The sequence below is a fragment of the Eublepharis macularius genome, chromosome 19, assembly GCF_028583425.1.
Source record: "Eublepharis macularius isolate TG4126 chromosome 19, MPM_Emac_v1.0, whole genome shotgun sequence".
In the NCBI taxonomy this organism is placed as follows: Eukaryota; Metazoa; Chordata; class Lepidosauria; order Squamata; family Eublepharidae; genus Eublepharis; species Eublepharis macularius.
Genome location: NC_072808.1, coordinates 21,036,576 through 21,163,874, shown reverse-complemented (window position 1 = coordinate 21,163,874; position 127,299 = coordinate 21,036,576). Strand labels below are relative to the sequence as shown.

At 46.7% G+C, this 127,299-nt stretch overlaps 5 protein-coding genes across 7 annotated transcripts; 4 read left to right on the top strand and 1 right to left on the bottom strand.

The window, feature by feature from the left end:
* The first annotated feature begins 9,843 nt into the window (after positions 1-9,843).
* LOC129346122 (surfeit locus protein 4-like) lies at positions 9,844-22,796 on the top strand. Its single transcript, XM_055003413.1, has 6 exons — positions 9,844-9,948; positions 17,611-17,797; positions 18,584-18,660; positions 19,714-19,757; positions 20,409-20,595; positions 22,169-22,796. Exons 1-6 carry the CDS (start codon positions 9,898-9,900, stop codon positions 22,433-22,435), a joined length of 813 nt encoding a protein of 270 aa, XP_054859388.1. The 5' UTR covers positions 9,844-9,897; the 3' UTR covers positions 22,436-22,796.
* Positions 22,797-42,161: 19,365 nt separating this feature from the next.
* Positions 42,162-45,945, bottom strand: LOC129346123 (kinetochore protein Spc24-like). 2 transcript variants are annotated; one of them, XM_055003414.1, is made up of 6 exons: positions 45,734-45,945; positions 44,419-44,630; positions 43,671-43,815; positions 43,094-43,180; positions 42,494-42,570; positions 42,162-42,409 (listed from the first exon to the last, which is right to left on the bottom strand). In XM_055003414.1, the coding sequence occupies exons 2-6, from the start codon at positions 44,615-44,617 to the stop codon at positions 42,303-42,305; spliced, it is 615 nt and encodes a 204-aa protein (XP_054859389.1). In that variant the 5' UTR covers positions 44,618-44,630; positions 45,734-45,945; the 3' UTR covers positions 42,162-42,302. The 2 variants fall into 2 exon arrangements, with proteins under 2 accessions (XP_054859389.1, XP_054859390.1); XM_055003415.1 differs by lacking the exon at positions 45,734-45,945 and adding an exon at positions 45,602-45,711.
* A 71-nt stretch (positions 45,946-46,016) lies between these two features.
* On the top strand, positions 46,017-58,477 carry YJU2B (YJU2 splicing factor homolog B). Of its 2 annotated transcripts, none has more exons than XM_055003135.1 (10): positions 46,017-46,044; positions 47,489-47,530; positions 47,657-47,710; positions 50,086-50,168; positions 50,422-50,477; positions 51,053-51,113; positions 52,179-52,321; positions 52,422-52,594; positions 53,442-53,580; positions 55,627-58,477. In XM_055003135.1, the coding sequence occupies exons 2-10, from the start codon at positions 47,528-47,530 to the stop codon at positions 56,028-56,030; spliced, it is 1,116 nt and encodes a 371-aa protein (XP_054859110.1). In that variant the 5' UTR covers positions 46,017-46,044; positions 47,489-47,527; the 3' UTR covers positions 56,031-58,477. The 2 variants fall into 2 exon arrangements, with proteins under 2 accessions (XP_054859110.1, XP_054859111.1); XM_055003136.1 differs by lacking the exon at positions 46,017-46,044 and adding an exon at positions 46,226-46,357.
* An 8,125-nt stretch (positions 58,478-66,602) lies between these two features.
* C19H19orf53 (chromosome 19 C19orf53 homolog) lies at positions 66,603-71,509 on the top strand. Its single transcript, XM_055003978.1, has 3 exons — positions 66,603-66,863; positions 69,488-69,543; positions 70,317-71,509. Exons 1-3 carry the CDS (start codon positions 66,776-66,778, stop codon positions 70,455-70,457), a joined length of 285 nt encoding a protein of 94 aa, XP_054859953.1. The 5' UTR covers positions 66,603-66,775; the 3' UTR covers positions 70,458-71,509.
* Positions 71,510-75,902: 4,393 nt separating this feature from the next.
* On the top strand, positions 75,903-127,036 carry ZSWIM4 (zinc finger SWIM-type containing 4). Its single transcript, XM_055003939.1, has 14 exons — positions 75,903-76,111; positions 82,749-82,950; positions 104,603-104,959; positions 105,770-105,918; positions 106,959-107,109; positions 108,964-109,143; positions 112,061-112,375; positions 115,238-115,375; positions 116,260-116,514; positions 118,114-118,249; positions 119,207-119,364; positions 119,551-119,714; positions 122,638-122,719; positions 124,001-127,036. The coding sequence occupies exons 1-14, from the start codon at positions 75,983-75,985 to the stop codon at positions 124,879-124,881; spliced, it is 3,297 nt and encodes a 1,098-aa protein (XP_054859914.1). The 5' UTR covers positions 75,903-75,982; the 3' UTR covers positions 124,882-127,036.
* Positions 127,037-127,299: the final 263 nt, after the last annotated feature.

Here is a 127,299-nt window from a genome sequence, read left to right as displayed (position 1 = left end):
AATAACCATTATTTTTAAGGGGGGGGGAGATAAAATCTCCCCAAAAGGCAAAACAGGCAAAGGTAAGAGCTATGATTTTCCAGGAAATATGGATTGCCTTTGGTAAACAAGGACCACTGGAGCACATGGGTAGGGGAATGGGCAGCACAAGCCCTTCTGGAGACCCAAAGCGACTTGCATTGTTCTTCTCCATTATATCTTCACAACTACTTTGTGAGGTAGCTGGCTAAGAGTATGTGACTGGCCCAAGGTCACCCAGCAAGCTTCCATGGCAGAGTGGGCATTCGAACCTGGGTATCCAAGGTCCCAGTTTAGAGTTGTCAGTTTCTCGTTGGGGGTGGGGGATCCCTCGCTCCCACCCTCCACCCCCTGCCCCACTTACCTGGCTGGTGGGAGAAAAGACGGAGGAACATGCCTCCTGGGGTGCACTCCTGCATTCCATAGTGGGCTGATTTGGGCCCCAAAAGGGCCAAATTTGGCCCTTTTGGGGCCTAAGTTGGCCCACTGTGAAGTGCAAGAGCTTGCCAGGACCCTCCTGGCAGCGCTACCATGCTCCACAGCAGGACAAATTGAGCCTGTCAGCTGAAATCAGGCCACTGCAGAGCGAGGGAGTGCTCCTGGGGGAGATATGAGGGCTGCACAATGATGTCACTTCCTGGAAGTGACATCATCGTGCAGCCCAGGAACGCGCGCACACAACTAAAAAGATTAATGTCAAGTCTCCTGCTTCCTGCCTGGAGGGTAAGGAGACCTGGCAACCGTATCCGAGTTTACATTATAACCACTACACCACACTGGCTTTCCTCTCTGCCTCCCTCGTCAGGCAGCATCTCCTTCGGAAAAGTCTGGTCAATCTCCGAAGATCATGTGGTCGCATGTCACTCAAATGAGTTTTGTGGTGGCTGCAGCTGGGCCCAGTCAAGTCACGTAACTTTGCAGAGGCTGCTGCTAGGCCCAGGTAAGTTGTGGAGCATCAAGTCATCTGTTAGCCATCACCATACCAGAGTGAGTTGTGCAAATTACATGGTAGCAAGTTGCTTATGTTTGCTGCTAGGCATTGCCTCAATAAGTACTCCTTCCAAGGCAGGAGGGAGGGGAGCAGGAGTAGATTGGAAGGCCAAAATAGCACTGGGAAGTCCCCTCTTGCCTGCCTTTTACAGTCAGAAACAAAAGGTTTGAAGGCTGGCAATAGTGTTATTGTGACCTAGCAACCTGTATAAAGGTCACTGAGATCTCAGAGGGCATTCATTTTTTAAAGGTACGGGCACTGCTTTTATTATTTAGGTGGTTTAAACCCACCAATGTATTTTTTTAAGATTTCAGATTTTTCTGCAAACCTTCAGCTTTTCTCAGGTTTGTAGTATCAAAGAAGACCCTTACTCAATTTCTCCGACCACTCAGTTGTTTATTAAGTGCAGCACTGAGAGAAGCATACAGACAATTCTGTAGAGGCTACTCTGCCATCCATTAACAGTCTGGGCTATTTAAGCTGTAAAATTGCGAACAATTATTTACCCAAAGAATGTCCTTATCTCTGTTTCTTAGAGCATGTAGACAGAAGATTGAGCATCTATTTCTTCATGTTCGTTCACTGTATCCTCCCAGTAATATCTGCTTAGTGCAGTTCTTCATTGTAATACATATCCTGGACCACCATTACTTTGTCATATTACATTTTATAGACATATGGACACAAACCTCCATTTATTTCCTATCTCCATTTGTTAGTTACTGAATTTATTCATATCCAAAACTAGGGGCTTTTTTTTACAGATATATAAAAAAGAGGGGGTTGTCTTATATTCATATACAAGATAGTTTCAGGTGGGTAGCCGTGTTGGTCTGCAGTAGAAGAGTAAGATTCAGGTCTAGTAGCGCCTTAGAGACCAACTAAATTTCCAAGGTGTGAGCTTTCAAGAGTCTTGAAAGCTCATATCCTGGAAATCTAGTTAGTCTTTAAGGTGCTGCTGGATCCAAGTCTTGCTGTTCACATACAAGTTACAGTTATGTCCAGTAATATAAACCTTACTGTATATAACATTTGTGCATGGGGGTATGTGTGTGTGTGTTTCTTCCTTTTAAGTACAGGAGTTACTTCTAAGTGCTGTGGAACCTCACGTCCTCCAGGGGGCATGCACACACATCTTTGGGCCACAGGACTGTCAATAGTCTTTGCTGCATGTGAGCAATTTGGCATCCATCTCTAGTCTGTCTCCGCTCTGTCTCCAGTTGCATCATCTGCTTGGACTGTGTGAGTGGACCCTGTTGCCTTAGGCAGCTGCAGGAGGGAAGGCTAAAAGCAATACCGGGCCCAACCCCACCTGCCCCAACCCCACTTTAGAAACAGGTCTTAACAAAATCCAGGGAGGGGTCATATTTGATCCCACCTGGAGAGCAAACCCAAGAGCTACATTTCACTTTCTGCCTTGGAAGTATGCTTGCCAGCCTCCAGGTGGTGGCTGGAGATCCCCCCACAATTACAACTGATCCGTTTCCCTGAAGGAGATAGCAGCTTTGGAGGATGCAGTCTATGGCATTATACCCTGCTGAGGCTCCTCCCTTCCCCAAGTCCCTCTGTCTCCAGAATCCTCTCCCAAAGTCTCCAGGAATTTCCCATCCTAGAGCGGGCAACTCTATTTGGATGCGAATGGCAGAGATCCCAGTAGACTGAACCAAAACTTCCTCTTAGTTCTGAGACAAGACACTCAGGCTGGTGCTGGCCCAGACTTTCTTGAAGGGAGATTGTCAAAATACAGTGCCCTCTGCAGATCTCTGAAATCCGTGGGGCATGCCTTGCCCATCAGTGAAATTGGCCTTTCCACAGCTGCAAAAAAATATGAAAAAGACAGAGATGGTTTCTTGCAGGTGCCCCCCAGCACATGGACAAAATCAACAGCAGCCCGTACACGGGCTTTCTCTTGGTGGCCCCTAACCTGTGGAACAGCCTGCCTGAGGAGGTCAGGAGAGCCCCCACTCTCCTGGCTTTCCGCAAACAATGCAAAACTGAATTATTCAAAAAGGGTTTTTACTCAGATAGGAGGGCTGTATTGAAGGGAGGGGATCTCAGATGCTCCACTAATGAGTTAGAATCTATAGACTTCACCACTATGTTGTATTGGATTCCTGCTAAGGCTATGTCTTCATGAACTTGTATCTATTTACCCTAAGGCATTGTTTATGGAAATGTCCTTGATACCAACTACTAATCTCACACTGTGTAATCCGCCTTGAGTCTCAGTGAGAAAGGTGGACTATAAATGACAAATAAAATAAAAATAAATGAAAATAAATAAATGTGAAAATGTTCTTTCTGCTTATGACAAAATATATATTAGCAAAATGCTTCAAAAGTGTATTACAAGATCACATGGGAGCAGCTGGTTGATCTGGTTATCTTTTATTCCTTGAAGTAAACAAATGCCTCTATCTGTCTTCTTTTGTCAGATGTTGGAGAGGGGGGGCTATGTAAAATCAGGGGCTGGAAATTGCCAACATGTATTACTTACAAATGTCTTTTGTTAGTTGGCAGAATGGTGAACTAAAACATTTCCTCAAGTTGGCTTACTCCCCATTCGTAAAAGCTATTCATTGTTCATGTTCCAAGCGCTCTGTTTATCACAGAATATGATTTGCTGGTCAAGATTGTCCTTTTTTATGTGTGATGGTTGAACTGTGTGTTTTAATACACTTCAACCAATCGTGTGTGAAAAGAAAGGAGTTTGGGAGGTAGCAAAGAACAACAGCAAGTACAATAAGTGTTAATTATTTAATAAAAATGTTACCACAGAGAGTCAGAGGTTGTGTCATTCTTTCCCAAGGGCAGCGCAAGAGGAGATACCGGTAGGAAGAGGCTGTCTCTGAAGTCAGAATTCTGGCCAGTGGGCTAAGGAGCAAAGACAAATGTATTCACACAGCACCCATTGATCGTAATAGCATGTTTCTGTGCACACCGTAAACGTGTGTCAGGTTCCTCTGGAGATAAGGCTTGTAATCACAGACCCTGCATTGGACTAAAATCTGGGAGACCCAGGTTCGAATCCCCCACTCTGCCATGCAACCTCGCGGGTGACATTGGACCAGTCACTCGCTCTCAACCTCACTTACCTCACAGGGTTGCTGTGAGGATAAAATGGAGGAGAAAGGAATGATGCATGGTGCATTAGTTCCCCATTGGGGAGAAAGGCAGGGAATAAATAAAGTACATAAATAAATAAAAATAGAATTGAAAAAACAGCTGTGGAGTAGCATTTGTCATTTTATTTTCCTGGTGATGTATAAATCGCATTTTGTTTTTTCCAAAACTGGTTGTTGCCATCTCTAGAGAGAGAATCTGCGGCCATCATCACGTGGCGCCTTATTTCGTCAGTTTTGCGCTAGAAATCGTTTCCTTTGTTATTGTTATTAGAACGGATTCTCCCATCTTTTGACGACTGCTTGCGCTTCCAGTCGGTCACATTAAAAGGAAAAAGCGCAATTTGATGGTCAGTCAAAATGCCTCCGGAAATGGGGCCCTAAAAATCCCACCCCCCCTTTAAAAAAAAATTTTCCGCATGTTTGCGCTATATCACACTTCCGTTATACCAATGTTGTGCTGGGCCAAGCCAAAGGTAGCAGAGGTTTCCCGTCCATGAACTGCCTAAAACATTGGTTGAGCCAAACATTTTCCCCAAATTTGAACATCCATAAATAGCCTTGTGGCTTCTAAAATCGCCTTGTCTGATGAGATCCTCCTCTCGGAAGACACAACAATGGCCCCACAGAGATTGTTGCTTCTTTTGGTGGCGCAGCTGGTCGGTTATCTTGTGCAGAGTACGATGGCACTATGTCAGGCGCACCTGTGCTCCATCCGTCAGAGGAGAAGAGTGGCTGCCAGACTGTTCCTGTCCTCAGGAATACCTGCCCCTTCAGACCGCCGTCTTGGGAAGGCAAGATGAAGGAGGCTTCGTGAACATTGGCATGCCCTGGCTGACATGACTGTCCCCAGAAGATGCTGGGTCTGTGAGCACAGTCGCAACTGGTGGGACAGGATAGTCCTGATCACTTGGGACGACACCCAATGGGTCGAGTGTTTCCGCATGGATAGGGAAACTTTCATGGACCTCGTCAGCATGCTCCGCCCTAGACTGGAGCAACAGAGGACCAACATGCGAGAACCAGTCTCGGCGGAGCAGCGCGTGGCGGTGACACTATGGTTTTTGGCGACTGGTATGTGTTACCGCGTTGCCAGGGATCACTTCAGGCTGGGGTCATCCACAGTTGCAACTGCTGTTTTGGAGGTCTGCCATGCAATGGAAGCTGAACTTCTAGCCAAGACTGTTTACCTGGGATCTGAGGTTGGCAAGGTGGTTTTAAATTTTTTTTTTTTTAATATTATGATATAATGTTATATCTATATAATTGAAAAAATTATGTACCATCAGAGACCTCCTGTCAGATTTTTTTAAGTTGGTGAAAATAATCTTTTATGTGCAGTTATGATCAGGGCTTAGACTTATGTTCGAAGGTCTGGCATTGCACTTAGTGATTTATTTATTTATTTTCAGATTATGGATGGATTCACGGCACTTAGATTCCTTCACTGCATAGGGGCCATTGACAGCATCCACATTCCAATCAGTGCACCTGGGGGCAGCCCTGAGCAATACGGGAATCGGAAAATGTTTTCGGCCATGTTATTGCAGGGCACCGTGGACCACACCGGGTGTTTCATGGACATCGAAATAGGCTGGATTGGCAAGAATCATGATGCCTTCCTTTTAAAAACTCTTGCATCTGTGCTGCCATGGATGCTGGCACATTTGTGCCAGGAAACCCTACGCCGAACTTCAACGGGGTATCTGTTCCACCCATCATAATCTCTGATGGTGCATAACCTATGCACCCCTGGCTAATGAAGCCCTATGGGAAGCTTGCTTCATCACAGAGAGAACATCACTTTGATCGGTGCCTCTCAAGATCAATGAACCAGGTGGGATGCAGTTTTGAACGCTTGAAGGGGCGCTGGCAATGTTGGCTGCACAGACTTAAGGCCAGGGAGGAGAACCTGGTGACAATCATCACAGCATGTGTGATCCTCCACAATATATGCGAGGCTAGGGAACAGCAGGTCCTCGGAGACCTCAGAGATCCCTCTCCTGTAATGTTGCCTGCAGAAGGGGGTGAATTCTTGGATAACAACCCCTCACTACTGGAGGGGGGGAAGGTGGTTCGCGATGCACTGCCCACCTTCATGGAGTCACAAATGAGGCACCAGTAGCACGCACAACGCAGAGCATGGCAAAATTAACTGAACAATGAAAATTGCTCTTTGTTCATACATGTATACAGTTGTGTTTTTTCTTCATCAACAAGTAATCACTCTATACGCTCATGTTTCCCAGGAAGCATTTTTGTATAGTAAAATAATCTATTTTCAAAAATCTATTTTCACGTTTCTGGACATTGCCTTTATATGAGAAGCTGGGGGATGTGCTTGTGTGTCTTCTGTCTTTCCAAAGCTGTTCTAAGGGTGGTCCGCTGTCCCTGGTGTGAGTGGGGAAGAAGGTTCCCAGTTCTTAGCTGAGTTGGAATTTGCTGTGCAATGGTGCTGGGGCACTGCTGTCTGCATAGGGTGGGCAAAGTGACAACTCTTAAGAGAAATGAAATACTCTCTGGATGCCCTTGCCCACCTCACGCGGGCAGGCAAGTGATGTTAGCCACTCACACCGCTGTCTTTGCCCTCTGGCACAGTGACATTTGGTCCCATCCCAAGGTAAAAATGTTAGCATTAGGACACCGTTGGCCCACCTTTGGACTTCCCCCAGAGGCACTTTCTCAAGACTTGATGCTGAGATGCAACTTCCAGGCCGGGGAACGGGAGCACTTTTGGAATGCTCACATGTTTAGACAAGCACATTCTTGATGTGCATGACTCTTAATTACACTTTGGTAGGGCATGCCCTTGAAATTCAAACAAAAAAATACATGAGCTGAGGGTATCATCGGACTGCTCTGTGCAGTTCAACATAATGGGACGGGAGAGAATAATCAGTCCCTGCTTTCTTGTCCGGGTGGATGGTACACGCGCTTGAAGGGAGGGGGTTAAGAGCTGGTTAGCCCTGCATCTATGCAATGGAAGGTATTGGGGCGGGCAGAGTTAAAGGCAGGCATGTTAATCAGGAGACAGTTCCATGAGTCAAGTTACCTCTCTCAAATTTTTGGGGGAGTCCTCCATTTAAGGGGAAAGCAACAATAATAACTTTGAAACAAAACATTAACCTGACACTGAACACCGCTATTCTGTGCAATAGCAAAAGTGTGGAACGCCACACCCACCCCTTTTTTTAAGGTAATAATATTAGCGGTGCTTTGTTAGGTGATGATCCCACAATCTAGATTTCCCCAAAGAAAAGGCTTCCTTCCTTGTACTGCCTATCTTGCTGTGCCATCCAGTAACGCGGAATCAATGACTGAACCACCCGCGACCCTTGACCTTGTTTGCCCGCTCAAAAACCGTTAATTATTTGAGCATGCTCTGTAGCGTCATATTATTATTGCGATATTTCATCATTCCAGAGCCATGCCACCAAGACGCAGGGGTGCCTTCTGGAGTGACCAGGAGGTCGTGGCCCTCCTTGAGGTTGTTCTTCAGAGTGGGAAGGTGGAGCGCTTGATGAGCAGCACCCGCCTTCCCACAAAGGCTCTATTTTTCGGGGTGGCTTGTAAACTGACTGGCAGGGGATTCCCCAGGACTGCAGACCAGTGCCGGTCAAAATTCAAAAGGACCAAGGGGACATTTTATGATGCTCTCGAGTCCTGGCAGGAAATCCCCTGGCAGAGTGGGAAGCCACCCCACTTCAACGCCATGATGCGCTTATGGGAGGAGGCCGGCAGGCCAAGCTGGCAGGAAAGGTGTCACGCATGTGAGTGAATCTTCAAAGTTGATGGAAAATGCCCCGGGGTTTTTTTGGAGGCCCGAAATCAGAGCAACACCTTTATGACAGCTTCAGGTATGGAGAAAGGCCCTTTTCACCTAAGCTTGTCTGATGAAGGTCTCTAGTGCTCTAGGTCTCTAGCAGCTCTCTAGTGCTGTTGAGTGGGATTGCCGCTGTCTATGGCAAGTGACACAACAGGACCATTTAAGTGGCAGATAAAAAAAATTGTCATCTGATGAGACCCCTTTAACCCCAGCACATCTGGGAATTTGTGTTTTAAGGCATGAAACATTAACAATTGATGATCTGAGTAAGTGGATTCTCCTGATGAAAAGGAACTCCTATGAGTTGGTGCACCACCCAAGAAAGCTTTCCACTTTTTTGCTCCTTCCTGGATCCAGTCTCCATGTTGTTGAAGTAGCCTCACACAGTAACACATTGGGGGGAGGGGGCGATTTTTACTTCTGTGGAAACTGTGGCTTTAGGATACAAAATGTGCAAGACATGTTCAGGATGGGAGATTGACCTGCCTCAAAGGGATGCGCCCACTGCCAAGAAAACAATCACAGCTGTCACCATCCACTGCCAACCAGTGACACCGCCCACCTACTGTAAAGTGGTGCACGCTGTCTGTGCTGACATGGCACTTGTGTCACTCACAAGAACCCCACCATTGAAAGGTGCTTTGAGCTTTGCAGAGAAACTATTGGGACATCACATCTAATAATTACTCTGCAACCCCTTTCACAGCTGTTCGGAGGGGGAGAGAGCTCCAGCTAGGAGAAGGAGCATTGCCGGGAACAGCCCAACGGAGACCAGACCCTGGACGTGAGGAGGAGCACTGAAATCCAAATTTTCCTACTGATATTCATATTCAATACATACAGCTATAATTATGCTTACTTTTTCTGCCCTTGGCACATTCTAGCTTCAGGCCCAGCTATGCAACAGAGAAGGCCTTTGTGCTCTGGTGGGTGTTCTCCATTGGCAGATTGAGAAAGAGAACACATTCCTTCTGGTTATGCTGGATAAAGCAGTGACTTTTGATACAGTGGGCCAAATGTTTTTGCTGAGATGTTTGGAAGGTCAAACTGGGATTAAGAGAATTGGGTTTAGTTGGTTCAGGAAGGTCTTTCGTATCAGACTGATGGAAAGGGTTGTTATTGAGGATTTGTACAACTAGGGTTGCCACCTCCCAGTGGGGTCTGAAAATCAACCAGAAGTACATGGTACCATAAGTCAGCTATGACTTGACGGCACTCTCCACCACCACCAGGATTTATTTATGCACCGAGTACTCTGTTTCCACCCAGGTGAGCCTGATCTTGCCAGATCTCAGAGTTCAGTCTTGGTTAGTAATTGGATGGGAGATCTCCAAGGAAGACCACGGTTGGAGAGCCAGGCAATGGCCAACCACCTCCGTTAGTCTCTTGCCATTAAAACCTCGCCAGGGGTCACCATAAGTCAGCTATGACTTGAAGGCCCTCTCCACGACCACCAATTAAGGAGAGGGAGAGGACTAATATGAAATTTAGCTGTGGTATGTATCTTGCTTTTATATATATATATCTGTGGTATATATCTAATAAGTTTCTATGCACTTTCTACTGTTATTTATGTTTTCTCTCAAATACAATTCTAAAAATTTAAATATATATATATATATATATATTAATAATGTTTCGGAGAAAGTGTTTTACTTTGTGACCTTTGATGGGGGGGGCTTTTTTAAAAATCCCCAAACTATCTCGGAAGTCCAGTTTGCGGTCCAAATGCGCTGACGCCCTACAACCGCGGCTAGAGCCACCTGGCCAGCGCCGGCAGGCAAGCTAGCTCACGTGATCTCTCCTGGGGCGGAGGCAAACCATACTGGCCTGCCATTGGCTGTTCCTCCGGCTCCGCCCCTTCCTCGGAGCGCCGCCTGAGGGGAGGGGCGGAGCTCCGAGAGAGCGCGCGGCAGGGCCTGGCCTCGCCTCAGCCGACTATGGCGCCCAGCCGTGATTTGATGGGGGCTGCCGAAGACTTGGCCGACCAGGTAAGCGCGCCCTTGTCTTCCCCCGGCCCGCCCAAGCTGAATAAAACCGCCTGTTGGGACGTACCACGTTGCTTAAAGGGAGGAGACGAAGTGCTGAGGGAAGATGCCATTCACCGCCCCCCTCTTTTCCTCCACTCCCCCCTTCTGTGTAATAGAGGTTCGGGGTGTACCATTTACGCGGGGCGGGGGGAGCGAACACATTTAATGGCGGTTTCAAGAGGAGAGGGAAATGTAGGGGAATTCTGGTCGTGTTTTCGTGAAGAGAAAGAGGAGGCGGGCCGGCCTTTCTCTCTACATCTCCCTCTTCAGCCCCGCTATTATAATTAGGAATTAGCCATTCATGAATGGAGGGAGAGGAGGACTTCCTGGTTTATGACCTCCTCTGATGGTATTTAATCAGCATTCACGTGTGTCCCAAGGGCTTTCCAGGAACCCTCTTCCTCATCCTTACAACAGCCCTGTAAGGTAGGCAGGTGGCATCACTAATGAGGGCTGGGCTGAGAGCAGAGCTTGGGTGAGATTCTGACTAGGGACTGAGAGATTATTTGACCTGTGGCCGATGGGGAAAGCATCAGTTTTGGGAGAGGTCAGAGTTTGGTTGAACGTTAAGTTAGGGACTATAGACTTCCATCACTATGTTGCCTTACATACTAAAGCTTTAAATATGTGCTCCTGTGAGCTACCTGTGCTTCATATTGTCTAATGTCAGTCCTAGAATTGCTTATGTTCTGTTTCAGCATTTCTTCAACCCAGTATTGGATCCTTGCAAATGCTCTGTCTTTGTAAACTTGTATTTATTTACCCTGTGGCATTGCCTATGGAAATGGCCTTGCCATTGACTGTACTGATCTCACACTGTGTAACCCACCTTGAGTCTCAGTGAGAGAGCCAGTCTATAAATGGCATAAATAATAGTAATTATTATTATAGAGATCGGTTCCTCCGGTCTCTGGGGAGGGTGGTCTCTGGGGAGTCTCAGTGAGAAAGGTGGACTATGAATGACATAATCACACAAACAATCAAATAAATGCAGGAACAAGCCATCCTCCTTCAACGCATAGGGAGCTTCAGAGTGGCAGAGCTAAATGCTGGTTCAGGTATGGTACACAAAATCATAGCCTTGGGCTCTGTGTTGAAGAAATTTAATTACCACTCCCTGGTGCTATAGCCTCCAAGGACCTGCACTCCAGGCTGAGCATGCAAAAAAAAAAAAAGGCTAATTCTTTAACTACCCTCATATGGCTGTCTGGCTCATTATTGTCTTTTTTTAACTGGCAGCACAAACAACGCTGAGCCATTCAGACCAAGGTTCTGAGTCCGTACAAGGCAACCAAATGATACTCCCAATGGTGTCTGGAGCTCTGGCCCTTGAAAGCTCATACCCTGAAAATCTGTTCAAGATAGTCGTGTTAGTCTGTAGCAGTAGAAAAGAGCAAGAGTCAGTAGCACCATAAGACTACCAAAATTTGTGGTAGGTTGTGAGCTTTCATGAGTCACAGCTCACTTCTTCAGTTAGTCTGTAGTAGAAAAGAGCAAGAATCCGGTAGCACCTATAAGACTCGTGAGTATCTGAAGAAGTGAGCTGTAACTCACAAAAGCTCCTACCTCAAATTTTGTGAGTCTTATAGGTGCTACTGGACCCTGAAAATCTGGTTGGTCTTTAAGGGGCCACTGGACTCCAGTTCTTCTGTTCTACAGCAGACCGACACAGCTACTCTAAGATATTACTGTCTTAATATGAGGGTGGTTGACCTGGATGGCCCAGGATGCTCCAAGAGCAGAAGCTAAGCAGAGTCAACCCTGCTTAGTTGTTGGATGGGAGACCACGAAGGAAGGCCGGGCAATGACAAAGCACCTCTGAATGTCTCTCACCTTGAAAACCTGACGATGTACAACTTCATGGGGTCACCATAAGTCAGGGTGCGACTTAACTGCACTTTACGCACACAACTGGCAGTAACCCTCTGAGGTTTCAAGCAGAAAATGGTCTTTTCCATGCATCTGCTACCTGCGATCTGTTAATGGGAGGTGTCAGGCGTTGAGCATGGGAGTTTCTGTGTGCAAAGCATGTGCTCTGTCAAGGAGCCAAAGCTCCTCATACACTACACTACCATTGTGGTATGGAGCCCGTTCCACACATGCAAGTGTCCTTGCACCAGTACTGTGCAGCTTGATTCTTGGACAAAGAGGTCACTGGTGCAAGACCTGCCTGTGCCAGCAAGGTGGGGCTTTGTCAGTTAGTCCAGAGCGACAAAGCTTAAAGTGTTAGGGCTCTTAACTTGCATCAAATGATTTTGTGTACTTGGAGATAAGTTATCTCTTTGTGCTTTTAATAATCTCTTCTGTGCTGCGATGATTGTGGGCTTTAGCAGTGTACAGTTGTGTATTTCCCCCAGTCTTTCAAAAAAGTCTAGTTGTGGCATGGGGTTCCAGTTGTTAGCATTTTGTATGTGTATACAGACTGTCAAGAAAGTTCCTCCTTTTTAATCTGGAATGAAATAGTGTGGCTGTTGTGTGTGTATTCTTAGTTTAAATGAAGTTTCTCAATTCCTTGCTATCAGCCCCCTTTCCTTTCACTAAAGAGCTTCTTTGTACTTGCATGGGATGTAACAGGTTCTTCTACTCTGAGAAAAGTCTCCTCTTAATCTTTTTGATAATGTTAAACAATCCTATGGCAGGGCAGAGGATTGAAAAGAACATCCGTCTTCCTGCTGGAGCTTTCCATAATCCTCTGATGGCGAAAAGTACATAAGAATGTATGTGTTTCTTGGTATGCTACGTTCAAGCATAAAATACGAGCCCCTTTTGTAAACAAGATATTGGCGCATCGCAAGTGTATAAGTGTGTAACCTGCACCACAGTCCTGCGCCGCCAGTATTTGGAAAGGTCTTTTCAGCAATCCTGTTTGTCACTCAAAAGGAGCTTTGCAAATGGGAAATTGAGAGCTCTGACCAACCAGGGTGGATAAAAATCAATTTTTTTAAAATCAGATTTTTAATTTTTTTTTAAATTTAAATCAAATTTTTTAAATATTGATGTTTGAAGAAAAATCTATCTAAAGATAATTTTCTATTTAAGATACATTATAGACTAACGTCTATTCATCATGAAATAAGGAGTTGTTTTTAATTATGTAGCATGAGGCTGTATATTCATGCAATGTTGAAATTTTTGGTAAATGAATTCGATTAATCCATTCACAATGTCATGCTCTTCCAGAGGTTTCTGCTCTGCTGAATGTGGACTATTGATTGATGGGTAACAGCGATTGATTGTTTTGGCGCTGCCTTATATAGATTTTTTAAATACTTAAATATTGTATTATTGTTTTAAGTGATTTTAAATGTATCTAATGTAAATTATTATTGTGTGTTTTAGATGTTTGTGATCTGCCCTGAGCCTACAGGCTGTGGGAAGGGTGGAATACAAATTGAATTAAATAAATAAGTAAGATTATTGGGGCAGTTTTTCTATCTAGAAAATGATATCACAGATGCTTGGTTTTACAGTTCTCAAAACTGAATTTATGTTTGCAGAGATCACATGCCTCTTTTTCACAGCAAAAATATTATAAAATAAACATACAGAGTTGAGAAAAAGACCTTTGTTCCTTTGCAAATCAACCCCTTACCTCTTAAGTGCTAAGTTTAAAAAATGAATGAATGAATGAATGAATGAATGAATGAATGAATGAATAGAAGATTGTTGGGAGTGGAATGGATCTGCACAAGAAGCTGTGAGGAGGGAGGGGCAAGCAGTAAAAATGAAAGTGAAACCTTTTGAGCAGAATGGTTCACAAATCGTTGGATCTTTGTGTGTATTGCCTGAGGTTTATCATATTATTCTTTCCCTGTATAAACAAATCAGTAATTTTTTGATATAACTGTAAAACTAATCTGAAAAGTTATTGTTCTAAAAATGAACCCGTCATCTGGTTGTACATATTAAGATTATATCAGCAAGAATAAGTCTTTATGTAGAAAAACATGATTTAAATCTAGTCTTATTGTCTAGTGATTTAAATCGATTTGATTTAAATCAAATCCACCCTGCCACCAACTTTCTTTTAAATGGGCCAAAGTTCCTTATTGTGTTCGCAACTCCAAAAGTCAGTGGAAATAAGCTCTAGAGAAGAAAAAGGCAAGATTTTATTTATTTTTTCCAAGTCTTCCTTCAAGGAATTCTTGGTAGCATACATTGTCCTTTCTCTTCTCTCTACTTTGTGAGGTAGCATCTAGTGATGCTCCCGTGGGCTTCAGAGCTGAGTGACAGATGAACTACCCACGCCTTCCTGTCCCAAGTCCAGTGTTGTCCTCTACAGCCACTGTTTCTCAAACTCCAAAACACATATTGAAAGCCATATGAACATGGGAGTGAAGGTGAGCTACCGGAGAGGAGCTATTCCCAACGGATCCAGTAGTGGCTCATCAGTAGGGTCTTTGCCTTCAACCCTCCAGGTTGTTTCCTTGACAGGCAGTTGAAAGTCCATGGCTGCTTGAGCATGGGAAAGGAAAGGAAAGAAGGAAAGTCCTCTGGTGCTGTTGAACAGATGATACTCATTGAGAAGGAAATGAGTCCTACCCTGTGCTAGTAGGAAGAATGGGCCTCTTACAGGGCAGCTGGTAGCTGGCTTGGCAGCAGCCACCAGAGCATCTCCACAGCCAGCCCCAGGAGTCTAGGAGGAAAAGAAGCCCCTGCTAATCCACCCATGTAGGCAGGGGAGGCATGTGCCATGTGAGGAAGCTCCACAAGAGAAGTGAGTGCAGATCAATTGACCAGCAATTCGTGGTGCCACCTGAGCCCACTCTTCCGAGTCTAGCTTAAAGCAATATAATAGAGGTTAGAAATCAGGTTGTAGATGTGTGCGTGACAGTATCCACTCACCTGTAGGATGCTAATGGCCACTTTATGGACCAGTCTTGTGCTGAAGCTCTACCTCTACTTATAATTGCATCCAAGCATAGTCCTGAACTTTCCCTTTGTGGCGATTTCCAGTCTTTTGGGAGGAGGTGAATTGGAGTCCCTTGTTTTCTGCGCAACCTCAAGTTCCCCTATCTTTGCAAAAATATTGGGGACCTCTTTTTGGTGTCTTAATGGCTGGTCCTTTATTGTTAGAGAGAATGGAATGGAAAATCGAGGATAATCAACCATCAAAATAGAATAGAAGACCACATTTATTTTTTTTTTCCTTTTGGGCTCTCAGCTTTCAATGCATATTGTCACTGGTTCTGAATCTTACTTCCACTACAGTGAGGGCTAGAAACTTGCAGCCCTGTCTACATTCTTGCTGTGGATATTTAAGGGCTCACCAAGAGCCAAGCCGCAGCAGTGGTGGTGTACTGCGTGTGATGTCGAGTACGTGAGGCCCCACCCCCAATTCTGACTGGAGCCCATTGATTACACAACCATTTCTCGGAGATCTGTCTGGAAACCAGCCAGATTCAGTCCACAGTCTTGACTGTATAGTGCTGTTTAAGCCAGTTTCTGGAAAAAGGGAATTTTGTATGAAGCAATATCTCTTGTAGTTTGGAAACTTTGCAGATGTTATTGATGAGCCCCAGGGCAGATAGTAATTTGAGTGCTGTGGTGTGTGCAAAATGGACCTGAAAGAGGCCCTCACTGAAGGAGGGAGGGAGGGAGAGCTGGCTGAAAGGAAGGAAGTGCCATGGCCGACTGCTTATTTGTCCAGCTAAACCCCACTTCACTATGACTGGGGCAGGTGGTGCCCACCTTGCCCCTGGATTGTTCCAGTGCGGGCAGGAGGGGCACTGAGGAGAGGTGGCCGTCAGCCCACTGGGGAAAGTCTGAGCCAATCTGCCCTGACCCTGCAGCCGACATCATTTTAGCTATTATTTTTTAAGGTGTTTATTTTGGCATTGTGCTGACTTGAATCAGGAAAAGAACTAGTTTGAAATGAAGATAATTTATGCTTTGGAAGCACACAATGGCTTGTATTCAGCAATGCCAGTTCTCTAGAATTAAGAGCACCTCCCTCTTTGGGGGAGGGGGCAGGTATTTCCGCCAGTGCTTCCCTCCCAGTGTAATCTGCCTTTCTTCTCATTGAGACTGAGGACATGTTACAGAATTAGAAAACTGTGGTAAAACCACAGCAACTTGGCTGGGACAGGGAGGATGCACGGTCAGCCCCTGTACATAGTATTTCTTTGTTTAAAACCCGGCCCGGTGCCCGGGGTGCCACACCCCGCCCGGCAGGGCTGTGCCCAACTCCCGCACCGGACCCCCCCCCCCCCGCCCCCGTCGGCGCAGCTCGCTGAGCTTTGGCCACATACTGCCTTGGGCTTTTCCAGACTCAAGCAACTCTGACCCCTCCCCGACTGGTGGGGGGGGGATGCAAATGGAAAGCTGCCTTCCATTCAGGAGCAGCGTTCGGATTAGCCACCTGCCTCGCGTGGGGAGGAGGCGGCGATAGGGCGACTGCAGGCCTCTCCCCCTTTGTTCCTGGCCTGGTGCCTGTGAGACAGCCCCCCCCTTTCGCCTAGGAGCTGGGCTGCCCCATCCGTGTCTCAGTGATATCCAGGTATTATAAGGAGGACAGGGCAGAAGGTGCCCCCCCCCCAAAAAAAAACTTGGCCCTGTGATCTTCCACCTTGGGGCAGGCAACTGCAACCAGTCCTGACTTGAACCCCATGGAACTGGCAAATGGTGGCAAAGCGCTCCCTAACAATTGCAGTTCTGGGTCAGACCAGAAGTCCACTTTCTCTACCCCTCTCCACCACATGGCATAGTGGTAACCTCATGTCATCTGGATTTGCCTTCTTCAGACTTCCTAGCCAGAGTATCTACCATGATACTCTGAAGAATTACCATGAAGAAGTAACTAATCCTGTCCCTGAATCCTGTCCCCTAAAGAAAGAAAAGTTTAAAACCCAAATAGAGCTCCCAAGCCGGCAAACATCAGATATTAAAACATTAAAATAACATTTAAAATGTATAAGAAAACACACACACACACACACAAAATCAGGGAGAAGGGCCACCTGGTGGAAGACAATGACAGAGGGAGACAGATGAATCTCCCTGGGGAAGGAGTTACAAAGTTTTGGTGCCACAATCAAGAAGGCCCTTTCCCAAGTTGCCACCTGTCTAGCCTTAGATGTCAAGGGCGCCCAAAGCAAGGCAACACAAAGAGACAAGTTAAAAGGGAATGGAATTAGGGGTAGGGCTATGGTCCAGTGGAAGACCCTCTGTTTTGCATGCGAGACGTCCCGGGTTCAATTCCTGGCATCCCCAGTTGAAAAAAGGAGTGGATAGGAGATGATATGAAAGAACTCTGCCTGGGACCCTGGAGAGCTGCTTCCAGTCTGAGTAAACAATGCTGACCGTGACGGACCAATGGCCTGATGCAGTATAAGGTAGTTTCATGTTTGTGGTCATGCGTGGCTTGCTCATGAGCTAGACTGCTGCCTTATTCTGGTGATGTCTTTACATCCAGTCTGCAAGGGACACTGGAGTTCTTCAAATAAAGGGAGCAGCTGATGGGCTAAGTGTCGGTATTATAAGCCTTTCACTAAGGGACAGCATAGCACAGGTGATACGTGTAATATGAGAAACACGGACAGATGCTCTGACCGAAGGCACTCCTGTTGTGGTTCTTGTGGGGCCCTGCTCTCTAATGCTTTCTTTCCTTTCCCTCTCTGTTAGTTTTTGCGTGTGACAAAGCATTACCTACCTCACCTGGCTCACCTCTGCCTCATCAGCACTTTCTTGGAGGATGGCATCCGGATGTGGTTTCAGTGGAATGAGCAGAGAGACTACATCAACCTATCTTGGGGGAGCGGCGCCCTCCTAGCCACACTCTTTGTGTTTATCAACATGTGTGGGCAGCTGGGTAAGTACTCCTGTTTGGGGGGGCGGGAGTAGGAAAGTGCAAGCCTCTGAGACCTGTGCAGGATTTGCCTGTGCACAGTGACAGCATTCAAAATGCAAAACTGTTTTCCTCTTCTAGAGAGTAAGCAAGCTTCAATACCTGCCTGCATGGTGTTTGCATGGAATAATTTTTTACAGCATTTGTTAGGTTAATAGTCAGTTTAGTATACTTTGCTGTTGGTATAGCCAGCAGCTATTTCAGTAGAATAACAATTTAGAATAGGAGCTAATATCAGCTCATATCATAAGGAATGGAATAGTGGAGGGTTTGTTACAACAGACAGCACTGGCTGTCATAAATAAAATCTCTGAAACTTTTCAATTTTGAAACCAGGTATGCAAAGACGGCATAGTACACTTTTAGTTTGTACTCAGTATCCACGTCCTTGGCTATAATGCTCACGTAGTGGCCTTCAGCCTGTAGCTCTTTTTCTGGATTCCTAACCCATCCTACCCTCCCATGAGTTTAGCTGTGCATTTGACTGGGAAGACATGAGCTCAGATATCTGCTTGCCTAGAAAGCCATGCTTGGGATATGCCAGGCCGGTCCTTCTCTCTTAGGCTACCTATTTCACAGGATTCTTGTTTGGGTAGAACATGAGGATGAGAACTTCATTGGCATCCCCGAGTAATGTGAAGGAAGGGAAGAATTTGAAAAATCTGATTAATAACTCAGCTTTTTGGAGGATGTTTTGTGTAGCTGCTAAAGTGCTCTCTCTTTCTTCTCTCTTCCTTTCTCCCTCTCTAGCGGGATGCGTGCTTGTCCTTGCCAGGAAATTCGTTCCTTATGCATGCTTTGGCCTCTTTGGAATAATCTTCATGCAGGTGAGTTAGCCTGTGTAAGGAACTTGCTTCGGGACACACAATGAGAAAATATCCTTGGAATGAATCCCAGTACAATGTTTTGCCATCCAAGGAAGTAAATTGCTAAGCTGCAAGGTCTACACAGTATATTACAACATATCATTTATCTTTTTAAAAAACCTGTGAATTATATCAGTACTCAGACTTAAAAGTACTCGTTAACAAGTTTAAATAAAAACAGTCCTCAATGATTTTATGTCTGCTCTTAAATGACCGGGTATGTTTTGGACAAGAATCCTTGGTGGATTCTTGGCATTAAAAAGACATCTTTTAAAGGGAAAAATGCAGCATTCTGGGGGCATGTTCAGGCAGTTGATTAGTCTTGATTATAAGCCCAATCTTTTAAAAGTATTATTCTGCCTTCCTTGATATCTCTTGGAACCCCAAATATTAGTGAAAGAAGAATCTTGAGGCACTTCTAAAGCAAATGGATTTATTATGACAGGAAAGCCCTTCGTCATCAGCTGCATAAAGTGTTGTCATCCCAAGGGAGATGCAAGTGGAGATTGGAAACTAAATGTGTAAAAAGTGGGGCCAAAGAGTCATGAAATCCAAGAGGTGGTGATAGTGTGAGTCCAGTGACCTAGCTAGACCGGCACTAGTTCCATCGCTGTGCAGAGCTCCTCTGGCGTGTTTGGCAGTGGTGCTCGTGTTGATGGCCATTTGGCCCCAAGGTTTGCATCTCTCCCACCCCACCCTGTATGTCCGTTGCTGAAGACAAGACACTTGCTTCTGCCCAAGAGGACCCTCGCCTGCAGAAACTTGTGTGGCAATCAGCCTCCTAGTCTTCAGGGTGCCACAGGAGAATAGCATTTGGAGGCTCCCACTCTGGAATGCTTCATATCCGATGGGCTGTTCAGTTGCCATCGACTCTGATCTTCCAGAAAGCCTGCCATGCCTAGGCTTAATGAATCGTGATGAATGTTTCTCAGAAAGAATGGCAGGCAGTCATGTGATGAAATGTAATGACAATGTCAGTCTCTTGTCACTTGCTGCTGATCTCTTGTTTTTCAGACAATTGCCTACAGTATTTTATGGGACCTCAAGTTCTTGATGAGGTGAGTGAAAGCTACGAAGCACCTTGTGTTGCTCTTGGCTACAGGAAACGTGATGGGGGGGGGGTTGCACTGATGTCCGTCGTGGTCAGTGATGGTTCGGCCTCAGCAGAAAGTGCCTGAGAAAAATCCAGCTGTTGGCTTAATTGTGGGAATGGCTTGCCCTTGCTAGGAAGTGGAGTAGCATCCCACAGCACGGCAGTTGAGTGACTCCACCATCGATAATGCAGCAGCGCCTGATGGCATCGTGAGCCACTGTGTGCCTGCTCCGTGTCACACCCCACGAAAGGAGATGTCGCTCTCTTGCATCCAGCTGTGCTCTGCTTCAGCCTCCTGTCACTTAAAATGCTGGTGCAGATGTTGACGTCGGTCCCTGCAGGTTGAAAAAGGACCAGCTCTGTCCTGCCTCTTGAGTAAGCGGAACTCTGGGGAGAAGGGAACGATTTGGTTCCTTTTTCCATGTCCAAGGCAGCCTCTCAACCTGCATGGCAGTTACTCCTCACAGGTCTCGCAACCCCGTCCTGGGGTTGAAAAGGGAGGAGAGAGCTGGGAATATCTCTGATCCTTGTGGGGTTCTTGCGCTGGATTCAACCCTGTGCTTTTTGGTGCTTCTGTTCCAACCCCCTGTCCTGTGTTGTGTTTTTCCTTCCTCAGGAATTTGGCTCTTGGGGGTGGACTGCTCCTGCTGCTTGCAGAATCTCGTTCCGAGGGAAAGTCCATGTTTGCCGGAGTCCCTACCATGGATGACATCTCGCCACGGCAATACATGCAGCTGGGGGGCCGCTTGCTTCTCGTCCTCATGTTCATGACACTGCTACACTTTGAACTTCATGTCTTCACTGTGAGTGGCTTCTGTCTCCCTGGAGGGGAAGCGTCTTTGTCTGTATGTTTTTCTCCTCTTGGAGCAAGTAGCCATGGAAGCATGTTTCATCCGACCTCTATTACCTGACTGCTGAATAGAGGGTGTTTAATCAGCCAGGCTGCTGGGTTTCAGGAGGGTCTCCTGGCCTGTGAGATAAACTGCTAAGTGTGGCTGCTTGGATTTGGCAGAGACGGAGGCTGTAAAGATTGCTAAGCTTAGCTCTTGGCTACAGTTGCTAAGGCTCGAGTTCTCCTGGAATACCAAACATCTCCAAACTACAGAGACCAACTCCCCTGTAGAACATGGCAACTTCAGAGGTTAGATTCGGTGGGAATCACTGAGCTCCCTGCCCAGGCACTGTCATGAAATCTCCAGGAATTTCTCAACTTGGAATTGGCAACCCTACGCCTAGCAAACTTTTTCCCTATCCTGAAGTCCTTTGCCAATACAAGGGATTTCTCCCCTTGCGCTGTGTATTCTGTGATTGCTGCTGTAGCACAGTGGTTAAGTGGTTCGGCTGCGAATCAGCACTCTACTGGTTCAGATCCCACCACTACCAGGAGCTCAGTAGGTGGCCTTGGGTGAGCCGCTTCTCTCAGCCCCAGCTCCCCATTTGTACCGTGGGCATAATAATAACACTAACTTGTTTACCGCTCTAGGTGGGGCACTAATCTGTCTAGAAGAGCGGTACATAAGCGCAGTTATATATTGTTGGTAAGGGATGCAGACTTTCCCATACTTTATTCCTTTTAAAATTCTTTTAAAATTCAAGTTGCTAGTCTGAAAGCACTGTGGAATTAAGCTTTAAAGTAGGGTCTGGGTAAGACTGAGCTACTTCTGAGTAGGAACTTCTGTTGTTCTTAAGGGGAGGTTTTATCATCCTGCATAAGGCCTTGCCCTTCCAGTGGACAGGAACATACAAGTCAGTTGTGCCAAATTAGTGCACAAATTTGCAAAATTGCAGAGAACCTCAGAAGCTGGTTTAATTTGGGAGTATTGGTATTTATTTTGCCCTAACTTGGATAGCCCAAGCAAGCCTAATCTCATCAGAACTTGGAAGCTAGCAGAGTTGGCCTTGGTTGACCTGAAAAGAAGACAAGGGGTTGCTGTGCAGAGCCAGGCAATGGCACCATAAGTCAGCGATGACTTGACGGCACTCTCCGCCACCACCAGGATTTATTTAAGCACTGAGCATCCTGTTTCCACCCTGACCTGGATTGCTCAGGTGAGCCTGATCTCATCACAGATCTCAGAAGCTAAGCAGGGTTGGTTTTGGTTAGTAAGTGGATGGGAGACCTCCAAAGATCAGGGTTGCAGAGACAATGCAATGGCAAACCACCTCTGTTAGTAGTCTCTTGGCACAAAAACCTCACCAGAGGCTGCCATAAGTCAGCTATGACTTGAGGGCACTCTCCACCACACCCTCTGTTTCCACCCCACACACGTATACCCCCTCCTGTAATCTCTTGAAGGAGCCTTGGGGAAGTTGGTCATGGAAGCCTTGGGGAGAAACATGAGGCTGATGTGTGGCCTTTCTCTTTTCCCTCCTCAGATTTTCCAGGACATCTTTGGCATGGCGCTCATCATTTTGGTAGCCATTGGCTTCAAGACCAAGCTAGCTGCTCTGACCCTCGTTGCCTGGCTCTTCATTATCAACATGATCCAAAATGCCTTTTGGGACATTCCCACCTACAGGCCCCTCCACGACTTCCTCAAATACGACTTTTTCCAGACCATGTCAGTCATAGGTGGCCTGCTGCTTGTGGTGGCCTTGGGACCTGGGGGGGTTTCCATGGATGAGCACAAGAAGAAGTGGTGAAGATGGACTGTGAACCAGGGGGGTTGGGAGGGTGTTGACGAGGGCTTTTACAAACCTGTGTAGAATTTTCTTCTTCCTTGCTTTATTCTCTTGAAGTTTATCATAGTTCACAGTTGCCTTATCGGGATGTGGAGGGCTTTTGCCTTCTGTCTTGTCTGAGACATGTAAATTAAAGCCTAATTATATATGTTTATTTGCTGACTTTGCATGTTTAGCACATGAGGCCCCACTGCCTTCTGTGGGGCTGGGATTTTTGTGATGTAAGAGTACTGGTTTGAAAGGCTGGCTCTCCCACCATCCAAACAGATGTCTAGAGTGTCTGGTTTTTTACCTTGGAGATTAAATAGAGTTTGGAGTTTCAGTCCTCTACTTCTTTATAGGACGTGCTCAGAAAGAAGGCTATTGATTTTTTGCCCTACTTGAAGGAAGAGGAGAAGTGTAAATGGAGAGAGGGGGACATTGAATGCCACTTGCAATAGGAGGCATCCAGGAATGTGCCGTGTTCTTCGTCATACCAAAAAGCAGCTGGCAGAAGTTGGAGCTGTTTGAGAGAGGTCTGTAGGTACTGGAGAAGAGGTCCCTTTGTCTTATCTGCTGCACCAAGAATGATCGAACCCATCTCTTGAACGCAGGGAGTTGCCTTCTGTTGAGTCAGACTGTTGCTCCATCAGCCATTGTCTACTCAGCCTGGCAGCAGCTCTCCGGTGTCTCAGGCGGAGATCTTTCACCTCATGCGTGCCAAGCAGATACTCTGCCGCTGAGCTGCAGCCCCTCCCTGGCCTTACCTGGGAGTACTGAACATCCTGGAGGGAAGGATTGTTCCAGCCTCGCAGCCAAGAGACTGCTGGACCCCCAAGCAATAAAGTGACCTTTACAACAGGAAAAACGTCGTACTTCTTGGAGCAGTTTAGCAACAGACTAAATTGATGAGAGAGATGTTGGGATCTTCTTCATGGAGAAACTTTCAGAGAAACAGAAGCACGTCCATCAGGGATGCTTTTTAAGACCGCTTTGTCTGAGTGCGAAGGCCGGGGGTAGAACAGCTCACCTGTTCCTTCCGTTTCACCACCAGAGTATTATGAGCTGATAAGTCGAGCCTGTTGCATAGCACTGCTTTCTGCAAAGATACAGGGCAAAGGCCATCTTCCATGGAAGTTCCTTCTGGTGGAGTCCAACAAGATGAGATTCTCCTTCCTGAGTGCACCCTTCTTTTTATAATAGTTCAAATGACTGCTGTAAGAGTTCCTGCCATAAGAGGAAGAATTGTTTAAGGGAGCAGGAGATCAAGAAGCGGCGATGGGAAGGAGATGCCAAGACATGTGGTCAGAGGGATAGGTGGGGGCCAGCCATGCCATTATGGGCAAGGAATTTGTGGTGCTGGGTAGGCAATTATAAGAACACACACACACGCCTTGGTGGGCCAGAGGTAGGCACACTTTTATATTGTTGGGGTAGACGTCAGTTAAAGGGTGTGTGTTGAATGCTACACAATCTCATGATGGAGTGTGTTTCTTAGCTGGGCATGTCGGTGAGTGAGTCTCTGGCCTCCTGGAGTCGGAGCCTGTCCGTGTTGTTGATTTGCTTTGGTGTCTTTGCTCCTGCCCCAAATGCAGGTTCGGGAGAACAATGGAAGGGCATTGGGGGCCGACTGGGTGCCACTGCTACCAAGAAAGACGCTCTGTAAATGCAGGATGTGTTTGGCGGCTGAGGCCTGGTCCTGCACGTGAGCTGGCCTCTTGGCACAATTATCACACCTCTTGCAACCACAGAGAGTGTTCTGGAAATAGGCAGTGAGCTTGCTTGTGCTGTCTCAAAGAATGCTAACAGAAGAACCACAGAAGAACCAAACTTCCTCTTTTTTTTAAAAAAAAGAGGTTTGTGTTACCTTAAAGACTAACCGATTTTTTGTGTGTGTGGCTTAAACTTTCATGGGCTAAACAGAGTGTGTGTATATATGTGATCTACACACACCGTACGAAAAACCTCATTGCCTGAGCCCTCCTGCAGTGGCACATGGTTGGTGGTCCTACTCGGCCGGCAGTGCGTTAGACTGCCCTATCCTCCAACAGCTGCTCTTCCATTGGTTTAAAAGCCAAGAGGCATCCCAAGATCTTTATTGTATCTAGTAGCAGCTGTTTAAAGAAGTGATGCTCATGATCAAGGAATTTGGTGCTATATTTTCTTCACCCGGCATCTAAATGAATGAATGAACTCTAAAGGAGAAATTATTTTTTCTTCGGCAGCTATTCTAAGGAACTATAAAAAATAACTGAACTCAGTAATTGAGGGCTATATCCTGTAAATTAATTTTACTGGTAGACACTTTCTAAAAAGTAACTGGATGTTAGCTCCCTTTTAGTAGCTAAAGACTGTTTCCATGTTGTGCCGAGTTCTGAGTAAAAATTATGCCTTCTGTAGATAAATGATACGATGAATTGTCACTGTAATAACTTTCCCTGGTAGTTGTCTCCAGTGTGTGATACATACATAACATTTAAATGTTATTTTAATCTGCTCAGCCAATTGAATCTCCAGTGCTAATCGGAAGTTCTGTTGGGTATGCACTACACCTGGCCCCACCCACTTTGAAAAAACACCCACGGGCACCATGTATGGGACCCCTGGGGTAGAGTGTGAGACTAGGAGCTGGGAAACCCTGGAACAGAATACTCTGGAATGAATGGATTTTATTGTAATGGTCATTAGACCAGTGATACAGATAAAATCAGGACATGCAACAAGATAAAATACATTGTTTAAAATTCATATACTTCAGGTAAGATATACAAGCACCTGTCCCATTATACTAATAATACTACTCTGGAATAGAAGCTCATTGGATGACCCTGAGCCAGTCACACATTCAGCATAACCTACCTCGCAGGGTTTTTATGAGGATAAGAGTTTGGTGTAGTGGTTAAGAGTGTGGGACTCTAATCTGGAGAGCCGGGTTTGATTCCCCACTCCACTTGAAGCCAGCTGTGTGACCTTGGGTCAGTCACAGCTCTCTCGGAGCTCTCTCTGCCCCACCCACCTCACAGGGTGTTTTGTTGTGGGGATAATAAGTTGTCCTGAAGAGCAGTATATAAATTGAATGTTATTATACATATATATAATATACACACATGTATAAGCGCTTCTACTTCCTTCTTACGTATAAGCTTTAAGCTCTTCTACTTCCTCCCGTAGAGCTTGTACTTCCCTGGTGTCACGGCCTTTGGAGTCTTTCCCCTCTGTTTCCTCTTCGCTCTCTTCCCTCTCATCACTCTCTTCCTTCCCCCCACTCGGCACGAAAAGCTTAGACCTCCTCCTGTCTCTAAGCTCTCTGTCTGCAGTGGTGCGGGAACGAGGAGCCAGGGTAGGAAGTCCAGGTCTGTCTGTGATATTATCCCGGGGCCCCTCACCTCCTCCGCCTTTAGCTTGGATTCCTCCCACTGAGTTCCTTGGTCTCCTTCGGATTTCACCAGACTGCTCTTTCTTGGCTCGACTGCCATTTCGCAGGGGGCAATGGTGTGTCCTCTGGGGTCTATAGGAGGAAAAGATGATTCTCAGCAAAATGTCAGTTTCTGTTCCATGGATCTTCCCAAAAATATCCGCACCAATCAGATCAGGCAGAGACAGATTCAGTAAACGGATTTTTTAAATTCAGGAATCACAATACAACCAACTAACATAAGGCAATTGCTGAGAATGACTGTTTAACTGTGACAATGCTGACTATGTACTCCTTGCCTCTCCCCTTTTCCTATGGAAAGGAACTCTTGGCTTTGATAGCCTTTCAACTCTAGAAAACTAAACTGCAACTATGTAACTTCCCTACTATAACTGACAGGCTAACTCCTGTAGACATTAAATTGCAACGATGTAACTTCTGCCTTCTACGCCAGACAGGTTAACCCCTGTCTGACAAAAAGGCAAACTCAGTCTTGGGTTGTATCAAAGGGGCCTTTGCATCGAAATCGCAGGAGGTCTTAGTCCCTCTCTATACTGCCTTGGTCAGGCCGCACCTGGAGTCCTGTGTGCAGTTCTGGAGGCCTCACTTCAAAAAGGATGTGGACAAAATCGAGGGGGTGCAGAGGAGAGTGACAAGAATGATCAGGGGTCTGGAGACTGAGCCCTACGAGGAAAGGCTAAGGGCCTTGGGAATGTTTAATTTGGAGAAGAGGAGGTTGAGGGGGGACATGATTGCTCTCTTTAAATATTTGAAAGGTTGTCATTTGGAGGAGGGCAAAGAGCTCTTCCAGTTGGCAGCAGAGGATAGGACTCGAAGCAATGGGCTTAAATTACATGCAGAAAGGTACCGGCTGGATATTAGGAAAAACCTTTTCACGGTCAGAGTAGTTCAAAAGTGGAATCAGCTGCCTAGGGAGGTGGTGAGCTCCCCTTCACTGGCAGTTTTCAAGAAGAGGCTGGATGAATATTTGTCAGAGATGCTCTTGGCTTATCCTGCATTGGACAGGGGGGTGAAGAAGGTCTGTGTGGCCCCTTCCAACTCTGATTCTGTGATTCCTTGAGGGAAAGATGTGAAAATGTAAGGTTTTCTTAATGACTTCTGCATTTGGGCTGGGTCGGTGTCCCAGATATTTCATTTTCCCCTCTCTTCTCAGCCAGGCCATGGTGATCTTAGATCTCCATGCTTGTTGAAATGCTCACAGCAAAACAGGCTGCCTTTTCCTTTGTGGGTGTCTTCAGAATTTGCTATCAGGTGATAAGGTGTGTCTGAGAATGATAAGAGATTTTGTGCCACAAGCTACTTACGGTCTGAAATAGAGAAGAGGTTGGAAAGGGAACCCTGGCCAGCAGGAAGCTTTGCTTGATATTCTGTGCTGTACTGAGATGGGACTGCCTTTGCAACAGTAAAAAGAGTAGTTTTGCCCAAATGTAATTTTTTTTAAAAAAATCATCCTATATCAATTTTGCCACCTGTCTTTAAAAACTGCAGGATCTCCTTTTAAACTTCATTCATGTTAAAAACAAATACTGGAATGAGTTAGAGAGATCTAAAATTTCTATAAAATAGAATTAGTTGGCAATTTTTAAACAAAAGATACATTGTATATCTAGTGGAGCATAAAACTGGAAGCCACGATATCAGCTTCTGATTCCATTAATGGAGCCAGCTTTTCTTTTTTGGTAACCATAGTTGCAAGAGTTCAACTATTTAAAACAATATAGATTATACCTTGTCATGAGGAGGGCGAAGCCACTGAAGGTGCCATTGCACAGAGAGCCCTGATGTTAATTGGGAAAAAATAGTTGGGTTTTTGTTGCTTTCTGGAGGTTGGTCTGACGAGGCCAGGGTGGGGTTAGATCCACCGTCATGTTCCAAGAGAGGAAGGAAAGTGTTATAATAGCAATATGGTTAATAGTAATATGGCTAAAGGCCCATGTTTATATTTCACTGTGTCCCTGACTTCCCCCCTTTGCATTATGTTTTCTGTAGGTTCCCCTCCCCCCCTCACTTCTGTGCAGGGTTTGTCGTGCCTGCTTGGTCAGGTATGCATATTTTCTATATATAGCAAGTGATCCTGGGTAGGCCGGGGTCTCCTGGAGAGGCAGGAAGTCCAAGGCACCTCTCTCCCTCTAAGTGGAAGCTCTTGGGGATGGCAGATTAGTTTGCCTGGGGTGGCCAAACTCCCCTGGAGTCTGAAGGAGGGGGTGGTGGCAAGGGTGGTTAGAGGGTACCAAGGTTTGGGTGGGTTTTACCCTTCATCAGGGACAACTCCTCTGAGAGGCCACGCTGTGCACCAGTCCACACCTTCAAAGTAAGTTGAATTAGGATCCCCTGTTCACACTGAAAATTTGTTCTTTATACCTCAGAGCAACAAAGCTATCAACACTCATCTACATGAAATCAGGCATTGCATTAGAATCTCATTTTAGAGCAAGCCTTGCGTTCCCTTAGTCTAGATGAGGGTCAGATAATAGGTGTTAGTCAGGAATCCAGCACAAAAGACTAGGTCTCTAGAATCTATAAAATTCTCTCATCAAATACACACAGTTTTAAAAGAATTCTGGAAGAGTAGCCTTAACACAACTTCCTAGTTAGACCAGAGATTCAATACAGATTGAACCACCATTTAAAACATTAGGATAGGGACATTTTCTTAAAACTAATTCATAGATTGTATATGACCAAGTTATATTACAGTTTGGTTAACTCATTCCCTTATTCTTGAAGGAATTGGTTGCAGAGGACACAATATCTGTGGTGGTGGCTCTGTAGTTAATTGTGGCTTTTTGACTTCAGAACTAACGGAGTGATCAGTAAGACAACCAAACAGAAGGTTGTCCTGGATCCAGGTTTATTGTTGTTAATAATAATTTTTCAAGGACAAAATAAGATTTGTTGCCTAAAAATCTTACACTCTCTTGTATCTCTGCTGCAATATTAGAAATTCATAGAAAATGAAAAACAATAACAAGCCTTTGTGCTGAATAGGAGAGTGTGTAGGCTTCCCAGTTGCCATTGGTGGCGGGCAATCTCCCGGGGGTTTGCCCTGCAAGCCCCCCGGAGATTCCCTGCCACTGGCAGGCAACCTAGGAAAACATGCACCAGGCGTGGACCCAGTAGGGCGCGATGATGTCATTTCCTGAAGTGACTTTGTTACACCAGCCATGGGTATGCTCCTGCGCTTTTATGGGGCCAGAATTAGCTCCACATGAAGTGTAGGAGCACGCCCATGACCAGCAAGATGATGTCACTTCCCAGAAGTGACATCACGCAAGCACCGGGAGAGCACGCACAAAGACAGATGTGCAGGAGGCACGAGGTAAGTGCCAGGTTTCCCCCCACACACACACACACCAGGAGGGTATAGCTACCTGGCAACCCTAGGCATGTGGAATGATGCCCTGAGAGAGGTTCCCTTTTTATTTATGATAGATGAAAGCTCACTTGCTGTCTAATTGAAAAAATGATCCATGTTCTTGATCTATGTTAATGAAAATCCAATATTGTTAGGCCAATATTTCCAGGTTGCAAATGAGTCTTTATCATAGGCCGGTTTGAACTACTTTTGTCCCATAAAACGGGAGTAAGGGGATATAGACGGTGCTAGCATGGCGCTATTCCTATCCCAAGTTTCCAATACCAGAGATAGTAAGATATGATTTTTTATTGTTCTTGGGCGTTCAGGCGCTGCATTCCAAATAATTTCCTGCAATGTTCTGGGGGAGGAATAGTGTTGTTCTATGTCCTTCCAATCTGCATGGTAATCAGGATATAACATAAGAACCAGATAAGTAAGTTGGGTAGGTTCGTAGTATAATTTAATATCAGGCATTCCCATCCCTCCCTAATTGGTATGAACTCTCATAATGGCAAACCCAACCCTTGGTTTCTTTCTTGCCCTGATAAATTTATTTAATAGTTTCTGCCATCTTTCTAAGGTTTGTACTTTAACAGAGATGAGCAGCGCTCGAAAATAAAATAGTATCTGCAGGAGTATTGTAATTTTTATTAGGTTAATCTTTTCTAGCTGAGTTAGATTAACCCTTTTCCAGCTAGCTATTGTTCTATAGAGGGAGATATAGAGTTCTTTAAAATTCAAATTCCAGATTTTGTCTAGGTTTAAGGGTACTTTTACACCCAGATAAGTCCAACAGGTTTTAATCTACTTGTATTTATACCTTGCTTTGATATATTGGATAGTTTCTTGTTTCAAGTTCATGGGATATAGTTCAGACTTAAGGTGGTTGATGGAAAAGCCAGAAACTATTCTAAAGTTTTCTAAGCATTTTTCAATAGCTGGTAATGAACAACCGGGATCTGTTAAGTACAACACCAGATCGTCCGCAAAAAGGCTGACTTTATAGGTTTGTTTCCCAATTGTAATTCCTTTAACATCAGGATGTAACCTTAAGGATGATGCCAAGAGTTCTATAGCCAAAGCAAACAATATAGGAGAAAGGGGACACCCTTGCCTAGTACCTCTTTTTATATGGAATTCTGGTGAGCGGATACTATTAGTTCTAACTATAGCTTTGGGGGAATCATAAAGTGCTTTGATTGCTTTTAGGAAATACACACCAAAGCCCATATGTTCAAGTAAACCTAAAAGATAAGGGACCTCCACTCTATCAAACGCTTTCTCTACATCTAACGATAGAAGCAGAATCGGGGATTTACTTAGATTACAATGATTAATTATACCTAAAGTTTTCCTTATGTTATCAAAAAGGTTTCTTGTAGGCAAGATGGTACATCACTCTGCAAAAACTTAGTTGCGTTAACAAAGTTATATTGCCCAAATGTTGGAAAAAATGTGGAGAAGTGGGGTCTTTTATTCATTGTTGGTGGACGTGCAGTCTGATAAGTAAATTCTAGTCTGAAGTAATAGCAATTATTAAACAAATTACAGGTTTTCTTGTTCCTTTTAAACCTGAGTTGATCTTGCTTAATTTGTAGACGGGTCAAGATATTCCTACAAGCTCTAGAAGGCTAATCGCTGCAGCCAAAATGGCTATCGCTTCAATGTGGAAAGATCCCAGACTATGTTTAGAAAATAACATATCAAATACAGTGTGCTGAACTGCCTAATATGCAATCAGATTTCTGGGAAGACTGGCTACCAGTTTTAGACCATATGATCATGAAGGATGTTAGCCATTATCCTTTTTTAAATACACTACTACAAAACCTTTAAATTCTTAAATCTGTATTGTGGTTATAAACTGTTTGAAAAGATTTAATGTGAATATTATGAGCTCACTTGTACTGTACTGACTTGTATGTTGTTTACAGTTCTGTTTCAAAAATCTGTTATAAAAGAAGAAAAACTTTTGAAAATAAAAAGTATTTTAAAAAAAGAAAGGCATAAAAGATTATCCCTGCCAATTTGGGCGGGCTCAGAACTTTTGTTGTACCTATACTTTGTACCCATTTATTCCTGGAATAAATCTTTCCTCTTCAATATTCTCCAGTCTAGTATAGTTATTTGGGCAAATTGCACTAGATCAAACAAACTTTCTATTTTTGCAACAGTAAGCTCTTGGCAAAAATTAAGTAATTAATCAGGCCATGCCAATCTGCTGTAGCAAAATGGAAAAGGAGCCCTGTGCCACCTTGAAGACTAACAGATGTATTGCAGCATAAGCTTCATGGCTAGAGACAATATACTTCATAAGATGGATGAATTCTTGGGCAGTGGACATAACTACATGCATGGATATAGAGGGGGGAAATTTTGAACAACAGTGGGGTTGCAATTAAGTGCAAGAAACACATTGTTCGTGACATTTCTGTGCCGAACTCAAAAGTGTAAACTCTAGTATCTTCAATTCCTTCAAAGAGGTGTTGTTTCTTTCTATGAAAGACTGCAGGAGCAGAACTCAATCCAAATGACAATCTAGTAAAGTACCTTCCAAGTAGGGTATTGAAAGGGCACAATAGTTTGCTGCTTTGTTCTAGGGGCACCTGCCCAAATCCAGCAGATCCATCCAAAGAAGGAAAATACGTTGCACCTGCCATTTTGTCAGACAGGCAAGCCAGCCTGCCTGCTATATCTGTGAATGTGTATCTACAGGGGGAGATGGGTAGCAGTGTAGCTGCTCTCTTGCTTCACTGTGTCTTTCCTATGCTTTGTTTGGGTTGAGTGGTATTATCAGTACAGCTGAGATGGAGCATCTGAGAACTGACCGAGAAACTTGGCTCTGCATCTTTTCCTGGACTTTCACACTTTATAGCTCCAACTTCAACTGACTGGGGGGTTTGAACTGGGTGGAGGAGACTGAGAGCATAACTTTTCTGGGAGGATTTTGCTTTGGCATTCCAGGCAATTACTATGTGTACTTCTAGGGAGCAAATCTCTAATAAAGACCTTTAATTCATACAGCTGTGTCTGATAGAGTGGAGAGTCTGAGAGAACCCCCTAGCCAGGCCTGATACATTTGACCAAATATCTCATCTCTAGTTAGTATTGGAAAATATTCTCTTTTAACCTATTTATTCATCTCTTTTGTCAGGGCTTGCTGCGGCCGCTGCTGCAGCAGAACACTGGCATGCCTGGCCCTGACGTCAAAGGGGTGTCAGAGATGCTGCAGGACCCTGCTCTGTGGAAGGAGGAGCGGTATACATCACCCAGACTCCCTCTCAGTCCACTCGCTGGCCTGCTCAATCTGATCCAGCCCTCCCCCTTGATCTCCACCATCCTTGCCTCTTCTCGCTCAACTCCGCTCCATCATTCCTACTCAACCCACCCAGCCGTGTGGGAGGGCTTCCCTTTTATCTCCTCAGCTTTGCCATGCTTCACCTGCCAACCATGCCCTCCTGCTGCCTTCTAACCATGGCCCTAGCTGGCCTAGGCAGCTGCACCTGTGCTCGTTTGGCTGGAAGCACTGGGCCAGGCCACCTGTGCCTCATTGGCTGGCTATCCAGCCTCTCTGGCTGGGCTGATGGCTGAAGGCAGGTCCAGCTGAGCCTCCTTGGCTGACTGCCCGTTTTCTCTCCCAGATTGCCTCAGGCAGCTCCACCTGGTATTGCTTCGCGCCTGGCATCCCCTGGGTTAGGTTATTGCTTTCAAGCTGGGCTACAGGCTGGAGCGTGGCTCTGGGTTGCTGAGGCTGCTTCTCCTCCCTGGCTGGTAAGGCTTCAGTTTGCCCGGCTGCTGGTTGCCTGTCCCCACTGCCTTTGCCCTCCCCATCTGCTCTGGCCCCCTCTGGGTTGCCCCCACTCTCCCTGCCTGGCCCCCTGGACTCCCACTGGAGGGTGGGGCTAGCTGGCCTCCACCTGCCCCTTCTAACCCTCTGAGGCTTGGGTGTCTCTTCCCTTCCTTCTGTGGCTGGCTGGTTCTGGGTCTGGCTGGCTGCTGGGAGTGCTGGGCCACTGTCTCCCAGGGGTCTCTCATCCTCTTCTCCAGGCAAGTCCGGGGGCTGGGCTGCAGACCCCGGACATCTTTAGGATCCAAACATAGCTGCAGAGATCCATCTTTCTTTTCTACTATGGCTAAAGAATTAACCCATTCTGTGGGTTCTTCAACTTTCTCCATAATGTCCAGCTCAATCCTGTTTTAGCTTATCTCCGAGAGCCAGGGGAACTTTTCTAGGTGCATGTATGACAGGAAAATTAGGTACTGTCAGTTCTATTTTATATTCTTCTAAGAGCTTTCCTATGCCCATAAAGACATCCTGATATTGATCTTTGATGTTTGTGTGCCCCCTTTCTTCCACACCATATGTCTTTTTGATAAGACCTAGAGTCAGACATGTTTTAAGTCCTAAAATGGGTCCATCACCTACAAGAATTACAAACAATAATTTTACCATATTACTGATTATCTGAACATCTAGCTCACAAACTTCCAAGGCTGAAATGAGCTCCCCACATATGATTTAAGTTGGATCTGTTTCTACTCAGCGTGGCTTGGCTTTCTCTTTAAGCCCCTTAAAGTAACCTTAGATACTACATTTACTTGAGCTCCAGTATCCAACTTGTAGGTAACAAAAGTCCCATTTGTGTTTAGAGTAGTTGTCCAGTCATTGGATGCTGATGTCTCAGACTTCCCAAGAAAAAGGTTTCTCCTGTGCTGGTGCTGTGGTCTTCTCTGTGCAAAGGAGTGTTGATGGCTTCTCCACCTTGCAAAACATTGATATGTCATTTCTAAGCCCAGTCTCTCCTTGCTTGCAAACTTTTGTAAAGTGATTCAGCTTTTTGCAAATGTGGCAGGTCTGTCCAAAAGTGGGACATTGTCGAGGTCTGTGTTTACTTCCACAGCATGAATACTCATTCATATAGACTTTTGCAGATGCTATTCTGTGCTGACTTTGCATGTACTTTTGGCTCTGAGGCGATCTGATCCAATCCACTGCTGCATTGTTCTGATTTCCTGCCAGCATCTGCATTCTGACCTTGTTCTGCTCTGCAGCTTCGCGAATTCTGATGGTATTTTCCAAGGTTAGATGACTCCTCAAGCAATCTTTCCTTATGCCAGAATCCTGAATGCCAGTGACAACTTGGTTTCTAATAAATGAATTTGCAAGTCCCTCATTCTAATGGTCTGAAAACAAGATCTGTGACCGAGCCACCAGAAAACGAGGGTGTGTAACAGAAGCCAGCATGCCAGCTCAGATCAAGCCAAGTTGCTGGAGTTATGTTGCCTCATTAGGCTTGAATTTGGAAAAGGGGCACTTCCTGCACAACCAGTAACAGAATGCAAGCGTTTTCATTTGCACGTGCATATATAAGGGGAGTGGGTGGTCCCAGTAAGTTATAAAAGACGAATTAAAACTTTGGGTGATTCCTCACGTCCCGACATAGCGCTATACTCACACATTGAGGGCGTCTTCCTGGCGCGATTGCTGATGTCATCGTGCCTCGAGAGCAGCATTGTGGTGTGATGATGTCAGAAATTGCACCAGGAAGAGGCCCTCGTTGTGTGAGTATAGTGCTATGCCAGGATATGTGGTGGAATCACCCTTTGTATTCTTTTGTTGTCCACTTAGTTATAAGATATACTTGTGCTAGGTTTTTCTTCTTTGGCCTGAGGACCTCAGCTCTTACTTTTTTTCTCAGTAGGATTTGAATCCAGTGGCACCTTAGAGACCAACAAGATTTTCGCAGTGTAAGTTTTTGAGAGTCGGATATAAATAGGAATGGAGATCTCTGAACCCTTATATAGGGTTACTTCCAGTCTAGAAGTAGAAGGGGTGAAGCAACCAAAGGAGTCAGGATGTAAAGGTACAATGTGATAATGCAGCTTGATTACAGCGGAAATTAGCAGCTGTAGTGAGATAAGAATCTTATGTCTCTGTTCAACACTGGGGGTTCCATTGTTTGGAATTTGTGAATGAACTCAGGTTCAGCAATCTCACATTGTAATCTGCACTTGAAGCTTCTTTGTTTGGGGACTGTTGTTTTTAGGTCAGCAATGGAATTAAAATCTTCCAGAACGATGTAAGACACTTCAGAGAGGAAATAAATAGATGAATGTGGCTTTTCCTTTCCTCCCACGAAATCTTGGGAAATGGTAATTTTCCCAGGGTCCTGAGCATTTTCTATTAATGACCCCTTACCAGAATACAGAATCACAGAGTTGGAAGGGGCCATACAGAACTTCTAGTCCAACCCCTTGCCCAATGCAGGATGAGCCTAAAGCATGCCTGACAAATATTCATCCAGCCTCTTCTTGAAAACTGCCAGTGAGGGGGAGCTCACCACCTCTTTAGGCAGCTGATGCCACCTTTGAACTACTCTGACCATGAAAAAGTTTTTCTTAATATCCAGCTGGTACCTTTCTGCATGTAATTTAAGCCCGTTGCTTCAAGTCCTACCCTCTGCTGCCAACTGGAACAGTTCCTTGCCCTCCTCCAAATGACAGCCTTTCAAATATTTAAAGAGAGCAATCATGTCCCCCCTCAACCTCCTTTTCTCCAAACTAAACATTCCCAAGGCCTTCAGCCTTTCCTCGTAGGGCTCAGTCTCCAGACCCCTGATCATCCTCGTCGCTCTCCTCTGCACCCTCTCGATTTTCTCCACATCCTTTTTGAAGTGAGGCCTCCAGAACTGCACACAATACTCCAGCAGCCTCACCAAGGCAGTATAGATGCAATGGCCCTTTTGAACCAACCCAAGACTGTTTGCCTTTTTTGCCACCGCATCACACTGACTGCTCATGTTTAGTTTATAGTCCACTCTTACCCCAAGATCTCTTTTGCACACCCAAAAGTATATCCCCCATCCTGTATTTGTGCTTCACATTTTTGTGGCCCAAATGTAATACTGTGCACTTACCTATGTTGAATTGCATCCTGTTCACAACCACCCACTTCTCCAGAGTATTCGGGTCTTGTTGAATTTTAACTCTATCTTCTTGGATGTTTGCCACTCCTCCCAATTTGGTATAATCAGCAAATTTAATGAGTAGCTGTTTATCCCTTCATCCAGATCATTGATAAAAATACTGAAAAGTACTGGGCCCAAAACCGAGCCCTGTGGCACTGGACACCTCCCTCCAATCTGAGAAAATGCCATTGACCACCACTCTTGGGGTGGTCTAACCAGTTCCCTATCCACTGAATTGTCCTATAGTCCAGTCCGCAGTCTTCCAGTTTACCCATTAGAATGTCATGGGGCAACCGAAGTCAGACTAACCGGCCTGTAGTTTCCCATGTCATCCTTCTTCCCTTTCTTAAAGATTGGGATAACATTAGCTCTTCTCCAATTTTGTGGCACATCTCCAGTCCTCCAGGAGGCCTTGAAGATGATGGACAGAGGCTCTACAAGTTCTCTAGAAAGATCTTTTGAGCACTCTTGGGTGCACACCATCCGGCTCAGGGGATTTGTATTCGTCCAGTGCAGCCAGGTGCCTCTCCACAACCACTCTGTCAATGTCAACTAGACTCTCAGGTGTCCTGTCCTGTCTTCTACCATCTCTAGATGGGCTCGAGTTCTTCAGGGAGAAAACAGAGGCAAAAAAGTCATTAAGCCTGTCTACTTTTTATTCTTTCCTCCATCAGAGTTACTCCTTCTACTCTCAACAGCAGTCCAATTGCCTCTTTTACCTTGCGTTTGCTTCTCATATATCTGTAGGTTTTTTTTATTGTAGCGAGCCCTCCTGGCCAGACCCAGCTCGTACTGAGCTTTGGCCTCTCTGATGGCTGATCTGCAGTACCTAGTAACCCTCATATACTCCTCTTTAGAGTTCTGTCCTTCTCTCCCATTTCCTGAACATTTCCTTTTTCTCCCTTAGCTTATTCTGGAGCTCTCTGTTCATCCACATTGGTTTCTTGGAGCCCTTACCATGTTTCCGTCTTGCTGGAATAGTGAGGGCTTGAGCTTGCAAAAGCTCATGTTTGAGAAGAGCCCACTCTTCACTTGCTCCTTTCCCTTCCAGCACACTCCCCCACGGAATGACTCTCATCAAGCCTCTGAGTTCATGGAAGTCGGCCCTATGAAAATCTAACCTACAGTACAAATCTGGCTACAAACTTCTTTGGCCCCCCACAGCAACTGGAATTCAAGGAGGACATGGTCACTTCCCCCTAAGGTCCCCACCACCTTCACCTCATCTACCAATTCTTCCCTGTTGGTTAATGTTAAGTCTAGTATGGCCAAACCCCTTGTAGCTTTCTCCACCATTTGAAAAAGGAAGTTATTGGCCAGGCAGGTCAGGAAGTTGTGTGATTCTTGTCACTCAAACATTTCACAGGTGTTTGCACGAGCCCACCAGCTGGGGCACATTGCTGATAGCTCAGTTCTGCCTGCAATATGTTAGACTGCCATATCCTCCAATAGCCTTTCCTCCACTGATTTTAAGGTCAACTTATACTTGAAAAACATAGTCCTACAATATGTCGATCAGCAGCTCCTACATGTGAAAAACAGGGGATGTTGTGTGAGGGCCTACTGTGGCAGATAGGTCTCATTTCCCACTGGGAATTTTGATTGATTTCTTTGGCTCTGACCCAGTTGGCATCTCAGGGCAAAAGATAATATTTGAGGCTGAGACTTGAATAGCTTTGGGAGTCAAAGACTGGATGTTTGCCTGATAACCAAGGCCTGCTAGTGGGGACTGCATTCTTTAGTAGGACAAAGTTGAGTCAAGGCAATGTTTCCAGGTTGTTTCCCCCCACCCACCCCCCTACAAACAGAACAGCACAGATTGATGTGAACTTGCTTACCATCCTCAACCATGCTTTTTAAAAAGTGCTGCACCCAAACAAAACTTTTTAAAAGGACATATTGCCTGGAGCCTGGGGTTTTTTTTGGTGCTCAAGAGAACATGTTCATCATGAACATCTCTCCTTTGGGTGGATAAAAGGTTTTCAGCAGGTCCAGGTAATCAGGTGTGGGCTTTAATAGGGTGCCCTTAGTCTTAACTGTTAGGTCTCCCCTAAAAGGGCAAGTCTGTGATACCACCACATTCCTCTGACTAAGTGGGTACCAGGGAGGATGGCCTAATGTCAGGCTCTGGATGACAGAACACAGCGGACAGAGCCCTGGTTCATTATAGCAAGACTCAGGTCCTTGGTTAAATGACTTTTATTCAGAAATCGGATCTTGTCCATATTCAGGTCCAAAGGTCTACTTAGGAGTAAGGTAAGCAACTAAGTAGTTCTAGTAGAAGTTTGACAAGAATGGCAACATGGGAAAACCACATGCCTTTTCTACCCGACTTTCCTTCCCCCTCCCAATGCCCAAACAATTCATTGTTGTTTTTTCTGTGTGAGAACATAGCACAAATATGCACAATCACGCCACGGAGTGAGAAGACATATCATAGTCCGGAAGAAAGGTTCAAAGTTGTAAACAGACAGACACCTGGGAACGTTTGAGAATCCACTAGAGCACTAGCAGGAAATGGAGTTACACCAGGCTTCCAATAACTGGCAACTAAGCATCTAAACAGCAAAATTAATATTGGCATGGATGAATGGGCAGTCAAACATGACACCTTCCTCCAAAATGCCTGGGTCCTGCCTCTTTACAGCTCCATCGGCTGAAGTGGCTGTGGAGGCTAAACTCTTGAACATCCACAAGGTCCTTCTAGCTCCCTGAAGCAGGAATAAAAGTGGCTCCAGCTGGGGTTGCTAACTCCAGCTTGGGATATTCCTGGGGGTTTGGGCAACGAGTGTGGGTGGCCTGCTCATTCCCCAAGGGAATATCTGTAGTGGCTGAGGGAGAATAAGTGAACTGAACCCAGAAAGGGAAGCTGTGATGTTAGTTTGTAATAGTCTGCATTAAAAGGTTTCTATCATGTATGCTAGCATACCTGCCATTATTGTATTCTGAATTTTGTACTGGTCATTACTGCTTGCCAAAGTTATATTTTGTATACTGTATGGGTCAGCTGAGTGTCTCAACTGCTAACATAAAATGCAGGAGAGCCAATGGGGCTTCTCCGTTATCCGTTGAAAGTATGTACTTTCACTTTTCCAGCAAGTGTCCTTGAAGGCGAGCTGCTAGCAGCGAATATTGTATCTTTTCCCAGGGACTGGGATATTTTCACTTTGTGCTTCATTTAGTCTAAACTAAATCCATTCCCATGTAACTTCTTTGGGGTTTCGCGCCAGAATGTCAATGGACCCCAAAGGGCGGGAAGTTTCCCTATAATTAGTAATGCCTTTGTTTGAATTGTCACTTCTGCCAAGTGACACCTTTGTGTGAACATCCTGAACTGTATGGATCTCAATAAAGTTGCTTCAACTGGAACACCTGCGTGTTAACTGTGGAGGGCTTGAGGGACCCAACTGCCATGGACTGTTGCTGGGATACAACTTTTCACTGACTCTGTTAATAGCTTAGGAATCATACTAGATTCTGGTTCCTTGTTAGAAAGTCAAGTAAACATGCAGGGGACTTGGGTGTGTGTGTCTCAGTGTCTCATTTCCCTTCCTCAAAGGTCCCTATAGGTTTTCCCTTTTTCCTGCTTCCTTCTGTCCTTCCCTCGCCAATCTGCCTTTCTCCACAATGGGGAAACAAAGCAGCTTCCTTCCTCCGCCTCCATTTTATCTTCAAAACAACCTGTGAGGTAGGTTAGGCTGAGAGTGTGAGTGGTCCAAGGTCACTCAGTGAGCTTCCATAGCAGAGCGATATCTGGGCCTTCAATATCCTAATCTGAAACCCTAACCACTATACCACACTAGATTTAATGTCTTCTGTTGAAAGGTAGCAAACATCCAGGGCTGGGTGAGTCATGCAGGCTGGTGCAAACAAGTGACCTAGTGGTTGCTGCCACATCTGCCTTTGAGGAGTCCTCCTTCAAAGGCCAAAACAGGCCTGGAAAGTGCCCTGCCCCCCTTTTGCCTGAAAGAAACCAAGGCTTGAAGGCTGGCAATGTTGTGGTTGCCTAGAAACATAGTGGCCATGAAAAGAGTATTTGTTTCTTAAAAGCTACACATGCTGATCCATCTCTTACAGGTTAACCTCATATATGTGTATTTAAGATTTTTTTTCTTGCAAGTGTCCTCTTTTCTCAGGTTTGTAGAAAAATCTGTCTTGTCTGTTCATGGCCTCAATCTCCAGATTTAAGTAAGGGATATGTTGAGAATGAGTTGTTGAGGCTGATTCCAGCTGCATTTACTTCCAAATTTGATCTCGTTTCTGCAGACATCTGATCCAGCCAAAGTGATCTAGTTTCAGGCCTGGCTGGGGGATTCTCTCAGATTCTCTACTTCATCCAACACAGTTGTATGAGTTAAAGGTCTTCATTCAGTTAAAACTCCCTAGAAGTGCACTGATACACAGATTGCCTAGACTGCTGAAGTGAAGTCTTCCCCGAGAGGTTATACCCCAGTTCAAACAAGTCAATTGAAGTCAGTGAAAGTTCTGCAAAAGATGCAAAGCTGAATTTCCCACAGCTGGTTCCCATGTTTCCAGCTGTACTGATAAGGCCTCTTAGCAAAGCATAGCCAAGTACAGTGAAGGAAGAAAGCTACACTACACAAAGAATGCCCATTCCTGCCCCCCATAACTGCATTCACAGTTATGGCAGGCAGGCTGCATTGCCTGCCTGACATCTAGTAACCATAAGGCTAGATTACTATAACAAGTTTCAGGGGGATCCCCTTGAAAATGATTCCAAAATTTCAACTGATGCAAAAAGGGGCTGCTGATCAGAGCCACAACACACTGGGCCTGAAGTCTCTTCACTGGCTAGTTGGTTCCCAGTCCATTTCCTATCAAACTTCAGTTTCTTTTACTGATTTAAAATAAAGTGCATAATTTTTAACTTAAGGCACTATATAAAACAATGCTATTTGGCACATCTATGGAATTCCTAAGTCTTTCTGTAACATACATTGTGAGTATACGTACTACCTGACAGTGTTGCAAACTAGGGTAACCCTAGGCTATCCTAGCACACGTTTTAATTTCTGCTATCTCACAGGTAGGAAAAATGAAAGTTGAAGGTAGAAAACTTAACAGCAGCATTAGGAATGATCATCTGGGATTTCCCTGCTTCCGAATGAAGAACTGATCTAGTTTAGTATGCCTGAGGGTTGAATCATGGGCTGTTGTCTCAGGATCATTAGACCTACAGTGGGCTAACTGGTTTGCTCCTACCACAGGCGGCTATAAATGGATGACTTTCCTGGCCAGTGTTGAATGTTATAGCTCAAACACCAATACTTGGGCTGAGATGACACACATTACGTCAGGGTGCAGTGGAGTGTGGAGACTCAAATTCCCTCCTATCCAGTGCTTTTTTTCTTGGGAAAGAGGTGGTGGAACTCAGTGGGTTACCCTCGGAGAAAATGGTCACATGGCTGGTGGCCCCGCCCCCTGATCTCCAGACAGAGAGTTTAGATTGCCCTCTGCTCCGCAGCGCAGAGGGCAATCTCAACTCCCCTCTGTCTGGAGATCGGGGGCGGGGCCACCAGCCATGTGACCGTTTTCAAGAGGTTCCGGAACTCCATTCCAGCTGAAAAAAAACCCTGCTCCTATCTATAAATTCTTAAAGTGAATGCTCAGAGCAGGAGAGAGGGAGGATTCTTATAGGTTTTTCTTATGTGACTTGTGTCCTGAAGGTAAATAAAAATATCAATAGGAACACAAAAGTTCAGGCGTGGCCCCTGGCTAAGTTATTTTTACATCAATCCCTAAAGGCAAACTGCAGGTACCAGTCTTGGCAAGCCTTGCTTGGGTTTGCTTGCTGGGGGCGGAGGTATTCCAGTCACAGCAATCTTGCACTCTCCACAACCTGAGTGAAGTGGATTTTGAATGACACATTGTTTACATGAATAAAATACATTTCTAAATATACTGACTATATTACAGTTACTTTCCTTTATTTATTAGTTTTGTTTTTGTTTTTAAAAAAAGCTCTTCAGAATACATCATCCCTAAAGCAATAAACAGAAGAATGTTTCAGGCAGGGGCTTAAGCACATCCACTGGGTGGTCACTGGTTTTGCCACCTGCACCTCATTCACCAAGTTGTTGGCACCAGGCTCCACAGGTAGTCGCTGACGAAGCAGCGGGAGTGTTGACTGCTGTCGATGTTGATAGGCTGAGCAATATCTGGTCCATGATGGACTGAGGGAAGAAAAGGGTTAAAGGAAAAAAAGCTGTTTCCCCTTGCCTGCAAAGAAGCCCCCTTTAATGAGAGTGGAAGGATACTTCCTTTGATCAGCGTGGCTTCACAGGAGTAGTCCCAATCAATGGGGCATACCCGATAATAAAGTTGTGACAGATACCTGCAAGACAAAAGTCAAAGGCGTAAGACAGAAACGACCATTCCCCTCAGCCCAGGATTTCCTGCTTGCTTTGGCAGCAGCTCCCCACGGTCTTGGGCAGTGGCTTTTCTGGAGACCACTGAAGAGGAGACTCCAGAAACTGAATGAACAAACTCATCCAAGACCCTTGATCTTGACACTCGCAACCACATTTCAGAAACTTGACTGTAATGGCAGTGGCACCGAAGGGTACAAAAATGCACAGGATCAGAGTCTGTGGGTAGCTGAAAACATTGCTACAACCCTCTATGCATCACTACCACATTTGCGCCCCTCTATATGTATAAACACAGGCATTTTCCCTATAGCGCACACACTTTGAGAAGATACCTTTAACTCAAGAGAAAGAAGAGCAGAGATCCTTGACACTGGCAGGGCCAGCAGACTTCCTGACAAAGCATGGAGCTGCTTGGGATAAGTCATGCGATTGCACCCTTTCCCCCAAGCCTGTGCCCAGAAATCCAAAGGGCAAGCGGAGACTCACAGTGCAGACATGGACGCATCGTTATCCTCCTTTTCCTCCAGGTGCTCGATTTCTTCCCTCACCTCTTCCAGCTCCTTCTTCAACTCTGTATTCATTGAACATTAAGGAACTTTACCTCTGGCTGCACCATAAAACTACAGGCACACAGCACCCCACCCAAACTCAAAGGCAGGGGACAGGGTTATGTGGCTGAAATACTCAGGCTCTCCTTGTCTGCTTGGACAGAAGTGGCTATTTCAAAACAAAAACCTCAGGGTAACTGCCCCCAACCCCTGATTGTCTGATCAACCCTAAAGAAAGCCCCAAGTGAAGTTTCTAATGCTTGGCACTTACTGCTTTGCTGAATTGAAGGGGGCAGGATTGGAGAGGTTACCAAACTGCTTGCAGAGGTTACCAAAGTGTAGCTCAACTGCCCTTGGGTTTCAGCACCGTTGTGGAAAGTCCTAGAAAGGAGACATGTTTGAAGTCCTAAGCTTGTACAATGGGTTTTGGTTTGGGCATCACTCTCAACGTTCATTTGTTGTGACTACCATGAGCTTGGCTGGTGTCTCTTTCAGATGCAGACATGGAAGGATATTCAGTGCTGATCTTCAGTTTGGCATCTTTCTCTCTTGCCTGAAGCAAGCCGTCCTCAATTTTCTGTAATTTTTGGAGGCTTATCTTCAGCTCTTCATCCCTGTCTGAGAGTTTCTGGGCCACTTTCTCCTCAGCACTCATGAGTTCTACAGTGAAGAAAGAACAGGGGCAAATTAAAATGTGGCTGACTAGCAAGACTTGATCTGTTAAAACACCCATGATTACAGTTTGGGTTTCTCTCTCTGCAGCCACAATAGACTCCACAAATTCTTTTTATCAGTTCACCCAACTCGAAGCACCCAGTCCTGGATCTGTCCATTTTCACTTGAAGATTTCCCCCCTCCTGCAAAAACCCAGCTGGAAACAAAGCAAGAGAACTTCTTCCAGACCACTGCGCACACAGAAGACACGAGAAGAGTCGGAATTCTGTTTCCCCTCACAGCCAAGAAGTCTAATTCCCACAGAGTCTCATGCTGCTTCTTGCCCTCCCCCCCCCAAGGCCAACATGTGAAACAAAGCCAGCCCTTGCCTCCCTTGCCAAGTTCTCTGCCATGCAAGAGAGCTGATGGCAGCCACAAGTATCAGCTGGCAAGTAAGCTGAATCAAAGGTGGTTTTTTCGCAAGTACAGTCTAGCAACATCCATATGTTCATTGATTGTGCAAGAAGTCTGCTTGGGGCAGGATAATTCACCCTCCAACCTGCCACAAATCAGCACTCCTGCTCCTGCGCAACAACACCTGGGGCTAACCTTGGATCAGCTGCATGGTGGTCTTTTTGGTCTGTAAGAGTCGATCAATCATCTGCTCCTGTTTCTCCAGGTTTCGCTTCAGGATCTCCCCCGCCTCAGCTTTGGCCATCTTCTGCAGCAATGCCTGGCTCAGCTTTTCCAGATTCTGCATTTGCTCACTGAGGCCAGCCATCGCAGGAAGCTCACTGAGGCCAGCCATTGCAGGAAGTTCTCTGAAGGGAGAGAACCACAAGGGGCTTCTTTGAGCAACTCACCTTTCAACCACATACATAAAAAAATCATGCCCAAACCATCACCTGTGTTCCCCCACCCCCACAGTTACATATATCATGAAAATGTTAGGGGGTGAGGTTCGGGGCTCAGTGGGGAGGGCACAGCACAGAGCTGAGGACATCCTCCAAAAGTGCGTTCAGAGACCCCAACAAGCCATAGTCAAGCAAAGATTTGTGCACAGCCATCCTGTGAGGACTGAAAGCAGGTAATGCTCCACCTGCACGTTGCAAAGCCCTTGTGTTTTGTGGGGAACAGCACAAAAACTTTGCATTACACCTGTGATGGGGGTTTTGGGCTTCCCAGACACACGTTTTTGTATTTACCACCATCACAACAAACAGTGCTAGCCAATACCCTCTCCTCCCACTCCTTTTCCATATCGGCAAACAGCCCAGTGGAGGCTCCAGGGTTGCTAATTCTGAGTAGGGAAATTCCTGGAGATGCTGTCGGGGTGCCTGGCAGCACCGGCGAAGGGGTGTGAAGGCAAGCGGCGAGGCCGCCCACCTCCCCGCTTGTCGGGATACCCTGCAGCTACGGTTGCCAATTCCAAGCTGGGAAATTCCTGGAGATCTAGGGGATGAAACCTGGAGAAAGAGGGGTTTGGGGAGGGAAAAGAGCCTGGCATGGTATAATGCCACAGAGTCCACCCCCCAAAGTAACCATTTTCTCCAGGTGAACTGATCTCTGTGGCCTGGAGACCAGTTGTAATTCCGGGAGATCTCCAGCCACTACCTGGAGGCTGGAACCCTACCGGCAGCGCTGGCAAAGGGGCGGGAAGGCGGCAGCGGCAAAGGGGCGCTCTTGGGGGGGGGGCGTGGACCAGGCGCCCCCTCAAGATTTTGCGCCTCTGCCGCGAAGGGTGGGGCTTGGGGAAGGGAGGCGACGCCACAGAGCAGGCAAGGGAACGAACCCCGGTAGGCGGAGTCAGCGGCGAGCTGCAGGGGCCTCTTGGAGGTTGGCAACCCCATACCGCACCTGCGGAGACTCCCACCCTCTTGTTCCAAGGACCCGCCCTACACACGCCTCTCGTCCGAACTCATACAAGCAGCCGTGTTCAGCCCCAGCTGGCGTCGCGCCGCCTCTCCTCGGCCCCGTTCCCGCCTCCACGAGGTAGTTCAAGCCAAAGGAGGATTCGAACTCGCGCGTCCCCTGTCCGGTAACACCGCAGAAGAGTGTCGGGAAACCGTCCGAGTCGCGCGCCCTTTTCTCTTTTAACCGCTGATCGGCCGCTTAGGGCACGTGACTCGAAGCGGCCTCCTCGCGCGCCCGGTGCGCGCGCACCCCGGCTGGGTTTTGTTTGCGCCCGCCTTCGTCTGACGCCACTTCCGGTCCGAATGGTGTTTGGAGTCTGAGGTAAAAATAGCGGCGTGGCGACCAACGCGCAGCCGACTTCCCTCTAGGCGCCACGGGGCTCCGCTTTCCTTTTGTCACGGAGGTCTCTCCTTCCACGGCCTGGCAGTTGTCGTGCCTGGCGAGGTTGCGCTTGGTTTCTAGGGTACAGGAAGGCCTGGCCTTCTTTCCTTCCGGAGCGGGCGGGTGGGCAGGCATGGTTGCCATGGGAACCGCCGACCTAGGGACCCCGGGCTCCCCTTCGTCCCTCGGATCGCAGCTCCCCAAGCGCTTCGCTGGCTCTGGTGTTTTGTAACTGCGACGGCAACCCTAAAAGGTAGGCCGTGGTTGTGTGGGGAGAGGCTAGGCTTGCCAACTCCCAGGTGGTGGCTGGAGATCTCCCGGAATTACAACTGACCTCTAGGTGACAAAGATCGGTTCCCCAGGAGAAAACTGAATTATGCCCCTCTGAGGTCCTTCGCACTCTAAACTCCACTCTCCCCAGGCACCATCCCCCAAATCTCCAGGATTTTCCCACCCTGGACCTGGCAACTCTAGGAGGGGCTGGGGCTGAGACACCCAGCGTTGGCTGTGCGGCAGCCTCGACAGGCCTCAGGAGAAGACAGTTTCCTGGGTGGATTCTCTGGTGCTGTAAGGTCAACTGACGAGAGTAACCCGAGCAGATTGGATCTCTCAGTCTATCGTCTGCCTTTCTCACTGAGACTAAGGTGGATTACCCAGTGTAAGCCCATACGGTCAATACCTGGGGCGTTCAATAAGCAGGGCAATAGGGTATGCCTAGCAAATTGTGAAAAGAAGCATGACATTCAAATGCAGGAGTATAGACATGAAGCATTGCTGAATGGAGGGAGTGTAAGTAGGATGCTGTTACAGCCTTATTTATAATAACAACAACATTTGATTTATATACTGCCCTTCAGGACAACTTAATACTAGATTCAGAGCAGTTTACAAAGTGTGTTATTATTATCCTCACAACAATTGATCATGTTAGCCAGGGGTATCCAAATGGGAGCCTCTCTTTTCAGAGGCAGTGTACATTGGAGTACCAGATCCTAAAGTAAAGGGTACGCTGTTTCCGTCAGCCTTGTCTGCAGGCTTACCTGAGGTATCTGACTGGCCGGTGGTGGAATACAGAATGCTGAATGAAGGGAACGGCTGGCCTGATCGAGCTGGAGTCTTGTATGATTTTTGTGTCAAATTCTTGGGCCTAATTGCTTTCATTTTAAAGGTGGCTGGAAATCTGTGGGCTGAATGAAGTTATGTGCTGGCAAAGGAATTGTGTTTCCACACGTGCTCAAAGGCACACTATTACTAGTCAAAGTTCTGACCTCAGAAGCAGGATCTGGAGCTGAAACTTCACGGCTGTTTTGGGCACTCTGAAGGGTGGTGGTCATTCTGTGCAGAGACAAGCCTGGGCAATAACCATCTCCCATTTCTCTTTCAGGTCTGACTGTCCCAGCTTCTTCGCTAGACCTCTGCCACCATGGTGAGTGCAGCAGGTGCCTTGTAATATGTCTAAACTCTCTGCGTTTTAAATTCCACCCTCAAGACCTGAACTGATTGGAGACCTTTCAAGCAACAGGATTCTAATCCTATCTTTCTTTGTTTACAGGGGGAAAGAAAAGGCGTCAACAAGTATTACCCACCTGATTTTGACCCAGCCAAGGTAAAATGCTTTGAGTGTGCCGTTATAACCAGAACAGATGTTACAAAGGTCAGGAATCGCCATCTGTCTGCAAAAGATAAATTGTGCATGGATACAGCCATGTCTATCGTTGGGGCTGGGAGGGATTTAACATTTCCATCTCTGCTCTGTTGCTTCATTCAGAATTGGGCCTCTAATGCTGTTTAAAACACTAAAAATGGGGGGAAATACATGTCCTTTAGAAACCTGTCTTTTTTCCTTTAGAAAGATCAGTGCACAAGATTAATTGAATGGTGATTGAGGATCTAAATTCCCCCTTTTCTTCCTACGTGCCTGATCATGAATCACGGCTGCATGCACACACAAATTACCTTTTATAGACTGACAGAGAGCTGTGATTTTTGTTGCATCTGTTTTGGCCCTTACTGTGTGCACTTTCCCCCTGCACTACAAAGCCTGGAGGGATGTAGGATACCGTTGATGTGGATGTCATTTCAATGAGCCTGTACTAGAGACATTCCTGATAGACTAGTGGTTATAGTAGGAAGTCAGCATTCAAATTACTTGGGAGGGTTTTAGTGGGTTGAAATAGGGGCAGGTCTAAGAGCTGGGTGTTCTGGATGCTGCCTCCATTTCTGGGCTTGCTGACAGAATCGAGATGCAAAGGTGGGTCATTCAGAATTGTTATCCTGATAGAACACCCAACGTGGGAAAGGAATTCCAGGGCGTTTCAGCTACATTCTCTTACTGACTGCTGTGGGTAATTTAGAAGTTACTCGGTCCCTCCACCCTTGTTCTAGGATCATTCAGTAACCTTATTTGCATGGATAGACTCACCGAGGTATTCACTAGAAGAAGACCCCCAATGAGTCCAGATTCTGATCTTGCTCGGGATAGGTAATTTTTATTCATTGCAACCTCCAATTCACCCCAGTTAAATCCAAGGCATAAGTAACTTCAGAGGTTTTTGGCTCATGACTGCTGATAATGTGAAGAGGCACTCTGCTGCTGATTTACTCACCGGCCCTAAGCAAGTTCTAAGTTTGCCTCCAAGCAACATCACAGCTGTTTAGATGCAAAGACTGAAAGTGCTTGAATGGAGCTGTGTGGGGTGAGACTGAGTCATCCTGGGTTGGGGGGGTCTGTTGAGCAGATTAATACGTTTGTATGAACTGAAGCAGAGCTGAGAGTCTGTGCAGACATGATCAGTTTTCCTTGAGCAATCCAAAGTCTGTCATTGGAGTCTGCTGCTGTCAAGCAGTACAGGTGTTAAGGATGTACTCTGGACTGATGCTGAGACCCTAAAGAGATGTAGCGTTACGTACCCAAGTGGCTTCCTCAGGTGAACTGCAAGCCTTGTAGCCAAGCTAGTCGAGGAGCTGAGGAGAAAAAAGGCATCAGGTTCCCTATGGGAGAGAATTGTTCAGGGCAGAACTCTCTGCTATGCATTTCAGCTTGCTGCAACGGTCTTATTGAAAACTAGCAACAAAGCCCGTTGCAGGAAAAGATACAACAGGCTCTAGAAAGGGGAGGACGGGCAGACGGGCATTCCCTCCTCCTCCGTCACTGATCCTGTCTGGATGAAGGCAGGGGTGGGCATGGCCACCTCCTCTGCACCTGATCCCGTCCAAGTGAAGGGGGGCGGGCATTGCCACCTGCTCTGCGCCTGATCCCAGCTGGGTGAAGACGAGGAGTAGGCATTGTCACCTGCTTCACTCCTGATCTTGCGGAAACAGTAACGTCCTTAAAGTGCACTGTGCACATTAAGGACGTTACTGTTTCTGTTGTTTCATTAATTGTGGTACTTAATTGTGGTTTCTGTGGTGCCCTTGTTGTTCAGTTTCACTCCTGATCCCAGCTAGGTGAAAGCAGAGAGCAGGCATTGCCACCTGCTCTGCTCGTGATCCCCGCTGGGTGAAGGCAGGGGATGAGCATTGCCACCTGCTCCCCTCCTGCTCCCATGTGGGTAAAGGGCAGGTAGGCTTTGCCACCTGCTCCGCTCGTGATCCCAGCTGGGTGAAGGCGGGGGGTGGGCTTTGCCACCTTCTCCACTCCTGATCCCAGCTGGGGGAGGGTGGGGAAGGGCATTGCCACCTGCTCTGCTCCTGATCCCAGCCTGGGCTTCCCGCCGCAGCACGCTCTCTGGAGGTCTGGCTGCCTCATCTGGTCTTCCCTCCACAGCAGCACCCTCTGGTGGCGCACCAGGGTAGGACCCTATCTTTGGGGATAGGGTCATAGCAGTATCTTGTGTTCCAGGTAGTGCTAAACTTCCGGCTGGACTGATCAACATCGCCCGTCATTTGTTGCCCTCAGGTGCAGGCAGGTGAGGTGTCCATGACGTAGATCTGTATTTAGGAAGCTCATTTTGTTTTGTTTTCCTTTTTTTTTTTTTGCAGCATGGGTCCCTTAATAAGTACCGCAACAGCCATCCTTTGCGAGAAAGAGCCCGTAAACTCTCCCAAGGCATCCTTATCATCAGGTAAGCACACCTGAGTGTAGACCTTTTGGTTGGCTGATAGCCAAACCAGAGGGTTTTGTGGTTAGAGCTGGGATACTGGCCCATTTAACAGGGACATGTGGGAGATGGTCTTTTCTCTGCAAGATCTGCTTATGTTGAGGAAGGGCCTGCCATATTGCTTATAGAGAGGGAGCTGTATGGTGCCTGTTCTCGATCTCACTGAAACTGTTGGGTGCCTCCTGCAATGAACTCCTCCTTGGCTGTTCCTTTCTAGGTTTGAGATGCCCTATAACATTTGGTGTGATGGCTGCCAGAACCACATTGGCATGGGTAAGTGTGAGAGATGGCTGGAACCAGGCCGTAAGGCCACATGGCAAAATCACTTGCAGCGCAGGCAATGATAAGGGCTTAAATTCAGCAGGATCTGTCAAAAGGGGAAGGGGAGGAGGGTTTCACAGCAACAGTTATGGGTAGGGCAACAGTAATTATATGACCTCCATTTGATCAAAATTAGATTTCATCTGATTCCCTGCTCTTGCTTATGATTGGGTAATGTTTCAAAAGAAGTGTACCATGTTGGGTTCTTTCCTGACACCTTGTGATAAATCAAGAATGAAACCAGAGGAAGACATGTTGTTTTATAAAAAGGGAGGCAGCATTTATAAGGTTGAATCTCACTGCCTAAAACAAGAGGAATTAGATTGAGGGATTCTACATTCTGTTCTCAGCACCGGGTAGGTGGAGTTCATGGGTTTAATGGATGAGAACAAGGGTTAAAGACCCTGGAAACCAGACCATTGTGAGAAGGGGCACCTTTGTGCTTCTTTCAACTATTGTGCGACTTTCACCTGGAAATTAATTTTAAAAATGTACATATACTGCTCTTTCTGTTCTGTTTGCTGCAGGTGTTCGCTATAATGCTGAGAAGAAGAAAGTTGGCAATTACTACACAACCCCCATCTACAGGTGAGTTTTCTCTTGAAGCAACTTGCATTTATTATTGCTGCTGCTGCTGCTGACAGCCAGCTGGCCAGCAGGAATCTCAGCAGAGGGCGATCTTGAGGAGAAGGCAGCTGGCCAGGCTATCTTTACTCCTGCTTTTCCTTTTGATCCCTCCTAGTATGACACCAGGAAAAGCAAGTTCCAGTAACTTGGCTAAATTACATGCTTTTGCACTGGTTTGCTTTCTGTGCATAATTCTGCATCTCTTAACCGTGTGGCTCTGCAAAGGGCATCCTGCCCCGTGGGCCTGACTGAAGGCCCTGCTCACCCTCCCTCTGCCTGTGTAAACTTTCAAGCTAACCCTGCAGTGACTAGGGCCAGTCATGAGCCTTCAAGCAAGCAGAGGTTCTCAGAACGCTTGATTTTGCCTCTGGAACCAGATACTGGGCTTATCTTATGTAGTTTGCAGTGATGTAAAATGCATGTAGCCCTGGCAGTGACACAGTTTGGCTGCATCCATGCCAGTAATCATTGGGGGAAACCTGGAAAGTGGATAGCTGCAAGACTGGCATCATGTGGATGCTGAGACTCTCCAATTCAGACATGAAACTAGAATAAAACCTCCATGTGGAGGCAGTTTGATGAATTTAAAATGTGCTTTGCCCCTCCAAAGTTTGAGGTGGCTTCCTGCAAAATAGAAACCCTAAAAATCAATATTTAAAAACCTACAAACGATACCATCCTGCGGTAACTGCCATGCAGGCTGCAGTGCCCTTAGCAGCTGTAGGCTGTGTGAAAAGGCTTGGCACTGCCTCCTCTCTGAAAAGCCAGTGGTCTTTCTGCAGCCTCAAGCAGTTGCAGCAGAGGACCTGATCCTTCCAAGATTTTTTGCCTCATGGGACACCGGCCCATGAAATGCAGGCAGAGTGCTGGGCTCCTAGGTGAAGAGACGGGCGTTTGGTATTGTTCTCTTGCTTCAGCTAGGGGGCTGGGAGTGAGGCAGAAGAGTCCTCTCCCGCCAACCTTGCTCTGCTTATGGCCACAGCAGCCGAGCCACCCACCTTTGAAACCTTGTGCTTTGCCCTGCAGGTTCCGGATGAAGTGCCACTTGTGCCCCAACCACATAGAGATGCAGACGGACCCTGCCAGCTGCGACTATGTCATCGTCAGCGGTGCTCGGCGCAAGGAAGAGCGCTGGGACGTGGAAGCCAATGAGCAGATAGTGGCCACGGGTGAGGTGGGGGAGGGAGGAGGATCCATCCTTCTCTTGTGGCCCTCGCGCATTCATCTGGTCCCGCCAAGGCCAAACTCAGGCTTGTTTGCGTCCCTCAGCCCACGAAGAGAAACAGAAGCTAGAGACGGATGCCATGTACCGGCTGGAGCACGGCTCCAAGGACCAGAGCAAACTTCAGCAAGCCCTTCCTACCCTACAAAACATCCAGGAGGCCCAGAGTGCCTGGAAGGATGACTTTGCTCTCAACAGCCTCCTTCGCCAGAAGTTTCGAGTAAGAAAGCTCCGGGGTGGGGTGGGGTGGGGGGTGGATTAGTCTTCTCTCTCTAGCGTCAGAATGAAGGGTGGAATTGCAGTAGCAATTTTTTTCAACCATTAGTTACCTTTAAATGGAAATGCCTATGACTCACATTTCAATTTAATTTTGTAGAAGTTATTGTTAGCTTTTAAAAAGATCTTTTGGGCTAAACTTATTACCCCCAAAACTAAAAGTAGCCTTCAGAGATAAACAGCTGTGCCCTTACCTGACAGTGCCACCAGTCCAATTTAGATGCAACAGACGAATGGGCTAAAATCTTAGTGGATGAATTCAATAGTTTTGAACTCTCTCAAATGTGAGACTCAGCCTGAACCCCCTTTCCATCTTTTTCATCACATAGTGCAATCCTGTGCAGAGTTATTCAAGTCTAAATCTACTGATTTCAAGGGGCTTAGAATGAAGCAACTGTGCATAGGACCGAGCTGTTAAAATTCTGAACGGCGGTGCTTGAAGGCCTTGGTGTCATTTCATGGTCTTTGAGGCAGCCTGGCATAAAGCTTTCCTGCTTGGTGGTCTGTCGGTGGGTTTTTTTTGCCACCAGGGGAAAATGCCTCTGCACGTGTCTGCTATTAAAAGTTATGGCCCTGGTTTGTTTCGTTCTTGTTTTTCAATCAGTCTCCTGCAAGGACAACTGGGAGCCAGACTATTACTTAAAACAAATTTTAAAAAGCCTTATCAACAGGTTTGTCCTTGTGTGCTCCCCCCTGCCCCTTCTGGCCTGACTTTTTGCTCTTTTCCACTCCAGCTTTGGGTTAGTGATGGCACTAATATGGGCTTCGCTTTCCTTTCTGCCATCTTATAGGAAGAGAAGAAAGTCCTGCAAGAGGAGGAAAAGAAAGACCTGGCTTTGCAGTCCAAGGCAAGCCTTAGTATTCCACTAGTGCGGGAATCTGAGGAGGACCACCATCTGGCAACACTGCTCAAGTACCAGAGCCTTGGCTGTAAGAGAAGGACTGCTGGCCTCCGGTGTGGGGGGGGAAGGGGGGCCTCTGGTTAGAGTTGCCAACCTCCAGGTGGTGTCTGGCATTTCCCCAGAATTACAGCTGATCGCCAGACAACAGATACCATAGTTGGAAGGGGCCAGACAGACCATCTAGTCCAGCCCCCTGCCCTGCCTAATTCACCTAGAGAAAATGGCAGCTTTGGAGGATGGACTCTATAATATAAGATCCCTGCTGAGCACCATCCCCAGGTACTGCCCCCGGATCCCCAACCTGGAGTTGGCAAGCCTAGCTGTGGAGATCACAGGTGCCAAGGATGGGGCTTCCTTGGCTGGAGGTGCGGCTTGTAAAGGATACACTGGTTACAGGCACTATAACAGATGGTCTTCCAACTTGAAGCCAGAATCTAAAAGGGACTTAGGTTGCAGCGATGCTGGGCAGGAGGAGTTCCTTTACTGCCACCATTCTTCAAAAAAGCCTGTGCAAATGGAGCTTGTTTTCTTCCCTGCAGTGGTCCTCCAGCTTTTTCTTTTTTTGCCAGCAAATGTTCAGAAGAAATAATTGTCAAATGACCTCCACAAATTAGGTTTTGAGAACACAGTACTTAAGTATTGTTCTGACATGTGGTATTTTACAAACAGCTGGCACATTGGAGGCATGAGGTGGATGAGACGATTTAGAAATCTCGCCCTTCAGAACTTCCCCATCCAGGATTCTTTCATGGGCTTCTGCAAGCTGATTGCTCCCCCCTCCCCCCTCAGCTGACACACAGCTTGTCTCAACCTTCCCTTGCTTCTAGGGCATATTTAGTCCTTATCAGACCTTTTCTTGGGATTTTCTTCCTTTTTGTTGAATTTACAAAGTCATCCATGTCTGTTTACCTGAAGAATCTCTCAAAAGAGCTGCTGTTGCACAGTGGTTAAGTGGTTCGGCTGCGAATCAGCAGTCTACTGGTTTGACTCGCACTACTGCCATGAGCTCAGTAGGTGGCCTTGGGTAAGCCACTCCACTCAGCCCCTGGTCCCTAGCTGTATTGTAGGGATAATAATAACACTATCTTGTTCACTGCTCTGGGTGAGGCACTAATCTGTCTAGAAGTGGTATATAAGCACAGTTGTATTATTAAGGGAGACCCCTCTCTTATCTGGAGCTGAGGAGGCTATTGTACAGCTCTTTATCTGCTTGGGACAAAGAAGTTCGTCATTACATTTTGTGGTTTTCTGAACTTCAGGTGTTCATACCTTTTATGCGTGCTGCAGGCCATTCACCTCTTTCCTCTTTCTCTTTGCTCTCCTCCCTCAAAATATTGGTCGTCCGTAGATCCTTACTGGGGAGAGAGCTGCAAGTCACAGTACAAAATGGGGAGCTGTTTGTGCAGAGAAGGTGCTTGTCTTCTGCACTCAGGCTGTGTTGAAACTTACCCTGTGGCACATTTCTAATGTGACGTAAAATCACAAGGGTGGGGTTGTGGCTCAGTGGCAGAGCATTCACTTGCCACGCAGAAGGCACCAAGTTCAGTCCCCAACATCTCCAGTTAAAAGGATCAGGTAGAAGGCAAAGTGAAAGACCTCTGTCTAAGACCCTAGAGAGTTGTTGCTAGTCACAGTAGACAATAGGAGAAAGCGCCTTCCAGCCAGGGCTGAAAAAGTCCAGCTGCATAGATCTCCACTGTGGCCCTTCGAAAATTTCTGTCTGAGGAAAAGACAGAGACCTTTCTTGCCTGAGAACTTTTACTGTTAAGAGTCAGTCAAATTTTGGTTAACAAATAACCCAATTCCTGTGGCTCGTGTATTCTGAGTAATAAGTATATGTGGATTTTCCTTGGCTACAGAGATGCCTGTCCAGAAGGAAGGTAAAGAAGATGGCATTCTTGGAGGCAAGCCAGGCCTTGACAAATTGTCTGCAAGCCAAATCTGACAGTAGTTAAAATAAGTCAGGGTTCCATGATAGGTCCGCAAGCCTAACCCTCACCACCTGATCAGAGGTAGATCTCCCGGGGTATTTATCCCATCCACCCCTAACGTTTGCTCCCCTCTCACCTTCCAGCCTACGAAGACAAACAAAAACAGAAGCGCAGTGAGATTGCTGATCGCCCCTGGTTCTCACCTCCCCCCACCTCAAACACCAAAGCCAGTGACACCCTGAGAAAGCTGGGACTGTCTGGGAAATCCCCAGCAGGCAAGTCACCTGTGAACATGAACAACCTGGGTGTTGTGCGTCGGAAATCCCGGGATGGACACAGAGTTTCCACCGAAGAGGAAGTTCCTGTTTCCCTGGCACAGGAAAACATGCAGGGCCAGGACAGTGGAGCAGATAGTGCGCCCCTTGACATGCTAGCAATGACACATCTGGGCTCCCCAATAGCTGAAGGAAGCCCTCCGCGCAGTTTGGTTGCCTCACTAGTTGCGGATTATTCAGGCTCTTCATCTGACGCTGATGCTGAACTATGAACAGCAGAGCCTGGTGGTTCTTGAGGGAAGGTGGCTGGAACTGGGACCTGCATTTTCTGAAGCCACAACAAGCCTCACTGTTTCTAACTGCTGTGCTGGATACCTGAACAGAATACTTTGTCTGTGTGCATGCATGCTTGTGCTCTTGGAAGATCCCTTCTGCTCCTCCTTTCTGGGCTATTCATGCCTCTACATGCCTCTACATTCATGCCTCTACATGCCTCTGAAGCAGGACCCCTTCCTTGCTTTATCCAGCGCCATGTAGAGACAGTCTTAGCCCTTTAGTCCTGCCCGTTGAGAATCAGAGAGAAAATGCATACAGAGCGTAACCAATACACAAAGCCACTAGTCTGAGTTTGCAGGAAAAACCAAAGCCAAGGATTGTTGTAACCTGAGTTGCTTACTGTAAAATGCTAGCTCATCTCCAGTAAACCCAGACATCATTGTGGGGGACTGCACAGATTAGTATGGGCAGCTGATGAAAGCCCCCAGTCTGTATTTTGTCCACCAGGCCATGAAACCTTTGTGAACGCTTGGCACACATGAGGAAGCAAGCAGGCTCTTGATACAGACACAGACAGTTGCCATGCATTTTTCAAGTTTTTGAAAAACATCTTTGCTTGTTAATAGCATGTTCTGTCAATCAGGAAGGGTTTTTTTCATGGTATTTGCAGTTTTGTATTAGATAATCGGGAAAGGAAAGCTAATACTTTGGGGCAGATGGGAGGGGTAGCACTCTACAACTTTGACGATTGCAGAGTCCCCCCCTCATTTGCCACTTAGTGCGCTGCCTCTGACTGCAGGGATGCAGTGATTCCACTAAAGCTTTGGGCTTGGTGTTTACTGTGGGGTACAGCTTGCATTTAAACAAAAGGCTTTGATCCCTCCTGGCTGTGTGGGCAAAACGTGCTGGAGTCTCAGAAGCCCCTGGCATGGTTAAGGCACAGGGCTTCAGTGCCTTCTCTAGTTCCTCCCCTTGCCCATGAGCAGCTAAACTATTTATTTGCTAGAGTTTCTTCTTGCCTTTCTAGTGACATGCTGACGGATTGCCTTTGCACAAAGCAGTTTCAACTATTCAGGACAAAATTAGAGCACATGTAAGAAGCATTCTATAGATGAAGGTTTTTCTGGATGCAAACTGAAGGATTTGGCCACTCTTAAAGGTGGCAAGAGCAGAGGTGGGAAGTAGAGGGGTCGGCTTCTTAGCTTCTCCCTCTGTCTGCTGCAGCAGCAGCAGTGTATTATACAATACTGTCGTCATTGTAGAATAAATGCTGATTTATTTATACAGGCCACAGAATTTATTATTTATTTAAGTTATTTATAATTTGCCTTTCTCACCAAGAATCAAGGAGTATGTATGAGTCAGTAGTTTCAAAGATATTTCAATAAATGTAATAGGGTATCAGTTTCTCTTGGTACAGATTTGAATTGCCTGGATGCAGAACTGAAATTCTTGTAGAATGGAATATATATAGTTTGACCTGCAGTGTCTTTTAAGCACTATTCCCAATCACGTCATATTTATGCATGAGTAGGATCTGTTGAATTCCATGGGATTTACGGTCAAGTAACTATACAGGACTGCAGCTTTTAGCAGAAATCAAATTATTTCTAAGCAACATGGTTACATGTAGTATCACAAACTCCAGTGAAGCTGAGATTGTGTGCACACGTGACTTATGGTCATCTTCTCATATGCACCCTCCTCCTCCCTCCTCCTTTTCTCACATGGAGAATGACTGAGGATTTTTCTCTTGCGTTCCTCATGAATTATAAGGGTGGTGGAAGTGGGAATTGATTTACTTATGACATGCCAATATTCTCTAGTAAATGAATTCTTACTCACCTTGAGTGCCATTCCTTTATTGTGGGGAACCAGAGATTGTTTCAAAGCAGGGAGAGGGAAGGCATTTGAGCATGACAACTAACCATGTTTGTGCATGAATCTTGATTTATTTAGAGCTTGTTCAGATGACTGAATTGTCATGTCTGCATCCCATTCATCCATGCCATTCATATGTTCTCTGTTCCCTGTATTGATTTGATCATACTGTGTAATTGTATGCTCTCTTTTATTGTTCATGTACTGTGACCATTATATATTCATGCCATCTTGGGCTTGCCTAAAAACGAAAGTACTAATGTTAAGACTCTTATCTCTGCAGCTTGCTACTGACCTTGTACTAAAATGTAACTCTCCGCAAGAGACAGAGGGAGTCGAATTCCTTGTAATCTGCTGGCTTCCTCTGGCCAGACAAAGTTATTGTGTTTCTCATGAGAATGGGGACTTTCGCGTCTTTTTGCTAACTGCCCCAGGGGAGGGGGAATCCTACTGTTTATATCAAAGTGCATTTGTGTGTATTCTCATTCCTGCCAGTTCCTATGCATCTTTGAAGGACCTGTGAACTTAATGGAGCTCTATAATAAAACCTTTTCAACCAAGACCCTGGAGTACTTGCTGTGAGGGGTGTGGGGATCTATCTGTCATGGACTGCCAATCCTAGAACTGACATTTTGGCAGGAATCCCCTTTTTTCCTCTGAACCCGATACCCCTGGAGTTTGGCTACTGGCATTATGTTGTTGAGCTGATCCCAAGGACCACGGAGCCAGAGGACTCTATCAAACACCCAGACATTCGGCTGGGACCAGGTGCAAATCCTGGAGGACATTCTAAAGCGCTGATGCCAGCATCTCAATCGAGGCTGAGATACCCAATTGATGTAAATGCAACACAGAGGAGTGGACTTGGACCTTCGGGAACCTATTAGTGGATTATCGTTCGTAACCCCACAGGAACCTTTAGCAGGGTGGCTGGGGGATGGCAAAAGCCTGGAGGACAACAACCAGGACCGGACCATCTCTTTCAGGTTTGAGATGACTGACCTAGCCAACAGTGGGTCAGAACTGTGGTGGGAAAACGAATTTGAACACCCTGTTACTTCCCCATTCAGGAGAGACAGTTACCTGCTCTGGGGACTTGAGCCCCCTCCTGATACACCTTTCATGGTGGGGGGAGACCCCGAGATTGGGTGATGAGAATGTGAGCATTGGAGGAACCTTTGCCGAGGGAGCTTGTTCCTCGCTTGAGACTCACCGGGACTGGAGGAAGGGATGGACCCCCAAGGAAGAGGAGGCAACCCTTTGGCCAACCTCCAAGAATAGTTACAGGTGTTGAGATACGACCTGTTAGCCTTAATGGGTCTCACAAGAGGTTGGATAAGAGCTGCTACAGATGCACAAAGGGGATTATTCCATGAGGGTGCGGGGCCCCATCAAAACAACCTTGAAGAGCGGCCACTTGCTGGCTCATGGCCCGGCTCCAGCCCAGGAGCTATTGGGGGCCACAACCTTCTCCACACCAAGCGACTGTGATGGGATTACAAATTTATGGCCTGGCTTCACTCCTGGAGCTGCTGGGGCCACACCTGTCTCCCTACCAGGCGACGGCTAGAGCTGTACCAGGAGCTGCGGCGCCCGTAACCAGCAGTCTGGGAGCAGGAGAAGGGGGGAGGACGAGACCTCCCGCAGCAGAGCAACTTCTACCCATAGTCTCAGGATTACAACTTGCCTCACCCCAGGGAAGGGGGATGGGGTTAAATTGGGTCCCCATGGGGACGGGAGTACAATCAAGCCACCGACACATGGGGGAGCGAGGCTATACAACACCCCAGGATTAGGGCTTTAGCTACTAGCTCTGTGTTTAGCCCGTCCCGAAGAATTCTATTTTCATTCTTTCTGTCCAGTAATGTATTTTGGCTGCATATTGTCTGAATTCAGCAGCGTACTCTAGTTCTGGCTTGTGCCCTTGTTGGATCGTTTTGAGTTTGGTTCTAGCCCTTTCCTCCTCCAGAGGATCTTCAAATTGGGCTTTCAGCACCTGCACAAAAGCATTTAGAGTCCCTAATTTAGGTGCATTGACTTCATATAGGGTTATATACCAATCAGCCACGTGTCTGCTCAAACGTGATCCCAAATGGCTCACTCAACTGTGTTCGTTAGGGAAAAGATGGCCCCAGTTTTGGAAGAACTCTAAAGTCTGTACAATGAAAAATCCCAAATGTTCTGGGGTCCCATCGAAAATGGCACCCAGTTTTGGCCAACTTGGATGCATCCCTTGCGCAAGCTGGTCAGTCCCTGGAAGCATTGGTAGTTCTACCACTTGCACATCTTGGGGCCCCGGTGGCAGAGGGACCCATCCACCCATCAGGTGGTGGTAATACAGGTCCTCCCCCCAGCTGCGGTCCTAACCGTGGTTGACAATGAGGCATCCTCCCGAGAGGTTGCTGGAGGGGGGATGTCTTGTGGCAGTTCAGGCCCCATTGCGGTATTGGTCTCCTGGGTGTTGGACCTCGAATGGTGGATATTGAGGGTGGGGCCCCGGTTGGACTCCAGTCATCCGGCGCTGCAGTGGTCCTGTAACCTGATTCTGAGGTACTCCCCATGCTCAGGAAACGCCCAGGAAACCCCAATCTGGTTTCCTTCTTTGATCAAGTGACGAGCTTACTGGATCGTGGGAACTCTGTCGATATGATTTACCTGGATTTCAGTAAAGCTTTTGATAAGGTTCCCCATGACATTCTAATGGGTAAACTGGAAGACTGTGGACTGGACTATAAGACAGTTCAGTGGATAGGGAACTGGTTAGAGGACCACACCCAAAGAGTGGTGGTCCGTGGCGTTTCCTCAGATTGGAGGCAGGTGTTCAGTGGGTTGCCACATGGCTCGGTTTTGGGCCCGGTACTTTTCAATATTTTTATCAATGATCTGAATGAAGGGGTAAATGAGCTACTCATTAAATTTGCTAATGATACCAAATTGGGAGGAGTAGCAAACACCCAAGAAGATAGAGTTAAAATTCAACAAGTCCTGAATACTCTGGAGAAGTGGGCTGTTGTGAATTCAACATAGATAAGTGCACAGTATTACATCTGGGCCACAAAAATGTGAAGCACAAATACAAGGTGGGGGATACACTTCTGGGTAGTAGTGTATGCAAAAGAGATCTTGGAGTAAGAGTGGACTGTAAACTAAATATGAGCAGTCAGTGTGATGCGGTGGCAAAAAAGGCAAACTCAGTCTTGGGTTGTATCAAAAGGGCCATTGCATCGAAACTGCAGGAGGTCATAGCCCCTCTCTATACTGCCTTGGTCAGGCCACACCTGGAGTATTGTGTGCAGTTCTGGAGGCCTCACTTCAAAAAGGATGTGGACAAAATCGAGAGGGTGCAGAAGAGAGCAATTAGGATGATCAGGGGTCTGGAGACTGAGCCCTACGAGGAAAGGCTGAGGGCCTTGGGAATGTTGAGTTTGGAGAAGAGGATATTGAGAAGGGACATGATTGCTCTCTTTAAATATCTGAAAGGCTGTCATTTGGAGGAGGACAAGGAGCTGTTCCAGTTGGCAGCAGAGGATACGACCCGAAGCAACGGGCTTAAATTACATGCAGAAAGGTACTGGCTGGATATTAGGAAAAACCTTTTCACGGTCAGAGTAGTTCAAAGGTGGAGTCAGCTGCCTAGGGAGGTGTTGAGCTCCCCTTCACTGGCAGTTTTCAAGAAGAGGCTAGATGAATATTTGTCAGGGATGCTTTAGGCTCATCCTGCATTGGGCAGGGGATTGGACTAGAAGGTCTGTATGGCCCCTTCCAACCTTGTGATTCTGTTGTTCTGTGTCACTACCAATATAACAATGAATAAATTTAGTGTTAAAGTGCAAACAGTGCTCTGCAGTAAATATAATCAATAATCAATCCATAAATATCTAATATTCAATCCATTAATATCATTTTATAAATAGAAATAAGTCAATAAATACAAATATCATAAAAACATCCAACAGGTGGAGTCTAGACATGAACTCCTGAACCTCAAAGTCAATATATCAATCCAAAATCTCTGTTGGTCAAAACAGACTGTCTAACGCTGTAATCTGGAGACAAACTCAAGGCTATTTAAAGGTTCCTTCTCCTTAAAGGCAACGCAGCATATAATACATAACAATATACCTTCTGTCTTTAACACTATAATAATTCCTTATAGAAAACATGAAAAGTCCATTACATTATTAAGCCCATAGGGTGACAAACTATTCAAACGATAAATGCCGCGTGATTCTAATTGCATTAATTTCTGTTGAATATTGGTACATCCCTTTGTATCTACTACATTCAAAACCGAAACCTTAAACCAAAAGGTGTAAATGGAACATGTGTTTTTGTAATGTGGTGAGGACATGTACCGGGGTCACTAAGGAGCTATAACTGCCCTTTGTAATACTGATCCCTAAAATAAAACCAGATTTGTCTAATTGTCCAAGAACCCACTAGATGGCACTTCAGACTGAATCATAGAATCATAGGAGTTGGAAGGGGCCATACAGACCATCTAGTCCAACCCCCTGCCCAGTGCAGGATCAGCCTAAAGCATCTCTGACAAATATTCATCTTTTTTCTCTGACAAATATTCATCTGATTCTTTTTTACATTATGGTGGGCAAGGGTTTTATTTTAGCTTTGAAATTGCTCCTTCTTTCTACTTATGATTCACTTACTGTTGTGTTTGGGTAAAAATCACAGCACTCCATGCTATGTGGCTTTGGATTAGAGAGTAGTAAGAGTTACTTATTGCAGCCTATTTTAAAATGAAACCACTAGCACAGAGAAATGGGCACGCCAATCTTAAAGGGAGATGTTACCCTACTGGCCGAGTAAGACTTTGGAATAAAGTGTGTAATGACAACTACAAATACCTCTTAGTAAGAAATTCTGTCCACAGCACAAAATCCCTAGGCAACAGAGTCAGAGATCAGTTCTTTTAGAGTTACCAGTTCCTGGATGGGAAATTCCTGGAAATTTGAAATCTGGAGAGGGCAGAGATTGGAGAGGGACCTCATCAGGGTATATTACTTTACTTTACTTTAATTGAATTTTTATACCGCCCATCTCCCGAAGGACTCAGGGCGGTGTACAGCAAAAGTAAAACATACAAATATAAAACACTAAGAATATAAAATAAACATATTAAATAATTTAACTCAAAACAGGACAGTTCAGTTAAAACACATTTAGGCCAGCCCCGCTTGTTGGAATAATGTCTTAAGGGCACGGTGAAAGGTGTGTAGGTCAGGGACCATACGGATCTCCGGGGGCAATTCATTCCAGAGGCTAGGTGCCCCAACAGAGAAGGCTCTCCCCCTGGGGGTCACCAGCCGACATTGTTTGACCGACGGCACCCTGAGGAGGCCCTCTCTGTGGGAGCCTGTGGGAGGCTATCGGTAGCAGCAAGCGTACTCGTAAATACCTAGGCCCTAAGCCATGGAATGCTCTGAAGATGGTAACCAGCACCTTGAAGCGCACCCGGAAGACCACTGGAAGCCAGTGTAGCTCGCGCAGGAGAGGTGTTACATGGGCACGCCGTGTCGCTCCCATAATCACCCGCGCGGCCGCATTCTGCACTAATTGCAGCCTCCAGGAGGTCCTCAGGGGGAGCCCCATATAGAGAGCATTACAGTAGTCCAGACGGGAGGAAACGAGGGCATGGGTGACTGTGCGCAAGGCGTCCCGATCCAGAAAAGGACGCAACTGGTGAACCAGGCGAACCTGATAAAAAGCCCCCCTGGCCACGGCCGACACATGATCTTCTAACGACAGCCGTGCATCCAGGAGGACACCCAAGTTGCGAACCCTCTCTGTGGGGGCCAAAATCTCGCCCCCAATAGACAGCGATAGAACCAGCTGGCTATAACGGGGCGCCGGAAACCACAGCCACTCAGTCTTGGAAGGGTTGAGTCTGAGCCTGCTTCTCCCCATCCAGATCCGCACGGCCTCCAGGCACTGGGACATCACGTTAAGGGCATCATTGGGGTGATCCAGGGTAGAGATGTACAACTGAGTATCATCAGCATACTGATGGTACTTTACCCCAAAACCACGGATGATCTCACCCAGCGGCTTCACATAGATGTTAAACAGAAGGGGCGAGAGGACCGACCCCTGCAGCACCCCACAAGTGAGGTGTCTCCGGGTCGACCTCTGCCCCCGTCAGCACAAACTGCGAGCGGTCGGAGAGGAAGGAGGAGAACCATTGCAACACAGTGCCCCCCACTCCCAGCCCCTCCAACCGCCGCAGCATGACACCATGGTCGATGGTGTCAAAAGCCGCTGAGAGGTCTAATAGGACCAGGACAGAGGAGCAACCCCTGTCCCGAGCCCTCCAGAGATCATCAACCAATGCGACCAATGCCGTTTCCGTACTATGTCCAGGCCTGAAGCCATATGCCAGGGTATATAATGTGGTATATTGATCAAGGTGTAGAGCTCAGTTTGTCAGATGCCAACTGACAGGAGGGTCGGAAGCCTATGTCTGGCAAGAATGAATGCTCTTCTCTTGGTGGTTTTGGAGTGTAGAAAGTAGCATATTGTTGTGCCAAAGGCGGCCCCCTCTGTGTGACTGCCAATCACCACGCAGAGGGCAGGAGTAGGCAGAATGATACAAAACTCTGTTGCAGCAAAGGAGAGGAGCTCTCAAAGCAAGCCCCCATGCTCCTCTGATTTGGGTCAGAATATTCAGACCTTTTATAGTGCTACTACAGCAAGGCATACGTGTCTTTTGGGCGTCATGCTCCAAACCAGTGACTTCCCCTTTTCCCATGCATACCTTCCCATGTACAGCCTGTGGATTTTATCATGTCTTGTTGCGAAGTGTATTACCATCATCAACCGTTAGCTAAAGTAAGGCTGTTTGTTACTACATATTACTGTTAGCTATGTTGTAAAGCAAAGCTGGTTACTATCACATACCGTAATTATTGCCACAGGATTAGCTGTAACTATTGCTGCACAGGGTGACTGCTTCTATACAGTACTGACTAGTGGGTGATGGGCTATCAGGTCTATCCATATGCTAACAGAACAGGCAGATGCCCATATGATAAAATTGAAACCATTGAACATATGATTATAGAGTGTCCCATGTTTAATAAGTTGAGGGCTAGCTTAATCATCCCTCTACTTAAAAATATGGAACCACCTAATATAAGAGCACAGGTGACATGGTTATTATCGGATACAAATGATTCTGTTACTGTTTCTGTGGCAAAATATATAGGGGCAATAAATAACACCAGAGAAATGACATTTTAGTTAAGTTCTTCCTATTTTAATTCCTGCTTAAGGCAATAGCCGTATTTGCAGTGATCAGACAGACAGATTGATGCCACCTTCCAAATGAGCCATTTTCTCCAGGGGAACGGATTTCCATGGATTGGAGATCAGTTGTAATTCTTGGAGATCTCCAGCCACCACCTGGAGGTTAGAAAACTAGACGGCAAAACCCACACCAAGGGGAAAGAATTATACAAAACTCATATAATCAATAGTTTATATAGTTATTTATAAATTATTCAAAAAGTGTCTTGTGCTCTAATGAATACTAATACATATTTAAGTCATTAGAAAAATAAATCCACATTCCATGAATAAACGACAATATTTCAAACTTCCAATAGTATTGGCCATATCCAAACAAAGGAACAATGTCCCCACATGAACTTAGTCCAATAATGTTCTTACTTTTTTCTTTCAGATGGTAATGCTTTGGAAGGATGCTCAAATGAAGACTTCAGTACAACAGGTAAGTATTCCACGAATGACTCTTTCAAGGCAATCAATAAATATTCTTTCTGAATATTCTAGGTGGAGCCGTGAAGATGGGGGAAGGGCCCAGAGGCTCCCCGGGCCCAATAAGTGGCCGATTATTGAGGTGCACCGAAAGAATATTGTATGCTTAGTATTGTGAGTTCTTGTTGCCTTGGTTGACCAACCTTTTGGCCCCTGACGAACTGTTTGATATGAAACAGGTTTGATTTTCTAGCTGGCCTTGGTGTGGGTAAGCTAGGCTTGAGGTTACAGTGGCATGAAATCAGCATGACTAGATTGGCCGAATGCAAATAGGGCATCAAATTGTGAACCAGATATAAATGAAAGGAGGTAGGTTTTGGCCTCCTGTGTAGGGTTGCCAGCCTCCAGGTAGTGGCTGGAGATCCCCCGGAATTACAACTGGTCTCCAGGCCATAGAGATCAGTTCACCTGGAGAAAATGGCTACTTTGGGGAGTGGACTCTATGGAATTAAGCCGTGCCAAGGTCCTTTCCCTCCCCAAACCCCACTTTCTCCAGGTTTCACCCCCCAGATCTCCAGGAATTTCCCAACTTGGAGCTGGCAACCCTACTCCTGTGCCATGGATGCACTACTGTTAGGCTACTCAATCGCAGCTGTGCCTCAGCATTTCAAAGTTGTAAGTGAGCCCAAGTTCCTGGCATGGATTCTGTTTTAGGCTAGAGAAAGTTCCCCCCCACCTAAGAAGTCTTCCTTCAGCTTAAGCTGAAGTTGCCCCGAGTTTCCGGATCTATTACCGGGTGCCTCTTGCATTTGTACTTGCACCACCTGGAGGTTGGCAACCGTCGCTCCTGGAGAAAATGGCTCCGGACTCCGGCAGCATTCCCCGCGGAGGGCCCCCCAAGCCCCGGGAATCCACCCCCCCAGCGGTTTCTCGGGTGCGCGCGGGCGGAGCAGCGGCGGCCTCTTCGCGGCGTTGTCCTGCCTCCGCTGGGCCAGGCTAAGCTCCGGCCCGGTGTCGCGCCTGGGTCCCAAGAGCCCCGGACTCCGCGCTCGCAGTTCCGGGGCGGTCTCCTCGTGGTGGCGCCGGCGGAAGGGCGCGCCGTCTTCGTCTCCGGCAGCGCGCACCGATGGCGCAGGGCAAGCAAAAGTTCCAGGCGCGCCAGCCGGCCTCGGCCAGGAAGAAGGCCGCCGTCGCCCGGGGGCCTCGCAAGGGAGGTACGGCGGGGCGGGAGGCCGGGGATGGAGGGGCCGCCGAGCCCGACCCGGCGCGCGATCCTGGGCTCTGCGCCTGGCGCGCCGGATGCTCCCCAGGACGCACGGGCCGGGGGCGCAGCCTTGAGACGGGAACCCGTGACCGCAGTCTTAAGGAGGCTTTCCTGGAAGTAAGCCCCAGTGAATAACATGGGCCTTTCTTCTGAATAGACCTGCTTCGGAGGCTTGCCGCCTTTGACACTGAGAAAGGGGAGCTGAGTTAGCGCAAGCCAAAAGCGCACCGCCTTGTCGTGCCTGGCAGCGTTTTCCTCTAATAGTGCAATCCTATGGAGAGTTATTTCAGTCGAAGGCCAGTGGCTTCAATAGGCTTAGACTGGAGTAACTCACCGTAGGATTGTACTGTTAGTCCTGCCGAAAGCTGCTGCTTTGGGGGGCGGGGGGATGTTAGTCTTTCAGGCCACAAGACACTGGTTTATTTTGGGTGTGCGATTTCAGGACAGGCAGAATATTCACTGCTGTAGCATGCCTGTGCATTTTCCTTGTGCATGTGCGCAGGCATGGTGTATGGCTTAGAGTCATGCTCCAAGCGGTTTCCAAGCCTACAGAGAGAGAGTGGGAGGAAATCCTCACAACTGGGAGTTTGACAGCGTGTCAGTAAACACGTACATGAAAATGTTACACAAGAGGCATTGAACTCCTGCAAAACTGGATATTATATACATGCATGCATATATATGTACAGATGCCAGACACCACAGAAGTACAAGGAGAGGAGGCACTGACAACCTTGATCAAATTTGGCATTTTAGGGGGGCCTGAAATACAACTCTAGACTTTTCACACAATTTTTTGATGAATTAACAAGATAAGATTCCGGGCAGATAAAAGGAAATATCTTTTTGGATTGTCATAGATACAGAGGAGTTAGCCGTGTTAGTCTGTAATTACAAAATAGTAAAGAGTCCAGTAGCACCTTTAAGGCCAACCAACTTTATTGTAGCATAAGCTTTCAAGAACTACAGCTCTCTTTGTCAGATGCAAGATTACTTAAAGGTGCTACTGGACTCTTTACTATTTTTGAATTGTGGAATTCCTAGCTAGTAGATGTTAGATTTGTGGAGATGTCAGTCGATGATGAGTTAAAGGAAGCTCCATATTCCAAAGTAGCAAATATCTGAATCCCAGAGCTAGGAGACAACATCAGGGAAGGCCTCGGCCTTTATGCTCTGTTGGTTGACCCTTCGAGGCAACCTCTTGGCTGCTGTGTGATCCAGTAGGGCTGTTCATCTTAACACAACTTTTACAGCATATGAAATTTTGACTTGTGCAAATGTTTTGGGGCTGCACATTTCCCCTCCCCCTCCCACTTGACGCAGTACATTTTGTGTCTTGTTGCACATTTTTAAGTCTTGGAGGAAGGTCTGATTTAATGGATGGCAAACTGGCCACAGCTGTAACAAGTTAATAACAACAACATTTGATTTATATACTGTCCTTCAGGACAATTTAACACCCACTGGGAGCAGTTTACAAAGTGTGTGCCCCATAACAATCACCCTGTGAGGTGGGTGGGGCTGAGAGAGGTCTGGAAGAGCTGTGACTGACCCAAAGTCACCCAACTGCTTGAAATTGGATCTGAATGCTGGTTCTTTTAAAAACAAACTTTTAGAGGTTCACAGAGCTCCTGGAGTGCGACTGCAGCATCTGACGCCCAACTGGAAGTTGCTTGATATTTATTTATTTATTTGACTTATAGCCCGTCCTCCCCACGAATGGGCCAAAGAGATATAAGCATTGTCCCAAGTTTCCCAATTCTAGACAAACTTAAATATGTTGTTGCCCTGGCACCTTATCTCTCTATCTTGGAGGTACCTAGTCAAAGGAGAGCTTTCACTTTGGCGAGATGGAAAGGCCTCCCCTCTGCAGTCCTAGAAGGGAGATAGAAAAAGACTCCCATGAAGGAGAGAACCTGCCCATGTGACTCCAAGGAGGTGGAATCTGTTGAACATGTACTGTTCCATTGCCGTTTTCACCAGGAAGCCCAGTTAAGTTTAATCTCCCCTCTGATCAATAAATACCAAGGTGGTTGTGGTGCTGGTATTTTAAAGAAGCTTTTAATGGGCGCCAACTCACAGGTTACCATTAGCTGCGCAAGATTTTTCTCAGCAGCCTGCAGAATTCATCATCAAATTTTAGGCAGGGATTTCTAATTATGAATTTTAAATACTGACCATTTATAATGTGTGTTTTTAAGAATTGTTTTGTACTGGTCCTTGGCCGAATAAAAGAATTGAATTGAAAAATTGAATTGAATGCTGATTTATTCCTCAAATGATATCTCATTGACCCGCCTTGGGTCCTGATATACTCAGGAGGAAGGCAGGCATCTAAATATTTTAAATAAATTGACTATTCCAGCTCTCTTGAAATAGCTTCTGGGGACAACCACCAGAAATCTCACATTAAAATTCTGTTCTAAATCTAATTCTATACTTTAGTCAGTGACAGTCTATTTTGACCCACAAACATAGCTCAAGAGGGCTTTTTTTGATATAGGCAGCTGATTCCATTCTAAAGCCTTTCTTGGAGGAGAGAAAATTTAACTCCATATTGGATTTCTTCCGCAGGTCGAATAATTGCTCCTAAAAAAGCTCGAGTGATCCAACAGCAGAAACTGAAGAAGGTGAGTTCCCTTTCCCTCCATGTCAAACAGCCACTCTGGAAGTAACATTCCCAAGCCAGACTCCCACTCTTACAGTAACTAAGGTGAGTGGTATGAAGAGCAAAACCGCTGACCCTTCCAGGCAATGCAGTGGTGACTTCGTTCGTGAATCTGAGTGGTGCCCATGAAGTTTTCCGGTCCTTTTCAGACTCTTCAGGCCAGCCAGTCTGACTGCCTGGCTGTATTTGCAGTATCTACATGGTTTCAGAAAGACCTGAAAGTGCATCGTCAGTACCCTATACCAGTTCTGAATGACAGGCAGAACTAATCAGAGCCCTGATTTGGACTCTCTAACCCCTGTTCCCCCTTCTTTACCTGCTGGTTCAGTTTCATCCTTCGGGATAAAGTGCTCCAGTTTCATCGTCTCATTTTGACTGGTGGTGCACTTGCCAAAAAGAGGTGTTTTTTTTTTTTTTTAGCAAGTACTGGGAAGATGTAGTGAAAGTAAGCCAAACAAATTGGAAATGAATGGAGCGTGGGGCCCACGGCTGGCAAAGAGTAGTCTTGGGAGGAAGGAGGTGTCTCTGCTTGGCTCCATCTGGCCTCTTGGGATTTTAGCTGACGCTTTTTGCACGCTTTCCATCTATTCTCTGCCTTCATAAGGCCTAGAAACGTTTGCTTTAAAATAGAAATGTCGACCCGTGGATGCTTCTTGAGAGAGATCACACTTGCAGGAAGAAACTCTTTTGTTATGGAATGCTCCCAGGTTTGGTAATTAGACACTTTCTCCGCAGAACCTTGAGGTCGGCATCCGTAAGAAAATTGAGCATGAGGTGGTGATGAAGGCCAGCACCAGCCAGCCCAAGAAACTGACCCTGCTGAAGACACCGAAACCGGAGGCCAAAAAAGAGCCTGGAGGCTCCAGCCAGCCCTAGCTGTCCTTTGAGCACTGGAGCTGGTGGCAGAGGGTTGCCTGCTGCTCTCGGATGACCGGACCCATGCCACCCCCTTGCAGAGTTTGAGGGATCTTTAAACTTCCCCATGTGGTAGCCCGTCAAATGAAAAGTTTCCTTTCCCCAGAAAGCCGTATGAGCTGCTGGGGGCATAGTTCTATATTCCTGGGTGGAGAGCTTTGATTTTCAGCGTGGACAAACCTTGAGTGGTCTTATCTAGCATTTGTAGCCACTACTGGAGCCGTTGCTTCAGGTTTTCACCAACGCAAATTGACAAGAGCTGGACTAGAAATGGAGAATCTCACGCCTAAGGAAGGGGGATGATACCAAGACTGTTCTGTATGGCTTGGCACCCTCTCCACGTGGCATCCTTGCCTACAGTTGGACTTACTGTTTTCATAGGAGCCCAGTAGCCTGGCACAGTGCCCCTGCACACTGCAGGAGCAAAGTGGATAGATTGTAGGATGTAGGCCGCAGGGCTCCTAGGCAAACATGGTCCAGTGTTTGAACATTAAGCAGCACAGGCAAACACGGTCCCAATCCCCGTCTCCTGTTCGCAACTAACACTGTAAGATTTGTAATGCCCACATAAGGCTTCTGCCCTGAATCAAGGGAGTCAGGAGGAAGCAGTCTGGGCTCAGGGGCTCCTGGAAATTTGCTTGGTTTTCTCACACTTCTGTGCTGTGATTTCTTCCTCTGTCATCTACTCTCTGGTATTCAGTGTGGTGCATCACAAATCTTCTGTTGCTGACCTCAGTCTCATCCCTCTTGTACAGCCTGAAAAACAATCTGTGCTGATTGCAGTTGCAACCAGAAGGTCTCTGGCTGGGTAGCTGACTCCTGAAAGCAAGCACACACACCCCTCCTCCATACCTTTTTGCCTCATAGTTTCACATGTATGCAGACCAGTTGTCCCAGAACTACAGTAACATTTTGAAAGTTAAATTCTTGATCATATAACAGATGCAAATGTTGTTCTATAACTAAAAAGTGAATTTACAATGCATTTAATAAATATAGGAGGCGTATTTTAACTAGTTACATTTATTTCAGCAGTTCTGTCAAATGCACTATTACTACATGATAAACAAACAACGTATTTCCTGGAAGTATTTGCAAACTCCAAAATAGATTGTGAGCATACATGGCCTATATGCTTGAATACCTCTCATTGAAATCAGTAAGACCTCAAAATGCTTATTTAATTGGATTGTGCTTACATGCAATCCTATACAGAGTTACTCCAATCTTAACCCAGTGAAAGCGAGCTTAGACTGCAGTAAGTGAAATGTAACAGTGGAATCTTAAGAAGGATACTTTCCTGGGTGTAATCCATACATGGGACTTCATTTTGAGTACACCTTCACAGAATTGCTCCTTTAGTGTACTTCAAAATAATGAGATGTATTTTATTTAACCCAGTCAAAGGTAAAATATATGTTAAAAAGAAATATAAATTGTAGCTATATATGCTCCATATTTAAAAACTGTGTCTAGGAATTCCAAACTCTGCAGTAAGAAAAACTGAATTCTGCAACCACTGTAAAGTATGTAAATTGACATTATTTGCATAATTTATTCTGCAGGATTTACTAGTTAATGTAATACACTCATTATACTTGTACGTGCAGGGAGGAGAGGCAGTAAGCTCTGCAAGACTCTGACACCTCTTTGGCTTCTAAGATTTCATCGGCTGTGGCCAATTTACTTACATGCATATCTTCTGAGTCAGAAAGGCTGGAAACCGACTCCTTTAAAAAAATGAAAATCAAATTTTACTTCCCATATTCTGTGCTGTTTCTGTGCTCCTGTGGAACTGAAGAACAAGTGAATGTTTGATTGGAATTAAGGCTAACTAAAAGAGCCAGTAAGAACCAAAAAAATAGTGTGAATAGCCAGAGGCAAAAATCCAGACATTCTCAGCAAGCTGATTTGGCAAGATCTCTCTGGTGTTTGGGAGAAGAGGGATCCGATCAGAGCCCATGCCCCTTAAATTAAGTGACAGGCATGGCGATTGCTGGCGATCCCTTGGGTGTCTGGTTTTGGGGGGGGGGCAGAAATCTTACAACATTTTTGCCCCTGCTTTTGATAAAGGTGCTGGCCAAAGAGATTTCAAAATGGCTCCCGCCTCCTTCTGTGATGGCCTGACCTGACCAAATCCCATCAAGGCAGGAGGAAGTCTGAGCTAACCACGTTTTGTTTTCCTGAGGCTGAGAGATAATCCTGTTACCAGGAGGGCTGGGGGGAGGCCAGTCTTGGGGAAAGCGGTGGCAGCTGGAGGGATTGGGGAGGGGGGCGGAGGCTAGCGAAAGGAGCAAAGGGCAATGAGAGCCTGGGGAAAATAATGCCAAGGGGTTGTGGTCGGAGGTCTCACTTGTGATGCAAAGCTAGTTAACACCTGTAAGGCTAATAAGTGCTGCTACGATTGTTAACAGCTAGAATGAGTAAGAAATCCTCAGTTTCCCTAGAGTTGTCAGAGAGAAAGCTTCCACAACGGGGCAACAGCAGGATTTGAGTCCAGCAGTACCTTAACAACAACAACAATAAATAACATATGATTTATATACCACCCTTCAAGACAATGCCCACTCAGAGCAGTTTACAAAGTATGTCATTATTATCCCCACAACAAAACACCCGGGGGGGGGGGGCTGAGAGAGCTCCAAGAAGCTGTGACTGACTAACACAATTTTCAGAGTGTCAGCTTTTTAGAGTTAGTGCTCTCTCCTTCAGACACGTTTCCTCCTAGTTTGCAGGATACATGGTTTGTAGTGGATTTGAAAAATTTTAAGTCCCTTAGGCATAATATCCAGTCTTCTGCATTTGGTGAGAAAGGTAGTATCAGTTCATAACTGTACAAGCTTATTCATGAGGCTGATAGATTTCCACCCCAATGTGGCTGAATGTGGTGCCTTCCATGAGGATAGTTTAGGTGGGTTGCTGTGTTGGTCTGCAGGAGGACAGCAGGATGTGAGTCCAGTGGCACCTTGGAGACCAACTCTTTCTGATGCTGAAAATCTTGCTGGTCTCTAAGGTGCCATTGGGCTCAGATCCTGCTGTTCTGCTGCAGACCAACACAGCAACCCACCTAAACAACGGAGCAAGTTGTTGTGCACCACAGACTCTAAACCTGAATTCTCTGGCTGAGGCACATTTTTCCGGAATGATAACTGAAGGCAGGCTTCATTCTTACACCAGGGAGAATATATTTCTTGGTATGTCTGAGAAAAAATTGCCTTTCTGCAGAACACATCGCCACCCCCCCCCTCTTTTTTTGCATTCAGTTTGCTGAGGGAAGATGAGAGCAGAGTCTAGCCATTCTGACGTGTCTATATGGGGAGTGATTGGATGCTCCCAATCACATTTTGTGCAAAGAAGGGAGGAGAATTTTCTTCCCTGAGTATTTATTTATGTCATTTATAGTCCGCCTTTCTTTCTGATACTCAAGGTGGATTACATAGTGTGAGATTAGCACAGTCGGTATCAAGGACATTTCAATAAAAGATACCATAGGTTAAATAAATGCAAGTTTACAGAGACATAGCATTAGCAAGGATTCAATACAGAGCTGAAGAAATGCCGAAACAGAACATAAGCAATTCTAGGACTGACATTAGACAACACGGAACTACCCACTAGGATCATATTTAAAGTAACGGGTAGTACTTAAGACTGTTTGAATAAAAGCAAGGTCAGAACAATGAACAGGGCAGACACTTGCACTAGGGGCAAGTACTTTGGCCAAATGGAAGGAATGGAAAATGCCATTAAGTTGTGCTGTGGCAAGAGACATTCAGAGGTGGTTTGCCAGTGCCTGGCTCCATGTAGCAACCCTGAATGTCTCATAGAATCATAGAGCTGGAAGGGGCCATAGAGACCTTCTAGTCCAACACCTTGCCCAGTGCAAGATCAGCCTAAAGCATCTATGACAAATATTCATCCAGCCTCTTCTTGAAAACTGCCAGTGAAGGGGAGCTCGCCACCTCCCTAGGCAACTGATTCCACTTTTGAACTATTCTGACCGTGAAAAAGTTCTTCCTAATATCCAGCCAGTACCTTTCTGCATGTAATTTAAGCCCATTGTTTCGGGTCCTACCCTCTGCTGCCAACTCAAACAGCTCCCTGCCCTCCTCCAAATGACAGCCTTTCAAATACTTATAGAGAGCAATCATGTCCCCCCTCAATCTCCAAACTAATCATTCCCAAGGCCCTCAGCCTTTCCTTGTAGGGCTCAGTCTCCAGACCCGATCATCCTCGTCACTCTTCTCTGCATGCTCTCATTTTGTTCACATCCTTTTTGAAGTGAGGCCTCCAGAACTGCACACAATACTCCAGGTGCAGCCTGACCAAGGCAGTATAGAGAGGGGCTATGACCTGCAATTTTGATGCTATGGCCCCTTTGATACAACACAAGACTGCATTTGCCTTTTTTGCCACTGCATCACTGACTGCTCATACTTAGTTTACAGTCCACTCTTACCCCAAGATCTCTTTCCCATATACTACTGCCCATAAGTATATGGGCAGTAGTTGATGGTCTCCCATTCAAGTACTAACTAGAGGCAACCCTGCTTAGTTTTTGAGATTTGATGAGATCAGGCCAACCTGGGCCTTATGTGCCATCAAGTCACCTCTGACTTTTGGCAACCCTATGAATGAAATACCTCAAAAATATCACATCATTAACAGACTTGCTCCGATCTTGCAAACTGGAGGAGGTGGCTTCTTTGAGTGAGTCAAGCCATCACATTTTAGGTCTTCCTGTTTTCCTGCTTCATTCATTTTTTCCTAACATCATTGACTTTTCCAGAGTGTCTCGACGTCTCATGATGTGACCAAAATACGATAGCCTCAGTTTTGTTATTCGAGGGAGAATTCAGGCTTGAAGTGATCTAGAATCAAATGAATGACGTAGAAAAGAGCAAGAGTCCAGTAGCACGTATGAGACTACCAAAATGTGTGGCAGGAAAGCTTTCGTGAGACGGCCCTTGCAAAGAGCCAAAGCTTTGCGATGCTCCCACTGCTTTGGCGGCGACGGACAACTGCGGGGCGATCCCCTCCGCATTGTTGCCATTCCCCGCCGGCTGCAGAATGTTATGAATGGAAGGCTGGCGCGCAGGCCCCGCCCACGCAGCGCCTCCTTGGCCGGGCTCCGGCTCGCCGCCTCGCCTGATTGGCTGGGCGCCTTCCGACCTTTGATTGACACCTCCTCTCCAGACAGCCCTTTAAAAAACACCCCCCTCCCGAAACCCACAACGCGGGAGGCGGGGCGCCACTTGACAGGCAGCTCCACCCAGCCAGTCGCCGCCAGCCGTTCCCCGGTCGGCTGACCTATGGGAAGCGGGCGGCGCCGAAGGGGCGGGCCGGGGAGCCAGCCGCCGCCGAGCTCATTGTTGTGGGCGCCTCTTAAAGGAGCCGCGTCCTCCGGGAGGCAGAGCGGCCGAGCCGGGCCCGGGGCGGCTTTCCCGGGGAAGTCGCTCACGCGAGGCCGGGGATCGGCCGGGCCTATGGAGCCCCCGCCCGCCAAGCGCAAGTGCGGCGCCGCCGGGGAGCAGCCCGAGCCGGGGCCGGCCGCTGTGGAGACGCTGCTGGATCTGAGCGCCCGGCGGGTGGCCGAGACTTGGGCCTTCGAGCAGGTGAGGCAGCCGGGCGGAAGGGCCGTTCGGCGCTCTGTGCGTGCGCAGGAGCCCTCTCCCCGTCCCCTCAGCGGCTGTCAAAGGCTCCCGAGGCGGACGGGCCGCCCTCCTCTCCCCTCAGACAAAGCCCGGCCCGGTCGCCTTTCTTTCTCTGGACCCCCTCGGCCCGCCAGCCCAGTCTTCCCGTTAAGCCTGCCTCGGCTCCCTCTGGGGATCCCTGGAGTGGGGAGGGGCCCTGCAGACCCGCCGGTGCAAGGCAGGGGCAGCCCGAAGCCTCCCTGATCGGGGTTCCTCCAGCCGCCCCTTGGAGACTGCCACCCCGTCCCTCTCCCTACGCCGTCCGGGGGCCCACCAGACGTCCTTGGGACGGGAGGCAGCGCATGCGCGAGAACGGCGAGGGCCCGGGATCCCCTTTGGGTTGCAAAGCCCTCTCCTGGGGGGACAGCAGGATCCAGCCCCGGGAGGGAGCCCCTTCCAGACCAGCTAGATTTCCAGGGTATGAACTCTGCTTTGGCCTGGAAGGGGCTCCCTGCAGCCCTGAAACAGGCCTAGGGCAGCTGTGATTTGTGCCCATTCCTGCCCCCAAGCCCCCCTGTCTGGGTGCCCACCTGGTACCCTGCCTGACGGCCTGCCACAGCTTGCCAGCAGCAATTGCGTTTGCTTTTTTGTGCTCTGGTCCCACCTGGCTTTAACCCCCCCCCCCCGCCTCTTCTGTCGGGGGAAGGGAAGAGGGGCTGGGAATGAATCCGCTGCCTGCCTGCCTCTCTCTTCCTGTCCATCCTTCCCCTTGTCTTTGTGGCTTGTTCCTTCGCCGTGTAAACACCCCCTCCCCATCCTTGCACTAAGCTGTCTTTCATGGTCTCGATGCATCCGAGTTGGGGGGGGGAAGTGGTTATTTCTGCCTGGATAGGAGGGAGGTGGAGCTGGGGGATTAATGGGACAGATGGAAACTGGGTAGACTTGGAATTGCAGAGAGGGCTGGGACTAGTCCAGGCAAAACCCAGGAGCAGCGGAGGGAGTGCCGAATTCGGCTTGGGCCAAGGGCTTCCTATACTTGTGCGTGCTCCCATTCTCCTCTCCTCTGGCTGCCCCCTCTGAAATTTGTCAGAGCCTCCCCCAGCCACGATTCTTGGTGATCAAGGCCGGGCCACTTCTTTCCCTTCAACTGCGAAGTCCTTGGAAGCAGCTTTCATTTTACCCAAGGCTTGATTTCAGTATCTGGCTGGGAAACTTGTCAAGCAAGTCACTTGTCATTGCCATCCATAAGTGAAACTTCCAAGTCCAGGCACCTCCAGCGCCTGAAGTGGAGTGCTGGTGGCAGAGCTCTCGCCCTAAGGAGAAGGCCTCTGCCTTTTAATTGAGAGAGCTCTAAAAGACTTCCCTGGGGATGGTGATGCTTAAGAAAGTGTCACCGTGATAAAAACCATTGGGCTCCGAAGGAGCCTTCGGGTAGTCTGGGACTGTGCTCATGTGATGGTGTGAGCCACATGGATGGATCCATGGGTGGGCTTGCATAACTGCACGTCTCCTGCAGTGCAGGAACTTGAGACAAGTATAGGCTTTCCGTGGCTGAGCTTGGCCCTGAGATGTGAGGCTATTGTGGCACTGAATGAATGGGGGTGTAGGAGGAAGGAAGCGGGGAAGAACATGATCTGTCCACATGATTTATTGGCTGGCTGCAGGGCAGTTCTCATCTTGCCACAGGGTGGGTTCATGATAGGCTACTGGGAAGGTAAATTTTGACCTGGTACCTCGTTCCAAATTTGGCAAAATGAAATTGGCATTTGTCACTGCTGTACTCGTGCTTGAAACCATGGCCTTTAAATGTGCTTTTGCCTGGTTTGCCTTGACTTGCTAGCTTTCTATGTAGAGGGGACTGCTTCATTCTGTGCAGTTGTGTTAACCTTCATCTGCAGTCTATCCTAAAACCAATTTCTAACCAAGTTTTCCCATCTTGCTACTCTCTGGCTATATGACAAACTCATTGATGAAGCTGCTTCAAGTTCCACTCTCTGACACTTCTCCTATTGGGAGCCACATTGACAAATGTAAACATGATCATCCAAAGATAGCCTTGACGTGAGAGAGAAGATGTAGCTGTCAGGCAGGGAGTTTTGGGTGTCCTTAAAGGCAACAAAGTGTGAAAATTGTTCAGTTCTGATCCATAAGATTCACCAGGAAATTCTGCAGCCTGGTTGGAAACAGTGGAAGTTGTATTTGGGCTGCTTCCATTTGCTTCATTTCAGTGAAGTTTCCCTTAGAGCAATTTGGTGAATTGTGCCCAGTGTCAGTGGAATATGGTAATCCTTCCTCTGAATGATTCCAGGTAAGGCACCAAAATGTGTTGGATTGGCCTAGAAGTTTAATTGGGACTATGCCCCTTCATCCATCGTTGCTAAGTAGTTGGGGTTAAATCAGGAAAGACCCAAACTCCCATCTCTTTAAACTTCTCAAAGTGGCAGCTGAGAGAGGCATGATTTGGCCTGGAACCATGTCGCAGGGTAGCTGCTGTGAGTGCATTTAGCCCTCCTTGGGGAAATAAAGTCTCCAGGGGTTGATTCCCATTCATAAAAGGGGATGGGGGTTTGGGTTCTCTGGTCTTGATATAAATTGTGTCCTACCATGTCAGCTGCTATTTATAGAATTTTAAGGTGCTAGGGTTGGGAGAGCTGATCATAGAGCTGCTGTAGCATAGAATCATAGAATCATAGAGTTGGAAGGGGCCATACAGACCATCTAGTCCAACCCCCTAGTGGTTAATCATAGTGGTTAAGTGGTTGGGTTGCAAATCAGCACTCTGCTGGTTTGACGTCCACTACTGATGTGGGGCTTTTCTTCTTTGGAGGTTTTTTGGCAGAGGCTAGATGTCCATCTGACAGCAACTCTGCTTCTGTGAACCTGGGCAGATCACGAGAGGCAGGGCAGGAAGGGTTAACTCAGTGCCTAGTTCTTGTGGATCCTTCTTACACGCCCAGGGTAATGCTGATTGCCACCTTGGGGTCAGGTAGCAGTTTTCCCCAGGCCAGTTTGGGGATCCTGATGGCGTTTTTCCATCTTCTGGGCATGGAGCAGGGGTCAGTGGGTGTGTGGGGGCGGGTATTTGTGAATTTCCTGCATTGTGCAGCGGGTTGGACCCGATGACCCAGGAGGCCCCTTCCAGGCCTATGATTCTATGATTCTACTGCCACGAATTCAGGAGGGGGCCTTGATTAAGCCACTCTTTTCAGCCCCAGCTGTATTGTGGGGATAATAATAGCACTGACCTTGTTCATTGCTCTGAGTGGGGCACTAACGTGTCTAGAAGAGCGGTATATAAGTGCTGTTTTTGTTGCTGTTGTTTTTTGTCTCCAGTGTCTTGCCTAGTTTGTACTTTGGTGCCCAGAATTAAGTGGGAACCATGTGAGATAGGAAGCAACGTGCTTCCAGTCCAATAGGCTTATGATCTGTAATGCAGAAAACGGGGTTAAAGAATCATAATAATGAGCCTAGGAGTAGGATTTGCGCAGTAGCAGCTGGTCCAAAAGACTGGAATTCTTGACTGCTGTAAGTAACGGGTGGAACTTTTTGGCTGTAAGAGACCTTTCATGAAAGGTGGAAGGTTAGAGGAAACCCAAATGTCAGGGAGGCACTTGGAGCAGTATAAAAATGTACGGTGGTAGTGGAGGACTGCATGCCAGGGGAGAGCTGCTGACGGAGATCCTTGAAGGAGGAGCCTGATGCTGAAATAGATGGGGAGTCATCGCAGAGATGTGCCGGGTGGTGTGAGCATAGCAGCAAAGGGCGGGGAAGATGAGTAGAAAGCCTCTGCGCTGACTAAAGAGGAAGAAAAACTACAATAGTCCAAACAACTTCATGGATGAGGGTGCTGAAAGTGAATGACGCACTGAGATGGGATATGTGTCTTGTGGGTATCGCGCTAATCTAGGGAATCTAGTTTTGTTGGCATTGGGATTACCTCACACATGAACTAGTTTACAAAGCAGGGGGTAGACGCAGCCTTGCTTGGCAGTGTTCCAGATTCGAAGATGACTTGACTGTACCAAAGACCCAACTGGGCGGTAGAAGGTCCGTGATGATACTCGGTTACCTCCCATCCCTCAGGCTGATGACTTGGGTGGAAATTGAGAGAGGATTTTGACTGGAAGTTAAACTTCATATTCAGCCTGGGTGGAGGCAATGAGGAAAAGAGACTGGAGGACATCTGAACATAATTCAAAGGATGCCACTGCTTGATTTCAAAGGGAAACTCGTTTCCCACAAAGGAGTTTGTAAACTCAAGGAAAGAAGTTAGCTAGCTAAGCGATAAATCTTTTTCTCTGCTAAGAAGTGGAGTTATGTGCTACAGCTGTACAGACTATCTTAACTCTAGATGCTTAAGGAGTTTGCTTGAGCCACACTGGCTGCTCATTGAGGGCCTTCCATTCATGCCAAAGTGGAGAAATATTTTTGCTTCAGTCACTGATTGGTAATGGCAGTTCAATGAGTTTCTGGCACTAACTAAAACAGGGATATCTAGGTTAGGGTATCCTTTACATTGCAAACTGGCATATCAATTTAGAAATACCACACATCTACAGCATTTGGAAATCTGGTTCTCTCTAGTACCTGATGATCAAACTGTTTGCATGTGGCCTGAGATATACTGGGGGGTGAGGGTGAGAGGTTTGTTGGACTGGGCCAAAAAACTCCCCCTGGCTCTACACAGTAGGAGCTGTGTGGGTAAAGCGGGTAAGCTAAAATGAGAATCTTCTCATTTGGAGGCTGAGGGTGAGATGGAGGCTGAGGGTGAACCAGAGGTATTCTGGCAGTGCCATGTTTAGAGCTCCTGGTAACTTTTTAAGGAAACTTAATTTCCAGGTAGATCAATATGGGTCTGTAGCAGTGGAAAAGAGCAAGAGTCCAATGGCACCTATAAGACTAACAACATTTGTGGTAGGGTCTGAGCTTTCATGAGCCACAGCTCACTTCTTTAGGTATCTTCAGATACCCTACCACAAATTTTGTTAGTCTTATACGTGCTACTGGACTCTTGCTCTTTTCTACTTAATTAAGTCTCCCCCTTGTACCATTTGGTGCAGTGGGAGGTGGCAGCTTAAAATCATGCTCTCCCAATACTGTGTCCCATCAGTTGCCTCTCTTTTTGTTTCCATGCCTAGAAATCTCAACAGCTCCATCCTCAGTTACCCTCCCTTTTCTCTGTGTGCATCTTAGGAATCTGTTTTGAACATCTGTCTTCCTCACCCCCATGTCCCTTCATGCCGCATACTGTGCATGCTCTCTCGTATTAGCTTTCCTTGCTTGTCTCTCTCTACCCCACAGTACTTGTTTTTCTTTCTGCTCCACATACAGATGGGGTCTCTGCATCCCCATCTGTTTTGGTTTTCCCTTCTTCCTTCAGTCTCACTGTGTTCAGTTTCTGCGCTTCTATAGGCTCTTCTTTGCTGGTAATCTGCAACAGCACACAAGGTTTTCACATTCCCATTCATCCCTCTCCAAAGCTCCTATCCTTGTTCAGGGCTAAAAGGCAGGGCTTTTTTTCAGCTGGAACACAGTGGAACAGAGTTCCGGCACCTCTTGAAAATGGTCATATGGCTGGTGGCCCCACGTCCTGATCTCTGGACAGAGGGGAGTTTAGATTGCCCTCTGCACTGCTGGAGCGGTGCGGAGGGCAGTCTAAACTCCCCTCTGTCTGGAAATCGGGGCGGGGCCACCAGCCATGTGACCATTTTCACCGAGCGCTAGTTAAACTTTAAAAAACTCTCCCCTTGTTCCAGCTGACCCAGTGACGTCATTGTGTGGTCCTGGGAACATGTGCACACTTCGTGCACACGCATGTGGTACCAGGGGCATCACCTCCCGCCAAGAGTTGCCCTCTGTGCTGGCAACCCACTGAGTTCCACCACCTCTTTTCCCAGAAAAAAAGCCCTGCTAAAAGGTACCTTCTGACTGCCATGATACTGGTGTTGGGCTTCTCTCCTGTGATAGACTGCGTTTGATGGTGGGATGAGGGTGTTGCATCTTGGGGTTGGTTTTTACAGCAGGGTTAGGAAAGGAATGCTGGCTTATGGCTTCCAGTATACCCACTTGCTTCTTCCCTTGCTTTTGCCTACCCCCAAACCTGGAGGTAATAATTCACAAATTTGTGCTGCCTTGTAATACAGAGAAAAGCCTCTAGTCACCTGCATGATGCTTGCTGAGGCCTCGAAATTTGAAATGTTCCATTTCTACATTAGTGCTTGGAGGTAGAAATATATATATTTGTTTTGCTGTTGGGTTCCTTAATAGTTTGTGGTTGTAGTAGTAGCTTGGGAAAAGTGCTCCTTTATCTTGTCTGTCGGTCTATATCATCATGGCGGTCTTCAGGAAAATTATCTAGAGCAGCGCTTGACAACTCCCAGATGCCGGGTTGAGATGGCACCTTGAAATCTCATTAGTATTTTTTGTGATAGTGACAATTAGAGAATATGGTAGTTCATAATTCTGAAGTCTGAGCTTGGCTCCTAAATTTTTGGGCATCCTTCTAGAAGTAAAGAAAATCTGTCAAGTTGTGGTCTAGAGGTAACCAAGGGTTGGAAGATAATGCCTGTTTTGGTTCACTATCTCACCGTTTTCTTCCTCCTTATCCCACTGTCTCCAGGTGGAAGAGCGTTTCTCTCGCGTCCCAGAACCGGTGCAGAAGCGCATTGTGTTCTGGTCTTTCCCACGGAGTGAGCGGGAGATATGTATGTATTCATCCCTTGGCTACCACCCCCCAGAGGGCGAACGAGACTCACGCGTGCCCTTTAACCGTGGCTTGAATCTGCTGCAGTCAGGTGCTGTCGACCGTGTCCTGCAAGTAGGTGAGTGGATCAGGGACATTTGTTTTGAATTGAGACCTGTACACTGAAGTATGGGTAATGGCAGTAAGTACGTGGCATTTTAGAAGGCTAGGGTATGCATATGGATATTTGAGAAGTGAGAGCTACTGGATGTATTTTTCAATATACAAGCACAGGACTGGGCTTCCGGAATCTTACTTCCTATGCAGAAGGGTTGGAAAAAATGGCTTGCTTGGTTCTCAGCCACTACAGAGATTCACAAAGCAGCGTGGCAAGGACTGGTATTCTGTGACCCTGCTCACATTCCTCTCTCACAAAGAGGACTGTGTTCTTCCAACATGTAATTTAATTCTGTGTTTAGAATATTCCTATGGAGTCTGTAAGCTCTGAATCCAAAGTACGAACATTTAAAATAATTTAGCATCTGTGGATGGCTGACTTATGGAGGGGAAGTAAGAACATCAGAAGAGTCCTGCTGGACCTTACCAGTGGTCCTGTCTCATCCAGCAGTCAAACAGTTACTCTCAAGACTAAGACCTTCCCCCAACGCTGCCTCCTGGCCCTGCTATTCAAGGGTTTACTGCCTCCGAGTGAATATGGAAGGTTTTTTAATCATAATAATAACTTTCAATTTTATATACCACCCTTCAGGACAACTTAACACAGCAGTTTACAAGGTATGTTGTTATTATTCCCACAGCAATCACCCTGTGAGGTGGGTGGGGCTGAGAGAGCTGAGACCAACCCAAGGTCACCCAGTGGGGAATCAAACCCGGTTCTCCAGATTAGAGCCCTGCTGTTCTTAACCACTACACCAAACTGGCTCATCATCCTGTCCTCTGTGAATCTGTCAAAGTCCCTTTTAAAGCTGTCTGTGCCTGTCACTATATCCTCTGGCAGTAAATTCCACATTTTAACCACTCATTGAGTAAAGGTTTCTTTTTGCCCATCCTGAGTCTACTGCCCATCAACTTTATTGGATGTCCCAAGTTCTAATATTTTGTGCATGAGAGAAGTTCTCTACTCTTTCTACCCCATGCATGATTTTAGAAACCTTTATCATGTCCCCCTTTAGTTGTCTCTCTTCTAAACTGAAAAGTCCCGGACTCTTTGGCCTTTTCTCACAGGGGCTCCAAACCCTTAATCCTCTTGCTTGTCCTCTTCTCTGCTTTCTCAAGCTCTGCGATATCCTTTTGGAGATACAGTGACCAGAACCTCACACAGTATTCCAAATAAGGCCATAACATACATCTACAAAAAGGGCAGGATAACATTGGCTGTTGTGTTTCAATCCCTTATAATCTCCAGCATCGAGTTTGCTTTTTTCACTACTGTGACACCCTGGGTTGACACTTTCATTGAGCTGTCCACTATGACCCCAAGGTCTTTTTCCTTTTTAGTCACAGCAAATTCAGACCCTATTGTCATATATTTGAGGTAGGGTTTTTTTTTGTTCCAGTGTGCATCTTACACTTGCCTACATTCAACTTCATTTGCCACATTGCTGTCCACTCACCCAGTTTGTGGAGATCTTCCTGGAGTTCTTCATAATCGGTCTTGGTTTTCACCATCCTGAATAATTTTGTGTTATCTGCAAACTTGGCTATTACACTGCTTACCAGCAGTTCCAGATCATTTATGAACAAATGAAATAGCTCCGGCCCCAATACCAATCCTTGTGGGACCCCACTGCTTACTTCTCTCCTTGTGAGCACTGTCCATTTATTTCTACTCCTTGTTTAACCGATTTTTAATCCACAAGAGGACCTGTCCTCTTATCACATGAGCTTATCCAGGAGTCTGCGCTTACCCAGGTGTCTTTGGGGAGGTACCTTGTCAAATGTCTAAGTATATAATGTCTACGGAGGCACTGTTATCTATGTATTTGTTCACTTTCTCACAGACCTCCAAAAGGTTGATGAGGCAGGACCCCCCTCCGCAGGCTTTGTTCCTCTGTGTGCCTCGTAATTGTGTCTTGGACTGCAGATTCTACTTATTTGCCTGGGAAAGATGTTGGGCTAATCAATCTGTAATTTCCTGGTTTCCCCTCTGGACCCGTTTTTTAAAAATGTAACACTTGCTACTCTCCAATCTTCTGGTGCAGTGGCTGATTTTAATGAGAAGTTATTATATACTGGTTAGTAGATCAACAGTCTCATATTTGAGTTCCTTAAGAATCCTTGGTGCATGCCAACAGGTCCTGGAGACTTACTCGTTTTTAGTTTCCCCAGTAGGTCTAGAACTTCATCTCTATATCTCATCATGTCTTAGTTCTTCAAGCTCCCGTCTAGAAAATAATGGTTGTGGCCTGGGCACATGCCCCACACTTTCCACAGTGTACCCAGATGCAAAGAAATCATTTTATTTCTCTGCTATTTTCCCATCTTCCTTTAGCAATCCTTTATTCCTTGGTCATCCAAAGGCCCAACTGCTTCTCTGGCTGGTTTCCTACTCTTGCTATATTTTAAAAATGCTTACTGTCTGTCTTGGTGCTTTTAGCAATCTGTTTCTCAAATTCTCTTTATGCTCACCTAATTAGTAACTTACACTTCTTGTGCCAGACTTTATGCTTTCTTCTACTCATTTCATTAGGGCAGACGTTCCACTTTTTAAAACAAACTTTTTTGACTTTGTTGACCATGCAGGCATCCTTTTAGGCTCGGCAGTACCTTTCCTAACCTGAGGAATGACATCTGTCAGGGCTTCATCATGTTGTTTTAAATGGCTTCCAAGAATCTTCTAGTGATTTGACTCTCTTGTGTTTACTTTTTAGCTGCCTTCTGACTAGTCCCCTCACTTTTGTAAAGTTCCCTCTTTTGAAATCAAAGGTTGCTGTTTTGGACTTGAATGCTGAACTTCATAACACTGTGGTCACTGATTTCAATTGGTGCGACAACATCTATATCTTGCACCAGGTCTTGAATTCCACTCAGAACCAAGTTAAAAGATCATGTTCCTCTGGCTGGCTCTGGCCATCCGTTCCAATGCCGTCATTTATGATGTCTAGGAATCTCATTTCTGGAGTATGACTCAAACATGTTTAGCCTTATCTGAAGAAGTGAGCTGTGACTCATGAAAGCTCATATCCTACTGCAAATTTTGTTAGTTTTATAGGTGCTACTGGACTCTTGCTCTTTTCCACATGGTTACCCAGTCACTGTTGGAGTAGTTGGTCACCCAGCATCACAACATTATCTGTTTTAGACATCTCCCTTATTTCCTTCTGCATCTTGAGATCAGCCTCAAGGGTCTGATCAGGCAGGCGATGGTATGCCCCCACTTTTAAGTAACCCTTAGGGCCCAATATCTCTGCCCATATTGCTTTTGTGCAGGAGTTCGTTCCCCTAATGTGTTTTATTTTATTTCATTCTGTGCCTTCTTTGATAAACAATGCAACACCTCCTCCAACACATCCCGCCTTGTCCTGCCTATGGAATTTAGACCCAGGATTGACTGTATCCCATTGATTCCCCCCATTCCACCACATTTCTGAAACACCCATCCAAACTGCTGTTTAGCACCAAAAGCTCCAGCTCCCCCACCTTGGCTCGGAGGGTTCTACCATTGGCATACAGACACCTATAACATCTTTTGCTTGCCTCTCTCTCAGCCCTTTTGTCCCCCTTTGTCCTCCTGACTCTTACTCCCAAGTTCTGTTGTGCTCCTACCAATATCACCCTGAGTGTTTACTCCATTATCTCTTCCTCAGCACCTGTCATCTTTCCCCCAGGGATTAGTTTAAAAACTGCTTTGCCACTTTATTGATGTAAGTACCAGTGTCATGCACCAAGGCTGGGTCAGGCCACAAGGGCCTGGCTGGAGGTGACTGGTAGTCAAGGCACGCAGTTGCACAGCCCGGGTTGGTACTCACAGCCCAAGAGTCAGTCAGGTAGTCCAAAAATGGGCAAGGCGGTCCAAGAGCAAGTCAGGCGGTAAGTGAGACAGTCCAAAACTAGGTCAGGGCAAATGCAAGTCCAAGGGGCGAGCCAGGGGCGAGAGCTGGGAGTTCTGTTCGCAGGGCGCAGGGCACAGGTCGGGATCAGGAAATTCTGGGCGTGGAGACACAGGTTGCAGGGAGTGGCAAGCAAGGTTGCTTCCATGTTGAGCTCTGCTCAATGTGCTCCTTATACCCCCCTGGATCAGTTAATCAGGCTGGGGTGCAGGTGTTGCCTCTTCATCTGATTCCAGTGCCTCTGCCTCAGAGACCAGCGTGCATCCGTGCTGCGTGAGCAGTTGGGCTCTCTGTTGGTGTTCCCAGGCCACTGCCAGCTCCCGATGCCTCATGGACTCCTCGGAAGCCAGGATCCCAAGTCCTCTGCCTCTGAAGAGGAGGTGATAGCCGGTGACATGGCAAGCTGACCCAGGACAACCAGCAGTGTGGTTCTCTTTTGGTTCAGTTGAAGCCTGTCTCTTTTGTGCAACTTTGACCTCGCAGAAAATCTCCCAGTGCCTAGGAAATCTAAGCTCTTCTTCCCAGCACCACTTGCTCATCCAGGCTTTGAGTCCCTAATCTGTGCCTATCTACCTGACTGTGTGTGGAACTGGTAGCAATTCTGAAAATACTACCTTTGATGTCCTGGCCTTTAACTTCCTGCCTACTAACCTGATTCGTTCCCATCCAGGATCATACAACAGCATTTCCTAATGTCACTGGTGCCAACATGCACCACAATTGCTGACCCCTCCCTAGCACTATCTGTCAACCAATCTAGACAGCGTGTGATGTCCGCAACCTTCGTACCAGGCAGGCAAGTCACCATGAGGCCAAAAATGCCCATCACAGACCCCTGCTCTCTATATTTCTAATAATTAAATCGCTCACCACCAAAAGCCCATTTCCACCCGGCGGGGTGTCCTCATTACGAGGATATTAGTTCATCATCCAAGGAAGAGGTCCCTTCTAATGGATCACATCCTTCGTCTTCAACCTGACATCCTCCAAACTCAAGACTCTCAGTCTCCACAACAGCAGGACAGAACAGGAGGGGTCTGTTCTACTAGGTCCCTGAAAGTCTCATCCACGGGTCTCTCTCTCCCTCCCCATCTGTTTCTGCAGGTCAGCAAGCCTAGACTCCAGGGAATGAACCTGTTTCTTGAGAGCTAGCGCTTCATGCATTGAGCACACCCACAATTTCAGCCCAGTGGGCAGACAATCATACATGGGGCACTCCCTGAATAATACTGGATAGCCCCCACATCACTGTTGCCTTTCTACCTTCATAACTGGTTTGATTTCCAGGGAACTGGGACTGCAGGTTTCTCTCCTGCTCACCCTTGAACTCCAAAGCTCAGCTTTCCTGTTTGAAGCCCTGTTTGAAAGCACTGGCTGCCAACCTCCAGGAAACCTGGATGCCTCCTTCTGTCTCTGGTGTAGAAAAGGGGAGGTGGGGAAAAGGACATCGCTGCTGGGGAAGCTGCGCTCTCCAGTGCTCTCCATTCTAAAGCCTGGATAAGAGTTGTAATTGTCTTTAAAAGCTTGTGTGTGTGTGTGTGTGTGTGTGTGTGTGTGTGTGTGTGTTGTGTGTCATCAAGTCGCCTCTGACCTATGGCGACCCTATGAATGAAAGACCTCCAAAACGTCCTATCTTTAACAGACTTGCTCAGATCCTGCAAACTGGAGGACGTGGCTTCTTTTATTGAGTCAGGCCATCTCGTTTTAGGTCTTCCTCTTTTCCTATTGCTTTCGACTTTTCCCAGCATTATTGACCTTTCCAGAAAATCTTGTCTTCTCATGATGTGACCAAAGTACAATAGCCTCAGTTTTGTCATTTTAGCTTCTAGGGAGAATTCGGGCTTGACTTGATCTAGTGCCCCCACTTATTTGTCTTTTTGCCTGTCCAAGGTATCCGCAAAACTCTCCTCCAGCACCACGTTTGAAATGAGTCCATTTTCTTCCTGTCGGTTTTCTTCATCGTCCAACTTTAAAAGCTTATTGTGTATAAAATGTGCTCTAGTCGCCCAAGCCATCCCCCCGTAATTTTTCAGAGCTTCCTGAAAACGATCATGCCTGGACTGAGATGCCACAGGTGGAAGGCACCAGAAGTGAGGCCAGCCCAGGAAGGCCTCTCTGCATGCTGCCGTTGTCTGACTTCTGTAGTTGCTTGCATATTCTGAGGCTGAGATGGAGCAAAGCGCAGGAGGTGGTTCTTGCTTGGGCCACATGTAACATAAATGGAGGCCCAGAGGGAGTGTTTCTGGTGCCCTGCGCAGCTCTCACTTCAGGCAGTCGGAAAACCCTGCCCCTCCCTCCCTCGTTGCCAAGCTCCTTTTTTTTTTTTTTTTAGAAAGAGTAGTGTTCCCTGGAACATCCAATCTTGCAGCAGCATCTGTTCTTGTGCAGTGAGCGTGCAAATGTGTGTGTATAACTCCGCTGAGACAAAAAGATGCTCCTTCCTCTGCTCAAGATGATAGCAGAGCAATCTATTCTTGCGACTGGCTGGGGATCCCCAATAACTGTTGCCACGGTAGAGATGGGGCTGTCTTTAAATTAGGTTAAAGAGGGAAGTAACGGTTGGCCTGTCCTTACTTTCTGATTGCTTACAGCTGTGTTGGTCCAAAAGCAAAAGCCAAAAACAGTCTATGTAATACCTTTTATTAGACTAACCCAATGGCACATTACAGTGTGTAAGAGTTCTGGGGAACTTGAAAGCTTGTACACTTTTTTCTGTCATTGGATTGGTCCTATTACATGGATTGTGTGTGTTTAGATCAAGATGGGTAGCCGTGTTAGTCTGTCTGCAGCAGTGGAAAAGAGCAAGAGTCCAGTAGCACCTACAAGACTAACAAAATTTGTGGTAGGGTAGGAGCTTTCAGGATTCACAGCTCAATTATTCAGATGTGTGTGTTTGTATAACTGGTCATCTCTGCAGCTGTGACAGTGGCTTTCTGTCCACCAGGAAACAAGTCTCCTTTGGTGCTTTTTAACAGCATGGTATTTGTAAGTTAGCACACAGGTGACTGTATGCTTTCCTCCCAGTAAACTTTGTAAGTATGCTGTGCAGTTAAGTGTGCACAACTTGTGATCTGCCAAACTAAACACAGCCTACTGGTTACATACAGGAGCTACCAGGGGCTCAATAAATTTATTTTTGCTGCAAAAAAGATGGGGTTGCTGGCAAGGACCTGGTAGATCCCATGGTCTGAACATGCAAACAGTGTTTTATGCTAACCCTGCAAACTAGGATTCCAAACTGGGGACAAACCTGTTTGGAATCTGAGTTTGCAGGTTTGGAAATTGCTAGTTAGTTTGCAGCACATGAATCAAAAGGGGACATATCGGTGCCAGGTCCCTTAAAAGGTTTGTTGATATACTTCCAGCCCATATGTACCTTGGAGAGCTCTTAGATCTACAAGTAAACACCTACTGGCGGTCCCTGGCCCCAGGGAGGTTCACCTGGCCTCAACCAGGGCCAGGGCATTTTCTGTCCTGGCCCCACCTGGTGGAACTCTCTGCCGAAAGACACTCGGGCCCACCATGATCTTGTATCTTTTCGGCGGGCCTGTAAGACAGAGATGTTCCGCCAGGCATACGGCTGAGGCCAGCACTGGATCCATCTAATTAGCCTCCCTGCCGGTCTCCTGCCAGTGGGGGGGAGCATATGGTCCATCTGCCTCCCCAGGCTTGAGGAGTTAGAGGTTCACCATTCCACACCTCCACCCTTTTCTTCCCTTATGTATGGTGGACAGGGAAAGGGGGAAGGGTGCACTACCTGGAATGTTGAAATCCATGTTGGTACTGAGTTGTATTTTACTGGTTTTATTTGTTGTAATTTATCTATGATGGTAACCCACCCTGAGCTTGCTTGCGGGGAGGGTGGGCTAAAAATCCAATCAATCAATCAGTCAATCATAGAATCATAGGTTTGGAAGGGATCTATAGGGTCATCTAGTCCAACCCCCTGCACAGAGTACTTGTAATGCAAAGTTGATCAGCGCTGAAGGCCCTTCATGGTGCTCAGGCTGTTGCTCCAGTTTCTTTTCTGTAATCCTCATGGGCAGCTCCTTAGTCAGAATCTGGTGGATTACAGGGCTAAGCGGCCTTTCACTGAGAGCCAAAACAGACGACTGTCACATGGAGGACACGCATCAGTTTCCCGCAAGGTTCTACGGGAAGCATTGTGAGAAAGAACCTCTGACAGGGAGAAGAGGGAGAGAATCCCCTCTTCTTTCTCTAGGTTCTTCCTCTAGGCGACTTGTCTAGTCTACTTGGCTCCAACTAAGATATTGCAGAGTCAGGTTTGAATCCTTACTCTGCCAGAGAAGCCTGCTGGGTGACCTTGGGCCAGTATTGAAAGCAATTTTGGGTCCTCACTGGAGAGAATGTCGGAGTATAAATAAATGAAGCAAATAAATCTCTAAATTTTATTGTAGAGTAAGGATGCAACAAGTTCTTAGCATAATATAACAATTTCATGGAATCATAATTTAAATTTAAAACACACCTTTATAATGCATCATAATTTTTTATGTAAATTCCTGGATAACTCCTCTACATTACACGTCAGTAAGTGCCGATGTATTCCTTAACAACATTTAATATTCTTGGCACATCGTAAGGCTGTCGTCAGACTCATCACTGTTGTTGTCTTCCATATATTTAACGGCCGTTCTTTCTGTTTGGGCAAAGGCTGGAATTTCCAATCATGCTTGAATGCCACTCTAGCCATTGTTAAATTTTTTTTAACACAAACTCTTTCAAAGATACTTGGACTTGATACCACATAAAAGAAAGACTTCTGGTCTGAAAACAATCCCTTATTTTCCATGTTTCCATTAGTGTTTTTTGAACCATTGTCCATCCAGCAAACCTGACCTTGGCAACAACTCCACAACATATGTTAGAAATCTGCCTTTTAATGGGGGGGGGGACAGTCATCATCAAACACATTACGATTTACTTTTGACAGTTTCCAAGGTTAGAAATGCTACTGATTGATCGAATTAAAGTAGTTCTTTTGGAGCTGCAAGCTGAGAAGAGAGCTGTGGTGTAAATAAAATTCTATGCTTCTACAGTAGTATCATACCCACAGTCTTTCTACCATTTTTTACATTATACTTATACAATCTGCAGTTTACATCAATAACTGGTATAGCATTAAAGAGCTGGTCATTGTTGACAACTGAACATTCAAATTTTGGCAGCTTCCTTAAGCTGGTATTTTCCCAGACCGTGAGCCTATCATTAATGATAAGATTGACCTGTGCATAAACTTTCTTCCTTTCATCTTTGTGAAGCCAAGGTAATGCATGAAAATGTGCTTTAACAGACTGGTACATACTGTACCACTTCTTGAGCGTATGTGTCTCTCCAAATTCCAAGCTGGTGCTGGTTCGTTCAGTTCGTATGTTACGGCATACTGTGGCCCAGTTCCAATGTCACATACAGCCGTGGTTGAATTTGGCTGGTTAACTTTCAGACTGATTGTGTGAACAGAGGCCACCCTGCTAATTATGATTAGGGTATATCAGGTTAGGATCTGAAACATGGTTTGAAACTGATTTACTAACCACAGTTTGGCTTCATTGTGGCTTTCATTGAACATATGAACACAGGCCTCTTGGCTCAATTCCTGACATTCCTTCATCTTCTCCCCCGCCACACAGATGCCTTGCTGGAGCCTCTCAATCAAAAAACCCTCTCATCCATCATTTCTTGCTAGCTGTCTTCCTGGCCAAACCCTCTGCTCCTTGTCTGCCTGGCAGGAACCTCATGTCTCCCTCTTCCTCCATCTTCTTAAAGGCCCAAAGATGTCTGCATTCTCTTTCTGTGCATGTTCGGTAGGGAGAGAAGCACTCTGAGCTGGCTTAGCAACTTGCTCTGAGCTGGCTTAGCAGCTTGCTCCGCTGCAAAATTTTTTGAGGTGGCCTGTAAAATCCGCAATGAAATTACGTGCATGGAATCTAAATTTCAGCTAATATCTTCTAATTGTCAGGTTTTCTGTATAATGGATACGTTGGATGATATTGTGCTGGTCTTTGAAATTTCTAGGCACCATGGCACTCTGGAGCCTGGGATTTGTCAGGTCCTGGGTTATCCATTGTATTTCAAAGTTCATATCATGCATACTTTTCCCAGATCTAAAGTGATCGTGGCTGACTACAGAGTAGCGACATGGTCTGTTGCAGTATGATTGGGGATCACAGACCTGATTGTGGGTGTTGTCGGTGTGCACTTGGTGTATTTATATACAGTTTTGCTGAAGATCTGCTTGAGGCAGCTAACAATATGACGCAACATTAATAAATTCAGTGTAATGATAATTGCATGAAAGAAACAAGTGAAAATAATATAAACTAAGCGGGCACTTTGCCTGTGGAGCCAAATACCACCATCCCAATTAATTTTAAGCAATTTGAACTGTGTACATTATTTAAATAGGATGAGAAATGTGGAAAAAAAACTAACACCACATTGGAAATTAATGGGGTCATTATCTTTTCCTATTGACTTCTCTGTTCCCTTATCCAATACTATGAAGAAGAACAGCTGAAATATTTTCGGCTGCTGCATGTTTTTTCTGGATTAGTTATTGAGCAGTCCTGGCACAAAAAAGGACAGGGCTGGGTGGGTGAAAAGCCACAGAGTCTGACTTCAGGAGAGGTTCGGAGGCCAAGTTGATGAGACAGGGGAAGCCAGCCCTGGGCTGTTCATCGGTGGCAGGGACTAACTCTTGCACCAAAGGGGAGCCAAACTCTTAACCTGGTTGTGTCAGACGCTTTTTCCAAAGCTCAGCTCCTTTCCAGCTGCTGGGCTGGGCCAGGGTGAAAAGTGTCCCAGATGATGAACTACGAGCAGGAAAAATGGACGAAGATTTGGCTCCCCTCTCAGCATGCCTTTCTTGATATTAAACAGCCTGCTGGGGTATCACAATGCTGGGCCATGCTCCTGAGCATCAAGTGTGGCGACTGCATCTCGCTTACACTCTGCTCGGTGGTTGTATCTTTACTCAGAGTAAGGAAAATGCTCATGTGTGTGGAAATAATGGTGACTTTGCAGATGGTGAAGGTTCAACTCCTGGTGTCTTGGTTTTGATTTGTCGTCATCTGTTTCCCCCCCCCACTATTTATTTCCCTTCCTCTTTAAAGACAAGACTCCTTACCTTTTCTGAGAATAAGAATAAATTAATGTCATTTTCTTGGGAGCAAATACTGGCCTAGTACAGCCAATAGGGTTGGACGAGCTTGGTATTTTGTGCCTTGTGCACATGAAAAGTCACTTGTTAATAACTTCTATGCTGACCTTTTGTTCATGGTTGCTTTCATTTTGTTACCACTTATTTCTCTCCATGTAGACAAAGGTAGTAAACTAGAGTCTGGATTTTAACATGTCAGCTTGCAGGTGGGGGCTTCTCCTTCCAGAACAAATTCTCTTCTCCTGTGAATCTGGTTCTCCCAAAACATTCCCTATACGTAGAAAATGGACGGTGGGGGGAAGAGAACTTGTGACTGAAAGCTCTCTCTGCAAGAACAGTCTCCACCTGCAGGCTGAAGTGGTACAGGCGAGGTGCAGGGTTGGTATTTCCGTAAGAATCAGGTCTTTAGTTACCAGGCTAATAAACACAGGAGTTCAACTAATAAAGCCTCTTACACATTTCTTATTGAAGGGGTGGGATTCTCTGACATGAACCCTTGGAAATATTTGAGTAATTTAGACCTGAGGAGCTTATAGGCATTGGTTAGAACATACGTATCCCAGCCTAAAATGGGTACTACTTGCAAATCAAAGGGGTTTTGTGCAGGGGAAACAAAAGATAATTTACACACTCGCCTAAGGGAATAAACCAGGCAAGAACGTGCTGGCTGCCAGCTGCTGCGGCCCCTAATGTGCTCACAGTTGAATCCAAAAGCCTCCCTCCCCCCACCCCAGTTCCAGCTGCTGTATTATACATATACCCACCCGCTATCCGTGGTAAGTGGAGCATTCATGTACAGACACAGAGAGCCCAGCCCAGCCTCTTCCTTTTTTAAAAAGCAGCTCCTGGTTCTGAAGAAAGCAGCAGACGGAACGGATGAGAACTATTTTGCTTGTGGAGGGAGGTTTCTGCTTATAGCTCATTTTTATACGGCAAAGCATTCCAAAATGGTATTCTCCTATCTGTGCCGAAGGTACTATGGTCTGTTTTGTCAACTGATTCTGCTGCCTGTGTGGGGTGAGGTTGGCTTTAAGTTATGCTGGTAATAAGCTTTTTTAAAAAGGCATTATGTTTACTAATATCAATTAGGCAAAGTGTTTTTAGCTGTGGGGAAAGATGTCTATTGCGTAAGACGTGATTTGGACTTTAGGAAGACTACTGGAAGTTCCTAGCCTAATAACAATGCAATTGGATATAGAATCTATGCAAGCTGGCCAGGTCTGGCAGGCTGAAACTTTACTGTGGTAGGCCTGCTGTTGCAAAATACCTCTGCTTACTCTTTGTACCGTACGCACCAGCTCAGCAAACACACGATGGCTGGAATCTGTCTAGGTAGGCACCCAAAGTGGAACAAAATAAATGGCACCATTCCATTAATCCTACTACTCTGCAGAAGCCTTCCTCCAGCCTAAGGTGCCAATCTTCAAAATCTGTTGGAGAAAGAGCAGGCTGGAGGAACTTCGATGGTAGGATAACGTGCCAGAGAATAGATCCAGAGGAGTTAGCCGTGTTAGTCTGTAGTAGCAAAATCAAAAAGAGTCCAGTAGCACCTTTAAGACTAACCAATTTTATTGTAGCATAAGCTTTCGAGAACCACAGTTCTCTTCGTCAGATGCATGGAGGGCAGAAAGAAACTGATCAAATATAGAGGAGGAGAGGGGAGGGGAGGAGGACCTCCTGCCCACCTCTCCTCCTCCCCTCCCCTCTCCTCCTCTATATTTGACCAGTTTCTTTCTGCCCTCCATGCATCTGACGAAGAGAACTGTGGTGCCAGAGAATGACAGTGTTGGTTCATTTTCTCTCCTTTGTTTGATAGTGATGACCACTTTGGCCTCAAGTGCAATGGGTGATGCAAATTGCAGCTCAGGCATACTTTCCTTCCAATCTGGATGCCTGACCTAAATTTTGTAAGCCTCCAGTGTGTGTGTGATGTGCTATCAAGTCACCTACGACCTATGGTGATCCTGTGAATAAGAGACTTCCAAAATGTCCTATCATTAACAGACTTGCTCAGATCCTGCAAACTCAAGGACATCTCGTTTTAGGTCTTCCTCTTTTCCTACTGCCTTCTACTTTTCCTAGCATTATTGACTTTTCCAGAGAATCTTGTCTTCTCATGATGTGACCAAAGTACAATAGCCTCAGTTTTGTCATTTTAGCTTCTAGGGAGGATTCAGGCTTGATTTGAGCTAGTACCCACTTATTTGTCTTTCTGGCTGTCTGTGGTATCTGCAAAACTCTCCTCCAGCACCACATTTCAAATGAATCAATTTTCTTCCTGTCAGCTTTCTTCACTGTCCAACTTTCATATCCATATATAGTAATGGGGAATACCATAGTTTGGATTATCTTGATCTTCCCTAAAGAGATATCTTTAAGGATCTTTTCTTGCTCCCTCTCAGCTACTCTTCCGAGTCTCAATCTTCTGATTTCTTCATTGCAGTCTCCCTTTTAGTTGATGATTGAGCCAAGGAATAGAAAATTGAGAACCATTTCAATTTCCTGATTGTCAACTTTAAAATTGTGTAATTCCTCAGTAGTCATTACTTTTGTCTTCTTGATGTTCAGCTGTAATCCTGCTTTGGCGCTTTCTCCTTTAACCTTCATTAGTAGTTGTTTCAAGTCTTCACTGTTTTCTGCCACTAATGGGGTGTCATCTGCATATCTCAAATTGTTAATATTCCTTCTACCAATTTTCACTCCACCTTCTTCTGGAGCACCTTCTCCAGCTAATGCGATAAATCCTCAGAGTGGGGGCCAGAAGCAGGGCCCTGGTGATTTCTGCGGGGCTTGCTGAGAGCTTTTGCTGTTTGCTTGGCTTCCCATGTCCAGCAGCCACAAAGAACAGCCAGCCTTTTCATCTAACCTGACAAATGCTCTCACCTGCCTGCGTCAGACTCCCCTAAGCTCTGCCCTTTATGTACCAGGCTCTGTCTACTGGTCTGCCAGCTGTCTTCTTCTTCTTCCTCCTCTGTTCTTGGATCTAGGTCTTGAACAATTAGGCTAAAAGAAAACTTGTCTAGAAACACCTCCCTTCGACACTTCTCCGCAGCCTCTAGAAACTGAGCAACAAAATCAGTGCGTTTGGAGTTGGAATCCATCTGCCAGGTCTCTCACTTCATCACTCCCCTTCCAAGAGTCAGGATCTGAGACTTCGGAGGTCTAGCGTCCCTCAGACTGTATTGGGTATCTAAGTTAAGCACATAAAAGACTTCCTATATGATAGGCCAAGGGTCTACCAAGTCCTGTCTTCTGTCTCCCACAGTGGGCAGCCAGGAAGTCTAAAACAGAGCAGGAAGGCAAGGACCTTCCCCTCTTGCTGTTGCCTAGCAGCTGGAACAGAGGATTGGATCTCAGACTAGTGTAGCGATGTCTTCAGATAATCACAGGCCTGGGTATGATGAGAAGTTCACCAGCCATCCTTGAATCAGTCCACTAAACATTAACAGACTCTAGCCACCAAACATGGTAGATTGAGGGGCCTGCAGAATGTCAGACTGTGGCTTATTAAAAGTTGCAATCCAGCCTATCTCTTGCAATTAGACATGAGTCCATTGGTTCCAAAAGATTTTACTGAATATAAACAACCATTATAGTCCACTGGCCAAGGTGCAATATCTTGGCTGGTACACAGGTATTGTTACGAATGACAGGCAAAGGTTCAGGTACAGAATAGCACAGCCCAGCAAATCCCATCCTCCCCCCACAGTTCTCAAAACAAGCGGCTTGAAGCTGAGAGAGTGAAACTTTCCCAAGACTGGAAGGGCTGTAGTCAAAACATTCCTCTTCCTTGAGATAACTGTTACTGGGCTGCTTGTCACCTGCAAGAGAAGAGCTTAAAACACTGACAGGATTAAAATGGAGTCTCTCTGGTTAGATCACACAAGGAACTTATGTCAGACCTGACACAGAGCAGGTAGCTCTACAAAATGCAAGAAAGTGGGTCCAAAGACAAAGTCAATGGAGAAGGCACCCCTAGCATGCATGCACGCACGCACGTGCACACACACACACACACACACACACACACACCCTTCACACATGCACACACCATGGTCAAATACCATCTTCAAGTTTCCAATTTTAGTTCACTTTTGGCATTTTTAGTTACTGGGTTTTCATAATCATAGCTGTGATACCATAATCGTCTGATGTATCTTCATCGTTTTTTCCTCCCTGTAATTATGATAGTTGACTGTGTTTTGCAGGTGTTCCTCCTTGAAAATGAGTGACCAAAACTGCATCCTAGATGAGTCTTCATCAGTGCCTTAAATGCACCCATTAATGCTTTCTAGTGCCTGCCGAAAGTACCCCGCCTAACAAAGTCAAGAATTGCAATAGTCAGCTGATGGCTCATAGTCCTTTTGTGACTGAACAAGATCTGCCAAGTTCTTTCCACATCTTTCCTTTTCATTGGATGAGTCTTTCGCTAATAATGTGAAACACAGCTCCCAATCTATGGCTTTTAACACTTTGCACTATTAATAATAATAATAACAACATTCAATTTATATACCACCCTTCAGGACAACTTAATGCCCACTCAGAGTGATTTACAAAGTATGCTATTATTATCCCCACAACAACAAACACCCTGTGAGGTGGGTGGGGCTGAGAGAGCGCTGAGAGAGCTGTGACTGACCCAAGGTCACCCGGCTGGCTTCAAGCGGAGGAGTGGGGAATCAAACCTGGCTCTCCAGATTAGAGTCCTGCCGCTCTTAATCACACTACACCAAACTGAACTTCGTTGCTTTTTTTTTCTCCAGGAAGTCATCCAGGTTGCTTTCCTTGTTCTTTCATGTAGGACATCTGTGAAGTTCATCAGTGCCCTTGTAACTAATAAAATATGGATTAAAGTCAGCTCTGGGGAGCTCTGCTAGTTGCCCTTCAACCTCGAAATTTGTCAGCAGAAAGGTCACATCACCTGCTGGAGAATAGGGAAAGTCTCTGTGCTCCAGCATACATCTGGATGGATGGGAGCAGGTGTCTTTTGTTTCCCCTGAGACACTTTTAGTGGTTGATGTGGTATGCCAGCAACGTAGAGGGAATAGTTCACAGATTTTGTTAGTGATATGGTCATGACAAATGCGGCCTGGGGCCACCGATCAAGCCAATTTGCTTGTAGACCACTGTTCTGTCTCCAATAAGATAGTTTCAGATGAGTAGCTGCTTAGGGCTGCAGTAGAACCGCCGGATTTTAGTCCAGTGGCACCTTAGATACCAACAAGATTTCTAGGGCAGAAGCTCTGTAGAGCCAAAGCTCCTGTTGTCAGATATCAGACGGATATTGTCTCTCGCAACATGGTTAGTTGGTAAGCCTATCGTCTCTGAACAAATCCTATCCTTGTTTTTATCTTTTTGGAGGAGATGGTGTTGATCATGATGTGTGCATGTGTGAAGGGAGGAAGGGGGATAGAGAGGAGCCTTCTCCTTGAACGCTGTCTTTGGTAATTGTACTTGCCTGAAGAAGTACTTGCTTTCTTTGCTCTGGATGTACTGCCAGTCATTTTCGTTGAGTGTTCCTTAGTTCTGGTTTTATGAGAGAAATCTATCTTAGTTTGGTATTTCTATATCCTTATAAGCCATTTTCATGTTCCTCCTTCCTGCGCCCCTTAAATTAAAACAAACAAACAAAAACAAATCCTGCAGCTGATAAAAAAGAAATGCCATCCTCTTCATCATTGAGATTGTCCTTCAGTTTCCAGCTCTCTGATATGCTTGAGTCACGGTGGCCAGAACTTTACCCAGTATTCTACGTCTGGCTGCACCATCGATTTAGGGAATTGTATAGTGGAGCTTGTGATTGTATTAAAAGTGCACTGTGGACAGACCGGAGGCATAAAATTGGCACAAGCAGTCCCTGAAGCTCTGTGAAATGTGCCCTTCTTCAAGTCCCGACCCCAAGGTCACTGGAAAGTGTCGCCTTCCCTCCCCGTGCCACATATTAAATTTGTAGCTTTCTGTCCGGGTTGTGCCAGAAATCCAGATGACTTAGCAGACAAATGATGTAAAACCGAATTATTCAAAAAGGCTTTTTACTCAGATAGGAGGGCTGTATTGTAGGGAGGGGGTCTCGGATGCTTCGCTAATAAATGAGGGACCACTGACTTCACCACTAAGTTGCCTTACATGTTATCTGTTGCTTTAAATATGCACTCCTCTGTACTACCTGTGCTTCATGTCAGTCCTAGAATTGCTTATCTGTTCCAGCATTTCTTCAATGCTGTATTGGATTCTTGCTAATGCTATGTCTTTGCTAACTTGCATTTCCTTACCCTATGGCATTGTTTATGGAAATGTCCTTGATATTGACTGTACTAATCTCACACTGGGTAATCCGCCTTGAATCTCCGTGAGAAAGGTGGACTATAAACGACATAAATAAATAAAACAAATAATAAATAAAAACTGTGTCTGCATGAACAAGTCCAGTGGTTAGAGATCCAAGGTTGGGCCTGGCTGCTTTGGGCTCGATTTTTCCACCAGAAGTTCCTCGTTCTATTTTTAGCAGCTGCTGCATACGTAGCCGGCAGCTTCCCCTGCCTGAGAGGTAAGAGCAGGTCATTGGGCGTGGGCATCAGACTTGGCAGTTAGTGAGTCATCCCCTGGTACTGCCTGGTTGGCAATACAAGCAGGGTGTCCTTTTTTTGTCCGTGATCATGACGTACCTTGGGAGAGATGTGCCTAACGAGCCGGACTGGTTTTGTCAGGATGCCCACATGCGTCACGTGTGCCTTGCGTACTTGGTCAGTGCATCTGAAAAGCCGCTCCCACCGGCCCATGCTCAGGCTTCTTGCTCAGCCATGTGCCACCTGTTTGCCTGCAGGCACCTCCTTCCAGCACCAGAAACCTGAGGCTGGAAGTGCGTCTGAGAGCAGGGCTGCAAGAGGACTGTGTGCACTCAGCTCTAAATACTGCCATAAGGGTAACAGCATTGTTCAACCTGCACCAGTTATACAGCCTAAGCAGATTTGTTGGGCAGACCTTTTTTTGCTTCTGCTGGTCTGTGTGCACGCTTGCGTGCATGTGTGTGTGTGTGTTGGCACCAAAGCCCGACCCCCTTCCTAACTGCCAGGAACTTCATTCTGCAATTTCTGAGGCTTCTGACATTTCACCAGGTATTGTCCCATCCCCTTCAGTGGGGTGCCACAGGGCTCAGTTTTGGGCCCGGTGCTTTTCAATATTTTTATCAATGATGTGGATGAAGGGGTAAACGGGCTACTGATTAAATTTGCTGATGATACCAAATTGGGAGGAGTGGCAAACACCCAAGGAGATAGAATTAAAATTCAACAAGTCTTGAATACTCTGGAAAAGTGGGTGGTTGTGAACAGGATGCAATTCAACATAGATAAATGCACAGTATTACATCTGGGCCACAAAAATGTGAAGCACAAATACAGGACAGGGGATACACTTTTGGGTAGTAGTGTATGCGAAAGAGATCTTGGAGTAAGAGTGGACTGTGAACTAAATATGAGCAGTCAGTGTGATGCAGTGGCAAAAAAGGCAAACTCCGTCTTGGGTTGTATCAAAAGGGCCATAGCATCGAAATCGCAGGAGGTCATGGCCCCTCTCTATACAGCCTTGGTCAGGCTGCACCTGGAGTACTGTGTGCAGTTCTGGAGGCCTCACTTCAAAAAGGATGTGGACAAAATCGAGAGGGTGCAGAGGAGAGTGACAAGAATGATCAGGGGTCTGGAGACTGAGCCCTACGAGGAAAGGCTGAGGGCCTTGGGAATGTTTAGTTTGGAGAAGAGGAGGTTGAGGGGGGACATGATTGCTCTCTTTAAATATTTGAAAGGCTGTCATTTGGAGGAGGGCAAAGAGCTGTTCCAGTTGGCAGCAGAGGGTAGGACCCGAAGCAACGGGCTTAAATTACATGCACAAAGGTACCAGCTGGATATTAGGAAGAACTTTTTCACAGTCAGAGTAGTTCAAAGGTAGAATCAGCTGCCTAGGGAGGTGGTGAGCTCCCCCTCACTGGCAGTTTTCAAGAAGAGGCTGGATGAATATTTGTCAGGGATGCTTTAGGCTCATCCTGCATTGGGCAGGGGGCTGGCTGGACTAGACAGTCTGTATGGCCCCTTCCAACTCTGTGATTCTGTGATTCATGCTCTTCTTTGCACACATGAAATGGAATGTTGGTCAACACTCTTCTGACCAGCGTTGCCTCCCCATGATCTTTTTCAGAGAAAGGTTTCTCTCGACCAGGCAACCCTGGAGATTCAATTTGGGGCCGTCTGCATGTAATGCAGGTACTCTAGTCTGTTCTTCTGAAGATATGTGAAGGTCTGGGAAAATGCCATGAAAAAGAGAGGTTTTTCAGTCACCCGTCTCCCCAATGACTTCTTAATTTTTCTGATAGAAAAAATGCGAAATCTTGGGAATTCATTCCACTGGCACCTTAGAGGCCAACAAGAGTTTCAGAGTGTAAGCTTTTGAGAGTCACTGCTCCCTTCTTTAGACTAGTGTCTGAAGAGCTCTGACTCTTGAAATTTTACACTTTGAAAATCTTGGTCTCTAAAGCGCCATTGAATTCTTGCTTGTTCTTGCTGTTCGAGTGCTTGGACAGCACTGGAAAAAGCCTCCTGTGACTCTCCCCCCTTCCTCATTTTGAATAGCAAAATGCTTCTTAAAACAAGAGTTTACTCAAAATGTATAGTATGAATCATTTTATGTTATCCAGTCTACAACACTAGGTTATAATTCTTATATGTACTATAGACATATAGAACATATTTTCAAGTATATGTTTATAGTTTAAATGTGAGTATTTTTGGCAACAATTAATATACTGCAGTGTGTCTGATAATGCTTTATTGTTTAGTGCTTTCAGTGTTAAAGTTTAAATAAGTATGCAGATACGTTGGTAGCCCTATCTGTTGTGGCTGTGTGAGATTCTTTCTGTTCAAATAATACGTGTGGGGGGTTTTGCCACATCACTTCCTTATTCCTGTTTTTCCTTCCTATGTATGTATTACATAAATTTCAGTTTTTCCCAAATGTTGGGGTAGAGGCGTAGAAGAAACCCACGTTTAGGGTTTCTTTTGCATGATGTCAAAGTTCCTTGCAGTTTTGCATCTTTGCTCTTCCCTGATTATGAAGCTTCTTTGTTCCTTCGCCCCACTCGGTCCGGTGCAGCCTAATCTGATTGGAAGGGCGCTTTGGCCTGAGATGAAGGCACGTCGCTTCTCCTTCATGGGCCTTTGAGCTCTTGTGGGAAGTGGCTTTTCAATAACTGCAGGGATCAGAAGCAGCTACAGAAGAGTTTCTGAACAAAAACTCGCCGCTTCCTTATATATGCCGTAAGGTATCCTAGTTTTCTACACACACACACCAATCAAGTAAACTTACAGTCAGGTAGAAGTTTAGTGTTCAGCAGGGCTTTTTTTCGGGGGGAAAGAGGTGGTGGAACTCAGTGGGTTGCCCTCGGAGAAAATGGTCACATGGCTGGTGGCCCCGCCCCCTGATCTCCAGACAGAGGGGAGTCGAGATTGCCCTCCACGCCGCTGCGCTCAACTCCCCTCTGTCTGGAGATCAGGGGGCGGGGCCACCAGCCATGTGACCATTTTCAAGAGGTTCCGGAACTCCGTTCCCCCACGTTCCCCCTGAAAAAAAGCCCTGGTGTTCAGTATTAGAAGTGCCTTAAAAAGAAGTGCCTTAAACTGGAAATGACTATTTTTTTTTTCTGGGATGATCAAACCTGAATTATTACCTCGTAAAAATTGGCTCTGGTAAACACCATGTCAGATCTCCCGGGGCTAGCACTAAGAGAGCCAACACGGTGTAGTGGCTAGAGTGCCAGACCAGGATCTGGGAGACTCAAGGTTCGAATTCCCACTTTGCCATGGAAATTGGCTGAGTGACTTTGAGCCAGTCTCTCCCTCTCCCTCCCTCCCTCCCTCCCTCCCTCCCTCCCTCCCTCTCTCTCTCTCTCTCACACACACACACACACACAGCCTATCCTGCCTCATAGGATTGTTGTGCAGATAAAATGGAGGAGAGGAGAACAGCATAAGCTGCTTTGCGTCTCCACTGGAGAGAAAGGTGGGGTATCAATGAAGTCAACTATAAATCACCTTCAGATAAGACTTGCAGTGGTCTTGGGCTGTTAGCACAGTGGACTCAGCAAGGAGAACTAATGTTGCTAGTCCTGAGTCGAAGTCAAACAGTTGGAACTCTCAGCCGGCCTCTCAAGAAGGAAACACTTGTTTCCCCTACAGTTGGGATCAGGGGGGAAATTGGTGCCCCCGAAGACCCCTGTCGGCGGGAGCGTTAAGGGAGCTGATGAAGTACGAGTTCAGCCCCCAGGCATGCTGCCCCCAGATTCTGCCCCATCTCTGCCTACCCTTAAGAACACAGGTGCTTTCCATTATCATTTAGGAACGATGAGAAGGACAGAAATGCTTACCTTCATTTTGGTCTCCTACATACCTGAGCTTTAACTTCCCTGATGTACGAGGTAAAAGAGGTTAGACCAGGGGCAGCTATTCTGCTCCATGCTCACCGGCTCTTTCCTCTCCCTCTCCAACACCCAGGTTTCCATCTGAGCGGCATTGTGACTGAGCCACCAGGCCCCAGTGAACCGGAGCACAGTTACCACGTCTCCATCAGCTTTGACCGCTGCAAGATCACGTCGGTGAGCTGTGCCTGCGACAACCGGGACATCTTCTACTGTGCTCACGTTGTGGCGCTGTCCCTGCACCGCATCCGCCATGCCCGCCAAGTGGAGCTCCGCCTGCCCATCTCTGAAACCTTGTCCCAAATGAACCGGGACCAGCTGCAGAAATTCGTGCAGTACCTGATCAGCGCCCATCACACGGAAGTGCTGCCCACCGCTCAGAGGCTCGCAGATGAGATTCTGCTGCTTGGATCCGAAATTAACCGTGTGCATGGTATGGGCTCCTCAGCAGCAGCAGCAGCAGCAGCAGGACGGGAGGGACTGGCTGCAAAATGTGGCTCTAGCAGCCAATATCCTTTGCATGCCCGTTTCCCCCTTCTTAACAGAGCAATTCCAGCAGTGATGTCAGAGGGAGATTAGAGAGAGAGGAATGGATCTTTGTGTTGCAAAGGAGACCCATAGTGTTGCCTGATTTCTTCTTGGCTGCTAAGCTAAAGCCAAGAATCTGGGTCACGATGCCCACCACTGTGTCTGCAGCAGCCTTATATATATATATGAAGTGTTTTGTAGTAGAATTGGTATAATAGAACAGCAACACTGCACTGCTGTAAATGGAGCAGCTCTGTCCTATGCATATGCATATTTCATGAGCATCAGATAATGTCCCAAGTAAATATTCCTTACAAATCCACCTGACCCTAGTAGCAAAGCTTTTGCAGATCCAGCTTCGATTGCAGGCTCAGCCTGCAGACCGGTCAGCGTAGCTCCTGCTCCGATTTGTCTTTACGAATTCCAGAGCTACTGATCTATTTCAATTCCTGCCTTTTTAAATTAGCTTTTTCAAATATATATTCGCAGTGATTTCAATGGTGGAAACATCATGGCTCAATAAGGAAAATAAAATAATGCTTCCCCCCCACCCTCCTTTTTTGGTTGTTCTAAAGAGTCTGGTCTAGCTGAAATTTGTGCCCTTGCATGTGCTGGGAAAGAGATCTTAGATAGCCCTTCAGTTTCGACTGGGGATAGTCAGAGTGTCCATGGGCTCCTGGCTTTAGTGACCAACACTCTGGATGTCTTGTCTCAGGTGCCCCTGACCCCACGGCTGGCGCTGGCATTGAAGATGCAAACTGCTGGCACTTGGATGAGGAGCAGATCCAAGAACAAGTGAAGCAGCTTCTCTCAAATGGCGGGTACTACGGGGCAAGCAAGCAGCTGCAGTCCATGTTCAACAAGGTAACGACACCTGCATTGCCAGGTTGATGCAGTGAAGACACCTGCATTGCCAGGTTGATGCAGTAAAGACACCTGCATTGCCAGGTTGATGCAGTGAAGACACCTGCATTGCCAGGTTGATGCAGTAAAGACACCTGCATTGCCAGGTTGATGCAGTGAAGACACCTGCATTGCCAGGTTGATGCAGTGAAGACACCTGCATTGCCAGGTTGATGCAGTGAAGACACCCGCCTCGCTTTGTTTTCTGAGGTAGTCTTCCTGCGCTGGGTGCATTCACTATAATGTAAAGGTAAAGGTGCAAGCACCAAGTTATTACTGACCCATTTATTTATTTATTTTATTCAATTTATACCCCGCCCTCCCCACAGATGGGCTCAGGATGGCTCATGGGGAGGCGTCGCATCATGACGTTTTCTTGGCAGACTTTTGTTATGGGGTGGTTTGCCATTGCCTTCCCCAGTCATCAACACTTTACCCCCACGAAACTGGGTACTCATTTTACGGACCTCGAAAGGATGGAAGGCTGAGTCAGCCGGCTTCCACTAGGATTGAACTCAGGTTGTGAGCAGAGCTTGGGCTGAAGTACTGCAGCTTACCACTCTGCACCACAAGGCATTCACTGTAATGGAGTGGTTAGTGTCAGACTAGAATCTGGGAGACTCAGGTTCGAATTCCTGCTCTACCATGGGTGACCTAACCTACTTCATAGGGCTGTTGTGAGGATAAAATGGAAGACAGGGATAAATAAAGTAAACAAATAAAACTTTAAAACAACTCAGAGGAGAATGCAGAAGCCTCTTAATATTTGGATGAAATGAAGCGGCTGCTCTGAAAATGCTTGGTGGTGCTTAGGTTTCTAGGCTTTGGTGTAATCAGGAGAAGGAATTGGGCTCAGGCTAGACAGGCTGAAGTTGGACTCTCTCTGGAGGCCGAGGAAGGGAGGGTATTATGTGGTGGTGGGCAGGGGGCTTTGGGAAAGAAGGCAGCTCTTTTCTGGGGCTCTCAGCCCACTCCAGACACGACTTTTCCTCCTTCCCCAGGTGCGGGAAATGCTCCGGATGCGGGACTCCAACGGGGCGCGAATGCTGATCCTGATGACGGAACAGTTCCTGCAAGACCCACGCCTGGCCCTCTGGCGGCAGCAAGGAGCCGGCATGACTGACAAGTGCCGGCAGCTCTGGGATGAACTAGGTGGGTGTTCCCTTACGTGGGGAAGGGACGGCCCCACCCAAGGAAACCTGCAGCCGAGGCTGTAACACACTCTCGGGCAGGACTCAGCTTCTCTTCTTCTAAAATACCAAGTTTCTACCCAAGGGGATTTCAGAGAGAAGCCTGAAAACATGTAGGCAGGCCCACTAAAATTACAGAAACTGGGCTGGGAGCTGTCTTCTGCCTAATTTCGTTTGGAAGATTTAGTTCTAAACTCATCTTGAATTCAGACAACAGGTGGCTAGCAATATTTTTAAATGGACGGCTGCCTAGGGAGGTGGTGAGCTCCCCTTCACTGGCAGTTTTCAAGAAGAGGCTGGATGAATATTTGTCAGAGATACTTTAGGCTGATCCTGCACTGGGCAGGGGGTTGGACTAGAAGTTCTGTATGGCCCCTTCCAACCCTGTGATTCTATGAAAATGTTAAAGAAATCAGAAGTTTGAAAGCATACAGAGAAACCACTGCTCTCCCCAAAAGCTGAATCTCTGTTACATGAAATGCAGAACGCTCCTGCCCCATTTAGTTTGTAAAAGAAATATTTCCGTTTCTGGGCCAGCCTCTGAGAACAGCCTTATACGTAAGAACATATGAAGAGTCCTGTTGGATCAGACCAGTGTTCCATCTAGTCCGGTCTCACACAGCGGCCAAACTGATAATGAAGCTCAATTGATAACAGAGGTCAAGACAATGCATCCGCCTGGATTGAATCGAGACCTAGATTTCCTGTTTCATTACCAGTGCTGATTTCTCCACACCCACTTCCCCTCTGCATACCCCACCCTATCCAATCACGCCTGCTGTTGTCATTCACTGGCTGTTGTCATTTGGCATCTGAAATCACTCCAACTCTTCAAGATATATGGACAGATGGACTCATATTCTAGCTGTATCTGAAGAAGTGAGCTGTGGCTCATGAAAGCTCCTACCCTACCACAAATTTTGTTAAGAGTCCAATAAATGCTACTGGACTCTTACTCTTCTCTACTGCTACAGACAGACACAACTACTCATCTTGATCTAGTCGCCAAACAGTTCCCCTGGAGGGCCAACAACATGCGGCTCTTATGCGGCCTCCTAGGACTGCCTTTCAGTGTTTATTGCATCTGAATGTGAAGATTCCCTTTAGTTATGATGGCTTATAGCCAATGATAGACAGATCCTCCATGAATATCTCCAATCGCTGTATAAAGCTGTCTGTGCCTGTGGCCATCAGCACATCTCTAGCAGCAAAATCCACATTCTCTCATTGTGTAAAGTAGGGTTTTTTTGTTCATTTTTGGGTCCATCCTGAGTCTGCTACCCATCAGCTTCACTAGATACGTATACACTCTTGCAGTGCACTCCTTAGCAGAGGTACACCCTTCTAAGCCCATTGATCTCAATGGATTTAGAAGGGTATCACTCTACTTGGGATTGCAGCTCTAAGTTCTAATTTAGTGTAGAAAAAAGATCTTTTGGTTTATCTGAACAAACGATTAGGCCATGGGCTGTGCCGAAGACAGAACGCATGAGGGTACCCACCATCCATCACCTGCTGATTGACAGCTGACCTTTCAGCCAAATGTGTGGAGCCAACATTAGATGGGCAAATTTCAGAGGAAGGACTGCCCCAGGTTTAGGTGCTGTTTGGCTGTTGTTAATGTGGCGTAAAACCCCAAACCTACCTACCACCTATCTATGACATCAAGTGAGACATGAAGGAACAGGAAGAGCCAGGCGTAGAGGGTGTCGGCTGTTCTTCCACGAGCCGAGATCCTGGTTGGGGCATCTCAATGCATTTTTTTTTCATGCTGGGCCTATCTGTTAATTTGGCTGGTTTCTCACTCACGTCACAGGCGCCTTGTGGGTGTGTGTGGTTCTGAGTCCCCACTGCAAGCTGGAAGAGCGGGCTCTCTGGCTGCAGCTCCTCAAGAAGTGGAACAAGCTGGACATTTGTCCTTTGGAGGAAGGCAACTATTCCTGTGACAGCACCGGAACCGGCACCACTTTGCAGCCCAGCCTGAACCGCAGTCCAGGTAGGGAAAGCTAAGCTGTGCTGGGGTTCTGTTACCCTCTCAAGGGGAAAGGTCCTTGGTAGTGGTCCTGAGGTCTGAGTGCCCTCCTCTCCCCACCTACAGTGAAATCCTAAACAGAGCTACTCCCGTCTAAGCCCAATAGGCTTAGACGGGAGTAACTCTGCTTAGGATTTCACTGTTAGTCTCTCATCCTTATTTTGTTCAGAAGGAAAAGTAGCTCCGTTTGTCAGATCATGAAATTCTTTTGGGCTCAAATCCCACGTTAGTTTTGGAACAGTGCAGCAGAGTGGCTGAGTGAACCGGAGCAGCCCGTGTTTCAGCCTCAGTTCTATGCCAAGCATACTTAGTAGGCCAGTCTGGTGGTGGTGTTTTTGAATCAGAAAGATAATTTATTCAGAGAGTTACTCATTCCTAAAGTAAAAGTGCTTCACATTTCTTTGCGGCATTTCTAATGCCGACATGGGCTTGGATCCAATGCAGAGTTTCTGCGGGTGCAAGGATTTCCATCCACAGGGTACAGCCGTCTTCAGCACCAGCGGAAGGGTGTTCTGGGCTGAAGCAGGAAGGGGGGGAGAAGAAAGCTGCACTCCCCAGACGGAGATCCCTGCACTGGAGAAATGCTTGACTGGATCTCAGCCAAGACTGAGTGGTGGCAGATTAAGTACTGCTTTTTACGTTATAGACAAAGAGATCAAGCCTGAGAAGCTGTGTACAAAAGTAAGTCCCATTTTAGTCAATGGGGCTTACTTCAAAGGAGCACTTGGAGTCCAGGTTATACTAAAATCTAGTATAACCTGGACTCCTCCTTTGAAGTAAGCCCCTTTGAAGTAAGATTTGAAGGTATGCAAATCTTGGTTTATGGTAAAGTTTATTTTTTTTAATAATAAAATTTATTGTCACAGTAAAAAAAAATACAACACACCAAAACTAACAACACCACAACCCAAGGTTGGCAAGAAAGAACATCCAGCCAGTGACACAACCCATAGTCCATTGTTTTTCAATGCTTGGTCTGGGACCTTTTGCTTTTCAGAGCAGCTTTCTAGCATGCACGGTGGAGGGACAGTACACCCCCCTGCAACTCATTGCTGGCAAGCTGCCAGGAGGTGCAGGATGGCTAAGTAAGGCCACTCGGCAGCATTAGGGAGGATCCCCCCTCAGTTCAGCCCCCTGACTTCCTTTTTACTCTAGGACCCTGTCCTGGTGGCTGACTTGTGTTTCCTGTCCCCAGTTCCTTTGGCCTTACATGGTCCTGGCCTTGACACCAGCAAGATCATAATTCTGGCACCTCCTCTTCCTGTCATGTGGCTGAGATGTCACTCGATTTCCTGTTATGTGCTTGCAGCCCAGGGGATCGCACGTGGACTCCCAGAAGTTAATTGATTATTTCATTTTATTGGATTTATATCCTGCCCTCCCTGCGAATGGGCTCAGGGCAGCTCACAACAACAACAACAAATAACAATAAATACAGTTAAAGCACGTGCAATTATAAAAGAGAAACAGAATCACTGTAATCAAGTTCCACTTTCAGCATTGTCAATAATTACACCGGCCACTATAAAAGCATAAAAACGACCACTGGTGTAGACAGCTTTTAACTGCTACAGCAGTTAGAGTATTGGGCTAGGATTGGGGAGACCTTACCAAGAAATTCACTGGATGATCTCAGGCCAGTTGTACACACTCTGCCTAATCTACCTTGCTGGGTTGTTGTGAGGATAAAATAGAAGAGGGGAGAAGCATGTATGGTGCCTGGAGCTCCTTAGAGGAAAGGCAAGATAAAAGATGCCCTAGATGAATAAACACCCCCTGCATCCCCACAGAACAGTTTACAGAACTCAAGACCCAGTCCTGCCTTATGCCACTGTTGTACAGATGTCTGAGTGAACATCTGGTTTGGTGTATGCTTTTTCTAAATGCTCTACAGCACTACACAAATGGTGAAGAATCCAATTGTTGCGCCCTGCTGGAGGGAGGGTTCTGGTGCCCAATTGTGCCAAACACCTCTATATTTTTCATAAACGAGGGCACTGTCTTCCTCAGCAACTTTCACAAGAGACTGCAAGACCATTGTATTTTCCAGGGCTTTTAATGGGATATAAATTGCAGGTATCTTTTAGGGCAACAATGGCGAACCTATGGCACACGTGCCACAGCTGGCACGCAGAGCCCTCTCTGTGGGCACGCGAGCCAAGTCGCTGATCGCTAGGTCCAGGGCTCATTTGGAGGGGGAACGCCTGGAATGGTGTTCCAGTAGCTCTGAGCAGAGATCACATGGGTTTTGGCCCTGCCCACGTGATTCCTTTTCCTCAAGGCTGCCTCCCTGCTGCCAGTCTCTAGCAGCAGGAAGCGGAGGCAGCAGGCGGGCTGCTGGGGCTGGCTTTCTAAAGAAGAGTAAGCTGCTTTGATTTAACTTGCTTTACTTTCAGTCATGGCTCTTGAGTGAGAGAGAGAGAGAGCTTGCAAGCTGGGCTGCTGGTGTAAAGAAGGGCAAACTGCTTTGATTTAGCTTGCTTTACTTTCATTCGTGGCTCCTGAGTGAGTGAGTGAGTGAGTGAGTGAGTGAGTGAGTGAGTGAGTGAGTGAGTGAGAGAGAGAGAGAGAGAGAGAGAGAGAGAGAGAGAGATGTTAATTAGTTTGGACAACTGTATGAGTTGTTTTTTCTTAACTAAAACCTCAGCATTCAGATTTAATTGCAGTGCTGGCACTTTGAAATAAATAAGTTGGTTTTGTGTTGCAGTTTTGGCACTCAGGCTCAAAAAGGTTCGCCATCACTGTTTTAGGGGGAAAGGTTAGGTTTATTTGGGATTTTATTTGGTTGGTTTTTAATTATTTGTTAGCCACAAAGAAAGAACAGGATGCAAATATTTAAGTAAAGATTAATCTGTGCTACAACCTGGTTCCTCCTTGGCAGCTGGCATCCGGCAGACGGTTTTTGGCCGGGCCATCAAGGCAGCAGAGCTGCGCTGGGGCGATTGCCACCTGCAGAAGATCTTAAGTAGCGACTGCTATGGCCTCTCGTTGAAGAGCGGAAGCGACAAGCTGGGCTTCGACCCCCAGGGCCACCCGCTGTGGCTGGGGGACGCCTTCCCCATGGCCTGTGCTCGCGTAGATGCCTTGCGGTCCCACGGCTACCCCCGAGAGGCCTTGCGCCTGGCTGTGGCGGTTGTCAATGCCATGCGCTTGCAGCGGCGCCACCAGCTGGAGAGCTACAAGCAGCAAAAGAAAGGTGAGGAGCGAAAGAGAAGGTGGAGGGGGAGGGTACTGGCATCAAGATGCCCAGGCTCAGCACAGTGGGAAGCAGGGGCTTTGCACGCGTACAGTCTGGCTCGCTCTTACCCCATTTCTTGGCCAACTCACGCGAAGGCAGATCTGCCAGGTTAGTCCTCAGAGGAGAATTCTGGGAAACTTTGAGAAAGTCAACGGAAAGCAGTTCCCAGGCATGCTTTTGCGAAACCCAGGTGCTAGCAAGATCATGGCAGTATCGAGGCTAAGGGCCGGAGAGGGGTTGTCCCTTGCATCAGAGCTCGGATGGGGGCGAGTTGCTTGGACTGGGGGCAGGACTGAGCTGCAGAGAGCCATCTGCATGCGTTTTGGCGAACCCCCCCTGATTTGTTCTTAGAGTCAGCCGCCCACGTTGCAGGCGGATAGGGGATAAAAATGGAGTTTCTGAGTTAGCTCTTTCTTCTTGGATCAGCAGTCAGATATGGTTGCTAGCTCTTGGCCACATTTAGTTCTGGAACAAAACTGGAAAGCTAGCCCTTGGTGTTCTGTTCTGTTTCGACTTTGTGGCTTGACTTAAAAAAGTGACATCTGGTTTGTCAGGCAGAGCATCTTGCTAAACGATTTAGGTTTTAGTCAGATTTAGTCTTTATTGTTTTACACAAATGCTTTGTGCATTTTCAATATATGTAATCTTTTGCACAGTCTGTAATAAACATTGTTAATCTTTAGTCTTGTGCGATCTTAATTGGGTTTGGGGGCTTCAGTCTGAATCCAGCATCTTGGTCTAATTGGCCCAGCTACCATTTAACTCTTTTTGTGGAACTCATTCTGCAGGTGGCCTACCTTGTAGGGCTGACGTCTTGATTAACCCCCGGTATGGCTGGGAACTCTATTTCCTTGGTCTTTGAGTTTAGGATTAGTTAGAGGGAATTGGTGGCAGTAATCTATTTTGGGGCGCAAGGGTCTCTTGCCCCCCCCCAGACTGTGTTTGTTCTTGCAAACCCATCCCTGGAGGCCTGAGTACTGGTGCACAGTCCCAGGATCAGTCCACTGCATGTCCAGTGAAAGAATCTCGGGTTGCAGAGCTGGGAAAGAGCAAGAGTGTGTGAAGTCTTAGAGAGAGCTGCTGCCTACCACAGAAGTAAATGCCAAGCTGGGTGGACTAACGATCAGATTTAAAAGGCTTCGAACAGGTTCTGGGCACGGAGTTTCCAGACAAGAGAGAGCAGTTGTTCAGGAAAAAAACACATGCATGTCCTAGATTCAGTGCCTGACCTCTCCAGTTAAAAAGGACCTCATACCAGGCTCACAAAAGCCTTAGACCTTTCCTAATCCAACTAAACCCTGGCTGAAATGAAATGAAATCCAGCACTCAACTCATAGTTGACTTATGGCGACCCCTGGTGGGGTTTTCATGGCAAAAGACAGAGTCTTTTGCCATTGCCTGCCTCTGTAACCCTGGCCTTCATTGGAGGTCTCTCTCCAGTTATTAACCAAGGCTGACCCTGCTTAGTTTCTGAGATCTGATAAGATCAGACAAACCCTGGTTAGATCACCAGAATTATTAAACCGAGGGCTTATTTGTAGAGGGCCCACAAATGTGATTGGCCTTGGACACCCCTTTTCATTTGTACGGACTGCCAACTGTGCCCTGAGTCTGTTCAGGCATCTGAATGCAGTCCCTCTGCTGAGTTCAGCCTTGGGACCTTTCACTCTTGGTGCACTCTGAAGAAAGACGGCGCATCTCAGCATATAGGCATCTTTCTCCTGGGCAGCAGTTTCTGTAAATTGTCGGTAGCCTAAAGGTCAAGCTGGGCCACTTCCCTAGCTTACTAGAGTACTTGCCACAAGCGTGATATCCTGAACTGAAGAGGGAATGTCACTACTTGTCAGTGGTGGTTTTTTGTTTCCTGTTGCAAGGGACAAATGTGAAAAGGGAGTGTTGACAAGAGCTCCCACCAGGGCAGTAGCTTAACTGTTTCTTAATGAGGCACGATGCCTTTGTGTTACACTACACAGAGAAGGCAGTAGATGTGCGAAGAACACAATTATGCTCTGTTTCAGCATTTCTTCAACTCTGTATTGGATTTTTGCTAATACTATCTTTGCAAACTTGCATTTATTTACCCTAGGGCATTGCTTATTGAAATGGCCTTGATACTGACTGTGCTAATCTCACCCTATGTAATCCACCTTGAGTCTCAGTGAGAAAGGCAGACTATAAATGACATAAATAAATAATAAATAGATAAATAAATAAAAGTCAAGGTTCAGAACTGGGAGAAGAGTAGTGGATACCCCTGACCTTGCACTGACTCTCTGATTGACCCGAACTCCTGCTGACATCTTAATGATTGATTGTTTACATTTATAATCCACCCTCCCTGTGAATGGGCTCAGAGTGGATAACATAACTAACAAGTTTACAATAAAGTTACATTAAAACCATAATTAGACAGTTTCATAATAACGGTTAATAATAACTGTTAGACAGTTTCATAATAACTCTAATGCTTTCTGTGTATCTCCCAAACTCAGCACAAATTCAGGGAGTAGCTCTGTTCTACTCTTGTGTTTGCAGGATTAAAAAATGCACCCACTAGTAGCCTGTGAGCAGTGCTGCTGTGATTCATTTAACGCTGTAGTGGAATTAGAACAGTAGGAAAGAGAGGGCACAGCCTAGTGCAGCTTTAGGAGTTGGACGCTGAGCTTCGCTGCCGAGTCACCATCCCTGCCTTCCCTAGCAATCACGGCTGCCTGCCTGCCTGCCATATCCCACAGATAGAATTATGCCCAGTAGCCAGTTTTTGGACCTGAGCTGGCGCCTCTGTTTGGTTTCTTACTGATTTTTCCTTCTTGCCTCCAGAGCTCTTGCACAAAGGCACAACCACTATCACCAACCTGGAGGGCTGGGTGGGGCATCCTCTGGACCCCATCGGCTGCCTCTGCCGCACCTTTCTGGAGGCCTGCCGGACGGAGGATGAGGGGCTGGTCCTCTACGCAGGTAACTGGGGGATAAAAGACGGGTGGGGGGAATGGGAGTCTTCTAGTTCTTCTGCAGAGCTGAGCTCACTGCTTTGTCCCCCTGACCACACCCAGCCCCAAATTAGAAAATGACAATGGAGATTTAGTAACTAGGGTCAAGTTGCTGTTTGGAGAAAAGGTTCCGTGTGAGGAGGGGGAGAGGCTCCTGGTACATGCATCTCCTGTGGTCATGCAAGAAAGAAAGAGGCTTTGCACATTTTGGGTTGGGCAGGCCCACTCACCCCACCCACTCACTCATTGGGACTGTGAGCTGGCCACAGAGAGCCTCACAGTGAACTTACCCTTTAGTGCAACTCACATGGCCCACACTGACCCACAGAACGTAAGAACCTCCTTGCTGGATCAAAGCAGAGTCTGGCCTTCTGTTCCCAGCTGCAGTCAGTCAGAATTCTCTGCAACACAGGCTCATAAGCAAGGCACAGAGGAGGGAGGGAGGGTGTGTGTCTCCCTAGTATCTGGTGTTCTCAGCAACGCTCCTTTTGTACGTGGAGGTTCTTGTTCAGTGTAATGGCTAACTGTCTTTGACTGAGCTACATCCCTGGTAGTTGCCTCGACCTGGAGAGGGCATTTATATTCATACCTCCTGCTGCATGGTTGGATTGGTTGCTTTGGAAGATCCCCTTCCTCCCCTGCTCAGGTGTCCCTTTTAGATTCCCTCTCTGACACAACTGTATGGCTAGAGACGTTCTTGCAATGCTGCCTCCTGATAGGAGGATTGAAGTGCCTCTCACAGGCAAGATCAAGATCGTGCAGGAAGAAGCCAGTAACTCTGGGCTCCCTGGGGGGGCGGGCTGATTGCTGCCCTTTCCCTGCCTTCTGCTTGACTCCCCCGTCTGTTCCCAGACTCAGCAGCAGAGCCAAAGAAGGCCCTGTACCAGCACATCCCGGTGCCCTCGAGCCCTGGTGAGTCGTACTTCACGCTGGCTCTGGAGGTGGCCCTGCTGGGGCTTGGGCAGCAGCGATCCATGCCAGAGGGGCTCTATGCCCAGGACAAGGTGGTGCGCAGCGAGGAGCACCTCATTGGCATCTTGGACGAGATGGAACTGGACGAGCGGCTGGTCCCCGTGCTCCGCAAGCAGGCAGCCTTGCTTCTAGACGGTAGGCCATTGTGAGGGCGGAGACTTTTCTTCGTGTGCCCCAGAGACGAGGCCAGTGGTGCAGTCAAAAGGGATGAAGACTGCTTTCATGCAAAGGCATGTGCGCATGGAAAGAGTGGGGAGTAGAAGGCTTGTGGGAGGGATGAGATGTGCTGCTTTTGCCTAATTCCCCCCCAACCCCAGAAAGGACCGCCATGACACTCTGCAGACCAAACCCTACCCCCTCTTGACACATGATAGCGCTGGAGTCTCCATTATCCAAACAGAAGGTCTCCTACTTCTGAAGCAGTGAGCTGCGGCTCAGGAAAGCTCATACCCTGCCAGAAATTTTGTTAGTCTTATAGGTGCTACTGGACTCTTGCTCTTTTCTACTCCTTAATTGGCATTAAAGAGACAGTGTGAGGGGTAATTGGGCTTCTCCACCTATGTCTATGGAGATTGTTCCCTTAGAGAACTCTTGAATAAACAGGTGGATGTTCAACAGGAAAGATGTTTGAATAACAAAGAAATAAAAGGCAAGCATACAGAAAACCATACACGGCACATATACAAGGCTAGTTAGGAAAACGGGGGGGAAATGGGAGAGAGTAATTTGGGACAGGGTGATAATTACCAGTCCTGAAGAAGGAGGAAGGTCCGTGGGAGCAGCAGCAAAACTTCCAGTGTTTCACAGTGAGAGGAGAGGGCTCGAGCGAACTCGAGGGTGGGTGTTTGGATCCAGAGCGCACACACACAGCACATGGCTGGGGAGTCTAATTATAGGGCAAAACGTGTCCTGGGGCAAAACTGACATCTTTGCCCCCAAAACAATGGTTTAATGTCTGGAAGTAGGACAATAACTTGGGAAAGGTCTGATATGATGATCTGGGATGGATTATAAGTAAAAATATTGCTTGATGACCTGATAAGTACCGGACGGGAAGGCAATCTGGGGTGCTATATAGGTTTGATTTGGTTAAGTGGGTGAGGGGAGGCAGAGGAAAGTGTCGATGGGATTAGGCAGGGCGATGTCTCAGGAAACCTTGTTATCTCTGCTTCTCTCCGGGGTGTGGGGCCGTTCAGTCAGTGATCCCCCTATGACTTATGGCTTGGTAAGTTTCCAGTCTCCGGGTCACCTAGCATCCACTTTGCCTGGGTCCAAGCAGTGCTTAAGACTTACAGCAAGGGGTTTATGATATTCCATATCCCTAAACTGCCTTTTTAGCTTGGGGAGGGGGTCTGACTGCTAACAGAACTGTGAGTTATGCAGACTCCAGACTTCAAGACCTGCATGTGAGCTTGGAACCCATTAGAGTATTTAGACAAAGGGTGTGTGTGTGGGCGGGGGGGGGACGGAAAGAGCAGAACCTGACCCATCCTTTCAGGGACTTGTAGGAGGAAACAATGGTGGTTGAAGATGCTCTGGACTCTGCAACAGGTATGCGTGATCTTGCTTTGTGCCACAGACTCAGCCGTACGGAGAGTAGGGACTAATGCTGATGGGCTCATCAGCTCACCCTTCACCCCTGCCCTCCCTCAGCATAGATCTCTCTGGCAAAGTGCACTGAGCTGGGCTAATGTGCTACCTTCCTTTAACTGGTAACTCTTCTGTTTCTCCCAGGGGGCCCCTTCAGTGGATTTGGGGAGGTTGTGTTCCGCGAGAGCGTTCCCATGCACACGTTTGCCCGCTACCTGTTCACCGCCATGCTGCCCTATGACCCTGACCTGGCCTACCGCCTAGCGCTGCGAGCCATGAGGTATGTAGCCCTGCCCAGCGTCCTCCTCCTCCCCCGCTGCAGCTCCGTCCCAAAGAGATCTTCCGTATGTCCTTTGGGACTAAGATCACATTCTCATTCACAAAGTTTATTTTGATACAAAATCAGCTGCAGAAAGTCAACAGTAACAACAAGAATAAAAGGAATAAGAAAATAAAGGTAAAATAAAATAAGGGAGGCACATGCAATGCGACAAGCACAGAATAGTGAGCATAAATTGTAGGGGGATGGAGGGATAGTGCCTTCCTCCAACAGGGAGATAAAATTATTGAGGCTTAGCTTGCATCTCCCACACACCCAAAGGCAAAACTTAGCAACATTATTAGTTATCTCCTGGGAAGAACTTGCAAGAAGGAGGGAGACATAAAGTTGTTCAGATCTTCCTGGTAAAGTTGACAATATTGCAGCTATATACTGGAATCGAATGTTGTTCTAGAATGGGCAGTGCAGGAGAACATGTTCAATAGACTCAACTTTCCCTGTACGGCATGGGCAGAGCCGTCGAGGGAGAGGGGCACGATGGTATCTGCCTGCCAGGGGGCTGAAGGTAGAACGTTAAAGCGTTCAAGGGTAAAGATTCTCCGATATCTGGAAATCTCGAGGGATCTTAGTCTGCTGGTTGAAAGCATTTGGCATACTGCAGAGTGATTGGATATTTCTGTATCTGCACCCTATCTGTTTGTACCTATGGCCATGCCACCCTGATCTCGTTGCTGACAACCACTCTCCTGCCAGTTGCTACTACCACACATGGCACTGGAAAGAATCATCCGGCCAGTTCCCATTTCTACTGCTGATTTGGCCCCTGTTCCTCCAAAGATCTGCTTGAAATCACCTGTGCCTCACTGGGGCTCACTAACAAGTGGGCATAAACCTGTCTGTGTGTTCCTCTCTTCTGAATTAGTTGGGACATAAGAGTTCTCTTCTCAACTTCTGCAGGCTCCCAGTATTGGAGACAGTGTTGCCCACCAGTGACCTCCTGCACCAGAACCCCCTGGATTCCATGATGGCCAACCGTTTCCCCCGCTGGTTCACCCTTGGCCACCTGGAAACGAGGCAGTGTGAGCTGGCATCTGCCATGTTGACAGCTGCTAAAGGTAGCTCTGGCTATTGGGGGTGAGGGAGACAAGGGTTCATATGTTTGGAAGGCTGGACTTTCTGAGGTTTGAGCTTCTCTGCACCCCTTCCAAATTGAGGCTGGTTAAATTATTCATGCATTTTACCCCCACCCCCCACCCCGGTCTAAGAAAGGCATAATTACTCTCCATCCTTCTTTATTTCAGGCGACCCCAGGTGGCAGCGAATGGTCTTGGGCTCCATCCAGCAAAACATTCACTCTCCGGCCTTGCTGTTCAAGCTAGCCCAGGATGCCTGCAAGACTGCCACGCCAGCCAACACTCCTCCTGACACCACCTTGCTAAACATTTCTCTGGAACTTGGCCTGCAGGTGAGGATTCCTGTTCACAGGCTGCACTGCTGCCCACTGTGGGGTTTGCAGGGATGCTCAGGATCAATGCCTCCTGAGCAAGAAAAACAACCTTGCCCTTTCTGGCTGACTAGTCCCAGGTAAACTTGGAGGCTTGATTTGAATGTGTGCTGGTGGGGGGAACAGGATTTCCCCTTGCACTTCCACAGCATCTTGGTAGCTGCTAGGGCTGGACAGTTGTCCAGTTTAAATGAGATGGTGAGCAAGGAGAAAAACCTTGCTTTGCGGGCATCATGTTGGAATCCAGGCCTTAAATCAGATTTTTAACAAAAAAAACGAAGGATTCCTACAATGGAGATTACGAGTGTGCACTTTGGGTTTCTGATTCGGGTTTCTAACCCGGCTGGGCTTCCCCTGTGGTGTTAGAAGTCCCTGGCTGAGCTTCCCCTGTGGGTTTAGGGCTTGGGAGTACGTGGTTCTGTCTCAGCTGCTGGCTGTGAACTCTGATTGGCCTTTGCTGAGTCAGGGCTGGCTACACAGAGCTCCTCTTCTCCTGAGGAGTCCCGGCTGGCTACATGAAGCTTCTCTTCTCCTGAGGAGTCCCTGCTATCACTGAGCCCAGACTGGGCTGTGACAAAGTGATTAGGAAATAAGCATGCTGGGCCTGATTCGGAAATCCTGAATCTTTACTAATTGGGTCCGATTCGGGTATTTATCCCAAATTGGAAACCCGAATTGCACATTCCTGGTCTTTGCATGGCGATGGAAAGGTGGATTTGAACTTGGGTGCTAGCTAGCTGCTTCTCCTCTTTCTGTATATTGGAAGTGTGTGTTAGGGTGGGGGAGGGATGCATGACAAGTAGATTCTTGCCTTGCAGATGAGATGCGCAGTATTGACATTTTATAAGCTATTTGAATTGCTTAATTTGTTTCAGACAGCAATTTAACTGCAGCTGATTGGTGGGTCTTGAGATGGAAAATCCAGATAGCACCCCCCCCCCAACCCACTAATGAACATGAACCACCATTCACTGAACAGTTTTCTTGTGCCAGCCCCCTTGAAATGAATGGCAGCTTGTACAACAGACTGTCCTAGCATCTGTCTGTCTGTCTGTCTGTCTCAATCAGTTTATTATGGTCAAAGACCAGCATAACACAGAAACAAGAAATTATACTACCCTAAAATACGATTTAAAAATGTAAAACAAATATATGATATAAAATGTGATACCAATATACAGTAAAAATTTAAGTCATATACATGTAAGTATCCTAGCACATTGGGCTATGTAGGTTAAATCTGACCATCTTCTTTTCGAAGAAAAAAAGGCAAATGGTTCAGAGAAGAGTCTTTAATGATATATAACCCCTATGCGTTTTGCAACAGCTTTGCCAGGGGGATCTACCAAATTCCTTTTAGTATCATTCCTGTGTTTTCTCTGTAGCCTTTTTGACTGTCCTTAATGCTTGGACTGAGTCGAGCTGCCTCTGAAAAGGAGGTGCTGAATTCCTGCCTCTTACTGTTTTGTTGGGGCAGGTCTTTCGTTGGGACCCTCTTTTTAGTTCTTTTGTTTCGCTTCTGATCCTTGGAGAGTTTGAAATCTGGCTGCTTGGAGCAGAGAGCTGTATAAAATAAACAAAAGGCTCTGTGACCGTGTTGCACTTGTTTTCCTTGAGTAACTCTAGTACTCATTCAGCACTCCTCCGAGTGGGCCACTGGGGATCGAGAGAGGGAATGTTAAGTAAGAGCCCTGCAGGGCTCCCTGTCTCACACCTTCCCATCTGTCTGCTGGTAGACTGCAGTGGCTGACACTCTCGGATTCTGCTAGCAGCAGCCACCCATCTATGTCACACTTCTTCACGCTGCCTGAAAAAAAAGAGAGGCACATGATGTGCAGCTGCTCACATGCACTGGGGATTCCCGGGGGATTTCCACTTTCTTGAGAAATGTTTCCAACCTCTGACAGAATTCGAAATTATATTGAAAAAGAACATTACATCACAAAAAGGGGTTATCTCCAAACTTTACAATATCATCTCTAAGCCTAACTGGTCAGGTTCTATGCCATATCAAGAGGCTTGGAAGAAGGACTGTAAAATTGAATCCTCAGAGGAAAACTGGCAAAGCATTTGGTAATCATATATGTTTACTACAAATGTCATAGACATAAGGATGCAGTCCATTAAGTTAATGACGAGATGGTACCTAACTCCTGCTAAGCTTCACCACATTAATCCTGATAGCTCCTCACAGTGCTGGAAACTGTGTGGTTTTAAGGGCACGTTTATGCACTGTTGGTGGGACTGCCCCTATATATCTCAATTCTGGAAGGATGTAATTGATTATATAGAGCGTCTAACAGGTAACCAAATCCCTCTACAACTGGAGATTATCCTTCTTAATAATTGGCAAAAGGAGGCAATTCCGCCTTCTAAAAAATGTTTGATTGCAACTTTATTATATGCGGCTAAAAAATCAATTGCATCCCGTTGGAAAGACAAAAGGCCTCCAACTATTTCAAATTGGCTAACACATGTCTGGGATTGTTTCATTATGGCTAAACTTGCGAACTTCACACAATGCATAGAAAACCCTAATTATAAATCTTCTTTTGTAGAGCAATGGTTACCAGTGCTAGTCCACTTTCTAAGCAAGGACCCAGTGGTTAAAAATATCTCGCTTAAAGACTACCTTATGTTTCTCACTTGCTACTGAATCTATTGCCTATACGTTTGCATACTTGTCGCTTATATCAATCATATGTATTTGCTATGGCTAAAAAATTGAGATAGCAGAGTCTATGTATATAGTTTATGCTATTGTGTACACTGATCTAATTTCTTCAACTTGAATGTTTATTGATTGTGTATTTTGTTTCAATTTAATAAAAATCTTTTTTTAAAAAAGAAAAGAAATGTTTGACTTCCGTTGTTTTTCCTGCAGGTGATGCGAATGACACTCAATACTATGACCTGGCGCCGCAGGGAAATGGTTCGCTGGTTGGTCAGTTGCGCCACTGAGATTGGTGAGTGGGTGTGAATCTAACAAAGCACGATTCCCACACTCCCGTCTTTAGAATTGTAATTCAACAATATGCAATGTATATAAAGTGCTCAGCGCTTATCATAAATAGTACAAAAAACATCTGAAATCTTCACAATTCAATCCATATATCAATACATACAAATCAATAAATGTCAATAACTTCCAATGTTTGATACTAACCGGCAATGAATAAATTCCCCACCTTTGCACTTGGTTAATTTATTTCATTATTGTTTTGTATATTGATTTTAGTATTGTTGTTTTTTGTTTTTATAGATTTTAAACTGTTCACCGCTCAGAGCCCCTGAGGATGGGCAGTATATAAATTGAAATATAAATAAAAATATTTTAAAAATTCAAAGTACAGTCCATATAAAGTGCAGTCTGTATAAATCACCAAGGTTGTTACTTGCTCTTTCCTCCAGTGGCTCTCTACTCTCTTCAATCATAAAACAACTTGTAGTAACGCACAATGGCATGTTGCTTTATATCACACAGACTTGGAACTGTGAGCTCTTCATTGAAATCTGTGTGATATAAAATGACATGCCATTGTGCGTTACTACAAGTTGTTTTATGATTAGAGAGAGAGACTTCCTCTTCCACGCTTTCCAGCTCACCAGCTAAGTTTATCATGTCAAGCCCCACCCCCAGAAATAAGAGCTAAGCTACAAGAGACAAATTACTCAAGGAGGAGCACATAAAGGGAGTCGCAATGTTAGCTGGGAAGCTGTTTTAAGAGATTGGAAGGCTTTGTCAATTTCCTCTCTTTACAGAGCTAGGGAGATTGCTGCTCAGAGGATTTGTTAATTTCCTCTTTGCCTCCTAGAAGGGGAAGTGAAACTGACAGAGCCTTCCCAAGGCAAAGAGGAAATTAACAAACCTTCTGAGCAGGGGTCTCTTTGGCTCTGTAGAGAGGGGAAATTGACAGAGCCTTTTGATATCTTTTGAAACTCAGCTTCCTGACTAACATTGTGACTCCCTTCACATGCTCCTCCTCATGTAATTTGTCTCTTGTAGCTTAGCTCTAACATGTGTGGCAGCCGGAGACAGGGCCTTCTAAGGGATGGTGCCTCCACCTGTGGAACGCACTTCTGTTTGGAGATACACTAACACTGGGTATCATCCTGATGAATATAGATACCCAGTGTTAGTGTGCGTGCGCGCTCTCCTAGTACACAGTGACAGCCCCTCTCCGCTTTACTCTCCCCTTTGTGACTCCCCACTGCTTGCACTGACTCTCCGTATCTCCGCTCTTTAGGTGTCCAGGCCCTGATGAACATCATGCAGAACTGGTACACGCTCTTCACGCCCATCGAAGCTACAACCATCGTGGCTGTGACAGGCACCACGCACGCCACACTGCTGAGGCTGAGCCTGAGCGCAGGACAACGGGACGAGCTGTGCAGCTGTGCCCGGACACTGGCGTTGCAGTGCGCTATGAAGGACCCCCAGAACTGTGCGCTGCCGGCTCTGACGCTCTGTGAGAAGAACCACGCCGCCTTTGAGGCCGCCTACCAGATTGTACTGGACTCGGCAGCTTCTGCTGGCATGGGCCACTCCCACCTCTTCACTGTGGCCCGGTACATGGAGCACCGCGGGCTGCCCTTGCGCGCCTACAAGCTGGCCACCCTGGCCTTCTCCCACCTCAGCATCGCCTTCAACCAGGACACCCACCCTGCCCTCAATGATGTTCTTTGGGCCTGCTCCCTCAGCCAGTCTCTGGGGAAGAACGAGCTGGCTGCCATTGTCCCGCTGGTCATCAAGAGTGTGCAGTGTGCACCCATGCTCTCTGACATCTTGCACCGCTGGAGCCTGCCACCCCCAGGCCTTGCCTCGCTGGGCGCAGGGCGCCGTGGAGCAAGCGGCGCAGGGGGGAAGCTGTTCACAGTGGACAAGGCCCCTCTTTGCCAGCTCCTGGAGGCTGCCATAGCTGCCTATGTCAGTACGACCCACTCACGCCTCACCCACATCAGCCCCCGGCACTACGGCGAGTTCATCGAGTTCCTGGGGAAAGCCCGGGAGACCTTTCTGCTGGCCCATGATGGGCACTTGCGCTTTGGCCAGTTTCTTGACAACCTGAAACAGACCTACAAGGGAAAGAAGAAACTGATGTTGCTCGTGCGGGAACGCTTTGGTTAGGGGGCACTTAAGGGAGGGAACCCTTTGGCTCAGGGGCATTCCAAGGAGGGATTCCTTTGGCTGAAGAGGAAGGCAGGCAGATCATTCTGCCTTCAGCAGAAGCACTTTGGCTTAGAGGACTGGGAAGAAGAGTGGTTTTCCTTGGGGCACAAGAGGCTGGGCAGCGTCTGGCTCTGCCTGGGTTCAGAAAGCCATTGGATGGAAGGTCCTCCCCCCTCCTGAAAATGGAGGTGCACCAAGATGGCAGAACTGAGCAGATGCCTCTGCTTCCAAGTTGGGGGTCAGGCAGGAGCCCATGGGTGGGGTGGAGGGATTTCTGTAGCATCCGGGTTGGTTGAGCACAGGCTCAGTTCAAGATGGAAGTGCTTCCTCCAGCCCTTTCCGAGTGAGGAGAAGGAACCGGGCCAGCGTTGGTTGCAGGAGATACCAATTTCAGTATTAACTCTCAGGATGACAATAGGAATTCTCTGCTTTGGGTGAAGGTTTCAGACCCTTCCTGGGCCTTGCAAAGAGCAGGGATCCAGTCCGATGGAATTTCACAGCTGCTATTCCAGTTTAATGTTTCAGACTTGGTGAAAGTGGGGCGGATTCAGTCCTCAAAGCAGTCTCTGTCCCACTTTCCCCACGACCTCTCCCATTATTTTATTTTATTAGTTTTAGTTCTGGAGTCCCAAGAAAAAGGGCATTCAGAAGGGAGAAACAGGAGCAAGGCATCCTGCCCTGCCACCTCCTTGCACTGACAGCATTCAAGTTACGCAGACCCTCCATGCTGAAGATCCTCCATGCCAGGCAGGGGGTGCTTTTCGCTGCTTTGCCTACAGAGGCCTTGCCAGACCAAACATTCTCCAGCAATACTGGCACAGCAGAGCAGCCTCCCGCCTAACTCTTGGCAGGGGGGCTGGCATCAGTCTGTGGGTGGCGGACGGGATTTAAATTTAGGGTTTGGCCCAGTTCTATGAAAGGTCTCAGGTCAGGTGCCCTGAGTCAATGGCCACCTGTCTCTTTCATGGAAAGGTGCCTTTGGAAGAGATCCAAAGAACTTCAGAACCTCAACCATGGTCATGGCCTATTTGTGCTTCTAAAATGGCTTCAGTCCCTGTTAACGCGCTTGATGGCGCTATCTCTGCAAGTAAGCCGGCTTCTCTACTCAACAGCTCTTCGGTTCTAACGGTGTTCAGGAACCTGCCCCCTCTCTGATCCTCGCCCTTGTGTTTCTCTGCCTCCACCCCTGTCAGTATTTCAGCTTCCCATTGGCTGTGCTCATGGATCACAGACTGGCTCCAGATCCTGCCTGCAGGAGGGGGGCAAGGGGCATTGGGGGGCAGGTTCCTGTTTTGTAGTTCTCCCTTTCCCCCTGAGTTTCCTGTCAATGCCCCTCAGACTCCTACAACTGAAGGACTCCCATCTTCTGTCTCCTCTGGTAGAGTGTTCTGGAGCCGCTGACGGATAGATGGTTCATACCTCAAGTGTCCTCCCCTGGGTCAGGTGTGAGGCTCTTCTGAGCCCCCTTGCCTGTGCCGTGTCCTCCATGGCGTGTCTCCGCAGCATTCCTTTTGGTGTTGCAAGGGCATCGGCCGGATCCCAGGCCCCTTTGTTGCCACCGCTAAGTTATTGCTGCCCTTGGCAGCTGCCCCAGTTGCTTGTGCAGTCAGGCTGGCCCTGTATTTGGAGGGGGAGATCTCAAGTTTCCCCTCAAGGTAGGGGAGGATTTTGAAGTGGCCACTAGTGGGGTGATAAAAGACGTGTTTCAAACACCCCACTCCAAAATCCACTTTTTTTCTGCTGGATAAAGTCTACTCAGGAACAAACCACAACAAGTTCATGCTACTAATTAGATTATTGTGAAGACAAGATAATGTTTTAAAAGTTAATATATATATGAAGAGGCAACGGGTCCAGCGAGGACTCCTGTTTGTGCGCATGAGGAAGGGGCTGTGTTTGGGGCACAGCCCTTCGTGTTGGTGGAGATGTTGGTGTGTTGCACAGCTCCACTTCGGAGCCAGCTAGCCAGTTAGTTCTAAAGTTTTGGGGTTAATTTCCTTGTTTTCCTGTATTAAAAAAATTCCTGTAATTTTGTAATTTTTTTCTATTTATTGAATCATTTATTGTATTTTTTTTTTGTAAAAAGCTTAACATAAACCACAACTTTTTTTTGGTTTGGTTTCTCTTTTAAACATGTTGTGTGGGTTTGTTTTTCCGTTTGTGTGTGTGTTTCTTGGAAAGATTACTGAATAAATCCACCCAGCTGGGTTAGCTGAGCAAGCATCTTGGACCTGATCAAAGAGTAAGGAGGATAACTTCCACGGCATCACTAACTTTGTTATAAGGCCAAGCGCTTCTGGAGTTTGCTTGTTCTGAATGTCCCAACACATTTTCTTACATTTGCTGCCGTGAAAGCAGAATTCCACTCATGCTGTC

Bases quoted from the DNA above. Each gene is read 5' to 3' on its own strand.
- LOC129346122 (XM_055003413.1), top strand. From the start codon at position 9,898: ATGGCGCCCAGCCGTGATTTGATGGGGGCTGCCGAAGACTTGGCCGAC. The intron at 17,798-18,583 runs GTAAGTACTCCT...CTCCCTCTCTAG, and splicing joins CAACATGTGTGGGCAGCTGG to CGGGATGCGTGCTTGTCCTT. The intron at 18,661-19,713 runs GTGAGTTAGCCT...CTTGTTTTTCAG, and splicing joins TTGGAATAATCTTCATGCAG to ACAATTGCCTACAGTATTTT.
- LOC129346123 (XM_055003414.1), bottom strand. From the start codon at position 44,617: ATGGCTGGCCTCAGTGAGCTTCCTGCGATGGCTGGCCTCAGTGAGCAA. The intron at 43,816-44,418 runs GTTAGCCCCAGG...TCTTCACTGTAG, and splicing joins CACCATGCAGCTGATCCAAG to AACTCATGAGTGCTGAGGAG. The intron at 42,410-42,493 runs GTATCCTTCCAC...TTCTTCCCTCAG, and splicing joins AGCCACGCTGATCAAAGGAA to TCCATCATGGACCAGATATT.
- YJU2B (XM_055003135.1), top strand. The intron at 47,711-50,085 runs GTAAAATGCTTT...TTTTTTTTGCAG, and splicing joins CTGATTTTGACCCAGCCAAG to CATGGGTCCCTTAATAAGTA. The intron at 52,595-53,441 runs GTAAGAAAGCTC...GCCATCTTATAG, and splicing joins TCCTTCGCCAGAAGTTTCGA to GAAGAGAAGAAAGTCCTGCA.
- C19H19orf53 (XM_055003978.1), top strand. From the start codon at position 66,776: ATGGCGCAGGGCAAGCAAAAGTTCCAGGCGCGCCAGCCGGCCTCGGCC. The intron at 66,864-69,487 runs GTACGGCGGGGC...TTTCTTCCGCAG, and splicing joins CCGGGGGCCTCGCAAGGGAG to GTCGAATAATTGCTCCTAAA. The intron at 69,544-70,316 runs GTGAGTTCCCTT...CTTTCTCCGCAG, and splicing joins AACAGCAGAAACTGAAGAAG to AACCTTGAGGTCGGCATCCG.
- ZSWIM4 (XM_055003939.1), top strand. From the start codon at position 75,983: ATGGAGCCCCCGCCCGCCAAGCGCAAGTGCGGCGCCGCCGGGGAGCAG. The intron at 105,919-106,958 runs GTAACGACACCT...CTCCTTCCCCAG, and splicing joins TGCAGTCCATGTTCAACAAG to GTGCGGGAAATGCTCCGGAT. The intron at 122,720-124,000 runs GTGAGTGGGTGT...TCCGCTCTTTAG, and splicing joins CAGTTGCGCCACTGAGATTG to GTGTCCAGGCCCTGATGAAC.